Below are 140,512 nucleotides of genomic sequence, written 5' to 3' on the forward strand. Positions count from 1 at the left end.
TATCACATATTCCTACAAATCAGGAAGAAAAGGACCAAGGAACCAAAAGAGAAAAGGCAAAGACATGAAACGACAGTCACAGATTAAACCCAAACACCTGAAATACATATATAAAAACAAAAGAAACCTAGATGAAAATATGGTCAACCTCATCAGTGACCACAGAATGCATACTAATACCAAATATCAGTTCCCACACCAATAAGACTGGCAAACATTCACAGAGACAAATACCCACAAGTATCGTAAGGGTGTAGAGAAACGGGAGCTCTTTCTTGTGTATTGTTGGTGGGAGTATAAACTGACACTAAGAATATAAACTGATACGAAGGCTTCCAGGAGCAATTAACAATACCTAGTAATGTTGAAGACATGCATACCTTACGATCCAGTGTTCCCTCTTCTAAGTATATCCCAAAGTAACCCTCCCTCTTATGCAGACTTCATCAAAAAAAAAAAAAACCCAACAAACAAACCCAGTGCCATTGAGTCGATTCCGACTCATAGCAACCCTATAGGACAGAGTAGAACTGCCCCATAGAGCTTCCAAGGAGCGCCTGGTGGATTCGAACTGCCAACCCTTTGGCTAGCAGCTGTAGCACTTAACCACTGCGCCACCAGGGTTTCCTCAGACTCCGTACAAGGATATTTATTAAAGCATTGTAGCAACAGCAAAAGGAAGAAAACTGGAGACAACTTAAATGTCCATCAGTGAAGGGATGGCTAAATAAATGGTATATTCATGCGATAGAATACTATCTAGCAGTTTAAAATGAATAAACAGATCTGTAAGTATCAATATGGAGGAACCAGAGAACATGTACTATCTACATATAGTGTGTTTGTGTGGTAAAAGAATAGAACATACAGATGCACCCAACTTTCAGAGGGTCATGGATTGAATTATGTCCCCCAAAAAATGTTTGGCTGGGCCATGATTCCCAGTATTGTGTGATTTTCCCATATGTTGTAAATCCTGCCTCTATGATGTTAATGAGGGAGGATGGGCAGGACTCAATCTAAAGATTGGATTATGTCTTGAAGCAATCTCTTGAGATATAAAAGAGAAGGGAGCAGAGAGACAGGAGACCTCATACCACCAAGAAAGCAGCACCAGGAGCAGAGCGTGTCCTTTGGACCAGGGGTCCCTGCGCCTGAGAAGCTCCTCAACCAGGGAAAGACTGAGGACAAGGACCTTCCCCCAGAGCCCACAGAGAGGGAAATGCTTCCCCTGGAGCCTATGGCCTGAATTTGGACTTTTAGCCTACTTTACTGTGAAAAAATAAACTCCTCTTTGCTAAAGCCATCCACTTGTATTTCTGTTACAGCAGCACTAGAGAACTAAGACAGAATTTGGTACCAAGAGCGTGGTGCTGCTCTAACAGATACCTAAAATGTGGAAGCGGTTTTGAAACTGTGAATGGACAGAGGAGCAGCAGCGGCAGAGGGCCAGCCGCAACACAGATCTGGCAGCAGCAGAGCCAGGAGACCGGTGCCAGATAGCGCTGAGGCCGACCCACAGAGCGAGAGAGCTGAGTGCCTGTGCACAGGTGGCTTCCTTGTGGAGTGGAGTGCCTCCAGGCACTTACCAGGGGAGCTACTGAACTTTGAACACTTGCCCCAGCACAGTGGATGCAAGACTGAGGCCTGAGGGCTAACAGGCCAAGAAACCAGGAAGCAGAAGCTGAGGAGACAAGGAACACAAGAAGCCGAGCTGCCTCAGTCTCAAAAGGTATGGCCATGACCTCAGGGGCTTCAAAGGGTGGAGCCATGGCCTCTGGTGTTTCTAAGGGTGGAATTGTCACACACGGACTGGGAGAATGGTGTGCCTAAATCCAAGGGAGTGGAGTTCCTGTCCCAGTGGGCCAGGAGAGCAGAGCTGAAGCCCAGGGCCGAGGAGCCTCCACTCAGAATCCCGAGATTGTGGCCAATACCTAGAGTCTGGAGGGCAGGGCCATTGTGTAAACTGACTCAGAAAACAGAAGATTCTTTTTAAAGCCTTGAGAGCTAATGTAATGTGTACTGCTGACTTGCCTGGTGCCTGTTATCCCTTCTTTCCCTTCAGTTTCTCCCATTTGTAATGGAAATGTCTAGCTTGTGCCTGTTCTGCCATTGTACCTTTGGAAGCAGCTAACTTGTATTCTAGATTTCACAAATGAAGAGGAATTTTTGGATTTTGGACTTGGGGTTAAGACTTTTGCTATGATTTGATGGCGTGAATATGTTTTGCATGTTGCAAGGATGTGATTTTTCTGAGGGCCATCATTCATGGATTGAATGATGTCCCCCCAAAAATGTGTGTATCAGTTTGGCTGGGCCATGATTCATATTATTACTAAAATTCTACCTTTATGATGTTAATGAAGGGAGGACGGGGTGGAAGCTGTGTTAGTGAGGCAGGATACATTCTGAAGATTGGATTGTGTCCTGAGGCAATCTCTTGAGATATAAAAGAAAGAAGTGAACAGAGGGACAGGGGACCTCATACCACCAAGAAAGCAGCACCAGGAGCAGAGCACGTCCTTTAGACCCTGAGAAGCTCCTCATCCAGAGGAAGACTGAGGACAAGGACCTTGCTCCAGAGCCAACAGAGAGAGAAAGCCTTCCCCTGGAGCAGACACCTTGAATTTGAACTTTTAGCCTACTTTATGGAGGGAATATAAATTTCTCTTTATTAAAGCCATCTACTTGTGGTATTTCTGTTACAGCAGCAGTAAATGACTAAGACAGGGAGTATGAAATTCTAAGAATGAGGAGAAGGGGATGGATTGAGGGGCAGGGCTTTACCTGAATATCTGTAGTATTTTATTTCTTTCTTTAAACAGACCTAACGGGAAGGCATTAATATTTGTTAACTCTGGCTGACTGTTGCATGGGGGTTTGTTATATTATTTTCTCTCTGTTTTAAATATTGAAAGTTAAAAAAGAGTAGCGATAAAAATTCAGAGCTATAAAAGATAATTTTTTTTTTTTTTTTAGGGTGGATAAATTCACCAATATAGAAATTTAAGAGAGAGAGAGAAAGGGGAAGGGAAGGAGTAGGGGTGGTGGGGGGAGAAACCAAAGTTTAAATGAAATGAAAAATTGGGGAAAATATTTGTCAGACAGATAGATATAGATATATACCTATCTAACTAGATCCAGATCTCTGTTTAGGGTGTGTGTGTATATATATTTTATATATATATATAACTAGATCTAAATCCGTGTATGTGTGTGTATATATACAAATCCACTGCCGTATATATATGTGTGAGACGACCAATTAATTTCATAATCTGCTCGGTTGGTACAAAGAGTTAATACACTCCACTGCTAACAGAAAGGTGGGAGGTTCGAATCCACCCAGAGGCACCTCAGAAGAAAGGCCTGGCAATCTACTTCTGAAAAACCAGCCATTGAGAACCCTATGAAGCACAGTTCTACTCTGCCACACAAGGGGTCATCGTGAGTCAGAATCGACTCGATGGCAACTAGTTTGGGTTTATAATGAGTTTATACAAATAAATAAGGAAAAAGCCAATAACCCAGATAGTTAAATGGGCTAAGGACATAAATACACAGTTTACAAAAAAAGACATACAATGGCCCATGGGAAAAGATGCTCTTCTTCACTTAGAAATGCCAATTAAGTTGACATGCAATTTTTTATCATAACCACAAAGAGCAAGCAGCCTGACAGCACCTAGTGTGGGAGGGAGTGTGGGGAAACAGGCCTCTCACATATTTGTGGTAGAACTGTAAAAGGAGCCAACCCTTTGGGAGGGTAATTTGGCAATATCTATCAAAATCCCCTTTGCCCTGGGAATTCCATTGCTAGAAGTCTATTCTACAGAAAATTCTATGTTTGCACACACACACAAAAAAACACGAAAGCTCACTGCCATGGAGTCGATTCATACTGATCCTACAGGACAGAGTAGAACAGCTCCAGAGCTTTTCCAAGGCTGAAATCTTTTTTTTAATCTTTACAGAAGCAGACTGCCACATCTTCCTTCCACAGAGCTGCTGGTGGGCTCGAACCTCCAACCTTTCAGTTAGCAACTGAGTGCATAACCACTGCTCCACCAGGGCCAAAGACATGTTTATAAAGATCTTTATCACACTACTGCTTGTAATGGTGAAAGACTGGAAACAACTTGAAAACCTATCCACAGACAACTGTTTAAATACGTCATGGAACAGACAATGAAACACTATGCAGCTGTGAAAAGAATGATGGAAATCCATACATGCTGATATCAAACACGCTCTAAAACATATTAAATTTAACAAAGGAAGGTGGAGAACAATGTACCGCACATTTCCAAACATCCTTTTAAGAACAGTTACGTGCATACATAGATATGTTTGTAAATGCCTAGGTTAGTTTGGAGGATGCAAACTGGGGACAGGAGTCTAGAATGGGAGAATTTCCTTTTATCATTTACCCTTTTATGCTTTTAACTTTTTTTTTTATTGTACTTTAGATGAAGGTGTACAGAACAAACTAGGTTGTCACTAAACAGCTAGTACATATAATTATTTTGTGACATTGGCTGCCAACCCCACCACATGTTAACACTTTCCGCTTCTCCGCCCTGGGTTCCCCATTACCAGCTTTCCTGTCCCCTCTTGCTTTCTTATCCTTGCCCCTGGGCTGGTGTGCCCCTTTAGTCTTGTTTTGTTTTATGGGCCTGTGTAATCCTCAGCTGACGGGTGAACCTCAGGAGTGACTTCAGTACTGAGTTAAAAGGGTGTCAGGGGCCATACTCGGGGTTTTAATTTTTTTTTTTTTTTAACTGGCAGTTAAAATGAAAAACTTTTTAAAAAGAAAAGAGAAGAAAAAATAAAGAACACAAACATGTTCTAAACTCCAGACCCACCATCCCCTAGCTGTGAGGATATGGACATATCACCTCTCTAGCTCTCAGATGTCCCCGTTAAGCAAACGGGGACAAAAAGATTACCTCTTTGGGTGGTTGTACGTGCCAGTCATAGTAGCTCTAAGGATCATTATGACTGGAGGATGTGGAAATAGCTGGGCCTGGGGCCCCAGAACATCCATCACCAGCTCTTCTCACAGAGCCAGCTGACACCAGCCTTTCTTGTCCCTCCTTGTCTCCACTCCAGGCAGGGAAGGCTGTGCAGGGCCACGGGGTGGCCAAGCCTCCTGGGCCCTGCACAGCCTGGCTGGGGGTCAAGTGAGGTTGAAACACAGCCCTCCCTCTGCTTGCCAAACTGCATGTCCTGGTGGAAGGCTGTGTCCAGCTGCAAGAGGTGGCTCTTTCTAACGGACACAAAAGCTCTGTATGGGCCAGCAGTAACATCATTTGGAGGCACTTATCCCCTCCTCTTTGAGTTAAAAATGGCCCCGTCGTCTTCTCTTCTCAAAATCTCAGAGTACAGACCGGGGATTTGCCAGAAGCAAAGTGTGGAAAACTGGCAGAGCCAGCCCACCTGTGTTTACCTTTCTGTGCACAGTCACGCATTACTTAACGTCCACACTACGTTCTGGGAAATAGGACGTTCCGTGGTTTGGGTGTTGTGCAAACACTGAATTATATACTTAGCCAGTGGCGTCACTAGAGGGTGCAGGAGGTGCAGACCGCATCAGGTGACACTGCCGAAGGGGGTGACACCAAAATGACTGTCTACAAAATTTTTGTGCAGTGTTTCTGCATTAATTATTTTTTTTATAAAAGTGCCCCTATAGTTATAACGACGAAAGAATTTTTTTTTCATAACCCCAGCTTACACGTATCAACACACCAACAAGGCTAAAACTCTATGCTAATTTACTTTTTGAACCTTCTAATGCGCTCTGGAAACCCTGGTGGCGTAGTGGTTACGTGCTATGGCTGCTAACCAAAACGTCAGCAGTTTGAATCCACCAGGTGCTCCTTGGAAACTCTACGGGGCAGTTCTACTCTGTCCTATAGGGTCACAATGAGTTGAAATCGACTCGAGGGTAATGGGTTTGGTTTTTTTAAAATGAGGTCTGGTCAGAGCTGTCATTAGTGCCCAATTACAGTGATGCTTCGAATCCTGTAGTTTTGTCTGCAGGCGCTACAAGCATGCGCGCTGTTTTCATTGTTGCTGGTGTTTTCATAGTCATTGATTTTGTCCAATTTTCTAGTGTTTTAGCTACAATATTGTGGCAATTAGCATGGGGGGGTGATACTATGAGTTATGTACTGGGTGACACCACCCCTAGGAAACTACGGACTTAGCAAAGCTATGTGGGATGCCTTTTGTTTCATGTCCAAATTGATACTTCTCCTTTGCTTCTTGCTGCCGCCATCACTAGTACTGGTTTTGCTGCGTGTGGGAGTCATGATGCACTTCACGGTTATATTTTTGAGAGAAAATTAAACAAACCGGACAAGTGGAACCAGGGACAAAAAGGGAAACGGGTAAGTGCTGACATCATTCAGGACTGCAACCAATGTCACAAAACAATCTGTGTATAAATTCTTGAATGAGAAGCTTGAATGAGAATTTGCTCTGTGAACTTTCACCTAAACCCGTTGCTGTCAAGTCGATTCCAACTCACAGCGACCCTATACAACAGAATAGAACTGCCCCATAGAGCTTCCAAGGAGTGCCTGGTGGATTCGAACTTGAGAGCCGTGGTACTTAACTGCTACGTTACCAGCGTTTCCAAACTTTTACCTGAAGCACAATAAAAATAAATGAATAAGGTAAAAAAAAAAGAAAATTCAATAGACAATGCTGCAACACTCAAGAGACACCTGATACACGAGATTGGATGCTGCTGCCTAGGGGTTAGAGTACACACTGTTGCACAGTAAACTTTTTATTTGTAAATAGGGAAAGTTCACATTAAAATAACTATAGAAAGTACAGTACGGTGCACACATAAACCAGTAACGTTGGTGTTTACTATGACTATCAAGACATATGTATTATAGGTTACATATGTACTGTACCATTATACCTCTGGCACTTCAATCACTCTGTATACAAGAGACATGGATACATGTGTTGCGAGCAGTGTTGGCTACTATGTTCACTACTACGCTTGGTTAGGTCTGCTGTGTCCTGTTCTCCAAACCGGACTGCTGAACTCTATTATAACTTTACGTGACCGTGGATGTACATACAGTTGGACCCAGCCTGAATGGACATTATGCAGCACATGACTATATTATGTCCTGCTCCACTGAAGCCCCTTCACCTTCAAACCTATCAAACGAAACCCACTGCCGTTGAGTTGATTCCATCTCATAGTGACTCTAGAGCACAGCGTAGAACTGCCCCACAGGGTTTCCAAGGCTGTAAATCCTTCAAGAAGCAGACAGCCACGCCTTTCTCCCACGGAGGGGCTGGTGGGTTTAAACAGCCAACTTCTCGGGGCTCCTTCTGCACCCATAAGGATATGCTTTCATCAGGCAAGTGTGGTTTTTGCGGAACTGACTCCTAACCCCTCTGGCCCGTCTGCGCCCACTTCCTAATTCTAGAGCAGCTGGGTATCACTTTAAGGTGAGGCTGGTCATATGACTAGCCCTGTGTGCTTCCTGGAAGGAAGAGGGTGCCACTTCCCGTCTTACTCCTCAGAAGGGCTAATATGGAATACGGCCCCAGGACAGAGAAGGTAGACCACCAGTAAAAAACCAGTTGCCATCCAGTTGACCCCAACTCACAGTGACTGTTTTTGTCAGAGTAGAACTGTGTTCCATAGGGTCTGAAGTCTGATTTTTCAGAAGTAGACTGCCAGGCTTTTCTTTCGAGGTGACTCTGGGTGGATTTGAACCACCAACCTTTCTGTTAGCACCTGAGTGTATTAACTGTTTTTCAACACCCAGAAACTCCTGAAAGCATAACAGTGCAGCCAGCAGGCACGCATGCCTACTGCACACCAGACACTGCTTCTAGCGCTGGGGTACAGCAGTGCCCAAGGCAACCTGCCCGCGCTCATGGAGTTCACATCCAGATGGGAGAAGATAGACGAAACCAACAAATAAATGAGTAAGCTCATGTAATGAGTAAGCTAAAATAACAGGGCAGTGGAGCAGAGTGATGGGGCAGCCCCTCTTGGGTGAGTAGTTAGGACAGTTTCTCTGGAAGGCTGGCTCTTGAGAATGAAATGAAAAAAGGTAGCCATGCAAAGATATGAGGACAGAAGTTTCCAGAATGAAAGATGTACAAACGCCCTAAGGCTGTTAGGTTTAAGGAGCAGAAACAAGTTCGATGTGGTTGGAGACGGTGAGCAGGAAGGAGGGGAAACCAGAGGCAGCCGTGTGAGCCAGGGCGGACACACGTAGTTGTTCGCTGCCCTGGTGTTGGCTCCCAACACCTGGTGACCCCACGTGACAGAGGAGAACTATTCCTTAGGGTTTTCTTGACTGTAACCTTTACGGAAGTGGATTGCCAGGCCTTTCTTCCATGGAGCTGCTAGGTGAGTTCCAACCACCAATGTTTTAGGTTAGCAGCTTATTCAAACCACTTGTACCACCCAGGCTCCTCTGGCTAATTAGGAGCTAGGATTTTATTGCAGGTGCAATGAGAAGTCACAGGGAGGAGACACATGACCCTATTTGTTTTTGAAGATTCCTGGGGCTATTCTGCAGCTACTGTGTATAATCTCATTTAATTTTCATAATATGAAAGCAGTTAAAAAAAAAAACCAAAAAAATCAAACTCACTGTCCTCTAGTCAAGTCATAAGACAGGGAGCAAAGGCCCTGAGATTGGAAGGTGTCTGTCTGAGAAATAGCAAAGAGACTGGTGTGGTTAGAGCAGAAGCACATAAAAGAGAAATAGACTATACTATCAGTGAGATAATAGGGGGTTGGATGTGGAACCTAGAAACTTATTAAGACAGGGAACAGAGACGCCCCCAAATCTGCAAACAAAGTAACACGAAATAGGCCAGGGCACAGAAACAAAGCCCTTCCCCAGAACAATGGGACAGGATATCTAAAAATAGCCCGCAAACTTCTTTAAAGTTGCCTTTCAGAAGCAGTTGGAGAAGACCAGGCCCAGGGACATGCGCAGAACATCCACCTGTGACCACTGTGTGACCTTCCACCAGGGGCGGTGAGGGACTACAGCCCCAGCGGGGGAATTGAACCCGGGGAGCGAGAGACTGCACAGGCACGACACCCCATAATAAGTCCTGCTACGAATCCCAGAGGCCTCCAGAACAGGAGCCATCTTCGAAAGCTGCTGCGCACGCACCTTAGTTAACATATCCCTGCCTGTGTCTATGAATAAACATGAATCTTTTCCCACCCAAGAACTTCTAAAAACTCAGGCCCGTCTTTTGTTCTGTGAGAGGGTATGCGTTGCTCTAGGCCCACCTCATCTCCGCTTTCAAGCCTCTTCAATAAAGCTTTGCTTGTGTGGAAAGCTAAGTGCCTTACCTGCTCATTCTTGACCAGTGAGCGGCAAGAACCTTATTCCAGTAACAGTCAGACTCACAGCAACCCTACAGGACAGGGAGAACTGCCCCATTGGGATTTCAAGGCTGTCAGACAGCTAGAAAGTGATGGAGCCAGGACTAAAAAGTTCTCCCAGTGTAACGCAGGAAGCTTGTTTTAACCATTGTGCTCCATGCTATGCATGGGGTTTGGAATTAGCTGCCTGGGTTCCCATGGGCCAGGTGACCCTGAGCCAAAGGCTTCATTTCTTTGAGCCTCAGATTTCTCATCTGTAAAATGGTAACAGCAACAGCAATTTCTCGGGAGGCTGTGAGCCTCAAAAGACACCCCGGCATTTAAAGCTCGCAGCCTTAGTGCTGCGGGCACAAAGCAAGCTCCGGGTGCCTGCGCACTCCCCTCTTCTCCGGGCTGCAAGGATCCACTTCACAAAGCACACGGGATGCACAGCTGCCCAAGGAGATAGGACGGGGCACTACCATGAGATCCTGCAGCACTAAACACCAACCCCACATACTGCAGACTCATGTGTGCACTGCTGGGGACCACGGAGGGAGGGGGCAGGCAGAGGAGGCCACATTGGAAGTCACGCTCTCTTTCCCGTCCTCCCTCCCTCCTGGCTGCAGCATCAACTAGAGAAGGCATCCAAGCTCAACCAGACACAGCTCTTCCAATGGGACTGGGCCATGTCCTCTCAGCCTGGGACAGAGAAATGCCCTTTTCCTGAGCGTTGGACCCCCTTCCCAAGCAGTGTCCCCGTTCTGAGTGGTGCCCCCTTGCTGATCCATACCTTGTTTCCTGAGTGCTACCCCCCCTGCAGAGTAAGTGCCCCCCCCATAGCAGACCCTCCAATGTCCTCCCAGGGGTGACAGTGTCACATCTGGGGAGAGCTCAGCCTTAGATCGTCACCAAGGTGGATTAAAATTCCAGCACTGCCCCTAAGATAGTCCCATGAATGGTGGCTACCAACATGGCTATGGATTTGGTGAAAACAGGGATATCTGGGGTTTGGGCACAGAAATCTCTCCCCTGCCCTCCCCCCACCCAGTTTCAGTGGGGACCCTCCCTTCTGCAGGCCTTGCACCTCCTTCCTCCTCCACCAGAACATCTGGGCGGCACTGAGATGGACAAGCAAGCCACCGTGGGCAGGGACACGGAGGCCTCTGGAGTCACAGGGGAGGGTCCGCTCCCCAGTTCCGCTTAGGAGCCCCACAGGGTTCAAGTCAATTGGGATGGGATGAGAAGAAGGTTCAGCTAAAGGAATGGTGTGCATACCAGTGAGGGGGGGCAGGCATGGTCCACGGTGGGATCCCTGGAAGGAGCAGGAGAATCAAGGCCTCCCGCATTTGCCTGTCCCCTGGGGACAGAGAAGGGAAGAGCCCTGGCCTGAGTCCCTCATCAGTTAGACTGAGAAGATCCAATTGTACACTACAAAGTGAAGGCTCAGGATCCCTGGTGATGGTTAAGGGCCGGCTATCCAAAAGGTCAGTGGTTGGAACCCACTAGCAGCTCCTCCGAAGAAAAGGCCTCTCGATCTGCTCCGTAAAGATCACAGCCTAGGAAACCCTATGGGGCAGTTCTACTCTTTCCTATAGGGTCACTATGAGTTTACAACAAGGCTAACATCGAGGGGAGGGAAGAGAAGAGAAGGGGAAGGATGGCTAGCATTCCAGAGGCTGCTGGGGAAGGGGGCAGACCCTCCAGGCTTCTGAGGGATGCTCCCTCTGGGGCAGGGCGAGGTCTCCACCAGCCCTTGTGGGACAAGTGAGAATGCTGATGTTCAGTTAGATAACCCAGGGCCTCTGCCCCAGGGCCCACTTAGCCCCTACAGGTAAGAAGTGGAGGTGACCATCTGAGCACCCCCAGGCCATCACCACCTGGGGCCAGGAGGCCCCGTAAGACTCAGAACACCCTTTCCAGGCCAGCCCAATTCAGTCCCAGGGACGCACACCAAAACCCTCCCCTGAACATAACCTGCACGCACCAATCCCTGTCACACAGGCACACATGCCAAAACAAACGTCAGAGTGACCCACCATAAACGCACACGTACACACATACTCAGCTCCCCCCTCACTCCTCCCTCCCCTGCCCTGCCACACATCCCACCCCACGCACCGCACCCCAACATACAGCATCCACAGCCTGCAGGGCCCCCTCAGCCAGGGCACCCTCCTCCTCCATCCCTCAGCAGGCACGGCTTAGCTGCAGCGGTAGCCCTTGCCTCTCCTCGGCTCACAGGGCTCCTTGGGCTTCGGCTCCAGCCACAGCGAGTTTGTTTGTCAGGTTGCAGGTCCCTAGAGCTCTGAGCCATGGAGCTTGGAGCTCCCAGAGAGGGGCGTGACTAAGTCAGCCCTTGGGGAGCCTCTTCACCTCCCAAAGTTGGGTAAAGGGAAGCCTTGGGCTCCCAGGAGCAGCCCCCAAGCCCAGCTCCCAGGAAGAATCCGGCTTTTGCCAACCTCAGAGGGACTCAGGGATATGGGCTGTGGGATGAGGGGGCTGCAGGAGAGCAAAGAGGTGGAAGATACATGGTGGAGGATTCCGCCTGTGGGAGTCACAGGGGTGTCCCTAGGAGGGCTGCCCCTGTGGAGGACACTGCCTGCCCCCACCCCCACAGCGCTCACTTCCTGTCACCCTGGCCCATCCCAGCCTCTCCGCACTGTGCCTAATACCTGAGAGAGGGACTGTTCTCCCAGTACAGAACTTGGGAGAATCCCAGGTCCTCCCCAAGCTCTCCCTACCCTCCCCTCAGCCCTTCGGCTGCTCAAGGCCCGAAGTGCTAGCAATTTTCAGGATGGTCCCAGAGCCCAGAACTGGGGGAGGTAGTGGGGGTAAGACTCAGGCCTCCCTTCACCCTTGGGCCACATGTCTTAGTTATTTAGTGCTGCTATAACAGAAATACCACAATTGGACGGCTTTAACAAACAGAAGTTTATTTTCTCAGAGTTTAGGAGGCTAGAAGTCTGAATTCAGGGTTCCAACTCTAGGGGAAGGCTTTTTCTCTCTCTCTCTCAGCTCTGGAGGAAGGTCCTTGCCTTTCGTGAGCTTCTGCTCCTGAGCAGTGTTCATGTGTTTTTGCACCTCTCTTCTTCCATCTCTGCTCCTTTAATCTCCTTGTGTTTAATCTCTGTTATATATCTCAGAAGAGACTGACTCAAGACACAGCCTACACTAATCCTGCCGCATCAACATAAGGAAGACAGCCATTCCCAAATGGGATTATAACCATAGGCACAGAGATTAGGATTTACAAAACATATTTTAGGGGGACATAATTCAATCCCTAACACCTGGAGGCTGGAGATTCCAGAGTCCGGCTTGTCCAGCAATTTGGGCCTCGCTCCACTGCTCCATAGCAGGCAGCCTAGGGTCCCGTAAGATGGCCCCCGGGCAGACACTAAATGCGGATAGGAGCAGAGTCAGGGCCAAGCCAAGGGCCAGAACCCTGGGCTCTCTATCACCCACTGGACCCAAAACCCCAAATCCGGGAGCCTTCCCCAGTGTCTCCTACTTGCTGCTGTTTGACGGGCGTCCCTTGTTCCTTGGTTGGAAGAGTGCCCATCAGCTCACCTAAAACACAGCACTGCAGCCTGGGGACAAGCAGCCCTCTTAGAAAAGGAAAAAAACAAACCCACTGCCATGGAGTGGATTCCAGCTCATGGGGACCCCATGTGTTACAGGGCAGAACTGCTTCATAGGGTTTTCTTGGCTATAATCTTTATGGAAGCAGACTGCCAGGCCTTTCTTCCTTGGTGCCACTGGGTGGGTTTGACCCATCAACCTTTAGATTGGTAGTCAGTGGATCACCCAAGGACCTAAACCAAACCAGCCACCATCCAGCCGATTCTGATTCATGGTGCACCCTCAGGGCCAATGCAAATCCAGAGGCTCTTCCCTACAGAGCCTGGCGCTAGAAAAAGACTCAGAGAAACTGAGGCAAGGAGAAGCAGCAGACCTTGAGAGAACACAGGACACCAGGAACCCCCAGGGCCCTGGGCCCCAATGAAAGTGGGAAAGAGGCTAGAGGCCCCAGTGACCCTCCTGGCCTCTTCTGAATATCTGGTTTCTCCTGACTAAGGAACCGAAGGGACCAGGGCCCTGGACACTGCACAGCCCCCCAAGAACACACCCAAGCCTGACCAGCTCACCTAGCCTTGCTTGGTCCAGCTGTTCCAGAAAGAGAACATTTTCTTCTCACTTTATTTAGACAGCTGCAGGGGCAGTGATGGTAAGAAGAATGTCTAAGCATTGGGGTGGGGGTATGGAGTACAGGGAGTAGGCCACAGGGCCTCTGAGGGGTGTGGGCAAGGGTCCGTGTGGGGGTCCTGCTCTGAGGGCTGTGAGTGAGCCAGGAAGGGGCCTTGGGCCAGCAAGAGGGGGTACAGGAAAGGCGCTGTCAGTCTGTCCCTCCTGGGCAGACAAAAAGGAGTGGCCAGTGCGGGTTCTTGAACAGGGCTGGGGCCCTGGTGGGAGGGATAGAAGCCATAAGGCAAGGGGAGCAAGGGATTTCTGTTTTTATGGATGTGTCCAGGTACAGGGTGAGGCTCAGGACAGGCCTCTCAGGCCAGGCCTACGCGCCTACCTGGCTTCACTCCTAGACAGGACTCAAAGCTTCCTCCTCAGCCGGGGCCTGAGGAGAGGAAGACAAAGCATCAGTAGGGCAAGGGCTGGGAGATCTGGACAGCACAGGCAGGCAGGAAGTGGAACTGTGGGGTCCAGACTGACTCTGTTTTCCCCCACCTCATCCCACTCTGTTCTTCTCCCACCCTCCTCCCTGCCCCTCCATCCTGGTCCTGTTTCCAGCCATCACATCCTGGTGTCCCTGTCCCCAGCCCCGCCTCCCCGCCCCCAGCCCCCGGTTATGTAAGGGGCCTGGGAACACACAGAGAGAGCTTTGTTGTCAAACCAAATCCATACGGAGCCGGAATCGGCCAACGCAGCTGTTCCCCATTCCCTCCGCCTTGGCAGGGCCCGGACGCCGGGCAAAGAGCCCCTACACGCCTCCATTTTGGGAGATCAGGGCAAACACTGGCTACCCGAGGGCCCCCGGGCAGCTGAATAGGTGGCCAGGAATCATCACCACGGCGGTCATGGGACCACAGCAGGTGACCAGCTGGCCCTTAAGACAGAACAAAGCCACAGTGCAACACCAGGGTCACCAGAGCATACGGAGGCATGCTCTAGGCTGACAGGCTGGCCACACAGTGCCAGGGCTGGAGGCGGGGGTATGACGCACCCAAGCACACCCTGGGTCCACATGCACACACCCATACAACAGCCCAAGTACACACTCGTCCACACACTTACATACATGGCATGTGCACACACAAATACACTCACCAGCCCAGGCACCACAGACCTGTCTATTCATTTGGAAGGGGTCTAAGAGGAAACCATCTTTCTGCTCTGGCCAGCTACCTCCACCATAGCAGGTACATCCGGGGAAAGAATTCACTCTGGAGAGAGGAGGGTGGAAGGCAGAGGTCAGAGGCCAGGGCAGCTCAGTCAACCAGCCCTTCTTTGGAGGCTCCAGAAGGACAAGATCCCGCCTACCTGCCCAGGAAGATGCCCAAGGAGATGTGTGATGACCCTGCAAGCCACACTTAGGGTGAAGGTGTTACAGGTACTGTCCCTTCGCCAAACCCCACTGCTGGGAGAGCTTATGTTGGCTCTAAAACGCTGGGGCTCCAACATCAGGAGTGGCAGCCGCCTCTTTCTCTGAGCTCCCAGTGAAGGCTCTCCTGAATAGCCTAGTTCCCCAAGGAGCCCAGACCACCCACTCCCCAAGTCCAGCTGCCACCATGATGACATCCTGGGTGCTGAGGCCTGAGGGAATGGGGTGCAGGGAAGCAGAAAGGAAAGGGGAGAGGAGAGAAAGAGGAGGCGGCAAAAAATGAAGGAAGGCGGATGGCTTGGCTAAGGAGGTAAGAGAAATCTAGAAAAGGAGAAGGCAGAGGCAACAGGAAGAGGAGGAGAGCCAAAGAGGAGGCAAGAAGGAGAAGGCACAGTATGTCTGGAGAGAAGGGCCTACTTGGCCTGTGAGGACAGCCCCCAAACTCCATCAACAGGGGCTGAGCTTGCCCACCCTCCCCAAGCAGCCCCTCTCAGCTGGAAGAAGCCAGGTCAGGAGAAGATGGGAGTGAGTGGGCACCTCCAGACCACTCGCCTTAGCCAGCCCAGCATAGGGGCCCACCATGCCCTAGGGGGGTTCAGTCTCAACAACTCTGGGCCTTGAAGTCCTGGAGAACAGACTGCTGAACGACACCAGGACCTCAGAGAAAGGAATGAGATGGGACAGGGCAGAGAGAAACCAGGACCTTCTCTGCAGCCCAAGGAAGGGGAGCCCGGGCCACTTGGACACTTGCTTTCCCTCACACGTCTCAGGGCTGCAGAGTAAGATGCCTGGCTAGGGATGGCTTTCTAGAAGGGATAAAGGAACAGTGGAGAGGTGGGAGCCTAAGCCAGAACCACAGTCAAAGCTCCCATCCCTCCCCAACTCCATCCCCCACAACACCTAGAGGAAAGAGCAGGTCAGGCATGCAGAGAACTGAGAAGCACCTCACCAGCCCTCTGGATGGTGCAGTCACCTCCTCCAGGCATTTCCACATCTCCAACAAGGAGGAAGTATGGCACCATGGGACCACGGGAAGGGAACTGGGCCAGGAGTCAGGAGTGGAGTCCTGCCACTATTACTTCCTAGTTTTGTGACCTTGAACAAGTAATTTATCTTTTCTGAGCCTCAGCTCCTTCACTTCCAAAAGGAAATACTTATTGCACGGCTACTGTGTGCCAGCCAGCTTCTGGTGATATAACGGTAAGGATGACGGTCAGCTGCGGGTCCAGCCCTGCGTCCGGAGGGCATTAGCTGACCACCAAGACCTCTCGACAATGTTTATCTCACTATGCATCATAACTCTGTGAGGGGGGCAGAAACCATGACCCCAATTAACAGATGTGCTGGTTAAGAACTGATAACATTAGAGCCCTGCCTGAGGTCACAGAGCTAGTGAGTGGATGCCAAGGAGACAAAGCTCTGTCTCTAGGAGCTGCTCCTGCCACCACCTGCTCCTCCTCTCCTGGGCCAGGAAGTAAACTCCAGCCCGGTACTGCAGAAAATAGACCAGTTGCTATTGAGTCAATTCTGACTCATGGCGACCCCATGTGTGTCCGAGTAGAACTGTGCTCTGTAGGGTTTTCAGTGGCTGACTTTTTTGGATGCAGATTGCTGAGCCCTTCTTCCAAGGTGCCTCTGGGTGGACTCGAACCTTCCACCTTTCAGTTAGCAGCCAAGTGCGTTAACTCTTTGTACCACCTAGGCACTCCACAGAAAATACACCAGCCAGCATTTATTGAGTAGGTAACAGTAACTGGAATACTATCTTAAATGCTATCTCATTTAACAAGTGTCAATTTCTCAGGGGAAGAAACTGAGGCTAGCAAAGGCTACGTGTAATGCCCAAGACTGTGCAGCCACGTGAAGTGGCTGAGAGACTACAATATGTCTATATGAATAAGAACCATTAGGTTCCTCCCTCCACACCAACCAGGAGCATTGCTTCACCCACCTGCCTTTGTTTCAGGCTCCACCCCAGTGCACACCACTCTGGTCAGCCCAGGAACAGGGTCCCCTCCACGTCGCAGGAGTGGGAGCGGGCGGGGGTGGAAGGTTGGGGACAAGGATGTGATGGTGTCCTGGGTGGTGGGGGAGACCTCACAGACATGGGTTGATGGACACACGCAATTTAGAATGGGGATTACAAATGGCATCCAAGCCACTGGGACGGACAGTCTGGGCAAGAGCCAGGAGGTGAGAATACCAGGAAATAAGTGCAGTCTTACTGGAACAGAAGGGGAGTTTTCAAAATAAATTTTTTTTTAAGTCAAGAAACCCTCTGTCCCAGCTTCCAATGAGACTAAGTAGAAACCCAACACGTAAAGGGAATAAAAGAATTCTGGCTGAAGCAAGAAAGGAAGGTGAACCCCCTCTCCTGACCCTGGACTCCTGAGACAGGTCCTACCCCCAGGGGTGCCTTGCTTAGGTCCCATATAAGAAGGTCCCATATAAAGCTGGGACCAGTCTACACAGGGACCTACAGGCTAGGCTAGGAGGGGTCACAGGGGCAGAACTCTGATGAGCTGATCCTGGAATGGGTGGAAAGGGGCCAGGCTCCTGCCTACTCCAGCCCCGGACGCCTGCCTGCCCTCTGGTGCCTGGAGGGGTCTGAATGGCGCAGTGCAGAGCTGGGGCCAGGGCCTTTTCTGACACACAGCTCACCCCTCAAAATGGAAGATCTCTGCTCTCCCCACTTCGCCCTAGTAAAAAGGGGAAGCAAAGCAGGGGCACAGTAAAGATAAAGTTAGAAACCTGAGCTCTATTTACCACCCTCTTCAAATACTGACTGACCACTTTTATTTGTTAGCTATCATTCCAAGCCTTAGGAACACAGCAGCAAACAAGACAGACAGGTTGCAGAGCTTAGATGAACGTATCAGAAACCAGATGCTGTTGAGTCGACTCTCACTCATGGTGACCCCTTGTGTGTCAGACGATAACTATACTCCATGGGGTTTTCGATAGTTGATATTCCAGAAATAGATTGCTAGGTCTTTTTTCCCAGGTGCCTCTGGGTGGCCTTGAACCTCCAACCTTTCAGTTAGCAGCCATGTGCTTAACTGTTTTCATCACCAGGGGATTCCTACATGAACATAAACCCATTGCCATCGAGTCAATTCCAACTCACAGCAACCTTACGGGACAGGGTAGAACTGCCCCATAGGGTTTCCAAGGGGCACCTGGTGGATTGGAAATGCTGACCTTTTGGTTAGCACCCAAGCTCTTAACCACTACGCCACCAGGGCTCCTACATGAACATAAAACCAAAAAAACCAAACCCACTGCCGTCGAGTCAATTCCTGTCCTATAGCGACCCTATAGGACAGAGTAGAACTGCCCCATTGTGTTTCTGAGGAGCACCTGGTGGATTCAAACTGCCAATCTCTTGCTTAGCAGCCATAGCACTTAACCACTACGCCACCAGGGTTTCCCTACATGAACATAAAATCCTTAAAGTCTCAAGGATAACACATGACAGGTTTTCAAACCCAATCCACACCATACACACACACACACACACACGTGCCCCCAGCCAATGCTTGGACTGTCCTATACCACACCTGCCAAGGTCACCAATCTGTGCATGAACATCTTCAGTTCTCCACAGGCTGAACATGCTCTGAAGACCTCCAGATGGCCACAATGGGGACCCTGGCATCCCTCCCCACCAGCTTATGCAGGGCCTTAGGCCAGGGAGTCTCTAGCACATTAAATGCTCTGTTAGAATGCAAAGTTGATTTTATATCAAGCCAGAATATATCAGCCTTAAGCTTCATCTCTCTGGTTCTGAGTCTATTTCCTGGGAGCAGATGAAACAAGTCTGATGCATTCCCTTGTCCAGAGCTTCCTGGATCCCTGGCCTCTCTTCTCTCCCGCTCATCTCTGAGCAGTGGGCTCCCAGGGCCTGCCCCCGCTGGCCCTACTTCTCCCCTGCCCAACCTTCCAGTCCAGGCAGTCAATCCGAGGGCCCTGACATTCCTGCTTTCCACCCGAGACACCTCTAAGAGATAGGGAAGGGCTGTTATCACTGAGCCTCTGTGCCGGGCAGAAGATGCTCATGACGGCCCGACCGTTCTGGACTGAGAACTGGGTCTTCTGGGGGCCGGGCTTGAGCCAGACAGCCCAAGAAAGGACATCAAGGGGGTCCAGGGCGCAAAAGGTGCTCCCGCCTGACCAGAATCTGGGAATGCGAGTTGCCGCTGGGCGCCAGGGCTGCCACCTCGGCCCTGCTGCTCGCGCTCAGAGCTGGGCAGGGTTCGCCCTTTCCCCACGCGCCTCTGTGGTTGCCGGATGAGGCCTTGCAGCCATGTGGGCGGCAGCCTGGGAGCTGCATTTCCAAAGGAATAGGAGCCGGCAGGCAGGCGGGCCATATGGAAGCAATTACGGTGGCTGGTGGGCAAGCAGGAAGCGAGAGGTGGGGGCTGGGAAAGGCGGCAGGGAAGAAAGGAGGAGGGAGTGAGAGCCCGCTGACAAGCCCAATCCCTGCACGCGGGGCACACGGGGTCCGGGGAAGGGCAGGGCTAGGATTCCGGGTTCAGGGTGGCCGAAAGCGCTCTGGGCTGGGAATCAGGAGACTGGGGTTTGTGTTCCACATTTGTCACCAACCCACTATGACCTTGAGCAAATCCCTTCACGCCTCTGAGCCTCAGTTTCTTCACCAAAAGCGTGACAGATTAGATAAAAATGAGCACGGAGGGTAGCAGCAGAGAACTCAGTTTCGAACTGGATTCGAATCTCAGCTCAGCTACTTACCAGCTCTGTGACCTTGGTCAAGTGGTTTAATCTCTATGTACCTCCACTTCCTCATTTATAAACGAGTTTAACAGTAGGGCGGTGTGAGGCTTAGGTCAGAAGATGTAAATAATCCTATACCATACCCACCGCCGTCTGGTCAATTCCAACTCATGGCGACCCCAAATGTTACAGAGTAAAACTACTCCATAGGGTATTCTTGGTTGTAATCTTTACAGAAGCACACTGCCAGGCCTTTCTTCCGCAGTGCTGCTGGATGAGTTCAAACCACCAACCTTAAGTTAGCAACTGAGAGCAAACTGCTTGCACCCCCAGGGACCTTAGCACAGCTTTTTCTTTTTTCTGTGTGTGTGTGTGTTTTTAAGGCTTTTAATAAGTGCTTGAAAAATGGTAAATATTTTTGTAATGTGCTACCCTGGTGGTGTAATGGTTAAGTGCTATGGCTGCTAACCAAAGGGTCGGCAGTTCGAATCTGCCAGGCGCTCCTTGGAAACTCTACGGGGCAGTTCTACTCTGTCCTATAGGGTCACTATGAGTCGGAATCGACTCGACAGCACTGGGTTTTTTAGGTTTTAAGTCCCTTTTTAATATAAGGACAGGTGTTCCCCAGTGCCGCAGTGGGCAGAGGATATAGGCAAGGACTACAAGACTGCAGCCCCCGGGGCCTCTACCCAAGTCAGAAGCTCAATCAGTGAGTACACTGACCCTGCGGTCTCCAAGCTGGTTGGTCCCTGTCCTCCTCCTAGCTGCTTTCATCCCAAACAGAAAAGCAAGATCGATCCCAGAGTCCCAGGCGGGCTGCAGGCAGGAAGAGGACTGTCCCACAACTGTAGCGCTTCTGGGCGTCTGCAGCCAGGCCTTCCTCATTCTCAACTCCCAAGTGGGACACTCATGACCTAGCTAGACCCTGAGGTCACCGCAGCCCTGCTCTCTGCTGGGCTTCAGGTTCTAGGGTCAGCCCATCACTTTTCTGCAGGGCAGCTTTCTGGGGTGGGATGCGTGCTGTAGGTCTCCTGCCCCAGGCAAGGGTCCAAGGGTCTACAGCCCAGGAGGCTGGGGCTCATGCCTCTCCTCACCTTGAAAAGCCACCAAACCAGTGCAACCCTCTGCAGAGTCCAGCCCCCTGCTAGGCTCAGGGCCACCAATCCAAAGCCCCAGGGCCCCAGGCACCACAGACTGCTGCTCCACCTGGCCCCTTCTCTGTCTCTGGAATAAAGAGTGTCACTCCCATACACACACAGACGAATGGAGTGGGGGCCAGGGGTGATGCTGAGGCCCAGGGAAAGCCAGCAGTCCATCCAGAAGCACTCAGAACACTCTCCTAAGACCACTGAGCGCCCCTGGGCAGGGAAACCAATATCTACAGTCAACAAAACCCACCTGCCCTAACCATTTCCTCATGGAAGCCAAAAGCACAGGTCAAGGCCCTAGGTCTTGAGAAGGAAGGAGGGTCCTCGGGGGGCAGGGGAATGAGAAGCAGCTGCAAAGCCACTATCAGCTCACTGCAGGGAAGTATCTAACCACGTGGTGCAGTGTGATTGAGGTGGGGGGGGTAGAAGCCCACGTAGATGCAGGGTGTCTGCCCCCCTCACCCCAACTGCCCTGCTCTCCAGCAAGCACCCAGAATCCATCTCAGAGGGGCCAGACCTCAGAGGTGCAATCTATGGACCTGATCTCAGATCCTACTTGGGGACACTGACCTAGAGGGGCCCCTTTCTAGAGGCCAGAGCTCCCCATGCCCTGTGGCTCCTCAGCTGGCCTGTGTTTCCTCCTCCTCAGCCCAGGGTCTGGAACCTGGCAGGCAGGCAACCTATTCTGTACAAGTCTGAGGTAGAGTGCCCCCTTCCCCACAACGGATGGTACAAAACTTTGGGTGACTCTAAGAGGAGGAATTCAAAAGTGCACTGGGGCAGCCTCTCTGAGGAGAGACCCAGAGAATGTACCCAGGAAGGGCCTGGGTTGGTGCCTGATGCTGGGCTGGTGTGGGTTAACTACAGACTGACAACAGGCCAAGCTGCAGCAGAGGAAGGAGGTCCTGGCTCCCTGCTCCTGCCTGAGGAAGGGGGTTCCTTCCCAGAATGTGTTACAATTTCAGAAAGAACATGATTCTTGGTCCCACCCAGGGAACTGGATCATAGGCGTCTGAAAGTGCTGGGGCCAAGACACTGTTTCTGAGGGGTGGGAAGTGAGTCATTGCTTCAGGGCAGGGAGGGGGTGAGACAGAGAAGGGAAGACACCCAGAAGGCGCCACAGGCGTCCTAAGCATGGGCCCTCCAGTCACAGCTAAGGGGGCCTTGCTGTCCTTGCACAGCAGCCCGCTCCTGAGCTGAAAGATGCCTTCTCAGCTCGAAGTCCAAAAAACCCAAACCATTTGCCATCAAGTCGATTGTGCCTCATGGCGACTTCATGTGTGTCAGAATAGACTTGTGCTCCACATGGTTTTCAATGCCTGATTTTTCAGAAGGAGATCAGCAAGCAGACCTCTCTTCTGAAGCACCTTTGGATGGGCTCAAACTGCCAACCTTTTGGTTAGCAGCTGAGGACTTTAACTGTTTGTGCCACCCAAGGACTCCTTCATTTACTTTCATAACTTCTCCTTCCACCTGCACCCCTCTCCCAAAACATCCACTTGGAGTCTGCAGGATTGGCCCCAACTCTTGGCTCTCCTATCACCTGCCTCCATGTCCTCAGCCTCTTCATGAGCCCAGGGCCTGTCGGACATCCTAAGGTGTCTCACCCAGCACACAGATTCTGAGGGATGGGGCTTGCAATGCATCCTGGGAGTGGAGGCAGGAGTAGAGAGGCAGTGGGTCAGAGGGACCTGGGCTTCCTCAGCTTAGGCAGGGGGCATTCTCAGACCAGAATCAGCTGCCATCAAGTCAACTCCGGCTCATGGTGAACCCATGTGGGTCAGAGCAGAACTATGCTCCGCAGGGTTTTCAGTGGCTGATTTTTCTTCTAAGGCACCTCTACCCATTGCTGTCACGTCATTTCAGCTCATAGTGACCCTGCAGGACAGAGTAAAACTGCCCTATAAGGTTTCCAAGGCTGTAAATCTTTACAGAAGCAGAGTGCCACATCTTTCTTCCACGGAGCAGCTGGTGGGATCGAACCACTGTCGTTTCGGTTTGCAGCTGAGTCCCTTAACCACTGCGCCAACAGGGCTCCTTCGAGGTGCCTCTAGGTAGCCTCAAACCTCCAAACTTTCGGTTAGCAGCCAAGAGCATTAACCATTTGCAGCACCCAGGGACTCCGTTCACAGACCAGCTCCCAGCAAAGCTAAAAAGTCCCTGAAGTTCATTTTTAGGCCCCACACAGCTGGTGCCTCCCAGATACCCTCTCCAGAATTACATGGCCGCTTTAAGAGTAAAGAGTGTGAGGGAAATAATAATAGCAAACACTTACATAGCTCTTCCTCTATGCAGGCACCCTTTAAAAGCACTTAACACATAGCAACTCCTTTAAAATCTCCCTGGCAGAGGTCAGCGCCAGAGCCTGGAAGAAGGTGGGTGGGAGCGTGAGGTCTGTAGGGACTGGTCCTGGGCAGCTCCGGAGGCAGTAGTGTCAATTTGTGCCTCTTGTGACAACGCAGCCCGTGCCAAGCCCGGTTCCCAGGGTTCCGCAAAGAATAAGTAAGTCTGCCTGAATTTGGCTTCCACACTGTGCTGCACTCCAAGGGCGGAAAGCACAGGTTTCCCTGAGATGCCTGCAGGGGTGCCAGGCTGTGGGTGGCCATAAGGTCAGACAAGGCACAGCTGGGCACCCGAACACTGCCTACACTCCCAGCTTCTGCCAGCAGCCCCCCAAAGCCAGGCCCTCAGAGCCCAGTCTGTAGTACAGAGGAAGCAGCTGCCAAATATCAGGCCTCAGACGGCCCAGGAAGAGTCTCCCCCAAGGACTGGGAATGGAGGGGCAGTGCTGGCAGACATGTTGGTAGTTCGGGCTGGCCGGTAGGTCCCTGCCAGCAGGGGCCCCGAGGAGGCACCCAGGGCAGACAGCTGAGTCCAGGGATTCTGCCCACAGTTGTAGCCCACCTTCAACCAAGCACCATTCCTCCCTACTGCCCACCACCCAGGCACAGGGGCCCAAAGACCCCCAAAACGTGGCCCTGGTGTCCTTGGCACGGTCAGCCTCCAAGAGGAAATCCCCAGCTTTGGGCTCTGCTCAGCGACCTTGCGACTCCTGCACACAGATGGACCAGCAAAGCCTGTCACCTCTTCCAGCAAAGCCAGCCCACCTCTCTCTATCTAGACTTGCTGGGGGTAGTTGAGGGAGAAACCATGGCTTAGAGGATGCTGGAGGTGAGGGCCGCCTGCTTCTTCAGCCCAGGCGCAGGGATGGGGGGTAGAAACTTTCCGGAGAAGAGAACCGTCCCGTTTGCTCACTCCGAGGGAGTAAAGAGATTCGGGCTTCCCGCTCAAACCAGGTCCAGGGAAAGGGACCCCGGGAGCCAGATCCCCATGGCTGTGACCACCCCGACCCCGACCCCGTGCTGCGACCACGTGCCAGGTCCCGGGCACCTCCTGGGCTCGCAGGAGCCAGGGCGCCAGGTGGGAGCCAGGCAGCCGAGCCCCCGAAGCGGCCCGCCCGCACCCCAAGGCTCCCCCGGAGACGGCCGCCGCGTACTCACCCTCGCGGGTGGAGCGGGGCGGGGCAGGACAGCTCCGCGCACGGCTCGGATCCGCTAGGCGCACGGACAGCGGCGCGACTCGCTCGGCCCGCTCCCTGTCGCGGGCGCGGGGCCGGCCTGGGAGCTGGCAAGGCACCCCGCAGGGAAGGAGGGGGCCGGGAGGGCGGGGGCGGGCCCGGGGCCGGGGCCGGCCACGCCTGCGCACACGGCCGGGAGCGGGCGGCGGGGGGGCGGAGGAGGGGCGGGCTAGAGCGCGAGGAGGAAGGGCGGGGCGAGGCGCGCGCGGAAGGGCGGGGGATGGTGGATGGCTCCGAGGCCGAGGGAGGGGGCAGGCAGGGGTCCCGGCTGGGGAAGGGGCTAGCCGGGGACGCCCCGGGCAGGCGCAGAGGGAGGCCGGATGGAGTGAGGGGAGAGCTCCGGCAGCCGCCGCCTCCAGGATGGAGATGCCCGGCTAAGCCTCTGTACGCCCTCCCAGGGACAATAAATGAGTCCCTTCCCTCACTGGGGAAACTGAGGCCCGGCAGAGCGAGGGCCTTGTTCCCACAGCCCAGCCTCTTACCCTCCGCCCCTGTATGACAGCTAAGTCCTGGAGCGAAGTGCCCAGAAAGAGCCCTGGGCCCTTCCTCTCTCCCAGTCTGGATCTGCCTCCCTCATCTGTTCCCTCTGCATCCGGCCCCCGCAGACCCTGTCTTAACCTTCAGAAAGCTTCGTTTCCGGCCTCTGCTGAAGGCGCCAAGGATCCTGTCTCCAGAGGAGAAACCCCATCAGGCCCCTGACCCTGGTTCCTTGGGCCCAAGCATCCCCAACCGGACCTGGGAACTGCCCATGCTAACAGTCCGGAAGTCACCCTGTAGGACGACCATCCGGCACAGGCTGTGTCCACTCCCCACACCACACCTGGTTTCACAGGTCATCACAGTGTTCACTGAGCCCCATTGTGAACAGCCCAGTGCTGGGGGCCATGGACCTCCAAGGACAGTGTCCCGGTCCCTGTCCCCAGGAAGCTTACCATCCAGCTGCAGAGAAGGTACACAATGGAGGCCATTCAAGAGTAAGGCAGGACAGCATATGATTAAGGTGTGAGTAACCCACAGCAAGTGCAAGGGGGTTCAGAGAAGTGCCAGCTCAAAGTCTGCTTCAGCTGAATAGGGAGGACTTACCTGTTGAGAACAGATAACTCTGGAAGCTCTGCTCCAAAGGGTCAAAGTGGAGAAGGCGTTGGTCAAGAGAGCCTGCATCCAGGCTCTTCCATACATGACTATGCTCTCTCCTAGTTCATTCCTTGCCTGCACAGAGGTTTGGTTTGCATTTCACCTAAGTCTGATTTAATTGTGTTTGAATGGTACCTTTGCCTTTGTCATTCAAGCATTTGTTCAACAAATAATTTCTTTCTTGTCAGCTTCGGGCCTGGGACTAAGCTGGGCAGAAAGAACCAAGATTTGAGGTCACTAACAAAAGACACAGACCACACACAATCTGTTAGTGAAGGGAACACTTTACTCACATAAAGAAGAGACAGAGCAAGATCAGCTTCGCTAGTGGGCACCAGTCTCCCATGGCCAGCAGGATCCCCTCCTCCCTCCGTGTGTGGCCACTGCAGGGCAGATGTCCCACGTATACCCCTCTTGTGCGTAGGCTGGAGAGGCCCTGTTGCCAAGTGGGGTTGGCCAGGTACTATATTGTACCTGCACATGTGTAAGAGACAAAGAGTTACTCTGTACCCAGAATAGGGGGAAGGCTTCTCTGATAAGGAGAAGGAACTGGGAGAGAGAGTGACCCAGTTCTCAGCCTCCTTATCAGGGAATGTTCTAGGCCCAAGGCCTTTACTTAGGTGGCCAAATGGGAGGTGAAGAGGCGAGGAGGCAGGCCATTCGCCCAACAGTAAGCAGGTCAGGAGGAAGAGGGAATATCTTCCCTGTCTCACTGGCAGAAAAACCGTAGCCGAAAGAGAGGAAACATTTGTCCTGTGTGACGAGGTGACTCTGGGAGAGCTGACTCAAATCTCTAATCTTTGCTAACTCTTTGATGAACTAGATCTAAACCCAGTTTACAATTCATGCTAGCTTCCTCAACCACAGAAACTTTACTCTGCCAGAAAATAGAACTTAGACCAGCTTTTGTTCCTGGAGTCCTGAGTTCCGACTCAGCCTCGGCCAATAAATAGCTTTAGTTGTTTTCCTAAAAGAAGGAACAAACAGGCTATATAAGCATGTGCTAATGTTATCCAGGTAGCATCCCTCTAACCTGTAAACTATATTCAGGCCTCTCTTCCTGTCCTCCATTTCCCCAGCCTAACCCAGTCCTGGTTACTGGCTGCCCAGAAGCTAACTCTAATTCTGAGCTCCTCTCCTTAGGGCACTGTTATGGACTGAATTATGTCTCCAGAAAATATGTGTTGTAAATCCTAACCTCTAGGCCTGTGGTTATAATCCCATTTGAGAATGGGTTGTGTTTTTTATGTTAATGAGGCAGTATTAGCGTAGGGTATATCTTCAGTCAATCTCTTCTGAGATAGAAAAGAGATTTCAAAAAAAAAAAAAAAAGCGAGCGGAGAGAGAGATTGGGTAAAATGGATGCCAAGACACATGGGGATCTCCAAGGACCCAGGAAGCAGAAACTGAAGAGACAAGGACCTTCCTCCTGAGAGAAGAAGAATTCCCCCTAAAGCTGACCTTCCAAATTTGAACTTCTAGCCTCCTAAACTGAGAAAAAAAATTTCTGTTTGTTAAAGTCACCCACTAGTGGTAGTTCCGTTACAGCAGCACTGCATAACTAAGACAGCCACAATGTGCTTACTCATGATCTTTCCCCTCCAGTTTCTTAACAGCACAACCAGATGCTCAGCTAGCTGCCTAGAAGTCATATCATCTCTGGGGCAAGTAATTCTGGTGCTTTTTGATTCTAGGAACTGAGTTCTAGAATCATCTAGAGCTCATCCCTCCCAACTCCACTGCACTCCTCTGGCCCGTCTGCAAGTCATTAGGAGTTACTCAGCAAGAGGCCATGTAATGGGGCAAGGGGGCTTTGGCTTCTGGAGACTCATCCTCTTGGAGGCCAAGGGCAGGCTGAGTGCCAGTCTCCTTCCAAGCAATGCTGCCTCCATTCCTGTTTTCTCTGCCTCCGTTTATCTCCGGCTCTGACTCTCCTTTGGGGAAGCCACAAAACAGTTCTCTGCAGGGGCAACCTGGGGAGCCTCAGAGAGAGGAGAAGGGAGTGTGGGCGCAGCTGGTAGATAGAAAGCCGAGAAGCCCTGGCTCCATGGGGCTTCTCCACTGGCAGGGAGTAGGTATGGAGCCACTTGACAAACGTGCCTCGCAGTTTTCTGGCTCCTGTCCCTCACTTGTGCCACGTTAGCATCCTGCCCACCAGGAGGAGGGGAAAGCAAGATGCCGTTTGAGGAAAGAATAAACCCAATCCAGCATCTCATATGCTTTTAAAAATAGCAACTCCAGGATGGTATTTCAGCTCCTATTTTTATCAGATTTATATGACTGGCCCATGAAGCTGAGCTGTTCCCAGGGTTCTCAATAGCAGGGGACATCGATGCTGTAGTGTTAGAAACCTGCTGGTACGCCAAGGCTAAAATACATTGCAGGAACCTCAGGCTGGAACAGATCCAGAGAAATCATTGCACGAAGCCATGCCTCTGTTTAGGGCCATGATCAATTAACCACAGACAGTTTATGGCTGGCGTTTTTCCTTAAAATCGCTTGGTTGCCATGCCTCCACTGCATAGTCTAGAATCTCACAGCCTTTCTGTCGTAGTGATCTAGGGCTAAAATAACAAAATTCCACCAGTGGATGGCTTCAACAAAGAGAAATGTATTTTCTCACAGTAAAGTAGGCTAAAAGTCCAAATTCAGGGTGTCACCTCCAGGGGATGGCTTTCTCTCTGTTGACTCTGGCGGAAGGTCCTTGTCATCAATCTTCCCCTGCTCTAGGAGCTTCTCAGCACAGGAACTCCGGGTCCAAAGGACGTACTCTGCTCCTGGTGCTTCTTTCTTGGTGGTATGAGATCCCCACTCGCTGCTTGCTTTCCTTTCATCTCTTGTAAGATAAAAGGTGGTGTAGGCCACACTCCAGGGAAACTCCCTTTCTATTGGACCAAGGATGTGACCTTAGTAAGGGTGTTAAAATCCCACCCTAATCCTCTTTAACATAAACTCACAATCACAAAATGGAAGACAGCTACACAATACTGGGAATCGTGGCCTAACCAAATTAACTCGTATTTTTGGGGGGCACAATTCAATCCATAACACCTTCTAATTAGGAAGTTCTTTTTAATGGCTAGCCCAAATACCTCTTGTTACATCCTTTTTTGGCTCCTCTCACGGTAAAAAAAAAATAGCAGACATTTACTAAGTGATTACTGTGTTCCAGGTGGTTTTACAGGTATTCTCTTATTTAATCCTCACAAGAACCCTCTCGAGTAGACACACTTACTAATCCCATTTTACAAGCAGTTAAGGAACTGGCCCAAGATCATATGTGGATACCATATACATTTCACACGGGAACCATAAGACCACACTGTCCCCAAAATAGAAGGGGACAGACTATCATGGATTAAATTATGTCCTCCCACCCCGAAAATATGCATCAACATGGCTAGGCCATGATTCCCAGAATTCTGTGATTGTCCACCATTTTGTCATCTGATGTGATTTTCCTGTGTGTTGTAAATCCTCTCTGTGATGTTGATAAGGTGGGATTAGCAGCAGTTATTTTAAGGAGGCAGGACTCAATCTACAAGATTAGTTTGTGTCTTAAATCAGTCTCCTTTGAGGTATAAAAGAGAGAAGCAAGCAGAGAGGCATGGAGACCTCATAGCACTGAGAAAGAAGACCAGGAGAATAGTGCATGCTATGCACCCGGGATCCCTGCATTGAGAAGCTCCTGGACAGGGGAAGGTTGATGACAAGGACCTTTGCCGAGAGGCAACAGAGAGAGAAAGCTTTCTCATGGAGCTGGCACCCTGAATTTAGACTTCTAGACTGTGAGAGAATAAATTTCTCTTTATTGAAGCCATTCACTTGTGCTATTTCTGTTATAGCAGCACTAGAAAACTAAGAGAATTTGGTACCGAGAGTAGGGTGCTGCTCTAACAGATACCTAAATGTGGAAGTGGTTTTGAAACTGTGAATGGATAGAGGACTCAGGGGAAAATGAGGAGAGCTTTTACACTGGAAATGGCAGCAGCAGAGACATGGTAGCAGCAGAACCAGGAGACCAGCCCAACAGCACTGGAGCCAACCCACAGAATGAGAGAGCTGAGTTCCTTTGCACAGGAGGCTTCCTGGTGAAGTAGGGGCGGAGGGGCCTTCAAGAGCGTATTGGTGGAGCTAGGCTTTCTGACTCATGGAGCAAGATAGCTGAGTGCCTTCTGGCCGAAGTTTACTGGGGGAGTGGGGTGCATCCAGGCACTTATCAGTGGAGCTATAGACCTTTGGAACACTTTCCCCCGCAGGGGAGACACAGGCGGTGAGTCCCCAAAGGCTGAGAGGCTGCCAGGGAACCAGGAAGTAGAAGCTGAAAAGACAAGGAAGACAGGAGGCAGAGCTGCCTCAGTCTCAAAGGGTGGAGTTGCCACTCAGATGGACTAGGAGAATGGAGCTGCCCGAAGCCGAGGGAGCAGAGTTGCCCTTCCAGTGGGCCTGGAAGGTGCAGCTCAAGCCCAGGGCCAAGGGGCCTCTACTCAGAATCCAGAGAGTGCGGCCAATACCTAGAGTCTGGAGGGCAGGGATATTGTGTAAATGGTCTCAGAGAACAGAGGATTATTTTCTAGCCTTTAAGGCTAATGTAATGTGTTCTGCTGACTTGCTTGGTGCCTGTTATCCCTTCTTTCCCTCCAGTTTCTCCCATTTGTAATGGAAATGTTTAGCTTATGCCTGTTCCACCGTTGTACTTTGGAAGCAGGTAACTCACAGATGAAGAGGACTTTCTGGATTTTGGACTTGGAGTTGATTTTAAGACTTTTGCTCTGATATGTGTTGAATGGATGGGATGAATGTGTTTTACATGTGGCAAGCACATGAATTTTGGGGGGTCAAAGGGTGGCATGTCATGGATTGAACTGTGTACCCCCAAAATATGTGTCAAATAGGCTAGGCCAGGATTCTCAGTGCTGTGTGATTGTCCCCCGTTTTGTCATCTCATATGGTTTTCCTGTGCTGTAAATCCTATCTCTATGACGTTGATAAGGTGGGACTAATGGCAGTTATGTTAACGAGGCAGGAGTCAATCTACAAGATTAGTTTGTGTCTTAAATCAATATCTTTTGAGATATAAAAGAGGAAAGCAAACAGAGAGACAGAAGGACCTCATAGCACTTAGAAAGGAGAGCCAGGAGAATAACGAGTCCTTTGGAACTGCGGTCCCTGTACTGGGAAGCCCCTAGACAGGGGAAAGTTGATGACAAGGACCTTTCCCCAGAGCTGACAGGGAGAGAAAGCCTTCCCCTGGAGCTGGCACCCTGAATTCGGACTTCAAGCCTCCCAGACTGTGAAAGAATAAATTTCTCTCTGTCAAAGCCATCCCTTGTGGTATTTCTGTTATAGCAGCATTACATAACTAAGACACAGACCCTTGTGAAATTTCCACTTAGCCTTGGCTTTCACTTCTTCATCATGGTCCTGAAGGAAAAACTGGCGAATATTCTAATTGTACGTGTCTGCCCTGATGCTACAAGTGATACAGCATTATCACCTATCACTCCCTGCCTTAGCTCTACATCCCAGCCATATGGAGCCCAGGGCTCCCTAACTTCTGGGCATTGACTTAGTCTTGCCATTTGCTAACTTTGAAGTGTTAGCCTAGAAGTCCAGCTCGTCTTGGCTTAAGGTCCCATAACCCTCTCGCAACTTTCAAGGCACTCATCCTTCTTGTAATTACTTTGTATTAAAGCCTATATTCCATACTCGTTTTAAGCTCCGTGTGAGCTCTATCTTCAGGGTCTCACTCAGGAAAAAAAACTGCAGGAAATGTAAATCAAAACCACAGTGAGATACCAGTTCACACCTACTAGGCCATATTTAAAGAGAAACAAACGGAAAACAGCAAGTGTTGATGAGAATGTGGAGATATCGGGACCCTCATGCCTTGCTGATGGGACTGCAAAATGGTGCAGCCACTGTGGCGGTTCCTCAAAAAGTGAAACTAGGATTACCATATGACCTAGTGATCCCAATCCTAGGAAGATACCCAGAAGAACTGAAAACAGGTCTTCAAACAAATGTTGTTGTTGCTGGGTGTCGTCTAGTCAATTGCAACCCGGGGCGACTCCACGTGAGAGTAGAACTGCCCCACAGGGCTTCCTAGACTGTGATCTTTACAGGAGCAGGTCACCAGGTTGTTCTTCTGCAGAGCCGCTGGGTAGGTTGGAACCACCAACCTTTCATTAGCAGCCAAGCACTCAACCACTGCACCACCAGGGATCCTTATTCAGACAAATACTGGCACACAAATGTTCCTAGCAACACAATTCGCAATAGTCAAAAGATGGAACAACTCTGATGTCCATCTGCTGCCAAATGAATAAACAAAATATGGTGTATCCATACAATGGACTATTATTCAACCATAAAAAGGGAATGAAGGGCTGATAAATGCTGCAATGTGGATGGATCTGGACAACACGATGCTAAGTGACAGAAGCCAGACACAAAAGGTCATGTATTGTTTGATCCCATTTATATGAAACACCCAGAGTAGGTCAATCCACAGAGACAGAAAGCAGAGTGGTGGTGGCCAGGGGCTGGGAGAAGGGGGGAAGGAGGAATAACTGTTCATGGGTATGGGGTTTCCTTATGGGGTGATGGAAGTACCTTGGAACTAGATAGAGGTGGTAGCTACGCAGCATTGCAAATGTACTAAATGTCACTGAATTGTACACTTTAAGATAGTTAATGGCTAAGTTTGTGTTATGTGTATTTTTACCTCAATTTAAAAAAAGAGGTAAATTAGAATATAAAGATTATTGTTAAATCTTCAAAAATAAATATTGTGACAAGCAGGGTAGATGCCCCAAAGATATTTACTAAATTGAATTTGAAACACTTTAAACAGATTCAATTCCTGCTTATGCTTTTTGTTGCGGTTGTTAGGCACCACGGAGTCAGTTCTGATTCACAGTGACCCAATGCGACACAGCAGAACTACCCCATAGGGTTTCCTAGGCTGTGATCTTTACAGACGTAGATTACCAGGCGTTTCTTCCATGGAGCTGCTGGCTGGGTTCCAACCGCCAACCTTTTTTTATTTTTTCCTGATTTTATTTTAGTATTATTGTTATATATAGATATTTTACTGGTCTTTAGGTGAAGTTTTACACAGTGCTTGGCTGTTAATCAAAAGGTTGGGGGACTATGGCCCCCGCTATCTCAGAACTGAAGCCACTCTTGAAGTTCACCCTTCTGCCAATAATTAGACGGGCCCATAAAACAAACATTAAGACACGTGAGGAAAGTGCTTCTTAGTTCTATGTTGAATACAAGACCAAAGGGCAACACCTGCCCCAAAGCAATAAGAAGAAGGTAGGAAGGGACAGGATTAATGGACAGATGGGATCGGGAATTGGGGTGTGGAAGGGGAGAGTGTTGCCATGTTTCCAGGGTGGGATCCAATGCCAAAAAGCAATATTTGTATATATTCTTGAATGAGAAACAATTTTCTCCATAAAGATTTACCTAAAGCACAATAAAATATCTATAAATATAAAATAAAATCAGCAAAAAAAAAAAGGTTGGCGGTTGGAACCCAGCCAGCGGCTCCATGGAAGAAACGCCTGGCAATCTACGTCTGTAAAGATTACAGCCTAGGAAACCCTATGGGGTAGTTCTGCTGTGTCGCATTGGGTCACTGTGAATCAGAACTGACTCCGTGGCACCTAAGAACCGCAACAAAAAGCATAAGCAGGAATCGAATCTGTTTAAAGTGTTTCAAATTCAATTTAGTAAATATCTTTGGGGCATCTACCCTGCTTGTCACAGTATTTATTTTTGAAGATTTAATAGTAATCTTTATATTCTAATTTACCTCTGTTTTTTAAATTGAGGTAAAAATACACATAACACAAACTTAGCCATTAACTATCTTAAAGTGTACAATTCAGTGACATCTAGTACATTTGCAATGCTGCATAGCTACCACCTCTATCTAGTTCCAAGGTACTTCCATCACCCCATAAGGAAACCCCATACCCATGAACAGTTATTCCTCCTTCCCCCCTTCTCCCAGCCCCTGGCCACCACCACTCTGCTTTCTGTCTCTGTGGATTGACCTACTCTGGGTGTTTCATATAAATGGGATCAAACAATACATGACCTTTTGTGTCTGGCTTCTGTCACTTGGCATCATGTTTTCGAGATCCATCCACATTGCAGCATTTATCAGCCCTTCATTCCCTTTTTATGGTTGAATAATATTCCATTGTACAGATACACCATATTTTGTTTATTCATTTGGCAGCAGATGGACATCAGAGTTGTTCCATCTTTTGACTATTGCGAATAGTGTTACTAGGAACATTTGTGTGCCAGTATTTGTCTGAATAAGGATCCCTGGTGGTGCAGTGGTTGAGTGCTTGGCTGCTAATGAAAGGTTGGCGGTTCCAACCTACCCAGCGGCTCTGCAGAAGAACAACCTGGTGACCTGCTCCTGTAAAGATCACAGTCTAGGAAGCCCTGTGGGGCAGTTCTACTCTCACGTGGAGTCGCCCCGGGTTGCAATTGACTAGACGACACCCAGCAACAACAACATTTGTTTGAAGACCTGTTTTCAGTTCTTCTGGGTATCTTCCTAGGATTGGGATCACTAGGTCATATGGTAATCCTAGTTTCACTTTTTGAGGAACCGCCACAGTGGCTGCACCATTTTGCAGTCCCATCAGCAACTCATGAGAGTCCCGATATCTCCACATTCTCATCAACGCTTGCTGTTTTCCGTTTGTTTCTTTTTGAATATGGCCTAGTAGGTGTGAACTGGTATCTCACTGTGGTTTTGATTTACATTTCCTGCAGTTTTTTTTCCTGAGTGAGACCCTGAAGATAGAGCTCACACGGAGCTTAAAACGAGTATGGAATATAGGCTTTAATACAAAGTAATTACAAGAAGGATGAGTGCCTTGAAAGTTGCGAGAGGGTTATGGGACCTTAAGCCAAGACGAGCTGGACTTCTAGGCTAACACTTCAAAGTTAGCAAATGGCAAGACTAAGTCAATGCCCAGAAGTTAGGGAGCCCTGGGCTCCATATGGCTGGGATGTAGAGCTAAGGCAGGGAGTGATAGGTGATAATGCTGTATCACTTGTAGCATCAGGGCAGACACGTACAATTAGAATATTCGCCAGTTTTTCCTTCAGGACCATGATGAAGAAGTGAAAGCCAAGGCTAAGTGGAAATTTCACAAGGGTCTGTGTCTTAGTTATGTAATGCTGCTATAACAGAAATACCACAAGGGATGGCTTTGACAGAGAGAAATTTATTCTCTCACAGTCTGGGAGGCTTGAAGTCCGAATTCAGGGTGCCAGCTCCAGGGGAAGGCTTTCTCTCCCTGTCAGCTCTGGGGAAAGGTCCTTGTCATCAACCTTCCCCTGTCTAGGGGCTTCCCAGTACAGGGACCCCGGTTCCAAAGGACTCGTTATTCTCCTGGCTCTCCTTTCTAAGTGCTATGAGGTCCTTCTGTCTCTGTTTGCTTTCCTCTTTTATATCTCAAAAGAGATTGATTTAAGACACAAACTAATCTTGTAGATTGACTCCTGCCTTGTTAACATAACTGCCCCTAGTCCTACCTTATCAACATCATAGAGACAGGATTTACAGCACAGGAAAACCATATCAGATGACGAAACGGGGGACAATCACACTGAGAATCCTGGCCTAGCCTATTTGACACATGTATTTGGGGGACACAGTTCAATCCATGACATGCCACCCTTTGACCCCCCAAAATTCATGTCCTTGCCACATGTAAAACACATTCATCCCATCCATTCAACACATATCAGAGCAAAAGTCTTAAAATCAACTCCAAGTCCAAAATCCAGAAAGTCCTCTTCATCTGTGAGTTACCTGCTTCCAAAGTACAACGGTGGAACAGGCATAAGCTAAACATTTCCATTACAAATGGGAGAAACTGGAGGGAAAGAAGGGATAACAGGCACCAAGCAAGTCAGCAGAACACATTACATTAGCCTTAAAGGCTAGAAAATAATCCTCTGTTCTCTGAGACCATTTACACAATATCCCTGCCCTCCAGACTCTAGGTATTGGCCGCACTCTCTGGATTCTGAGTAGAGGCCCCTTGGCCCTGGGCTTGAGCTGCACCTTCCAGGCCCACTGGAAGGGCAACTCTGCTCCCTCGGCTTCGGGCAGCTCCATTCTCCTAGTCCATCTGAGTGGCAACTCCACCCTTTGAGACTGAGGCAGCTCTGCCTCCTGTCTTCCTTGTCTTTTCAGCTTCTACTTCCTGGTTCCCTGGCAGCCTCTCAGCCTTTGGGGACTCACCGCCTGTGTCTCCCCTGCGGGGGAAAGTGTTCCAAAGGTCTATAGCTCCACTGATAAGTGCCTGGATGCACCCCACTCCCCCAGTAAACTTCGGCCAGAAGGCACTCAGCTATCTTGCTCCATGAGTCAGAAAGCCTAGCTCCACCAATAATCACTTGAAGGCTCCCCTGCTCCGCCAGGAAGCCTCCTGTGCAGAGGCACTCAGCTCTCTCATTCCATGGGTTGGCCCCAGCGCTGCCGAGCTGGTCTCCGGGTTCTCCTGCTATCCTGTCTCTGCCATTTCTAGTATAAAAGCTCTCCTCATTTCCTTCTGAGTCCTCTATCCATTCACAGTTTCAAAACCACTTCCACATTTAGGTATTTGTTAAGCAGCACCCTACTCTCAGTACTAAATTCCGTCTCAGTTATCTCTTGTTGTTAGGTGCCGTCTAGTCGGTTCCGACTCATAGCGACCCCATGCACAACAGAACGAAACACTGCCCGGTCCTGCGCCATCCTTACGATCGTTGTTATGCTTGAGCTCATTGTTGCAGCCACTGTGTCAATCCACCTCACTGAGGGTCTTCCTCTTTTCCACTGACCCTGTACTCTGCCAAGCATGATGTCCTTCTCCAGGGACTGATCCCTCCTGACAACATGTCCAAAGTATGTAAGACACAGTCTCGCCATCCTTGCTTCTAAGGAGCATTCTGGTTGTACTTCTTCTAAGACAGATTTGTTCGTTCTTTTGGCAGTCCATGGTATATTCAATATTCTTCGCCAACACCACAATTCAAAGGTGTCAACTCTTCTTCGGTCTTCCTTATTCATTGTCCAGCTTTCACATGCATATGATGCTTTTGAAAATACCATGGATTGTGTCAGGTGCACCTTAGTCTTCAGGGTGACATCTTTGCTCTTCAACACTTTGAAGAGGTCCTTTGCAGCAGATTTGCCCAATGCAATGCGTCTTTTGATTTCTTGACTGCTGCTTCCACGGCTCTTGATTGTGGATCCAAGTAAAATGAAATCCTTAACAACTTCAATCTTTTCTCCGTTTATCATGATGTTCCTCATCAGTCCAGTTGTGAGGATTTTTGCTTTCTTTATGTTGAGGTGCAACCCATACTGAACGCTGTGGTCTTTAATCTTCACCAGTAGGTGCTTCAAGTTGTCTTCACTTTCAGCAAGCAAGGTTGTGTCATCTGCATAATGCAGGTTGTTAATGACTCTTTCTCCAATCTTGATGCCCCGTTCTTTTTCATATAGTCCAGCTTCTCGTATGATTTGTTCAGCACACAGATTAAATAGGTATGGTGAAAGAATACAACCCTGTCGCACACCTTTCCTGACTTTAAACCAATCAGTATTCCCTTGGTCTGTCCAAACAACTGCCTCTTGATCTATGTAAAGGTTCTTCATGAGCACAATTAAGTGTTCTGGAATTCCCATTCTTCGCAGTGTTATCCATAGTTTGTTATGATCCACACAGTCAAATGCCTTTGCATAATCAATAAAACACAGGTAAACATCCTTCTGGTATTCTCTGCTCTCAGCCAGGATCCATCTGACATCAGCAATGATATCCCTGGTTCCACGTCCTCTTCTGAAACCGGCCTGAATTTCTGGCAGTTCCCTGTTGATATACTGCTGCAGCCGTCTTTGAATGATCTTCAGCAAAATTTTCCTTGCGTGTGATATTAATGATACTGTCCCATAATTTCCACATTTGGTTGGATCACCTTTCTTGGGAATAGACATAAATATGGATCTCTTCCAATCAGTTGGCCAGGAAGCTGTCTTCCATATTTCTTGGCATAGACAAGTGAGCACCTCCAGCACTGCATCTGTTTGTTGAAACATCTCAATTGATATTCCATCAATTCCTGGAGCCTTGTTTTTCGCCAATGCCTTCAGAGCAGCTTGGACCGCTTCCTTCAGTACCATTGGTTCCCAATCATATCCCACCTCTTGAAATGGTTGAATATCGACTAACTCTTTTTGGTATAATGACTCTGTGTATTCCTTCCATCTTCTTTTGATGCTTCCTGCATCATTTAATATTTTCCCCATGGAATCCTTCACTATTGCAGCTCGAGGCTTGAATTTTTTCTTCAGTTCTTTCAGCTTGAGAAACACCAAGCGTGTTCTTCCCTTTTGGTTTTCCATCTTCAGCTCTTTGGACCTGTCATTATAATACTTTATTTTGTCTTCTTGAGAGGCCCTTTGAAATCTGTTCAGTTCTTTTACTTCGTGAATTCTTCCTTTTGCTTTAGCTGCTCGATGCTCAAGAACAAGCCTCAGAGTCTCCTCTGACATCCACCTTGGTCTTTTCTTTCTTTCCTGTCTTTTTAGTGACCTCTTGCTTTCTTCATGGATGATGTCCTTGATGTCATTCCACAGCTCGTCTGGTCTTCGGTCACTAGTGTTCAATGCGTCAAATCTATTTTTGAGATGGTCTCTAAATTCAGGTGGGATATACTCAAGGTCATATTTTGGCTCTCGTAGACTTGCTCTGATTTTCTTCAGTTTCAGCTTGAACTTGCATATGAGCAATTGATGGTCTGTTCCACAGGCAGCCCCTGGCCTTGTTCTGACTGATGATATTGAGCTTTTCCATCGTCTCTTTCCACAGATGTAGTCAATTTGATTTCTGTGTGTTCCATCTGGTGAGGTCCATGTGTACAGCCGCTGTTTATGTTGGTGAAAGAAGGTATTTGCGATAAGGAAGTCGTTTGTCTTGCAATATTCTATCATTCGATCTCCAGCATTGTTTCTATCACCAAGGCCATATTTTCCAACTATTGATCCTTTTTCTTTGTTTCCAACTTTTGCATTCCAATCGCCAGTAATTATCAATGCATCTTGATTGCATGTTCGATCAATTTCAGACTGCAGCAGCTGATAAAAATCTTCTATTTCTTCATCTTTAGCCCTAGTGGCTGGTGCGTGAATTTGAATAATAGTCGTATTAACTGGTCTTCCTTGTAGGCGTATGGGTATTATGCTATCACTGACAGCGTTGTACTTCAGGATAGATCTTGAAACATCCTTTTTGATGATGAATGCAACACCATGCCTCTTCGAGTTGTCATTCCCAGCATAGTAGACTCTATGATTGTCTGATTCAAAATGGCCAATACCAGCTCACTAATGCCTAGGATATCGATGTTTATGCGTTCCATTTCATTTTTGACGATTTCCAATTTTCCTAGATTCATACTTCGTACATTCCAGGTTCCGATTATTAATGGATGTTTGCAGCTGTTTCTTCTCATTTTGAGTCGTGCCACATCAGCAAATGAAGGTCCCAAAAGCTTTACTCCATCTACATCATTAAGGTCGACTCTACTTTGAGGAGGCAGCTCTTCCCCAGTCATCTTTTGAGTGCCTTCCAACCTGGGGGGCTCCTCTTCCAGCACTATATCAGACAATGTTCCGCTATTCATAATGTTTTCACTAGCTAATGCATTTCAGAAGTAGACTGCCGGGTCCTTCTTCCTAGTCTGTCTTAGTCTGGAAGCTCAGCTGAAACCTGTCCTCCATGGGTGACCCTGCTGGTATCTGAATATCGGTGGCATAGCTTCCAGCATCACAGCAACACACAAGCCCCCACAGTATGACAAACTGACAGACACGTGGGCATCTTAGTTATCTAGTGCTGCTATAACAGAAATAGTACAAGTGAATGGCTTCAATAAAGAGAAATTTATTCTCTCACAGTCTAGAAGGCTAGAAGTCCAAATTCAGGGTGCCAGCTCCATTAGAAGGCTTTCTCTCTCTGTTGCCTCTCAGCAAAGGGCCTTGTCATCAACCTTCCCCTGTCCAGGAGCTTCTCAATGCAGGGATCCTGGGTGCAAAGGATGCGCTATTCTCCTGGCTCTTCTTTCTCAGAGCTATGAGGTCCCCATGTCTCTCTGCTTGCTTCCCTCTTTTATACCTCAAAGGAGACTGATTTAAGACACAAACTAATCTTGTAGATTGAGTCCTGCCTCACTAAAATAACTGCCGCTAATCCCACCTTATCAACATCACAGAGAGGATTTACAACACACAGGAAAATCACATCAGATGACAAAATGGTGGACAATCACAGAATTCTGGGAATCATGGCCTAGCCATGTTGACACATATTTTGGGGGCTGGGGGACACAATTCAATCCATGATAGTCTGCCCCCCTCTATTTTCAGGACAGTATGGTCTTATGGTTCCCGTGTGGAATGCATATGGTATCCACATATGATCTTGGGCCAGTTACTTAACTGCTTGTAAAATGGGATTAGTAAGTGTATCTACTCCAGAGGGCTCTTGTGAGGATTAAATAAGAGAATATCTACGAAACCACCTGGGACATAGTAATCGCTCAGTAAATGTTTGCTACTTTTTTTTACTGTGAGAGGGGCCAAAAAAGGATATAATGAGATGTATTTGGGCTAGATATTAAAAAGAACTTCCAAATTAGAAGGTGTTATGGATTGAATTGTGCCCCCCCAAAATATTGAGTCAACTTGATTAGGCGATAAGTTACAATTTTTTTTGTGAATTAGAATTTTGTCCTACATTTTTCTCCAGCTCTGTTCGGAACCCTGTCTTGTGATTTGTGTCACAGGATTCAGTAGTGGTAGCTGGGTACCATACAGTTGTGCTGGACTCAGTCTGGTGGAGGCCATGGTACATGTGGTCCATTAGCCCTTTGGACTAATCTTTCCCTTGGATATTCGGTTTCCTTCATTCTCCCGTGCTCCCAAACGGGTGAGACCAGTAGAGTATCTTAGATGGCTGCTCACAGGCTTTTACGACCTGAACGCTACTCACCAAGGTAAATTTTAGAATGTTTTCTTCATAAACTATGTTACGCCATTTGAGCTAGATGCTCCCCAAGACCATGGTCCCCACAACCCTCAGCCCAGAAATTTTTAGTCCCTCAGGAAGTTTGGATGTGTCCATGGAGCTTTCGTGACCTTGCCTCGGACAAGTTGTGCTGACTTCCCCAGCATTGTGTACATTATCATCATCCTTGTAGATTGAATTGTTCCCCTTAAACATGTTTTGAAATCATAACCCCTATACCTGTGGATATAACTCTTTGTTTCTCAGTTTGGGGATTTGTTTTCAACAGGGAGCAAGCAGCAAAGTGGCACGTGAATGCCCAACTCTTTCCAGTATGTTATTTTCCTGTTTCACAAAGGAATGTTAACAGATCACTCAAGAAGTTTGTCCTATTAGAAGACTTTTAGGAAAACTGAGAGGAGCCGAAGAACACCAGCAGTCACACCTCCAGCTGCTTCTTTGCTTCTCCAACCAAGGCAGGAATAAAGTAGCTAAGTGTTGGGGGCTGGCAGCCAGTTGTGGAGCCAAGCAGGGTGGATCTGGGAAAGGGGATATGCACCACGCTCTAACAAAGACCAGGGACACAGGCATGCATATTGAGGGCACCCAATAAAACATATGAGTAACACTTTCCAGCACAAAGAATAATCCTGCTGCCCGAGAGGGTACAGGCATTTGCTATTTAGTCAAGATAAAGCAGGGGGAACATGTGTCTCGCTCAGAAAGCTTTTCAGGGGAGGTAGGATGTTGAGTTCTGCTTAAGTGATAGGAGGAGGACAGCGTAAGGCAAAGGCCAGCTGCTGTTGAGTCAATTCTGACTCGTGGTGACCCCATGTGTTGCAGAGTAGAACTACGCTCCATAGGGTTTTCAAGGCTGTGACCTTTTGGAAGCAGATCACAGGGCCTTTCTAGCAAGGCTCCTCTAGGTGGGTTCGAACCACTTAACTTTTGGTTAGTAGTCGAGTGCTTAACGTTTGCACCACCCAGGACTCCTAAGGCAGAGGGGGGTGGCTCTTATTCTGCATTCCCTGGACTCAGAACCAAGAGACCTGGGTTCAGATTCTAGCTCTTCTACTTCAGGTGAAAGCCCTCAGGAGTGGCCCAGCTGCTACCATCTGCTGCCACAGTGAAGCTGCAGTTGGACCCTCCGGCTCCTGGCAACAGAGAATCCCTAGAAACGGCGGGAGTAGAGCAAGTGGTCAGAAAGCAGGGACTTACAGCCCTGCTTGCGGCCATCAGGGAGTTGACAAGAGGCGTAACCAAGCAATGGGCCCCTTTGCTAGTTTACTCAGCTAGTTCTTCCCCACAACCCTTCAAGAGTCCCAGAATTAGGTTAAGACAGAGATGCAGCAAAGGAACTGTTGTAGGTGGCAACAAAGGCAGGTGTGCTATAGACAGAGAGTCAATAGGTCCATTTCACGGCATACCACACATCAGGCCAGCTGCTTCCTCTGCCAAAAGCAAATTTCCTTGTGGGCAGTGACAGTGGCCATTACTGGGGACTTTGGGGATAGGAGGCAGAACCCCTGGGTCTTTTCCCAGAGCAGTTTCCAGCTTGCAGGGCTGCTTCCTGGCTGTCCTGTCCAGTGTCATTGGTCTTAGTTACTCCCACCCAGACACTAGGCAGAGAACTGACCCTGCTGCCCTCTGAGGGTTGGTCGTGCCAGGTAAGCACTGTCTCCCTCTAGGACAGCCCTCACCTGCTGCTTCATCATATGCATTCCTGCCCCCACTGAACTGTGCACTTGAGGATGCAGGTCACCAGGGCCTTACTGGCCTTTGTGTCCCCATCATCTACTTGTAGTGTTTGGCTCGTGGAAGATGGCCAGTAGATGATGGGTGGGTGGATGGGTGGGTGGATGGATGGGTGGATGAGTGGGTGGATGAGTGGGTGGATGAGTGGGTGGATGGGTGGGTGGATGGGTGGATGGATGGGTGGATGGATGGGTGGATGGATGGGTGGGTGGATGGGTGGGTGGATGGGTGGGTGGATGGGTGGGTGGATGGGTGGGTGGATGGGTGGATGGATGGGTGGGTGGATGGGTGGGTGGATGGGTGGGTGGATGGGTGGGTGGATGGGTGGGTGGATGGGTGGATGGATGGGTGGGTGGATGGATGGATGGATGGATGGATGGATGAGCCTGTGAGGAGAGAGGAGGAGATCAGGGACAGAACAGACTAGGGAGTCACATCAAAGAGAGGGCAGGGCGTCAAGTCTGGAGAGGCAGAGAACTCCTTCCCTGGATGCAGTTCCAGGGAAATAAAAGCCCAGTTCCCTGGGAGGCTTCCTGGCTCCCTGTGGAACTGGCCACCTTTTGGTTCAGGTTTGGCTACCTACTTAAGTCTTTTCCAAACATATCCTGTGTGAAGCCAAATGAGACTGCCACTGACACAGTGTGGTCTGTCACGGAGACGATGATGTTCCCCAGATTAGGTCCCTCCACTCTGTAAGAAGAGGCAGTGATGGCTCAGTGGTAGAATTCTCACCTTCCATGTGGGAGACTCAGGTTCAATTCCCAGCCAATACACCTCACAGGCAGCCACCACCCTTCCTATCAGTGGAGCTTGCGTGTTGCTGTGATGCTAAACAGGTTTCGGCAGAGTTTCTAGACTAAGACGGACTAGGAAGAAAGGCCTGGCAATCTACTTCCCAAAAGTCAGCCAATGAAAACCCTGTGGGTCACAATGGTACAATCCACAACTTATCATGGGGATGGTGTAGGACCAGGCAGTGTTTCACTCTGTTGTGCATGGGGTCACTATGAGTTGGGGGCAGATCCAATGGCAGCCAACAACAACACTCTGTAAGAAAGGGACTCTAACCCAAAGTCAGTTAAATGGGGAAAAGACAGTCTCTTTAACAAATGGTGCTGGCATAACTGGATATCCATCTGCAAAAAAATGAAACAAAACCCGTATCTCACTTCATACACAAAAACTAACTCAAAATGGATCAAAGACCTAAATATAAAATCTCAAATGATAAAGATCATGGAAGAAAAAATAGGGACAATGCTAGGAGCCCTAATACATGGCATAAACAGTATACACAACATTACTAACAATGCACAAAAAGACAAAAAGCCCACTTTAAAAATGGGCAAAGGGTATGAACAGATGCTTCATCGAAGAAGACGTTCAGTTAGCTAACTGATACATGAGGAAATGCTCACAATCATTAGCCATTAGATAAACACAAATCAAAACTACAGTGAGATTCCATCTCACTCCAATAAGGCTGGCATTAATGTGAAAAACACATAATAATAAATGTTGGAGAGGTTGTGGAGAGATTGGAACACTTATATGCTGCTGGTGGGAATGTAAAATGGTACAACCACCTTGGAAATTGATTTGGCACTTCCTTAAAAATCTAGAAATAGAACTACCATATGATCCAGCAATCCTTGGAATATATCCTAGAGAAATAACAGCCTTTACACAAACAGATATATACACACCCATGTTCATTGCAGCACTGTCTACAATAGCAAAAAGATGGAAGCAACCAAGGTGCCCATCAACGGATGAACAGATAAATAAATTTTGGTGTATTCACACAATGGAATACTAGGCATCAATAAAGAACAATGATGAATCTGTGAAACATTTCATAACATGGAGGAATCTGGAAGGCATTATGCTGAGTGAAATTAGTCAGTCACAAAAGGACAAATATTGTATAAGACCACTATTATAAGAACTCAAGAAAAGGTTTAAACACACAAGAAAACGTACTTTGATGGTTACGAGGGTGGGGAGAGGGGGAAAGGAGTATTCACTAACTAGATAGTACACAAGAATTATTTTAGGTGAAGGGAAGGACAACACACAATCCAGGGGAAGTCAGCACAACTGGACTAAACCAAAAGCTAAGAAGTTTCCCGAATACAACCAAGTACTTTGAGGGACAGAGTAGCAGAGGTGGGGGGTCTGGGGACCATAGTTTCAGGGGAGATCTAGGTCAACTAGCATAACAAAGTGTATTAAGAAAACGTTCTGCATCCCACTTTGGTGAGCGGCATCTGGGGTCTTAAAAGCTAGCAAGCAGCCACCTAAGATGCATCAATTGGTCTCAGGCCACCTGAAGCAAAGGAGAATGAAGAACAACGAAGACACAAGGAAAATAGGAGCCCGAGAGACAGGAAGGTCCACATAAACCAGAGACTCCATCGGCCTAAGACCAGAAGAACTAGATGACTGTCCAGACAAGAAACACAACAGAGACTCCTTGACGGAGCAGGAGAAAAGTGGGATGCAGAACTCAAATTCAAGTAAAAAGACCAGGCTTCATGGTCTGATTGAGACTGGAGGGACCCCAGAGGACATGGCCCCGGACTCGCTGTTAACCCAAAACTAAAACCATTCCCAAAGCCAACTTTTGAGACAAAGATTAGGCTGGACTAAAAAAAAAAAAAAAGAATGGACTATAAGACATAAAATGGTACTGCTGGGGAGTGTGCGTCTTAGCTCAAGTAGACACATGAGACTATGTGGGCAGTTCCTGCCTGGAGGTGAGATGAGAAGGCAGAGGGGGACAGGAGCTGGTTGAATGGACATAGGAAATACAGGGTGGAGAGGAGTGTGCTGTCACATTATGGGGAGAGCAACTGGGGTCACATAAAAATGTGTGTATAAGTTTCTGTATGAGACACTAACTTGAATTGTAAACTTACACTTAAAGCACAATAAAAAAAGGGAAAAGAAAGGGCCTCTCTGGGACTGTATCTCCTTTACTCCTCTCCCCCAGCTTCATTTACCTTCACGACAGTTCAGAAGAGGTCTGCTCTTCAGTCTTGTATCAGTTTCGATGCGTTGCTATAACAAAGTATCACAAACTGAGTGGCGAACAGAAATGTATTTTGTCTTACAGTTCTAGAAGCTGGGAGCCTGAATCCAGGGTGTTGGCAGAAGGCGTAGTCTCTCAAGGCTCTAGGGGAAGAGTCTTCCTTGCCTCTCCCAGTTTCTGGTAGCTCTAGACAGTCCTTGGTTTGCAGCAGCATAGCTCCCCTTGTCCGTCTGTCTCCTTTTATAAGGACCTGCCCTACTCCAGTATGACCTCATGTTCACTTAACTGATACCAACTTCAAAGACCCTATTTCCAAACAAGGTCACATTCACAGGTATGGGGGTTAAGACTCCAACATATCTTTTTAGGGGGCATAATTTAACTCATAACAAGACCTCATCTCTCTTATTTTTCAATTCACCAAGAAAGATAGCCCCTGCCTGAAGCCTGGCAGATGTTTTCATTGAGAACCATCCAGTATCCTGCTGCTGAGATCTCCAGGAGAAACACGGCAGCGGATGTGGAAGTGGACACACACCCCAAGGCGACAGCCCCTCCAGGCAACTGGGTCACCTTCAGGCTCATCACACTCTAAGCCTCATTCACCTTAGGGAGGCTTGACGGCATTGCAGCCGCATACTGAAGGTGCCCTAGGTGGGTCACTGTGCCCTGTACTTCCAAGTTGCCAAACACGCTCTTAATAAGTCTTTATAGGGTAATCAGCTCTCATATGTAACTGTTTTCAAGGTAGCTTCACATGCATTATTTTCTTCTCTTTTAACTGTTAGCTTGCCTGCCTTCCCTACAAGACTGAGGGGGCCTTGAGGGTACAGGTTTTGCTGTAGTCTCTCTGTATCCACAACATGTACTGTGATGCCTGGCTCAAGAGTCAATCAGTAAACCAGAGGCTGAGATAAAGAAACAGTAACACTTTGCATTTATATGGAAGATCATTTCATGGGATCCTCATTCCAGATAAGAAGCAGACTTGGGATGCCTTGTATCTTGTCCAGTGTCCTGGGGTAAATATCAGCTCTAGGAAGCAGAGACTTTTGGCTGCTTGTTCACCATTTTCCCAGGGTCTAGGGCCTGCCTAGAGCCCTGGTGGCACAATGGTTAAGCGTTTGGCTGCTAACCAAAAGGCTGGCAGTTTGAATTCACCAGCTGCTCCTTGGAAACTCCATGGGGCAGTTCTACTCTGTCCCATAGGGTCACTATGAGTCGGAATCTACTTGACGGCAATGGGTTTTTTGAGGGGGGGCACTGCCTGGTCCACAGTAAGACTCAATAAACATTTGATTAGCAAATGAGTAGAACTAGAATCTGAACCAAGGTCTCCTGGTCTAAGTCCAGGGAATGTAGAAAGCAGCCCCCTTTCTCTGCCTATGCTTTCCTCTGATCATTGAGGGAGAACCCAACATCCTACCTCCCTGAGAATTTCCTGAGCAAGACATGATACTCCGCAGTCTCACCCTACTCCATGGCAAATATCAGCCCCTTCTCTGGCAGCATGATAGATACATTTGTCCTTGTGCTAGAAAGAATTAAAACCAGTGGCCATTGAGTTGACTCCGATTCATGGAAACCCAAATGCATAGTGACCCCATGTGGGCCAGAGGAGATTTGTGCTCCAGAAAGTTTTCTGGAAGTAGATCATCACCAATTTGATTCTTATTAAAACCCTCCCACATCCAGGCCTTTCTTCCAAGGCACCTCTGAGTGGACTCAAAACTCTGACCTTCTGGTTAGCAGCCGAGCACTTAACCATTTGCATCACCCAGGGACTCCCTGGAAGGAGTTACTCCTGCATGCTATGTCCCTGTTCTGTTGGAGCTAGGGTAGATTCACCCTTCCTAGGCCACCCCCCAACAGTTCCCAAACAGGCCATCAGTCTCCAGCACTGTGAGGCCCCTTCCCTGGCCTCAACATTCTATGAACAGGGACCGGTGACACTGACCATACCTTGAGCCTAAGGCCCCTGAGAGCTTTTGTATCCAACTATAACCATATCATTTTGCCCTTGTTGACACAGTGTTTCATACTTGATCTCCTGGCTGCTTCGTGCAAATTTGTTTTGTCTCCCTGCCTAGATAGTGAACTCAAGGACAGGGGCTTGCTGACCAAATAACAGGCATGGGCAGGCGTTTCGGGCTTGCACCATCTGATTCTTACCAAGACTCTCCCACACGCAGGCGTCAGCCCTCCATCTGTGTCAACAAGTTTATCGACAGGGCTGACTCATAAGTGGTGGGGTATGACCGAGCATCAAAGCAGGAAAGGAGAAGTGCCACCCCCAAAACTCTCTATTTTCATAAAGGCTTTGTATTTTGTAGTTTGGGGGGAACTCCCGGACACATTTGGAAGGCACAGAAAATGGGAAGAAGGAAGAGGGACATGGTAGCAAAACAGGAAGGTAGGCACACCCGAGGAGGCACAGTCAGACAAAGGACAAGGAAATCAGCAAGGGACAGTGAGCAGAGGGATTCTGAGAAGCCTCTGGAAACCTCCCAGGGTGGCCATCACACATCAGCTAAACTACCCCACGACTCTCCTCTCTTCTCGAGAAGAACATCCCACTGGGTTCTGCCCACCCCACATGCTTCCCCAGAAATTGCGATCAGTCCACACTCAATGAGCCCAACGCTTTATTCACACGCTAGGAACAAACTAGTAAAAAATACATTAAAAAAACATTTCACTAGGTGATAAAAATGCCTCTTCCTGCCCAGTCCTTCCCCCCAGTCCCCACACATCTGTGCTGTCCTGACACTTCCTGGGTCCACTCAACTTTTCTGGGCCTCCTGCAAGAGCTGGAGCAGGGGGTCATCAGTCCGGAGGGCAAAGGTGAGGGTGCGCTGCTGATAGTGCTTCGGGTTACATTCCAGGTTTTCAATCACCTCTGCCAGCAGGTGCGCCCTCTCCACGCCTGAGCCAGGGGCCTCGAAGCCCAGGGCTGTGAAGTGCACATGCAGGTGGTAGTAGGAAGGCAGGTAGTGCAGGTACACCCGGAGGCGGTCCCCTTTCACCTGGTAGCGCTGCAGGATAGCTTCCTGATGAGAAAGGGAAGGGGACAAAAAGGGTCACTGTGCTGCCGTGTGTCAGTGCCAGGCCCTCCCTAGAACCCTCCTGTCTTAATCCCGGACTAGCAGGGAACCAGGAGCCCTGGGCTGGTGAAATGGTTTAGTGCTCGACTGTGAGCCAAAACGTTGGAGCTTCGAACCCAACCAGAGGCACCTTAGAAGACAGGCCTGGCGATCTGCTTCAGAAAATCGCCTTGAAAACCCTGTGCAACAATTCTACTCTGCACGCATGGGGTTGCCACGAGTCAGAATCGGCTCCATGGCAACTCACAACAGCTTGGAGCTGCCCAGCCTGTGGCGTCTAGTAAAAGCCCTGCATGCTAATCTCTGTCCACTGTCTGCTCTGTACCGCTTCCTCCCGCTGAAGGAAATCCACAGATGCAGGTGACAGCAGCAGAGGTGAGACTCTTCCCACCCCAACCCGGTGAACACGTACTCCCTCAAACAGATGCTGCCGGAAATCTAGGAGACCCCAGGACTGTGTGGGCTGCCCTTCCCCTGGATTATGCACTTAATAAATATTATTGCTGAGCAGGTGGGAGGGGTTTCATTCTCTCTAGCCCAGAACAGGGTGCAGCTTAGAAACAATGGAAACAGGGATGGGGCTGAGCCTTGACGAAGAAGGAGGGGAAGGTAAGTGGGAAGGACAGCTTCTAGGCAGACCTAAACAAACCAAAAAACCAGCTGCCAGTGGACCCTGACTCACAGTGACCCAATGTGTGTCAGAACAGAACTGTGCTCCACAGGGTTCTCAATGGCTGTGACCTTTCGGAAGTGGATTGCCAGGCCTTTCTTCTGAGGTGCTTCTGGGTGGATTTGAACCCCCCAACCATTCAGTTAGCAGTGAGCATTTTAACTGTATGCACAGCCCAGGGACTCCCAGAGGAAGGTGCTGATTTTGGCCTGGCTCCCAAGGCTTGGCACTAAAAGGACACCCTAATTTCCATTGTGAGTGAATCCCCAAGGTCCGGAGTAAAAATGAAAGAGTTAAGAGGCTCAGGAAGCTCACATTCACCCCAGAAATGCATTCTGCACTGGAGCTCACCGCAGGGACCTCTGCCACAGGGTGAGACAGGCAGTCTGTGGGGCAGGAACTCAGAAAAGGGCAATGATACTAAGGGCCTCAGGGACGGGTCAGGGCTTTGGCCAGAAGAATGGGGGGTGCAGGAGAGAAGGGCACCCCAGGTGGGGAGCTGCATGGGAAAGGCAGGAAGGCTACACATGTCCGTAAGCTGGGGGAAGACAAGTCTGGGCGAGGGAAGGCAGCTGAGGGTAAGGCTGGAGGGTTGGGCAGGGCCAGGTGACAGAGGGCCTTGTCCATCAATCTGAAGAGCCTTCTGTGGTACCTGCAAGACGCACCCAGAGAAAAGCCCTTCCCAGGATGGACTTCTAGGAGGGCAAGGAAAGTGGCCCAGGGACACACTGAAACCTGAGTGTAATTTCCAGGCTTAGAGATGGGTCCCACCACGGTGACTCACCTGCCCCTCCTGGAGGATGTTCCTGAGCAGTGGCAGGTGCTCTGCAGTGAGGTCTCTCAGTGACTTGATGCCCCGGCGGTGGCAGATGGCAATCAGGTACAGGTCATCGAGCTATGTAGAGGCAGGCAGGGTGATGCCAGAGGGACACCCAGGCTCAGTAGGCCGCAGGGTACAGAGCCGTGGAGGCTGCCAGCTCTGGGACTCCCCAGGAAGTGCTCATCCCCCAGGCCACAGTGCCAGCCACCAATGCAGGCTCCCAGGCAGAGGGGGCGCCTTCATGCCCAGGGTGAGGGGCTAGTCTAAGGAACAGCACCTCTATTTATTCTTCCTGCTCAAGGTTGCCATATGGTGGGTATTTACAGAATGTCCTCACTACACAGAGCAGAAAGGGAGGTTCGAGAGAGAGTGAAGGACAACTCGTTAAAAAGCTTACAGACCAAGGTGTATAAATAAGAAACATGCTAAAGATACAAAGTGATAAAGTGCAGGAGACATATAGGAGGAAGAAGGAAAGGCTGCCTAACTAGGGAACAGTGAGTGTGAAGGCCCAGAGGCAAGAGAGCACAGGGTTTGTGTTAGGGATGGAACTGTGCCCCCCAAATGTGCCTCTGGATATACTCCTGTTTGCAAATAGGCTTTTTTTTGTTATGTTATCGAGGCCTTATCACATGGAGTGTGCCCTAAACCTAATCCCCTCTGGGTTATCAGAAGAGCAGATGAGACACAGAGGTACACAGAACCTGGGAGGACAGGCCACAGGGAACCAAGGAGTGCCCAGGGCCACCGACAAGTACACAGTCTACATGGCCCAAAGCCTGATTTGGACTTGCAGCCTCCAGGATTGTGAGAAAATAAATGTCTGTTCTTTAAAGGCACCCACTTGTGGCAATTCCATTACAGAAGCACGAGACTCAGGCAGTATATAAAGGGGAGAGTCAGCAACTTGAGGTGTCTGGAGTAAAGGCCTGTGAAGATGTAGACACGTTTGAGGGTAGAGAGGAAGCCAGGGCCAGCTCAGCAAGGAGCACACCAGGGTGGTTAACCCATCTCTCTCTTCCCCTATCTCGGGGGTCTCACAGGCCGCCTTTCCTGCAAACATAGCCTGGCTGAAAACCCGGAGGCCACAACAGTGCAAAGAACCAGAGCCAACAAAATCATGTGCCAGAGCGCAAATGAGCTCTTCCTCAGGCCAGGAAACCCCCCGCTCCCTGGTCACTCCGCCCTGGCCTTGCCTGGGTTGGCATGTCCCTGTGCGGGGCGAACCCCAGACCTCAAGGGACAGGCCTGGCAGACTCCAGCAAGGCCCAGGAACTTCTGCCACAGGGGAGGCCCCAGCCAACTGAGCTGCTTGATTCCTTGTGGAGATAATTTGGGGACCGTGAGTCACCCGACCAAACCCAGGGCCCCTCATTTAGAAACGGAGAACGAGATGTTCCATGACTGCCTGATGGCCAACTGTGTCGGTCTCTTCATGCCACAGACATTCTTCTCTGCCTTTTCCTGGACCTGCTGCTGCTGAGCCCATGGGGAACCTCCAGGCACAGGGCTGAGCTGCAGCCATCCGTGTCTCCTGGATTCTCCCTTCTCGTGGCCTATGCCCAGGAAATCTACCCTGTCACTAGGGAGGAGGTCCAAGGAGAAGCCGGGAAATAAACTCCGTGCTTGCACTTGGCGTGTGTGTGTGTGTCTGTGTCTGTCTGTCTGTCTGTCTGTCTGTGTGTATGCATTTGTCTGTGAATGGGCGAGTGTGTTTGTAGCTGTTCTACGTGTCACTGTTGCAGGACTCCCAAATAATAGCAGCATTTGTTTTAGGTGACGTCTGCTGACAAATCCCAACATGACATTAATCACAGCTCTCTGCTCCTCTGCCATGGAACAGGACATGGGTCCTGGGACTGGGTATCAGCTACCAGGCAGGCGAAAAGGTGAGAGAGACCCATGCTCTGATACCGGGCATGGCCCAAGGTCCCTGCAGGCGGCACCACAGCCCCAGCCCAAGGAAGGGCCTGAAGAAAGCTAGACAAGAGGCAGGCAAAGGCCTCATTTTGGCACTCCACAGGTGGCCCATCACTCACTGGGGGAGACAGACACTGTTAACCTCTTTTTACAAGGTCAGATAGTAACATCAAAGTAAGGGTTTTCTGGCAAGGGGCAAGATAGAGAAGGGCTGGGGCTCTGGGGAGCCATCTCTCAATCTCGGAAGTGACTCAAAGAAGTGTTAAAAACCCTCTTTCCTGTCTGAGATCTCAGGACAAAGCAACTAAAATATATGCACTGAAAATGCACGCTTGTCTACATATATACGTACATGTATGACTGTACACACACTATGCAAAGACCAACTCTGGGAGGAAAGACCAAGAAACTAGCAGTCAGAGTTGTTTCTGTTACTGTAGTTTTACCACATGTACATATTAACTAGACCTGAAAAAAAAAAAAAGTCAAAAAGAACTCTGGGTGATCTCATAAGAGGACTAAGGAAGGGATGTTTATAATCTCCAGGGAAGAATAAAAAAAACCCAGGTGGCGTTGAGGCAACTCTGACCCATGGTAACCCTATGAGTGGCAGAGTAGAACTGCGCTCCATAGGGTTTTTGACCGTGGATCTTCCAAGGCAACTCCAGGTGGGTTTGAACCCCCAAACTTTCAGTTAGCAGCTGAGCGTATTGACCATTTGCACCACCCAGGGGCTTTCCTGGGGGGAGGAGTTGCTAACAAACAGTAAGCACTTGATAAATATCTGTTAAATGGGTGGGTGGATGGAAGGATGGATGGATGGATGGATGGACAGGTGAACAAATGGAAAGGGGCCTCTAAGGCAGAGCCGTCAGTTTGGGGGAAGTAAAGGTACATTTGTGGGAGAAGTGGCAGGAGATGACAAAAAGGTGGCTAGGAAGGCTCCCCAAAGCAAAGACCAGAGCACCTCTCTCTTCAGTCACTCACTGGCCTGAGGACAGAGAATAAAAGCCCGGGCGTGGCATGACCCCCTGCTGGCCACGCTGCTTCAGTCTGAGGGAGCTATTGATTTCAGGGCACATCACGAGTCAGGCTTTGAGAAACACAGCATAGCCAAGAGACAAATGAACGGGAACTAAGCGAAGGTTAAGACCAGCCCCACCTGCACCACTATCAAGGACAGCCTGACATTTAAGCTGGCCATTCACTACCCCTGGTTTCCCTGAGGGTGAGGTGCTGCAGCCTCATGGCTAGGAGCCCAGTGGAGTTCCTGAAAACTTTCCTGTCTTAAAGAGAACCCAGAAAGGGCGGTTTCAGTAGCACATAAGGTAGGATGCCAGGCAGTCCCGGGCCAGAGGGATGATGGAGCCAGCATCCAGGCCTTTCTTGACCGGAAATGGACAAGTCAATCTTCTTTGCCATCAGACCAGTCTCTCTGCACATCCCAAGCTCTTCAACCTGCAGGGGTCTTGTGGGTCACAAGTTCTCCCACTCACCCCCACTCCCATGCCCAGTCTGGAATCCAGAAACTCCAGGCTCTTGGTTGAAGGAGGGGACAGATGGGCGTGCCAGCCACACGACGGCACTGCCCAGAGCTGTCGCCCGTCTTCCTGACTCAGTGGCTTCACCCCCGTTCCCCAAACATCTCCAGAGCCAGTGCTGACTTCCTCCTGCAAGGCCTGGTGGGGGTGCAGGTGGGCACTGCCTGCAGGGAAGGGGAAGGTGGACGAGCAGAAACAGGCGGCCCCTCAGCCTCTCTACACACAATACCCAACATGAGCCGAGGCCACCTTCTTTGATCTTACTTGGCTCTAATAAATCAGCACTCAGGGCTCCAACTTCTGGAAACTCCCCTCAAAGTCCCTGCCACACCTTGAGCCATGTTCAGGAACCACCATCAGGAGACAGAGATGCCACTCACTTGCCTGCCTGCCTCTGGGCCGAAGTCCTGCCTCTGCCAACCACAGATCCTCAGCCCTCGTGGGCGGTAGAGGAACAGCATGGTAGCTCTAGAAACCACCAAATCAAAAACAAGCAAATTGCAGGAGCGCTCAAAAGGCTGAAGGCGAGGCAACAACTGAGAAAGCAAGGGGTCCAGGAGCAGCGGACGGGGCTCAAACTCGGGAACAGCTCCTGTGCACGGCAGCCTCACGACTGTGAGGGGCACAGACGTCAGATGGTCCCTAATGCAAAGCAGCAAAGCCCAGGCCAGAGAACACAAAGATTTTCCCTGGATGGTATCTATCCCCACTCTCCCACCTCTGCCTTCCTGGGCCTTCTCCTGGCCCCTCTCCTGTTGCAGCTGCCTCTTTCAGTCCATGGTGTGAACAACACCCCCCGAGTAACATGGCTCTGTGCGTCCCAATGCTGCCAGGTATACGTCTTGCGCAAGGAGGAGATGGCACGTTATAACTGTGATGGGCTGGTGTGGGAGAGAGGAAGGGCAGGGAGGAGAATGGGGAGAGAGAGAGGGAGAGGCCACAGAGGACCAGAGAGGGTACCTGTGAGTGAAGACGATCAGCTAAAAAATCGCACCTCGGAAGGAAGGCCAGGGGGAAGAAAGAAGCATCAAAGGCTAGGTCACAGACAGCTGAAGGGCCTGGGTGGGATTCCTCATGGGAGCCTAGATCCCCAGAGGGCTTGCAAGGGCCCCTGGTGTGGGCTGCCGCAGCTCATGCCTGGTGGTGTCAAAGGGGATGGAGTATAAACGCCCCACTCGGGGCTCCAGGTGCTCCTGGAAGGGAAGGTGGTGGCCCAGCCGCTTGGCTGGCTAAGGTATGTGGTCAAAGACGCAAACATTACCACGTCCTTCACCCCGGGTGGGAAGGGAGCTAGGAAGGGCTTCGTTAAGGGTGATCCACGACAGCTAAGTGCTCGTGGATGACAGGCATGCACTTTCACAACAGAGAGCTCAGGCCCCCGTGTGGGTTAATTACAATCTGCTGAGAAGCCACTAGAGAAAAGGGCAGGTCCTTAAGGAGGGCCGGCAACTTAGAGCAGACGCTCAGAGACCAGGGAGCCCCAGCAAGAAACCTTTTACCTGCTGCTGGTTCCACTTGAGGTCAGGGATGAGAACAAAGCCATTGGAGGGATCTGGGTTCTCGAAAACAATCCGTTCGGCTTCAGCCTTCTTCTCGAGAATGTTATATACCCACTGGGAGGAAGGGGAGACAGAGAGATTGTTCATGTTTCCAATCACTGCCCCTTGGGAGACACCCCACGCCCTGCCCCCAGAAGAATCGGGCCATAAGAGGCCACTAAGCTCAGGGAAGCTACAGCCAAACTGCCGCGTGGACCTGCTCCTGGGGTCTTGCAGGGATCCTGTCCCTCCTCCCACAGCTGGCACACGATCATCAGTAAGCCCTATACGGCCCACACGGTGCTGACCACATTCTAGGCTCTTCCTGTGCATACCCTCTGCTGTGGCCTCACAGGCATGGTCTGCAGCTGCCCCCAGGACCCAGACAGAAGCTGGCTGGTGAAGCCAGGTTTACTCCATTCAGGCCCATGGGGCAAAGATAAGGCTCAAGAGGCTGAGTGCATGCAGATTTCCTTCTGCAAAGGGGGCCACGTGCCAGGGCAGTGAGAGTATCTGGCCCTAGAAGGTGATGTGCGTGGGTTTCCTACCCCGCTGGGACTCTCGTTAGTGGTAAGATTAGCACGTCAGCCCACCTGCAGCTAGTCTTGCTGGTGCACATCTCTTGTACCACAGAGCAGCCATGACCATCAAGTCCCGGCCACCAGGACCATGAAGGTCAGCCAGGCTCTGGCCTTGCCCACACCCTTGGTCAGCTGTTGTCAATGGCCTTCAGAGGCTACTCTTCAGTACTATGTGATCCCAGAGGTCACTTTACAACCAGGTCCTTGCTGAGGAAGCCTGATGCCAGGGAGGGTTAAACAAGACCCCTGAACAAGAAGTCCCTGGGTGGTGCACACAGCTAAGCGCTAACTGAAAGGTCGCAGGTTCAAGTCCACCCAGAGGCACCAACAAATCTGTCACTGAAAACCTCAAGGAACACAGTTCTACTCTGACACACGTGGGTCACCATGAGTCAGCAAGTGATTTTTTTTCTCCAGTTAACGTGGGTTCAGCCCCTATTTCTTTGGCTTTTCTCTGCCTCCCCTCAGCTCTGAAAGTCCTCTGCAAATGTAAGTCACGCCCAGAGCAGTGAACTCTGCCCTAAACCTAGAGAATGAGTGACTGAGCGCTCGTCGCTGCTGCTGCTGCTGCATCTGCCTCTGTCTGAAGGGCGTCTAAGCCCACTGACTGGGAGAGTGAGGTAGGGGAGGGCAGGAACCAACACACCGTGGAGAGCCTCTTCCCCCTCCCCGGGGCCGCGGGCCCAGCAGTAACAGCCAGAGGTGGGCAGACTGGCTTAGAGACTGCACACCTCAAGCCCTGAGCCTCGAGGGCTCCGTGCTGCTGGGTGCCCTCAGCTCCAGGTCAGTGCAGCTAAGGTCAAGTACAGCAACCACTGGAGGTGCAGAGGGAGGGAGCAGTGGGTCCTTATCCAGGAACAGCTGGGCCTCCAGGACAAACTGGAACCTCAGGTCTCCTGCAACTACCCAAAGGAGGCATTTCTGGCCTCATACAACCCCTGATAAGACCCACAAGCCGGTCATAATGTGGTCTACCCACCTTCAAAGAGGAGTCCCCAAAAGAGCCAGGAAGTGCTGCATCCATGGCAGGGGTCTGGGGTCCACCCAACAGCTGCTTCCTCCTGCTGTGTGGCCAGGGCTCGTATACCCAGCACATCAGATTCTCCCGCTGAGGAATTTCTCCTCCTCAGGAAAACTCTCTGGGAATGAGCTTCGAGACCAAAGCTAGGCAGAATCTGACTGGAAGCTTCCCAAAAATAAAGCGAAGAAGGAGACAGTGACTCTCCTCGGAGGTCCTGGTGCACCTCACAGACAGGGCTCCCTGGGAAGTTGTCTTTGCCCATAGGCAAGGAACACCAGTGGCCTTCCAGTGGGAAGGCAGCAGGCATTAAGGAATAGGCTTTGGAGCCTGTGATGGTTAACGTTATGTGTCAACTTGGTTAGGCTACGGTGCCCGGTTGTTTGGTCAAACAGTAGTCTAGACTCTGTTATGAAGTAGTTACATGTGATTAAACAAGTTGGCCTTAAGTAACGCATATTATCCTCTATAATGTGGCTTCCTGGGCAAAGTCCCAACTCTTCTCCCTGCCCTGGCCTGCCTTCACAGCATCGGCTCCTGCTGGTCCTCCAGTACCCATGCCCTGGTTGTACCAAGCTGCCTGCAGCGACTCAAGTGCACCAGAGCATCCCGACCCTCTGTGCCTCTGTTCTTGCTGTTCCCTCAGCCTGGAAGGCCCCGCCCTGCCTTGCCCACGAGGTGGACTTCTATTCGTCTCTCTACACCGACATTGGCAGTTTGAATCCGCCAGGCGCTCCTTGGAAACTCTATGGAGCAGTTCTACTCTGTCCTATAGGGTCGCTATGAGTCGGAATCGACTCGACAGCACTGGGACACCCACCTGGTGGATCCCCTCCTCTGTGGAGGCCCCCACCATCAGAGCTGACCTCTCCCCATTTGCATACACCTTTATGAAACAACACCAAAGTCATTATCACATCACCATGCAATTGTCAGTCAACATGTCTACCTCTCCTACTAGCCTGGGAGGACACCGTCAATGTTCCCCTTATCTTGATGACTCTCTGGAGCCTAGCACAGGGTCTGGAACAGAGTAGCTGCTCAGTAAAAATAAGGACCATTGGCAGTTGAGCTGAGTGTTTGCAAACTTGACAGAAATACCTAAAAAATGAGTATGTGAACACTCATGTCAATCAGCACATGGAAGGGTAGTGGGATTACTGTTGTATTATTTCCCGAGTATAACGGTGCATAATAAACTGAGACTAACTATATCAAAGGCTTCCTCTCTTGGATGCTATATACGTGCAAACAGTACAACAGAGCACAGACTCCGATAGAATCTCTAGGACTCTGAACAGCAGAAGCTATTTAGGAAGACAGAGTCGTATTTCCTTTGGCCACATAGAGACAGAACACATGCTGGGGCTTAAAACAAAATGGTGGTGGTTGTTAGCTACTGTTGAGTCAGCCCTAACTAATGGTGACCCCAAGCAAAACAGAACGAAATGCTGTCTGACCCTGCATCATCCCTATGATTGGTTATGAATCCATCGAGTTTTCATTGGCTGATTTTTGGAAGTAGATCGCCAGGCCTTTCTTCCTAGTCCACCTCAGCCTGGAAGCTCTGCTGAAACCTGCTCAGCATCATAGCCTCCAATGACAGATGGGTGGTGGCTGCGCATGAGGTGTAATGGCCGGGAATCAAACCCAGGTCTCCCACATGGAAGGTGAGAATCCTACCACTGAACCACCACTGCCCCCTAAGCCAGAGGAACCTTGTGCAAATACTACGCAGGGGACTGTGGCTAACCACTTGGCTGAGTCTCATCTGCTGGAGAGGAGGCTGTTGGCACACAGGGACTCCTAAGCATTCCTGCAGGCCCTGTCGACCTCCTTTTCCTTACTCCTCCCAAGTACCGTTCATTCACCTTGCAGTGCCCTCACACCCAGCGAGCCCTCCTTTGTTCCAGGCTGGGGAGATACGGCCGCAAGTTCTCTGAGAACACTCTGCCACGGTAACTTGAGTCTTGGGGAGAATAAGTGAGAAATGCTCAAAGAGAACAAGAGTGAGCAATGAGGAGATGGAGACAGTGAAAACCAGCGACTGAGCAAGAAAAAGGCTCACGAATAAGTATCAGTCACATTTAATTCTGAGGATTCACGCTGGGCCAGTTCCAGGCAGAGGCTCTGAGCCCAAGAAGAACTCAGGATCTCTTGGCTAAAGAGTCGTGCATATGGCCCAGGGCTGACGACTCTGCACACATGGCCCCTGGGAGAAGGGGGATGAGCTCAAGCCCCCAGGGCAGTAAGTTCCACCTCCCTATGGAATGAACGGCAAGGGTGGGGAGATGTTTCACTCAGAGACTCAACTCCTGGAGGCTGGCTGGCTGCAGGCTAAGCCAGAAACAAGTCTGGACTGGGTGGGCCTAAGGCACACCAGTCTTTACCCATTCCCAGACCCCTGGAGAAGCCACAGGCATTCTGAGACTATCTCGGGTCTATCTTAGGTACAAACGCACCTCATGCGCAGTCACCACCCGTCCCTCAGTGGAGGCTCACATGTGGCTATGATGCCAAACAGATTTCAGTGGAGCTTCCAGAAAAAGATGGACCAGGAAGAACGGCCTGGGGGTCTACTAAAAATCAGCCAATGAAAATCCTATGGATCACGTCAGTCTGATCTGCAACCAACTGTGGGGGTGGCTCAGGACTGGGCAGGTCCATTGAGCATGGGGTTGTCATGAGTTGGGGTTGACTGCTAACAACAATAACAACAACCACAGATACAAATTCTTATTAGGAACTGGATTGCTTTGAGATTCCTCAGCCTCCTTGGCAAATCCAGGCACTCTGGGTGGGGTCCAAGACCAAGGTCAATTTCTATTATCAAAAAAGCCTCTAGCCACCCTGTATCAAACAGCAGCCCCCCTACCCAGGACTTTCTATCCTACTTACCTTGCTCACATTTCTCCCCAGCAACGACATCTCACTTATTATACAGTTACTTGGACAGCTGTAGGTGCCCTGGTGGCATAGTGGTTAAAGAGCTTGGCTGCTAACCGAAAGGTTGGCGATTTGAACCCACCAGCCACTCCGTGGGGGAAAGATGTGGTAGTCTGCTTCTGTAAAGATTTACAGTCTTGGAAACCCTACGGGGCAGTTCTGTTCTAGGAGTTGGAATTGACTCAATGACAGTGGGTTTGGTTTTTTTTCATACATCTGTGCACTCGCTGACCACTGCGCAAGGACGCTGCTATGTTCTCTGCAGCAGCCCCCTGCCCGCCACAGTGCCTGGCCCTTGGTAAGCCCTCCACAGGGACTTGAAAAAAGATAAGCTGGCCACGCTCCCCTGGGGTAGCCAGGTACCTGGATGCTGAGGCTCTGGGACTCCAGGTGGGGCAAAGTGATGTTCTTGTAATTGTCTCCTGTCTCTCGGATCAGCCGGAGGTCCTGGCGCAGGTACTTTTGCAGGTGTTTCTCTGTGGCAGGGTAGACCACGGTGGTCTTCACATCTGTAATGAAGCAACGCAGCCCATGACTGGGAAGTAAAACCCACTCTCTGCACTGTTGTTCCACTCTCACCCCACAGGCCCTCCCCGTGCTCAACCGTGATTCCCTAACATGAGGACCGAAGGAATAAGGTCTGTTCACCTGCAATCCACTCCCATGAGGCACCTCGTGTCATTCAATTCATGACCATAACCAGGAAAACACAAGGTTTTCACTGATGGGTCACTGGGTCCCTCGTCACCCTAGGTCCAGCCCTTCTCCATTTACAGGTATGGGAGTGAAGAGGAACCAAGAGTTTCTAACTCTTCCAGGATCCTCCTCCAAACTTCTAGCTATGTGGCTTTCTGAGCACAAGGCTGGAAAACTAATTTAAAGCCAAGTGGCCTCAATGAGGAGTCCCTGATGGTACAAACAGTTAACACGCTTGGCTGCTAACTGAAAGGCTGGCGGTTCAAGTCTACCCAGAGGTACCTCCAAAGAAAGGCCTAGTGATCTACATCCGAAAGATCACAGCCAATGAAAACCCTATGGAGAATAGATCTACTCTGATTCGCCTGGGGTCATGAAGAGTTGGAGTTGACTCGACAGTAACTGTGTTTTTTTTTTTAGCCTTAATGAGGGCAGCTAAGTCTAGCACAGTGGCTAGACTTTTTTGTGCGTCCTTTCTAGCCATGGTCTTGCAACTTCCACCCAGGTGACTGTGTGATATGGTAATTGTGGCCTACTGCGGGGATTGGTCAGTTTTATCTTAAAAGAAGGCCAATTCCAGAGCAAAGAGAACCCACCACCACCAAGGAAGGGGACCCGGCAGCAGGAAACGGCACAGTGGGCTTCCTGCCCCAGGAAGAGGGAAAGCTGAGCATCTTTGGGCAGACTGAGGGCCAGGGAGGGGCATGCCATGAGCATGGCTGGGAAGAGGCTGTCCTGATGGGCAAACTGTATCTTGAGTGTTCCTGAGCCTGAACTGTAACTGTGACTTCCCTCGCCACTGCAATGAATTACCGAACCCAGTAAAAAAAAAAAAAAAATTTAGCAGAGACTGCTAAATGAAGGCCAATTGGTGTCAGAATTAGTAAAGATGGTGAGAAGAGGAGGCTTGCCAGGACTCCACCGCATGGAAGTTCGCCTTGTGCTACTGATCTTGGCTCTCCTTCTCCCTTGTTGGGTTGGAGGAGGTCAGACACAGCGCCCAAGCTGTTTTTACATTGGATAAATGCATGGACTCTGGATCTGACTGCCAGAGTTCAAATCCTCGCTCTTCCTGCTCCTTACTAACTATGAGGCGGACCTTGGTCCACTTATTTAACCTCTTTGTGCCTCTACTTCCCAATCTGTCAAAAGAGGTAATAATAGTTCCTCCTTCCTACGGTTGTGAGGGCTAAGTAAGGTAATACTCATAACCACTCAGAACAATGTTTGCACACGGTAAATCATACATTGGTGCTGGCTATTTTGTTGTTGTTATACATGGTTCTCAAATTATTTTATTCTTTTTTTATTGTACTTTAGAAAAAGATTTCCAGAACTAGATTCTCATTAAACAGTACATATATTGTTTTACGATATTGGTTAACAACCCCACGACACGTCAACACTCTCCCTTCTCGACCTTGGGTTCTCTATTACCAGCTTTTCTGTGCCCTCCTGCATTCTAGTCCTTGCTCCTGGGCTGGTGTGCCCCTTTAGTCTCATTTTATGGGCCTGTCTAATCCTTGGCTGAAGGGTGAAGCTCAGGAGTGACTTAATTACTGAGCTAAAAGGGTGTACATGGGCCACAGTCTCAGGACTTTTCCAGTCTCTGCCAGGCCAGTAAGTCTGGTCTTTTTTTGTGAGTTAGAATTTTGTTCTATGTTTTTCTTCAGCTCTGTCCAGAATCCTCTACTGTGATCCCTGTCAGAACAGTCAGCAGTGGTAGCCAGGTACCATCTAGCTATCCTAGACTCAGTGTGGTGGAGGCCATGGTAGATGTGGTCCATTAGTCCTTTGGACTAATCCCTCCCTTCTATCTTTAGTTTTCTTCATTCTCCCTTGCTCCCCTGAAAGGGTGAGACCAATGGAGTATCCTAGATGGCCGCTCACAGGATTTTAAGACCCCAAACGCTACTCACCAAAGTAGAATGTAAAACATTATCTTTATAAACTATGTTATTATGTTATTCCAATTGAGCGAGATGTTCCCTGAGACCATGGTCCCTACAGCCCTCAGCCCAGCAATTTGGTCCCTCAGGGAGTTTGGATGTGTCTATGGAGCTTTCATGACGTTGCCTTGTATAGGTTGTGCTGGCTTCCCCAGTACTGTGTACTGTCTTACCCTTCACCAAAGTTTCCACTTATCTATTGTCTACCAAGTGTTTTTCCGTCCCCATCCCTCCCCTCCCTTGTAACCATCAAAGATTGTTTCTTTTTGTATGTAAACCTTTTCATGAGTTTTTACAATAACGGTCTCATACAATATTTGTCCTTTTGTGACTGACTTATTTCACTCAGCATAATGCCCCCCGGATTCACCATGTTATGAGATGTTTTGCAGATTTCATCATTGTTCTTTATTGTTGCATAATATGCCATTGTGTGTCTATACCACAGTTTTTTCATCCATTCTTCTGTTGGTGGGCATCTAGGTTGTTTCCATCTTCTTGCTATTGTGAACAGTGCTGCAATGAACATGAGTGTGCATATGCCTATTCATGTGACGACTCATTTCTCTAGGATATATTGGTAGGAAAGGGATTGCTGGATCATATGGTAATTCTATTTCTAGCTTTCTAACCATTTTCCAAAATGGTTGTATCATTTCGTATTCCCACCAGCAGAGCAGAACAGTTCTGATCTCCCCGAAGCCTCTCCAACATTTATTTCCTGTTTTTTTGATCCGTGCCACTAACACTGGGGTGAAGTGGTATCTCACTGTCATTTTGATTTGCATTTCTCTAATGGCTAGTGATCGAGACGATTTCCTCATGTGCCTGCTGGCCACTTGAATGTCTTCTTTGGTTAAGGGTCTGTTCATTTCCTTTGTCCATTTTTTAATTGGATTATTTGTCTTTTTGTTGTAGAGGTATTGGACTTTTTTGCAGATTTCAGAGATTAAACCTTTGTCTGATGCGTAATAGCCAGAATTTTTTTCCCAGTCTATAGGTTCTCTTTTAACCCTTCCGAGGAAGTCTCTTGATGAACATAAGTGTTTAATTTTTAGAAGATCCCAGTTATCTAGCTTATCTTCTGGAGCTTGTGTGTTGTTGGTTGTGGTTTGTATCCTGATAATGCTGTGTATTAGGGTCTGTAGCATTGATTCTATTTTTTCTTCTATGAACTCTATGCTTTTTGGCTTTATAATTAGGTCTTCGGTCCATTTTGAATTAGTTTTTGTATATGGTATGAGGTATAAGTCCTGTTTCATATTCTTGCAGATGAACACCCAGTTTTGCCAGCACCATTTATTACAAAGACTGTCTTTTCCCCATTTGATGGACTTTGGGCCCTTGTTGAAGATCAGGTGATCACAGGCGGATGGATTTACATCTGGGTTCTCAATTCTGTTCCATTGGTCTATGTATCTGCCGTTGTACCAGTACCAGGCTGTTTTGACTACCATAGCTGTACAGTAGGTTCTGAGTTCAGGTAGTGCGACTCCTCCTACTTCATTCTTCTTCAGTAGTGCTTTACTTATCTGGGGCTTCTTCCTTTCATATAAAATCAGTATTAGTTTTTCCATCTCTTTAAAAATGTTGTTGGTATTTGGATGGGGATTGCATTGTATTTGTAAACTGCTTTGGATAAAATTGTCATTTTCACAATGTTTAGTATATCTATGCATGAGCACGGTATGCTTCTCCATTTATGCAGATCTCTTTTGGTTTCTTGAATTAGTGTTTTGTAGTTTACTTTGTATAGATCTTTTATATCTCTGGTTAGATTTATTGCCAAGTGTTTTATTTTTTTAGGTGCAATTACAAATGGTATTGTTTTCCTGATTTCCTTTTCATCATTCTTTTTATTGGTGTATAGGAATATATATGGTGTGTACAACTGATTTTTGTATATCTTTTATCCTGCTTCTCTGCTGAATCTTTCTATTAGTTCCAGTATTTTTCTCCTACAGTCTTTTTGGGTTTTCTATGTACAGTATCATATCATCTACAAATAGGGATAGTTTAACTTCTTCATTGCCAATGTGGGTGCCCTTTATTTCTTCTTATTGCCTTACGGCTCTAGCTAGGACTTCCAGCACAATGTGAAATAGGGGTGGTGATAAAGGACATTCTTGTCTTGTTCCTGTTCTCAAGGGGAATGTTTTCAGGCTCTCTCCATTAAGAATGATTTTGGCCATTGGAGTTCCATAAATGCTGTGATGGTTAAGATTGTGTGTCAACTTGCCTAGGCCATGATTCTCAGTGTTTTTATGTGATCAATCCCAGGATTGAATCTGCTGCAAGTAACCAATGAGTTGAAACGGAGTTTCCTTGGGATGTGCACTGCATCTGAATATAAGCAGACATTCTGGCTTTTTTGCTCACTTTGGATCCTGCAGCTGTCTCCTGTTCACCTGACCTCCGGTTTTTGGGATTGAGCTATCTGCTTATCTGCCAATCTTGGGATTCTTTGATCTTCAAGCCTGTAAGCAGAAGTTCTGCTCTCTGACCTGCCAATCTTGGGTTTTCCAGCCCCTGTGGCTATGTGAATCAAGAGAAGCCTCTATCACGCTCCACAGGCTTGGGATGTTACATCCTCTACAATCATGTAAGCCGTTTACTTGATATAAATCTCTCTCTATATATGTATTTGTACGCTTTACTGGTTTTGCTTTTCTAGAGAACCCAGCCTATGACAGAAGTCCTTTATTACACTGAGAAATTTCCCTTCCGTATCTATTTGACTGAGAGTTTTTAATCAGGAATGAGTGTTGGACTTTGTTGAATGCCTTTTTTTTGTGTCAACTGAGATGATCACGTGATTCTTTTATTTATGTGGTGGCTTATGTTGATTGATTTTCTAATGTTGTACCATCCTTGCATACCTGGTATGAATCCTACTTGGTCATGGTATGTTATTTTTTTTGATATGAGGCTGAATTCTATTGGCTAGAATTTTGTTGAGAATTTTGGCATCCACATTCATGAGAGATATTGGTGTATAATGTTCTTTTTTTGTGGTGTCTTTGCTTTTCTGTGTTCTGAAATAGTTTCAGTAGTACTGGTGTAAGCTCTTCTCTGAATGTTTGGTACAATTTTCCAGTGAAGCCATCTGGGCCAGGACTTTTTTTTGTTGGAAGTTTTTTTTTTTAATTACCTTTTTAATCTCTTCTCTTGTTATGAGTCTGTTCAGATTTTCAACATCATCTTGTGTTAGTTTGGGTAGGTAGTGTGTCTCTAGAAATTTGTCCATTTCCTCTAGGTTTTCAAATTTCTGGGAGTATAGTTTTTCATAATACTCTGTTATGATCCTTTTTATTTCAGCTGGTCTGTTGTAATGTCCCCCATTTCATTTCTTCTCTGGGCTATTTGCATCTTCTCTTGTTTTTGTCAGTTTGGGCAGTGGTTTGTCGATTTTGTTAATCCTTTCAAAGAACCAACTTTTGGTTTTGTTGATTCTTTCTATTCTCTATTTCATTTATTTTTGCTCTGATCTTTATTATTTCCTTTCTTCTGGTGGCTGTGGGCCTTTCTTGGCTGTTTTTTCCCCTAATTATTTGAGTTGTGTAGCTAATATTTTGATTTTTGTCCCTTTCTTCTTTTCTAATGTGTGCATCTATTGCTATAAACTGACCCGTGAGGATGCCTTTGCTGTGTCCCAAAGGTTTTGGTATGATGTGTCTTCAGTCTCGTTTGATTCTAGGAACTTTTTGATTCCATCTCTGATTTGTTCTATTACCCAGTGGTTTTTAAGCAGGGTGTTATCCGCTTTCCATGTAACTGATTTTTCTTCCTTGCTCTTCCTGTTTCTAATTTCTACCTGGATGGCGTTATGGTCAGAGAAGATACTTTGTATTATCTCAATGTTTTACATTTTGTTGAGAGTTGCTCTGTGGCCTAAGATGTGGTCTATCCTGGAGAATGTTCCGTATGTGTTGGAAAACAATGTGTACTTTGCTGCTGTTGGGTGGAGTGTTCTATACATGTCTATGAGGTCAAGTTGACTGACTGTGCCCTTTAGCTCTTCTGTATCTTTGCTGAGCTTCTTTCTAGATGTTCTGTTCTTTACTGAGAACGGTGTGTTGAAGTCTCCTACTATTAGGAACTGTCAATTTCTCTTTTCAGTACTGTTAGAGTTTATGTATTCTGGAGCCCTATCATTGGGTGTGTAGATGTTTATTATGGTTGTGTGTTCATGACGGACCATCCCTTTAATCATTATATATTGCCCTTCTTTGTCTTTTATGGTGGATTTTGTTTTAAACTCTATTTTGTCTGAGGTTAGTATTGCCACTCCTGCTCTTATCTGGTAGCTCTTGGCTTGATATATATATTTTTTCCATCCTTTGATTTTAAACAAATTTACATCTTTGTTTCTAACAGCATATTGATGGATTTTGTTTTTTGATCCATTCTGTCACTCTCTGTCTCTTTATGGGAGTATTACGCCATTTACATTTAGTGTAATTATTGACAGGTGTGAGTTTATTGCTGCCATTTTGTAGTCCTTTTTTTGGTGGTGTTGACTTTGTCTTTGTTCCTCTTACTCTCCTGTGCTGAATTCGTTTTGTTTGTGATTTTTTTTTCACTCCTTTTGTCTTTGTAGATTTTGTTTTTACACAGGCTTTATGATTTTCTTCTTTATTTTGATGAGTAGGTTTGTTAACTTCCTTTATGGTTACCTTGAAATTTACCTGTATCTTCCCAGTCAATTATTACTTGGCATTGTCTTGACTTCCTCTCCATTAGAAAGTTCTATGCCTACACTGTTTATTTCCTCTTTCATTGTCCTGACGTCTTGCCTTCCTCTCCATTAGAAAGTTCTATGCCTACACTGTTTATTCCCTCTTTCATTGTCCTGACACTGTTGTCATTTACAGATTAACCTCTCTGGTTCCCTGTTGTAATTCTTTTGGTTTTGGATAGTCGTTGAGAGTTCATTTCCTAGGTTGGTATCTGGCTCATATGATCTTGTGTCCTAGATTCAGGCTGTGGTCTCATGTTGTTTGGTCTCAAATGGAAAGACTCCCTTTAATAATTCTTGTACGTTTGGTTTGGTTTTTACATATTCCCTTAATTTGTTTTTCTGAAAATATCCTAATTTCACCATCGTATTTGAATGAGAGTTTTGCAGGATATATTATTCTTGGCTGGCAATTTTTTTCTTTCAAGGTTGTATATATGTTTTCCCGTTGCCTTCTTGCCTGCACGGTTTCTGCCAAATAATCAGAGCTTAGTCTTATTGTTTCCCCTCTGTATGTAACTTTTCATTTTTCTCAAGCTGCTCTCAGGATTTTTTCTTTGTCTCTGGTTTTAGCGAGTATGATTATGATATGCCGTGGTGATTTTCTTTTGGGGTCTAACCTGTATGGGGTTTGTTAAGCTTCTTGGACGGTCACCTATTCATCTTTCAAGATATTAGGGAAGTTTTCTCTCAGGAATTCTTCAATGATCCTCTCTGTGTTTTCTGTTTTCTCCCACTGTTCTGAAACTCTGATCATGTGCAAATTTTTGCTTTCAATTGTATCCCCCATAATTCTTAGGACTTCTTCATTTTTCATTCTTTTTTCTGATTTTCCCTCAAACAGAGTTGTATCCAAGTGTTTGTCTTCAATTTCACTGATCCTGTCTTTCACGGTTTCAAACCTGCTCCTCAGCCCTTCTATGACGCTGTCCATTTCTGAAATTGTGTTATCTTTTGGATTTCTAATTGTTGTTTTAGTGTGATTTCTAGTTGTGAATTTATTTTTGCATTTTGTTCCTGTATTATTTTCCTGAGTTCTTCAATTTCTTGTCTGTAGTTTCCCATGCATTTGTATATTTTTTCCTCATTTTTGTCTGCTTTTTGCTTCAACTCTTGGAGAGCTCTGAATATTAGAGATTTGCATTCTCTGTCAGTTAGCTCTAGCGCCTTTTCTTCTACTGGAATGTCATCTGGTATTTTATTTTGGACACCTACTAGAACCATCCTGTCCTGTTTTTTCAATATGTTTTGATATTGTCTCCTGTCTTTGGGACATTCAGTAGTTGTTTTCTTCATTTATTGATTGTAGATTTGTTTCTTTTGTCCTGCTTTTTTGTTTTATTTGATTGTCTCTGAGCAGGTGGGCTGTGCATCCTTTGCTTTTTGCTCATCTGTGGGCATGATACTTTTCACTTCCTTGTCCAATGAGCAGGGCCAGTTGCTCAGCTATAGAGCAGCAGAGTAGGTCCAGCTGAAGGGAGGGGCTGGGATGGGTTGTTTGTGGCATGTACTAAGGCTGACAGGGAGGGCTGGGAATTAGTGCTGGGCAGGTGCCTGTGCTGGTTGGGGATGTGACATTCACCGCATGGCGCAGGCAGGCAGGAAGGCTGTGATTTGTGGAGCTAAGAGATGCGTATGGGAGAGAAGAGAAAGAAACAGGAGCCAAAAACAAGCAAACAAAAAGAGTGCTATGTGAGCTTGCCACTGGGAGTGGAGAGATGAGAAACTGAGAAATGGAGAAAAAATGGAAAAAAGGAAAAAGAAAAAAATAAATAAATAAAAACTAGAAAAAAAAAAAGAAAGAAAATCCCCCAGGGGATCCCACCCACGCAGCTGTGAAGACCAGGGAAGTGGAACCCAGGCCACGGATATATATAGCCAGGCTAGAAGGGGTAGAGATGTCACACAGTGCTAGGTATTCAGGAGACAGGCAAGGAAGGTAAGTATAGAGAGATGAGAAACTGAGAAATGAAGAAAGACAAAAAGGAAAAAAGAGAAAAAAGAAATGTCCCCAGGGATCCCACTGATGCAGCTGCACAGATCAAGGAAGTGGCTACCAAGCTGCACATAGCAGCCCTACTAGAAGGGGCTCCTAAGCTGTGAAAAGCAGAAGAAAACATACAAAACAACAACAACAACAAAAAGCCCCGAGGATCCCACCAACATGGCAGCATGGGCCAGGGAAACAGTTCCCCAGTCAAGCGGTGCTTCGCAGCCTTTCAAGAAGAAGTAAAGATGGCACATGGAACCAGGTGTTCAAGAGAAAGGAGGGGGAGGTGGTGAGAGGCACAGAAGAAACCAAAAGAAGTGGGAAAAAGCAATACCAGCAACAAATAAATGGCACTCAGGGGCCAGCCAGTATGGGCAGGGCTAATCCGAGCAGCACAGGACCAGATCTGGTACCTCCTGGCCAAGAGACTGTGGCCCTTCTGGCTGTGGAGGCCAAGCAGGGGGGAAGAAGGTAGGAGGGTGGGAAAGCATATATCACTTGTTACCAGGTGCTCTGTCTCCTGCTGGGAGCTCCATGAAGCTGCTTTCCCATACTATCTGTATGCCGATCTTCAATAGCAATGGCAAATCCATGCTGTATTAGCTGATAGGAGACCTCCACATGTATCTCTACTCACTCTGTTTCTTATTCTATTTGGTGCCTGGCTGAGTTCTTTACCTCTTCATTTGATGCTTAAGGTTCCAGGACTGACGTTTGCCTTTGTTTCACTTAGTTTTTCAGGTCTTTGCCGTGGAGGGACAGCGTGGTGCTTCTGTCTAGAGCACCATGTTGGTTCCACCTTGCAGTGCTGACTATTTTTAATCCATGGTTTCTCAACCTCAGCACCATCAACATTTTGGGTCAGATAGTTCTTTGTTGTGAGTGTTGTCTTGTGCATTGAAGGATGTTTAGCAGTACCCTTGGTCTCTACCCATTAGAAACCAGTACCACCGCCCCATCCCACCCTTGGTTGTAACAACAAAAAAAGTCTCCAAACAATGACAAATGTCCCTCAGGGGGCAAAACTGCCCCTGCATGAGAAGCACTGTTTCATTCAGAAGGAAACCTTAGTTTTCCTGAATAGACGTAGGGCCATGGTCTAAAACTATTTCTTTTTGGTTAAGTCCTTTTCCTTGTTTCTAACAACATCTGCCACAGCTATTATCACTACTCTGAAGTTTTTATATCACGTTTCAACACAAATCTCAAAGGCAGGAAAGGAAAATGGTGTTTCAAAATCCTTTGGGGATGCTTCTCAAAAGATCCACTTTTCCCCAGCCCACTTGTTGTAGATTCAGGTATGTTCTACCAGGAAACTTGAGAGAGTAGAAACCCAGCAGATACATTTTAACACCCCAAGAAACCATCAGACTTGCCTACATACCTCAACACCTAGTGAAGAACCACCAACCTATGCTTCCATATTTGGACTTAGGAAGGAAGTGGTTTTAATCCCCATTTCACAGGAGATAAAAGAGGTTCATAGGTGTTATGGATTGAATTGTACTCCCTGTCCCCCAAAATATGTTGGAATCCTAATGTGGATGTAATTCCATTTGGGAATACTCATTAGGGTGTTCTTTGTTATGTTAATGACGTGATATCAGTGTGGGATGTGTTTCAAACCTAATCATTTTGGGGATATCAAAAGAGTAGATTATATATGTACAAAAAAAAAAAAAAAATCCATTGCTGTCCAGTCGATCTCGACTCATAGTGACCCTAAAGGACTGAGTGGAACTGCTCTATAGGGTTTCCATGGCTGTAATTTTTCTAGAACCAGACCGCCACATCATCTCCCGTAGATCAGCTGATGGGTTTGAACCACTGACTTTTCAGTTAGCAGCCAAGCGTTTAACAACTCACGGCGCCACCAGGGCTCCTTTATACACATGTACACCATTTCTTGGGGTGTTAAAATGTATTTGCTGGGATTTCTACTCTCTTGGGTTTCCCTGTTCACTGCAGCACTGTTTACAATAGCCAAAAGGTAGAAACAACCTAAGTGTTCGTCAGTGGAAAAACACACAAAATGTCCATACACACAATGGAATACTACTTAGTCATAAAGAGAAATTAAGTCCTGATACATGCCACAACACACATGAACCTTGAAAGCATTATGCTTAGTGAAATAAGTCAATTACAAAAAGACAAATATGGCATGATCTCATTTACATAAAATGACAAGAATAGGCAAATGTATTCATTGTCAGGTGCCGTTGAGTCAGTTCCAACTCACAGTGACCCAATGTACAACAGAACAAAACACTGCCTGGTCCTCACCACCCTCACAGTCATTGTTATTCTTCAGCCCATTGTTGCAGCTACTGTGCCAATCCATTGCACTGAGGGTCTTCCTCTTTTTTGCTGACACTCTACCAAGCATGATGTCCTTCTCCAAGGACTGGTCCCTCCTGATAACATACCCAAAGGATGTGAGATGAAGTCTTGCTATTCTCACTTCTAAGGAGCACTCTGGCTGTATGCCTTCCAAGACAGATTTGTTCGTTCTTTTGGCAGTCCAGGGTATTTTAATATTCTTCACCAATGCCATAATTTAAAGGCATCAATTTTTCTTTGGTCTTCCTTATTCATTGTCCAGTTTTTTTTTTTTTTCCTTAATTCATTGTCCAGCTTTCACATGCATATGAGGTGACTGGACATACCATGGCTTGGTGCAGGTGCACCTTAGTCCTCAAAGTGACATCTTTGCTTTTTAACACTTTAAAGAGGTCTGTTGTAGCAGATTTGCCCAATGCAATAAGTCATTTGATTTCTTGATTGCTGCTTCCATGGGTGTTGATTGTAGGTCCAAGTAAAATGAAATCCTTGACAACTTTAGTATTTTCTGTTTATAATGTTGCTTATTGGTCCAGTTGTTGAGAATTTTTGTTTTCTTTATGTTGAAATGTAATCCATACTGGAGGCCGTAGTCTTTGATCTTCCTCAGGAAGTGCTTCATGTTCTCTTCCCTCTCAGCAAGCAAGGTTGTGTCAACTCCACATGGGTTGTTAACAAGTCTTCCTCCAATCCTGATGCCCCATTCTTCTTTATATAGTCCAGTTTCTCAGATTATTTGCTCAGCATACAAACTGAATAAATTTGGTGACAGGATACAGCCCTGATGCACACATTTTCTGATTTTAAACCACTTAGTATCCTCCTATTCGACTGACTGCCTCTTAGTCTATGTACAGGCTCCTCACGAGTACAATTAAGTGTTCTGAAATTCCCATTCTTCACAACGTTATCCATAATTTGTCATGATCCATAGTCAAATGTCTCTGCACAGCCAATAAAACACAGGTAAACATCTTTCTGGTATTCTCTGCTTTCAGTCAAGATCCATCTGGCATCAGCAATGATATCCCCTCATCCGAAGTCCTCTTCTGAAGCCAGCTTGAATTTCTGGCAGTTCCCTGTCAATGTACTGCTGCAAATGTTTTTGAATTATCTTCAGCAAAATTTTACTTATGCATGATATTAATTATACTGTTCGATAACTTCTATATTCTGTTGGTCACCTTTCTTCAGAACGGGCACAAATACAGATCTCTTCCGGTCGGTTGGCCAGGTAGCTATCTTCCAAATTTCTTGGCATAGACGAGTGAGCACTTCCAGAGTTACATCTGTTGTTGAGACATCTCAGTTGGTAAATGTATAGAAATCAACGTTCATTAGTGGTTACCACGGATGGGAGGTAGAGGGATGGGAGCAACATTGTTTGGGAAGTGGTGAGTTTATGTTTACGGTGATGGAAACGTTGCCAATGATAGATGATGTTTGCACAACATAATTAATGAAATTGATTTACTAAATAAACTGTACACCTGAAAAATGTTGAACTGGCAAATGCTGTGTTATATATATATATTATAACAATAAAAAACTTTAATATATATTTAAAAAAAAGATCAGATTAGGCACAAGGAAGCATGAACACAAACTAGGGAAGACAGAAGCACATGTGAGAAGCACCCAGGAAGCGAGACAAGGGCTGACAGAGAGAGAACCTAGAGCCAGTGCCCTGAATTAGGACTAAACTGTGAGAAAATAAATTTATGTTCTTTGAAGCCACTCATCTGTGGGATTTCTGTTATAGCAGCACTAGGAAACTAAGACACCAGGGGTCCAAAGACTTGTCCATTGTCATGCTGTGAGATGTGGCAGTGGCAAGGCTGGGACCTAGGTCTTCATAACTGGGATTCAGCACTCTTTCAACATAGCTGCCTCCCCAAAGGCCCGATATCTTCTTCCAGTGGCCCAGTGGGGACATGCAAAGATGATGGTCTGTGGCTTCTGGTCAGCAGCAAACACTCCCAGTACCTCATCCCTGGGGAGCAGAGCAGCCCAGCGCAAAGCCATGAACTCCGGAGTTAGCAGCGCACACCTAAGTTGGTCACACAGTTCTCCCTTTACTAGCTGTGTGACCATGAGCTTGCGGTTTAACCTCTTAAGAGTTTCAGTCTGCTCATCTGTTAAGGTGTGGCAATAAAATTTGCCCCAGAGTGCTGTGACTGACATTAAACCAGACATGTCATCTGGGCCAGTGGAGGTGCTAATACATGTCACCCCAGTTCCTGGCCACCCCCAGATCTGGCTTGGCTGCGAAACGAGGCATGAAGGCCTCCTCACAACCCATTGGCAAAAAGCAGCTCTTCGCTTCTCACTCTTGTTGCTCTCTAACAGCCCAAGGTCATAGGCCAGGGGTCAGAGGTCAAGTACCCCAAGATTTCAAGAGGCAGGAGATTGCCTGAAATAGATGAGCGGAACCACCCTGGCCCTTTTAGTGGGCCCTAGGAAACTCCCATGATATCTGCAGCGTAGCTCCCTGGATAAGAACAAGGTTCTGGAGCCAATCAGACCAGGTACAAATCCTGACTGTGTACGAGCTGCACGAGGTTGGGCAATTGACCACGCCTTTCCATCGCTTTGGCTTCCTCCCCTATAACCCAGGGACGATAACAGCACCTACCTTCCAGGGCTGCTGAGAGAATTAAATAAGTCAGCAGATGCAAAGCACTTAGAGAATACCTCACAGACAGAACAGTGGTCATAAATGCTAGCTTCTATTCTTCTTGTTGTTGCTCTTACTTCAGTTGCCTGGGCTGGGCAGTGGAGAGAAGGGCTGTTAGTAGTGGAATTCCCTGGGAACAGGACAGAAGGGCTGGGAAGAGAGGCAGAGTTGATGTTGGAGGCCAGCTGAGCTGTGCTGCCAGTGGAGACACAGCCTGAAGCGTGAATGCTGGGGCTCCTGGCTGCTCCAGAACAGAAAACCACTGGGCCTCCCAGCACGCCTTGGTCTGCCAAGGCTTGTCAGAGGTCTGCTCCAGCCACCCAGGGTGCTGGGGAAAACAGCCCCCTCACCAAGCCAGTGCCCCTCACCTCCCACGCTTGACAGCAGAACACGGGGCCGGGGGACGGGAATAAAAAGGCATTTTCCAACCGTTTACTTCCTGCCGTCCTTCTTCCCTTCCTGAGGAACTCCTGTGTGAACGCAGAAACCCCACCGCTGCCACTGTCAGAGCCCCTCATTCCTCGGTACCCAGCTTCTCTTAGACCAGCTGGGGTGGCTGGCCTCATGGTTGGGGCTGGCTGAATTTCGTGCTCTCCTGAGGGGCTGCTACTGGGAAGGCCTGGAGTGGAGGCCACTTGAGGGCATGCACCCTCCAAGCCCTGGACCCTCCACTACCTCCTCACATGGTCTACCAGGTCCTCTGTGGTCTGCCCCTGGTACTCTCCAATTTCACTTACCACCATCGTTCCCGCTGCTGTCCCTCCATCTGCCCCACTGACCTCCTGCTGCGCTGCTAACCACACCGAGTATGTCCCTGCCTTCAGGCCTGTGCACAGGCCGCTCCCTCTGCCTGGCAGACTCCCCTACCGGAGAACCACCTGGTTGCTCCTGTATGCACTCACGTCTCTACTTAATGGTCAGCTCCCCAAAGCTGACAGCCTGGCTGAAAAAAAGCTCCCTTAGTCCCCGGGTGGTACAAACAATTTGTCCTCAGTTACTACCTGAAAGGTTGGCAGTTCAAACCCAACCTGGAGTGCCATGGAAGAAAGAAAAAAGAAAGCCCTGGAGATTTGCTTCTGTAGTGATAACAGCCAAGAAAATCCCATGGAACTCAGTTCTACTCTGTAACACATGGGGTCGCCATGGGTGGGAACTGACTTGACGGCAATGTGATTTTTACCTCATCACTATCTCCTTCACCGGCTTTCTCTGTTCCTCACTTACCACGACCTGACAACAGAACACAGATTTCTTTCTTTTTAAGATAATCACACTACCCATGTTGTACAACTATCACCTGTATCTGCCGCCAAATTTCCCGTGCCCGTCAACAGATACCACCACTTCCTAAACAATCATACAGATTTATTTTTATTTATTGTCTGATTCTGGCACTAGAATGTAAGTTCCAGGAGGGCAGGAATTTTGTCTGTGTCTTTGACTATTTTACCCCCAGCACCTGCCAGACACTAAGCACTCAACAAATTCTTACTGAACAAGCGAATGAAAGAATCTGGCCTTTTCAGACTTTATCCCAGCGAGGGCATTTTTGCCCCAAATGGAATAAAACCTCTCTGATAAAAATCAATGTGTTTCTCAACGCCGCTTCTTCTTGGCAGCCAAAAGGGATTGCTGGTGTTGACCTAAACGCCAGTCAAGATGCTGACCTGCAGGTGAACTTCAGGAGGGGTCTGCTCAAGAGTCAATACCCAATCAGTGCTCAGAGCATCAGGTGAAAACATGCTGGAGAACGGGATCCTCTTGCCGAGTCTCAAACCCTCCCAGACCCCCGGAGTACTTATTAACTACAAAGGGGAACAAGTACCTTTGCAGCGAGCGCTCTTGAGGCTACCGGGTCATGAGCATTAGCATCACCGATAATGGGCCACACAGGCATCAGATGTCTCCGCATGACACATCCTGTGTGACATTCTGGCCAAAAGCACATAACTGAATCTAACCATGAGGAAATGTCAGCAAACCAAAATCTAGGGACCTTCTACAAAATGAGTGGCCTCAACTCTTCAAAAGCGTCATTGTTATGAAAGGCTGAGGGATTGTTCAAGCCTAAAGAAGACTAAGAGACAAAGGAGTCCCTGGGTGGTGCAAACCGTTACCATGCTCAGTTGCTAACCCAACGTACGGAGGTTCAAGTGCACCCAGAGGTGACTCAGGAGAAAGGCATGTCAACTTACTTCCAAAAAATTAGCCACTGAAAACCCTATAGAGCACAGCTCTACTCTGCCACACATGGGGCTGCCATGAGGTGGAGCGGACCTGACAGCAATTGGTGGTAGTGGGGGTGGTGGAAAAAGACGTGATCGCTAAATGCAATGCCTGATCCTGGATTGGCTCCTGGGTTGAGGTGGCGGGGAAGGATTGCCTTCAAGACAGTATTGGAACAATTGGTTTATTTTACTTATAGATTCTACATTGACAATGTCGCTGTTGCTGCTGTAGTTAGGTGCTGTCAAATCGGTTCCACCTCATAGCAACTCTATGTACAATAGAACGAAACACTGCCCAGTCCTGCCCCATCCTCACAATTGTTATATTTGAGCCCATTGTTGCAGCCACTGTGTCAATCCATCTCATTGAGGGTCTTCCTCTTTTTCGCTGACCCTCTACTTTACCAGGCATGATGTCCTTCTCCAGGGACTGGCTCCTCCCAATAACACGTCCGAAGTATATGAGCCAAAGTCTTACCATCCTTGCTAGCTAAGGAGCATTCTAGTTATACATCTTCCAAGACAGATTTGTTCATTCTTTTGTCAGTCCAAGGTATAGTCAACATTCTTCACCAACGCCATAGTTCAAAGGCATCAGTTCTTCTTCGGTCTTCCTTATTCATTGTCCAGCTATCACATGGATATGAGGTGACTGAAAACACCATGGCTTGGGATCAGGCGTACCTTAGTCCTCAAAGTGATATCTTTGCTTTTTAACACTTTGGAGAGTCTTGTAAATATGTGAAATATCCTGAAATGGATTGTTTTACCCTGGTTACTTCTTGTTCCTAGCAAGCACGTGCTGAAGTGCTTAGGAGGGAGGGTCATGATATCTGCAACTCACTTTTCAATAAAAATAAGAATTATTATTATCATACGTATATGTGGAGAGAGAAAAAAAACGTGGCAAATGGGTGAAGGGTTTTTATAAAGGAGTTTTCTGTAGTATTCCTGCAACTTCTCTGTAGGGTTGAAACTTCTTTAAAAGTCTGTTGCTATAACTGCCGTTTAGTTGGAGTCCAGCTCCTGGCACCCTCATGCACAACGGGACAAAATCCTGTACCATCCCCGTGATTGGCTGTGGATCAGACTGTTGTGATCCACAGGGTTTTCACTGGCTGATTTTCAGAAGTAGGTCGTCAGACCTTTCTTCCTCGTCTGCCTTAGTCTGGAAGCTCTGCTGAAACCTGTTGAGCATCACAGCAACACACAAGCCCCCAATGACAGACAGGTAGTGGCCGCACATGAGGTGCGCTGGCTGGGAGTCATCATATCTTCCCAAATAAAAGAAGTTGAAAAAAAAGGTGTCAATACCTTTTGGACTCTCACTGCTAACAGATGTGCCAGGTACTACCATAAAGCCCTTCCCGTTGTTAGTTGCCACTGAGTAGATTCCGACTCACGGCAACCCCATCTGTGCAGAGAAGAACCGCTGCATAGGGTTTTCAAGGCTGGGATCTTTTGGAAGTAGATGGCCAGGCCTGTTTTCCGAGGAGCCTCTGGGTAGGTTTGAGCCGCCAACCTTTTGGCTATTAGTCAAGCACTTAATTGTTTGCACCATCCAAGGACACATATCTTATCAACGCATGTACTTCTCAGATCAGATGTGAGTGGGCATTATAATGACCCCTGTTTTATTCACGAGGGAGTTGGAAAAAAAACCCAAAACCTGTGGCCTTGGAGTCAATTCTAACTCATAGTGACTCCACAAGACAGAGCAAAACTGCCCTTTGGTGTTGCCAAGGAGCAGCTGGTGGATTCAAAACTCTGACCTTTTGGTTAGCAGCTGAGCTCTTGACCACTGTGCCAGTGCATTTAAGCAGCTACCAACAGCCCACAGTACTGAGAGTGGGGCCAGCACCCGGCTCTGGGGCTGCGCTGGCCCACAGCATCACAGAGCCCAGCCCGCCCTGCCCTCGCTGAGGTTGACAGCCGAGGCTTGAATCCATCTGGGTTATCTCTGCCAACCCCTGTTTGATGAGTTTATTTGAGGGAGTGTCTGCTCAGGATGAGCCAGACCTGGCAATTCCCCTACCCAAAAGTTTTCCCTGAGGGCAGAGAAGCAACACGGAGCTTCCAGCCTGTTCTTATCGCTGGTGTCCTTCAAAAAGTAGCCCCAGACAATCTTAAATCGCTCAAAAGCCCAGCCCTTGAAAATGTTTACCATTTTAAGAGGGCTTCCCTGATGTTCTTTATAAAGCATTCTTACCTATCATGCTTTCTTAAATGTTGTTTTTATTTTTTATCCAAGTTGTATTTCCACGTAGGCTAGGGAGTCAAATGAAGCTTGTTTTAAAAACAACAGTTTTCCACCCCTCCTTGCTCCTCAATGGCACCACCTTCAATTCTTCAAGCCATTTCTTTGATTATGTTCTTTCATAGTTCTAAATTACAAATATTTTTATATGCTGTGACTCCTTGACTTTTCAGTTGTACTGTTTACGCACTTCCATGATTGAAGATAAGAATTTACCTCCTTTTCTACAGGTCCTCCACCCGTATATTGGCGCAGGCATTCACAAACTTCCTAACCCCCATCCTCGTAACACAACTGTATCACGGTTTTGGCTAAACTAGCACTCCAAGTTGACCCCATTTCAGATGCTGAAAGTGCTATCCATTGCTGAAGAACACACTATCATTATCCTTCCTTCTCAGCACAATTTTTGGTATATGGAGTTAGTAACTATTTTATGGACTTTTCTGTGATTGTCACTAATTCGCCCCCTATTTATATAAATCTCCCCTCAATATGCTAAACCTCCTTGGGTCCACTAGCAATGTCTCTTCCCGGAGTCTCTAACCTGCCCCTGTTGGTACCAGTGCCCATCTGTCCTCTGGGATCTCCAGGCCCTACCATCCTAGTGACTCCCTTTGCCTTTCTCTTGTGCTGGGTGCCTTGTTTCCCGGATCCGTTATCTTCCTCTCTTGTGGTTTTTGTCCTTATTTTGCTAAAGCGGTGATTCTCAAACTTCGGCACGCGTCAGAGTCACCTGATTCAGAAGGTCCGTGGTTGGGTCCCAGAACGTGCGTTCCTGACATGCCCCCAGGGGATGCTGCCTGCTGCTTCTCCTCCAGGGACCACACATCAAGTGCCACCGCACCAAAGCAGAAACTTAAGTTGCTTCCCGAGACGTGATGCACGTGAGAAACTTTGAGACTTGGCACATTTGAAAAAGTCTTTGTTCTACTGTCATACTTAATTACGAGTTTGACTAAAAAATCCTAGGATGGAAAGCAATGATTCAAAATTTGAAAGTATTGCTCTATGATTTTCTAAATTGCAATGCTGCTGTTGAGAGAAGTCTGAGGACATTCCGATTCCTAGTTCTTTGTATGTGACCCATATCTGGGTACTAGGTAGGCTCTTTCAGTCTTGAAAATCATGTTCTTCTGTTCTGGGAAACTCTCTCTGTCCTCCTTCTGAACTCCCGTTACTTAAATATTCCGCCTCTTGGAGTCATCCTCCAGTTTTCTTTTCTCTCCACTTTCCATTTCTTTGTCTTTTTGCTCTACTTTAAAGGATGTTTTCTTCAACTTCACCTTCTACTTTTCTATTAAACTTTTCATTTCTGCTATCATATTTTAATTTTTGAGGCCTTTTCAAAAACAACTTATTGATAATATCCTGTTCGTACGCATTTGATACATCATAATTTCTCTATCTGTGATTAATGAGTTTTAAAAAATTTTCTTCTCCTTGCAGTTCATGTCCTCCCTTTCTTTCCTTTTTCTTGTCATCTTCTCTCATCTGAGTGAGGTTTTACTCAAAAGTCTGATCACCTTTGCCTGTCCACACATTCATATTTAAGGTTGGCATACTAGAAAGCCAATTGGAAGCTCTGTGGTCATAGGTATGGCCACTATGAGCTTCACATTAGGATGACCAAGCTATTCTTCTGCATCATGGACCCTGAAGACTTCCGGCCTTTACTTATGGGCTGCTCACATTCTCCTTAGAAGATTCTTCCAATTTCGCACATGGAGGATGTATTAGTTTTCCGGGGCTGCCATAACAAAGCACGGTAAACAACAGAAATTTCTTGTCTCACTGTTCTGGAGGCCAGAAGTCCAAAATCAAGGTGTCGGCTAAGCTGTGCTCTCTCTGAAGGCTGTAGAGGAAGATCCTTGCTTACTTCTTCCCAGTTTCTGGTGTTTCCTGGCAATCCTTGGTGGTCCTGGCTTTTAGATGTGTCATTCCATAAAATGTTTATCTTTTTGTGACTGACTTATTTCACTCAACGTGATGTTTTCAAGGTTTATCCATGTTGTGGCATGTATTTGAACTTCATTTCTCTTTATGGCTGAGTAGTATTCCATTGTATGTGTTTTGTTTATCCATTCATCTGTTGATGGACATTTAAACAGAGTTCATCTTTTTAGCTATCATGAATAGTACTATAGTGAATATTGGTGTACATGCATCTATTTGTATTTCTGCTTTCAATTCTTTTGGATACACATCTATGACTGGAATACACATCTATGACTGGGATTGCGAGATCATATGGTAATTTTATGTTTAACTTTTTGAGGAAGCGCCATATTGTTTTCCATAGTGGCTGTACCATTTTACAATCCTACCAGCAATGGATGAGGGCTCTTATTTCTCCATAACCTCACCTTTTCCATTTTGTTTTGTTTGTTTTTTATATCACAGCCATCTTAGTGGGCATGAATAGCTCATTGTGGTTTTGATTTGCATTTCCCTAATGATTAATGATACTGAGCATTTTTTCATGTGCTTATTAGCCATGTGTATATCTTCTTTGGTGAAATTCTATTCAAGTCCTTTGCCCACTTTTTGATTGGGTAGTTTGTCTTTTTGTTGTTGAATTGTAGGTGTTCTTTATATAATCTGGATATTAAATCCTTATCAGAAATATGGCTCCCCAAAGTTTTCTCCCCATCTGTAGACTGTCTCTTCATTTTGTTGATAAAGTCCTTTGATGAATAGAAGTCTTTAATTTTGATGAGGTTCTATTTATCTATTTTTTACCACTTGTGCTTTCAGTATTATATCTAAGAATGCATTGTTGAAAAGTAGATCCTGAAGCATTATTCCTACATTTTCTTACAAAAATTTTATGGTTTTAGATCTTACATTTAAGTCTTTGATCCATTTGCATTAGTTTTCATATATGGTAGGAGGTAGTGGTCCAAGTTCATTCTTTGCGGAAATCCAGTTGTTCCTGCACCATTTATTACAGAGAATGTTCTTTCCACACTGGATGGATTTAGAACCCTTCTTGAAGATCAACTGATCACAGATGTGTGGGTTTATTTCTGAACTCTCAGTTGTCTTCCACTGGTCTACATGTCTGTCATTGTCTTAGTTATCCAGGGCTACTGTAACACAAATACCACAAGCGGATAGCTTTAACAAACAGAAATTTATTCTCTCACGGTATAAAAACTCATTGTCGTTGAGTCAACTCTGACTCACAGCGACCCTTTAGGACAGAGTGGAACTGCCCATAGAGTTTCCAAAGAGTGCCTGGTGGATCTGAACTACCGACCTTTTGGTTAGCAGCTCTAGCACTTAACCACTACACAGAAGTCTGAATTCAGGGTGCAGCTAAAGGAGAAGGCTTTCTCTCTCTGTCAGCTCTCAGGGAAGGTCCTTGTCATCAATCTTCCCCTGGGTATAGGACTTCTCAGTGCAGGGACCCCAGGTCCAAAGGACAAGCTCTACTCCTGGCTCTTCTTGCTTGGTCCCTATCCTCTCTCCTCGTTTCTCTTTTATAACTCAAAAGAGATTGACTCAAAATACAACCTAATCCTATAGCTTGTGTCCTGCCTCATTAACATAACTGCCTCTAATCCTGCCTCATTAACATCACACAGGTTAAGATTTACAACACATAGGAAAATGACATCAGATCACAAAATGGAGGACAACCACACAATAGTGGGCATCATGGCCTAGCCAAGTTGACACACACAATTCAATCCATAACAATCATAACCACTATCAAGGAGCCCTGGTGGCGCAGTGGTTAACTGCTTGGCTGCCAGCCAAAAGTCAGCAGTTCAAACCCACCAGCCACTTTGTGGAAGAAAGATGTGGCAGTCTGCTTCCGTAAAGATTACAGCCTTGGAAACCCTATGGGGCAGTTCTACTCTGTCCTATAGGGTCACTGTGAGTTGGAATTGACTCGATGGCAGTGGGTTATACTAGTATCTGACTGTTTTGATAACTGCAGCTTTATGTTATGAGATTATTATTCTTTGTTATTCTTTTTCATGATTGCTTTGGCTATTCGGGGCCCCTTACAGTTCCATATAAATTTGAGGATTGACTTTTCCCACATTTGAAAATTCTGTTGTTGTCTCCTCTTCCTTTCTCTTAGTCGTCCCAGGCTATTTCTTTATTTAGGTAGCTCTTTTCATGTCATTTTTAGTGGAGCTTTGAAAGGAAGCAGGTAGGCATAAAACTGCCTCTTTTAACTAGAGGTCCATGTCCCTGTCCATCTATTGCTTTATTTTTCTTCTTAATTGTTGCTGCCACTCGATATACTTATTTAACTACTTATGGTCCATCTCCCCCAGCTGAACGTAAGCTCCTTGAGGGCAAGAACTTTGTTTTGTGCACTGTGTGTGCAGTTCCTAAAGCAGCATCTGACACATACCAGGCCTCACCATACAGTCTACAGTCTCTAGTGGCATTACATACAGGATCTATAGTGTAATGCCACTTTATTCTTAAAGGAATGTGTGCACGCACAATGCCATACACATAAGTACGCGGAGAAAAAAGTCTGAAGGAGATGTACCAAGGTGTTCAGGGAGGTTACCGCTGAGTGACAGTTATATGTAATCGTAATTAAAAAAAAAATTATGGTGATAAATATACGTAATATCAAATTTGCCAGTTTAACAATTTCTAAGTATACAATCCGGTGATATTAATTAATTACATTCACAATACTGTGCAACCACCAGCATCTCCAGAACTTTTTCATCACCCCAAACACTTACTACCCGCTAAGCACTAACTGCCTGTAATTTGTGAACATTGTTTTTCCGTATTTCTAAAACAAATAGGAATCACTTATGTAACAAATATATTAAAAACAGAAACATAAGCCACTCCTTCAAACAGAGCCCCAGAGAGGTTAAGTCATTCCCCCGAGGTCACTCAGCTAGTAACTGGTAGACCTGGGATTTGAACCCAAGCAGTCTGGTTCCTCTGTGAATACTGCCTTCCCTATGCCCTATGGACATCCTCTCTCATGCCTTTTCCTAAGAAGCCTTAGATAGAATGCTGTTATTTAAAATCAGTCCTATCAGGAGAAATATGAATACTCCCAACCCCTTCCAGAAACACACCAACAACTGTCAGTAAAGCCAAAGGGTACAATGAAGTGCCAGGATGACTGGGGCTGTGGGTGTGGGGGGCCTGACAGTGTGCCAGGGTATGCAGAGTCCATCATCACTGCATGCCGGGGTGCAGGGGGCTGGTGCCCCACTTGCCTCCAGCTCTAGAGTGATGTCTGAGGAATGGCATCGCCTGGGTTGGGTATGCTGCAGCCAGGCGCTGGGCTAGGGCCGGCTCCACAGAGAGCAGATGGCCTGCAGGTGATACTGCTCTGCCCATGCTTGGCTAACTGTCTCATAAAGAACAATGGCTGCTTTGAATTACGTTAGCTGGTACCAAACACCCCTCAAAGTACGGCAGTGCTGGACGGTGAGGAGGGAGGTGGCCTGGGGGTCCACCATGGGCCTGGTGGTGGTGTTGCGGGCCCCTGTCTTTATCTTTACCCATAGTAATGTTTTAACAACCAGGCATCCCAGCTGAAAAGCAGCCCTGTTCACACACAGTCCTTCCCTCTGCCCTCAGACAAGCAGGCTATTATGCCTCCTCAGGTCTCCTGCGAGGCCACCCCCTTGTCCCCCATCTGGACATCCCAGCCCAAGTGCTTTTAGAGGTGGAGGCAGGGCTATCTAGAGGAAAGTTAAGAGCAGCTGCCTCTCTCGCTTGCTGCCAAAGCTAGCTTAGCCAAATCCCCAGGAAAATGCTGCTGCACATGAAACATGAAAATGCAAACCACAGTCTGCTTTCCTTCCCACACACATGTTCAAACAAGACTGCTTTCCAGCCACTGCTGACGGCTCCTACAGGATGAGGTCATTCCTGTGGCTCAGTCTGGGGCTGCTGCTCTCCCTTCACTACCACGAGCCAGCTTCAACTTATTTGACCCAGATGTGCCGGCCCAGGAGAGCGCGGGGGGGACACTAGCAAGGCATGATCTAAACGATCTAAACGCAAAGCTGTTTCCCCCTTCTCCCCACAAATGGCAGGCAGAGCCACCCGGGGGACGGGTTAGATAGCCGTGGCGGGAAGGTTTTACTCCAGGCAGCCCATCAAAGGAAGGCCCAGAGCAGGCCTGGGAGGATGGGAGGCTGCTGGGAGGATCCCTTGCACCCAGATTTTCATCCCTCTTCCTCCTCTTTGGGATCTCCCCTCGCTAGGCAACACTCCTTCAGCCCTGGCAGCCAGACCAGGGCGGAGTGGGGGGTGGGGGGTGGGGGGAGGCTGCCTGTCGCTGACCTCAAGTTGCCCTGGTGGGCAGGGTGGGAGCACAAGGGGTGATCTGCAGAGCCCCCCACTCCACAGGGCTGAGCGTGTGGTCAGGATCCTCAGCAACAGACCTCCAAACCACTAATGACCTGTCTGCAAAAGCAGAGAGATGCTATTGGAGGAGACGCAGACGCTGATTTTAGCAAGACCGTGGGTCTGACGGACTCCGTGTCCAAGCCCTCAGCTCCTTCCCTCCCTCTCCTCAGCCTCCCAAGTCCAGCAGGGAGGGGAGGGAATGGTGACAGGACCTGATGGCAAAAACCCAGGGTATCCTGGCCCACAAGCAAATCCCACGCCTCTGAAGGCAGTCCAGGGGCAGCTAGGGAGGTAGGCCAGACGGACACTCCCAGTCTTGGGTTACGATGTACAGAGAGTGGTCAGAGAAAGCCCAGGCCTTTAGCATGGGAAACAGTGCTGTGGGATGGCTGCCGGGCTTATGTCATTCAGCAAAATTCCACTTGAGCAGAAGGATCCAGAGCTGAAATCTCATAGGTTAAGGAGCTGCTGACGCAACAGTTCTGGCTTTGGGCTGCAAGCCCTCTACCCCCTCTCCTCACACTCAGGGAGAAACTATTCAGGGGCTGAGCACGGTTATGGACTGGACCGTGTCCCTCCCCCGCCCCAGATATGTTTTGTAAATCCTTAACCCATTTTGGAATAGGGTTTTCTTTGTTGTGTTAATGCTAATTCAAACACTGAGTGATAAAAAGAACAGAAGAGCCACAGAAACCAGGACAAACGGTAAAGACAGTTGCCACATGGACATCACCAAGGAACACTGAGAAGATAGTTAGAGAAGCTGAGAAAAGGGTTTTCCCCCAGGGTAGAAAGACCACCTTCCCTTAGAGCCCACGCCCTGACTACTAGCCCACTGAACTGTGAGAAAAAAAATTTGTTTGTTAAAGCCACCCACTTGTGGTATCACTGTTACAGCGGCACTAGTAAAGTGAGCCAAGCGTACCAAGCTAAGACAAGCTCTATTAGGTAGAACCCTCAAGAGTTTCAAAATTCCGCCTCTCTCGGATTCCTGCGTAAATCCACTCTGAAAGGAGCGTGGGCACCAAGGCTCGATGCAGCATCCAAGGACACCGCCTTTTGAAGATTTTCTGCCGATATTCCACTGTCCTCCCAAGCCTAGACAGGACCCTGGCTTGCTGGTGTCAAAAGCTCTGAAGCACCCAGGGAAGAACTAATGAAACCAAAGGAATAAAGAGACCTTTTCCCCTGTCCCATTAATGAAGCCCCATTTCAAAGCCCAATTACTGCTCTCTCACTGAGGGTGGGATATGAGCCCACTCCACAGCTCTGTCCACACTGAGGACCTCACCTAGCACTCCCTTCCCACCTCCTGCTCTCCACACCACCAAATTCAGCCCAGCCCCAGAGGCCTTGCCATCTCCAGGTATGGGAGGAGCTTCCTTGGCACCCTCCCACCAAGCCACTGTACCTGTCAGCGCCATGCCTCACGCTCAGGCAGCATCTCACAGGCATGTCTCCCGTAGGGAGGTACAAATTCCCTTATTTGGGGTGCACATGGTGTTACAAACTCACAGGATCCACAGGAGAGGGTCATTTGGGTTATGAGGTAAGAAAGCAGCCAGGGCCCCCATCCAGGCTAATCATTTCATTTGTTCTTTTGTTTTGTGTTGTTTGTTTGGTGAGGAGGTTAACACCCTAAAAACTATCTATCTATCCAAGCATCTCATGAGTAATTCTCCAGTGACTCAGAAGTATACAGAGTAGAGTGAGAGACGGCCCCTCCTCTCCCAGGTCCAAACCTTTCCATTGAGGTAAACACTGTTAACAGTTTGGTACTTGTCTTAGTCATCTAGTGCTGCTATAACAGAAATACCACAAGTGGATGGCTTTAACGAATAGAAATTCATTCTCTCATAGCCTAGGAGGCTGGAAGTCTGAATTCAGGGCACCAGCTCCAGAGGAAGGCTCCCTCTGTTGGCTCTAGGGTAAGGTCCTTGTCATCAATCTTTCCCTAGTCTAGGAGCTTCTCAGTGCAGGGACCCTGGGTCCAAAAGATGTGGGCATTCCTGGTTCTTCTTGCTTGGTGGTAATGAGGTCTCCCATCTCTCTGCTCACTTCTCTTTTATATCTCAAAAAAGATTGACTCAAGGTACAACCTAATCTTGTAGACTGAGACTTCCGGCCAACATGGCGCCACAGACGGAAGCACCATGCCATCCCTCTATGGCAAAGACCCGAAAAACTAAAAGAGACAAATGTCATTCCTAGAACCTGAAGCATCAAATGAAGAGATAAAAGAACTCAGCCAAGCACCGAATGGAATAAGAAACTGACAGAGAACAGAGAGCGAGGAAAGACAACTGTGGGAAGGCCCCATTGCTAACACAGCATGGATCTGTCATCTTGGACTCCTGCTGGGAATAGGCAGACAGGGAGCACCGGAAAGCAGCTTCGCGGAACTCCCGGCAGGAGACAGAGCACCCGATAACCAGCAATACATGGTTTCCCACCTCCCATTCTCTCCCTGCTGCTCTACCTCCGAGCTTCCTGGCTGGCTGCGGTGGCTCGGCCAGCCAGAAGTGCAGAGTCAGTGCCACTTGGATTCGCCCCACCCACGTCGGAGATCAGCCGACAGGAGCACGAGAAAGCAGCTTCATGAAGTTCCCAGCAGGAGACAGGGCACACGGTAACGAGCGATATGCTTTCCTCACCCCGCCTCCTCCCCGCTTCGGCCTCCTCTGCTTCGCCAGCCAGCCGCAGTCTCTTGGCCTGGAGGCAACTGCTTCAGCCTCAGGCTGCTTGGATTCACCCTGCCCACACTGGCTGGGCTCCTGAGCTGGTGTTGGTTCTTTCTGTTTCTTTGATGCCTCCTACCACCTCCCCCCACCCCCTTCTCTGGAACCCCTGGCTCCGTGTGCCATCCTTGCTTTTTCTTGAAAGGTGGCGAAGCCATGCTCAACTGGGGAGCCACTACCTCGGCCTGTGACACCACGCTGGTGGGATCTCTGGGGCTTTTTTTTTTTTTTGGCTTGTTTCGCTCTGTTCTGTTTTTTCTTTTTCTTTTCGCAGCTTGGGAGCCCCTTCTAGCCAAGCTGCACTGCACGGCTTAGGAGCCACTCCCCCAATCTAGGCAGCCGCATAGGTGGGATCCCTGGGGGCATTTCATTTTTTCTTTCTCTTTTTCCCTTTCTGTCTTTCCTTGTTTCTCAGTTCTCATCTCTCTACACTTATCTTCTTTTCCTGTCCCCGAAATACCTGGTGCTGTGTGACATCTATACACCCTCTAGCCAGGCTATACCATGAAGCCTGAGAGCCACTTCCCCAGTCTTAGAAGCCCCACCGGCGGGACTCCTGAGCTCCTGGGGGCTTTCTTCTTTTCTAAATTTTTATCTAGTTATTTTTTTCTTCCTCTTTGCTTTTCTCCATTTCTCAGTTTCTTTTCTCTCCATTCCAACGGCAAGCACTGAACATCACACCCCTGAGCAGCACAGGCATGGCCTACCGGAACCTGCCCAGCACTGATTCCTGGCCTGCCCTGTTGGCCCTGGTACATGCCACAAACAACCCACCCCAGCCCCTCCTCTTCAGCTGGACCTGCCCTGCTGCACCACAGCCAAATGACTGGCCCTGCCCATTGGACAAAGAGGTAAAAAGTATTGTGACTACAGACAAGCAAACAACAAAGAACACACAGCCCACCTGCTCAAACATAACCACATAAAACAAAAAAGCAGAACGAAACAAACAAATCTACAATTAAGAAATGAAGAAAATAACTACTGAATGTCCCGAAGACAGCAGACAATATAAAACGAAATCTCTACTATTCAAAGCAACCCAAGAGTTGAAGCAAAAAGCAGGCAAAAATGACAAAAAAAAGACAAATTTATGGAAAAGGCAGACAAATTCATAGAAAATACAGACAAATAAATGGAACAATTCAGGAAAATAATACAGGAACAAAATGCCAAAATAAGCTCACGAGTAGAAATCATACAAAAACAATTAGAAATCCAAAAGATAAACAACAAGATTTCAGGAATAGACAATATTATGGAAGGGCTGAGGAGTAGGTGTGAAACAATGGAAGACAGGATCAACGAAGTGGAAGACAAACACTTGGATGTAACTCTGAGGAAAAATCAGAAAAAAGAACAAAGAAACCCTGAGAATTACGTGGGATACAATCAAAAGCAAAACTCTGCAAGTGATCAGAGTTCCAGAACAGGGAGAGAAAATGGAAAACACAGAGAAGATCATTGAAGATCTGCTGACAGAAAACTTCCCTAATATCATTAATGATGAAAAGCTGACCATCCAAGAAGTTCAACGAACCCCGTATAGGATAGACCCCAAAAGAAAATCACCAAGACATATCATAATCACACTCGCTAAAACCAAAAACAAAGAAAAAAATCCTGTGAGCAGCTCGAGAAAAACAAAAAGTTACAAACAGAGGGGAAACAATAAGACTAAGCTCTGATTATTCGGCAGAATCCATGCAGGCAAGAAGGCAACGGGATGACATATATAAAATCTTGAAAGAGAAGAATTGCCAACCAAGAATAATATATCCTGCAAAACTTTCGTTCAAATATGATGGTGAAATTAGGACATCTCCAGATAAACAGAAATTAAGGGAATAAAAACCAAACTTACGAGAATTACTAAAGGGAGTCCTTCAGTCTGAGAACAAACAACATCAGACCACAGCCTGAATCTAGGAGGCAAGATTGTACCAGCCAGATACCAACCTAGGAAATGAACTCTCAAGGACTATCCAAAACCAAAACAATTGGAACAGGAAACCAGAGAGGTTAAGCTGTAAATGACAACAACGTCAGAACAATTAAAGAGGGAATAAACAATATAGATATAGAACTTTCTAATGAAGAGGAAGGCAAGGTGATATCAAGTAATAATAGACTGGTTCAAACCTAGGAAGATAAGGCTAAATTTCAAGGTAACCAAAAAGAAAGTTAACAAACCTACTCATCAAAATAAATAAGAAAAACAGAAAATCTCAATAAAAACAAAATCTACAAAGAAAAAAAAGAAAAAGGAATCCATAAACAAAGGGAACTCAGCACAGGAGAGTAAGGACAACAAAGAAAATGTTAGCACCACAAAAAAAAAAAGCACTACAAAATAAAAGGAATGAACTCACACCTATCAATAATTACACTGAATGTAAATGGCCTAAATGCACCCATCAAGAGATGCAGAGTGACAGAATGGATTAAAAAACAGGATCCACCAATATGCTATCTACAAAAGACACACCTTAGAAACAAAGACATAAATTTATTTAAAATTAAAGGATGGAAAAAAATATATCAAGCAAACAGCTACTAGATAAGAGCAGGACTGGCAATACTAACCTCAGACAAAATAGGCTTTAAAACAAAATCCACCATAAAAGACAAAGAAGGGCACTATATAATGATTAAAGGGATGGTCCATCATGAACACATAGCCATAATAAACATCTATGTACCCAATGATAGGGCTCCAGAATACATAAACTCTAACAGCACTGAAAAGAGAAACTGACGGTTCCACAATAATAGTAGGAGACTTCAACACACCACTCTCAGTAAAGGACAGAACATCTAGAAAGAAGCTCAACAAAGATACAGAAGACCTAAAGAGCACAATCAGCCAACTTGATCTCATAGACATATACAGAAAACTCTACCCAACAGCTGCAAAGTACACATTGTTTTCCAACGCACATGGAATGTTCTCTAGAACAGACCACATCTTAGGCCACAGAGCAACCCTCAGCAAAATCCAAAACACTGAGATAATGCAAAGTATCTTCTCTGACCACAATGCCATCAAAGTAGAAATTAACAACAGGAAGAATAAGGAAAAGAAATCAATCACATGGAAACTGAATAACACTCTGCTTAAAAACCACTGGGTAATAGAAGAAATCAATAGATGGAATCAAAAAGTTCCTAGAATCAAACAAGAATGACAACACATCATACCAAAACCTTTGGGGCACAGTACAGGCAGTCCTCAGAGGTCAATTTATAGCACTAGATATACACATCAAAAAAGAAGAAAGGGACAAAATCAAACCATTAGTTACACAACTTGAACAAACAGAAAGAGAACAGCAAAAGAAGCTCACAGCCACCAGCAGAAAGGAAATTATAAAGATCAGAGCAGAAATAAATGAAATAGAAAACAGAAAAACAATAGAAAGGATCAATAAAACCAAAAGCTGGTTCGTTGAAAGAATCAACAAATCACTGGCCAAGTTGACAAAAGAAAAACAGGAGAGAATGCAAATAACCCAAATAAAAAATGAAATTGGGGACATTACAACAGACCCAACTGAAACAAAAAGGATTATAACAGAGTATTATGAAAAACTATACTCCAACAAATTTGAAAACCTGGAGGAAATGGACAAATTTCTAGAGACACACTACGTACCCAAACTAACACAAAGTGATGTTGAAAATCTGACAGACCCATAATAAGGGAAGAGATTGAAAAGGTGATTAAAAAAAAAACTCCCAACCAAAAAAAGCCCTGGCCCAGATGGCTTCACAGGAGAATTCTACCAAACATTCAGAGAAGAGCTTACACCAGTACTACTCAAACTATTTCAGGACACAGAAAAGGAAGCAATACTTCTGAATTCTATGAAGCCAGCATAACCCTGATACCAAAACCAGGCAAAAACACCACAAAAAGGAAAATTACAGACCAATATCACTCATGAATATAGATGCAAAAATTCTCAACAAAGTTCTAGCCAATAGAATTCAGCATCATATCAAAAAAATAATAATACACCACGACCAAGTAGGATTCATACCAGGTATGCAAGGATGGTTCAACATTAGAAAATCAATCAACAAAATCCACCACATAAACAAAAGGAAAGAAAAGAATCACATGATCATCTCAATCAATGCAGAAAAGGTATTTGACAAAGTCCAATATCCATTCCTGATAAAAACTCTCAATAAAATAGGTATAGAAGGGAAACTTCTCAACATAATAAATGGCATCTATGCAAAACTAACCAGGAAACCCTGGTGGCGTAGTGGTTAAGTGCTACAGCCGCTAACCAAAGGATTGGCAGTTCAAAATCCGCCAGGCGCTCCTTGGAAACTCTATGGGGCAGTTCTACTCTGGCCTGTTGGGTCGCTATGAGTCGGAATGCAAAACTAATGGCCAACATCGTTCTCAATGGAAACAGGCTGAAAACATTCCCCTTGAGAACAGGAACAAGACAAGGATGCCCTTTATCACCACTCCTATTTAACATTGTGTTGCAAGTCTTAGCTAGAGCAGTAAGGCAAGAAACAGAAATAAAGGGCATCCAAATTGGTAATGAAGAAGTTAAACTCTCCCTATTTGTGGACGATATGATACTAAGAAAATCCAAAAGACTCCACCAGAAAGCTACTGGAACTAATAGAAAGATTTGGCAGAGTTGCAGGGTACAAGATCAACATACAAAAATCAATTGGATTCCTATATACCAATAAGAGAATGATGAAAAGGAAGTCAGGAAAACAATACCATTTACGATAGCCCCTAAAAAAATAAAATACTGGAATAAATCTAACCAGGGATATAAAAGACCTATACAAAGAAAACTACAAAACACTACTGTAAGAAACCAAAAGAGATCTACATAAATGGAAAAATATACTATGCTCATGGATAGGTAGACTCAACATTGTGAAAATGACAATTCTACCTAAAGCAATTTACAAATACAATGCAATACCAATCCAAATACCAACAACATTCTTTAAAGAGATGGAAAAACTTATCATTAGCTTTATACGGAAAGGGAAGACACCCTGGATAAGTAAAGCACTAATGAAGAAGAAGAAAGTAGGAGGACTCGCACTACCTGAACTCAGAACCTACTATACAGCTACAGTAGTTAGAACAGTCTGGTACTGGTACAACGGCAGATACATTGACCAATGGAACAGAATTGAGAACCCAGATGTAAATCCATCCACCTACGGTCACCTGATCTTCGACAAGGGCTCAAAGTCCATCAAATGGGGAAAAGACAGTCATTTTAACAAATGGTGCTGGCAAAACTGGATGTCCAGCTGCAAAAAAATGAAAAAGGACCCATACCTCACACCATATACAAAAACTAATTCAAAATGGACCAAAGACCTAAATATAAAGCCAAAAACTATGAAGTTCATAGAAGAAAAAATAGGATGAATGCTAGAGGCCCTAATACATGGCATTAACAGGATATAAATCACAACCAACAACACACAAGCTCCAGGGGATAAGCTGGATAACTGGGATCTTCTAAAAATTAAACATTTATGCTCATCAAAAGACTTCACCAAAAGAGTAAAAAGAGAATCTACAGACTGGGAAAAAATTTTTGGCTATTACACATCAAAGGCCTAATCTCTAAAATCTACAAGAAAATCCAAATACCTCTACAACAAAAAGACAAACAATCGAACTAAAAAGGGGCAAAGGATATCAACAGACACTTTGCCAAAAAAGACATTCGAGCGGCCAACAGACACATGAGGAAATGCTCATGATCTCTAGCCATCAGAGAAATGCAAATCAAAACCACAATGAAATACCATCTCACCCCGGCATTACTGGAACGAATCAATAAAACAGAAAAAAAAACAAATGTTGGAGAGGCTGTGGGGAGATTAGAACACTTGTGCACTGCTGGTGGGAATGTAAAATGATACAAACATTCTGGAAAATGATACGGTGCTTCCTTAGAAATCTAGAAATAGAAATACCATATGACCCAGCAACCCCACTCCTAGCAGTACATCCTAGAGAAATAAGAGTCATCACATGAATAGATATACATACACCCGTGATTCACCGCATCACTGTTCACAATAGCAAAAAGATGTAAAAAACCTAGATGCCCAGCAACAGATGAATGGATAAACAAACTTGGTACATACACACAATAGAGTATTACGCAACACTAAAGAACAACAAGGAATCTGAGAAGCATCACATAACATGGATGTATCTGGAGGGCATTATGCTGAGTGAAATACGTCAATCACAAAAGGATAAATATTCTATGAGACAACTACTGTAAAAACTCATGAGAAGATTTACATACAAAAAGAAACAATCTTTGTTGGTTAAGAGGGTGGGGAAGAGTTGGGATGGAAAAACACTTAATAGACAATAGATACGTGGTAACTTTGGTGAAGGATAAGGAAGTACACAATACTGGAGAAGCCAGCACAGCCTGTACAAAGCAGGGCCATGGTAGCTCCATAGACATATCCTAACTCCCTGAAGGACTGAATTGCTGGGCTGAGGGCTGTGGAGACCATGGTCTCAGGAAATATGTAGCTCAATTGGCATAACAGAGTTTATAAAGAAAATGTTCTACATTCTACATTGGTTGAGTAGTATCTGGGGTCTTAAAAGCCCGTGAGCAGCCATCTAGGACACTCTACTGGTTTCACCCCTTCCAAGGCAAGGAAGAATGAAGAAAACTAAAAACACAAGGGAAAGATTAGTGCAAAGGACTAATGGACTACATCTACCGCAGCCTCCACCAGACTGAGTCCGGTACAAGATGGTGCCTGGCTACCATCACTGACTGCTGTGACAGCGATCACAATAGAGGTTCCCAGAAAGAGCTGGAGAAAAATGTAGAACTAAATTCTAACTCAAAAAGAAAGACCAGACTTGCTGGCCTAACAGAGACTGGAGAAACCCTGAGAGTATGGCCCCTGGACACCCTTTCAGCTCAGTAATGAGGCCACTCCTGAGGTTCACCCTTCATCCAAAGACTGAACAGGCCCATGGAACAAAACAAGACTAAAGGGGCTCACCAGCCCTGGGGCAGGGACTGGAAAGTAGAAGGGAACAGGATAGCTAGTAAATAGGGAACCCATTGTCAAGAAGGGATAGTATTGCCATGTCGTGGGGTTGTTAAGAAATGTCATGAAACAATGTACTGTTTCATGAGAAATTAGTTTGTTCTGTAAACCTTCATCTAAAGTTCAAAAAAAAAGAATCTTGTATGCTGAGTCCTGCCTCATTAACATAACTGCCTCTAATCCTGCCTCATCAACATCATAGAGACAGGATTTACAACTCATAAGAAAATCATATCAGATGACAAAATGGTAGACAATCACACAATAATGGGAATCATGGCCTTGCCAAGTTGACACAATTCAATCCATAATATTGCTCATCATTCTAGTCTTTTTAAAAATGAGGTTACATAAATATGAACAGATCCATGAATATGTACAAGAAGAGGTCTTATTTTTAAACAGATGTGGAATCAGCCTTTAAGGATCATCTGTGGCCTGAGAGATCTTCCCCAGTAGTTCACATGGACTTTCATCCTTTTTAACAAGTGCATAGGAAGCCACCACATGCACACACCATACCTCATCTGGGTGTGGTCCCTGGGTGGCAAAAATGGAGTGCGCTCAGTACTAACTGAAAGGCTGGTGGTTCGAACCCACCCAGTGGTGCCATGGAAGAACGGCCTGGTGATCTGCTTCTGTAAAGATTACAGCCATGAAAACCCTATGAAGCAGTTCTCTGCAACAAATGAGGTCACCATGAGTCAATACTGACTCAACAGCAACGGTTTACACTTTTTCTAACCACTCCCAAGGTGAGCGTCATTTAGGTTTTCTTTTTCTGTCACACGAGACAATTGTTGTCCCTCTCTGCGCACATGCATGAGCAGTTCTCTGAGTCACACACCTAGAAGTGGAAGTGCCAGGTCAAACGGATGCAGGTTTTACACTGTCACGTGGCCAGGCTGAATCTGTGCTCCCGCCCACTGTGCTTGGCAATCTGAGCCTCTCTTTGTGCAGGACAGCTTGGGAGCAACTGAGGTCTCTGTCTCAGCTCCCACACGCCAGGTCCAGTGAGGTGTGGCCTCACTGGGGTCCCTGTACCTACGTCTGGTCTGTATGGTCCATGTACCTACGTCTACAAAGCCTCCCCAGCACATGTAGATACATGTGGAAGGCCCCCGCATCCTAGTTAATGGTGGCTCTCGGACAGTTTCAAACACTTGCTGTGATGTCAGTAATGAAGTTCAAAAGCAAATAAACCCGTAGCGGTGAAGAGAGGGACAGTGAGGTGGCAGTGAACGAGACATTGCAATTCACTTCTCAAAGCTGGGACGTGGAAGGAAGGCAGTGTGGAAGTGGGTGAGACAGCCCCGGAGGCAGCTGCAGCCTGGAGGTGCTGGGCTACATAGAGGTGACTGTGGCCTCCAGTGAAAACAGAAGGGTGTCCTCCAAATATATTAACCCAGGGGACTACAGCAAGGGTCACCAAGCTTTTCTGTAAATAGCCAGAGACCAAATGTTTTAGGCTTTGCAGGCCACATATGGTCTCTTTGTTATATTCTTCTTAGTATTCATTGCCTTTCTTCATTTTTTAAACAACCCTTTCAAGATGTAAAAGCCATTCTTAGCTTACAGGCCATACAAAAGCAAGTTTGCCACCCCCTCGCCAAGAGCAGCTGAAGGCTCTGGGTGGGAGGTCAGTGGCCCCAGGGCTCCTAGCCAAACCTTAAGCAAAGCCTGCAGGTCAACCAGCCCTGCTCCCCACCCACGTAGCACCCAGGGACCTATCCACCTAGGGTAGAGGCCTATCGTGGAAACAGACCTGCTAATGTGGTAGCTGAGAGCCCACGTTAAACTCTCTAGAACATCTGCCCGGTTCCTCATTTTTAAATACAAATGAGCTAATGCAAAACATTGGACACTGAAGAAAAATCAGCAACCTGAAAAAGAATGACCAAGATAAACACCAGAACCAGATCCCGGAGGAAATGAGATAATTCAGGGGTCAGAAGATAATTTTTTAAAGCAATTCTAATTAGTGTGTCAGAGAGATTCAACCCAATTTGGCCTCTATAAAACACGAGCAAGATGCTACGAAGATGAAGTAATCAGAGAACCAGAGAGAGGAAAATTAAAAATACGACTGCCAAATTAAAACCTTCACTAGGAGGGCTGGAAGACAAAGTCAAGACAGTCTACCGGCCTACAGAAAGAAAAGGCACAGATGGAAAAAGTGAGAAGACAGAAGCAGCACAGAGATTCAATCTAGGAAGTCTAGCAACTAACAGGCTTTCCAGTACGAGGCAAGAGGGAAGAAACTTATCAGAGAAATAATAGAAAAAATTTTCAAAGCAGACAAATGACACTAGACTTTAAATCGAAATGGTCCAAGAGTATCCAGGGCAATGAATGAAAAAAACTTAACCCACACACAGCTTTACAAAATGGCAGATCACTAAAGACAAAGAGAACATGCTAAAAGCTTCCAGAGAAGGAAGGAAGGAAACAAATCTGAGTGGTGCAAACCAGTTAAGCACTTGTCTATTAACCAAGAGGAAGGTGTCCTGAACCCACCAAGGCCCACCTGGGAAGAAAGGCTTGGGGATCTGCTTCTGAAAGGTCGCAGCCTTGAAAACCCTACTGTTATGGATTGAATTGTGTCCCCCCAAAATATGTGTTGTAAATCCTAAACCTATATATAAACCTATACCTGGGGTTATAACCCCATTTGGGAACAGGTTTTCTTTGTCATGTTAATGAGTCAGAAGTGTGTTTTTTAAGTCAATCTCTTTTGAGATATAACGGAGATTAAACAAGAGAGAAGAGGAATTCCTGAATTTTAAGAAGAGATAAGAAAAGAGAATCCCTTCCACTGGGCTGACACCTCGCAGTGGCACTGGGATTTACACGGGGCAGGTAGCTCGAACAAACTGTGCTCCATACAGTTTTCAACGCTGTGACCTTTTAGAAGCAGATCGCCAGGCCTATCCCCTGAGGCGCCTCTGGGTGGGTTTGAACCGGCAACCTTTTGGTTAGCAGTCAAGTGCTTAGCTCTTTGCACCACCCTGGGACTCAGTTCTCTGCTTGAGTGTGTAGCAAGTACTGTTTACTTGTTTTCAACTTAGAGTCAACTTATAGGCAAAGCATAAAATATTTCATCACAGTTATGCAACAGAACATACCATGACAACGTGAAAAAAAAAAAAAAAACAGCTGACAGAAAACAGGAGAGAGTGAAGGACAGAGAGGTGGTGGGAAGAGTTTAAAAAAAAAAAAACTAAACCCATTGTTTTGAGTCAATTTTGACTCATGGCAATCCCATTTGTTACAGAGTCTAACTGAGCTCCACAGGTTTTCTTGGCTGTATTTTTTTTTTTTTTTAATTTTTATTGTGTTTTAAGTGAAAGTTTACAAATCGAATCAGTCTCTAGTACAAAAATTTATATACACCTTGCTATATACTCTTTATATACTCCTAATTGCTCTCCCCCTAATGAGACAGCACAGTCCTTCCCTCCACTCTCTATTTTCGTGACCATTTGGCCAGCTTCTGACCCCCTCTGCCCTCTCATCTCCCCTCCAGACAGGAGATGCCAACATAGTCTCATGTGTCTACTTGATCCAAGAAGCTCATTCTTCACCAATATCATTTTCTATGCCATAGTCCAGACCAATCCCTGTCTGAAGAATTGGCTTTGGGAATGGTTCCTCTCTTGGGCTAACAGAAGGTCTGGGGACACATGACCACCGGGGTCCTTCTAGTCTCAGTCAGACCATTAAGTCTGGTCTCTTTAAGAGAATTTGGGGTCTGCATCCCACTGCTCTCCTGCTCCCTCAGGGGTTCTCTGTTGTGTTCTCTGTTAGGGCAGTCATTGGCTGTAATCTTTACGGAAGAAGACCACCAGGCTTTTCTTCCTTGGTGCCACTGGGTGGGTTCAAATCATCAACCTTTTGGTTAGCAGTCAAGAGCGCAAGCCATCTGCAGGGACCTGGTGAGAAGGGAGGAGGCACAGGGGAGGACTCAAATGGTAAAAGATAAAGCAGATGGAGTAAGGACTGAAGATATTAACACAGGTAGGATTCTCAAGGCAATCAAAAAAAAACTAAGAATAATAATATACCCATCAGAGAGGAAGAAGGTTGAGGGAAGTATAAAGGAGCTAGGCCTTCCAACTTCCATTGTGGGGAATCAATTGATAAGGTCAAAATTTGGTCAATCAAGACAGAGCTGCAGAAGCATGTCTTTAAGTATCCAGAGGTGAACAGCAGAAGAACTAATCCCCAAAATGCCATAAGCAGTGACTGATTCTCGGAAGCCAGACCACGGTGGGGCAGAGTGGTGCAAGAGCCTGACTCTTTCCATGACAAGCCTTTCTGTGCTATTTGATGGTTTTACTGTGTGATTGCATTTCTTGGGTGAAGGTCCTCACCCTATCCCAGAAATTCTTATTCAGCAGGTCCAGATTCTGTTAAGGAAAAAAGCTCCTTAAGCAATTCTGATGAATTGTCTTTATGAGGGATAATGTTACTAAATAAACCTCTGGAGTTCTATTCAAACCTGAGATGCTATGATTCCATGACCTAACATGATACGGAAACTCTATGAGGCAGGCTAGCCTGCTGCTTGATTCCTCATTTTTCATTCAGAGAAACCGAGTCTCGGGGCAATTCAGTGACCCGCAGTGTTAGGGCTTGCTGGCAAACGCCTGGGGCATTTCTCATGTCAGGGAAGGATGGCATTCCCCAATACTCCTCTCCAGTGGTGTCCTGGCAAAGACCTGCTTTGGCGAGGCGTTCCCTGTTGGTCCTTGTCAGGAGGATACGCAGGGGCGTGGGGAGAGAGGCTGTGCCTGGCTGTGCTCGGGCAGAGTCTGGGGAGCCTGGCACCTGGCCCTGCTTCCAGCGGTTGTAGGCCCCATGCACACTGCCCCATTCTGCTGGCTCCCTCAGCTGCCGGACAGGAAGTTGTCTGGCTGGCCACTCCTCCACCCCTGAGGAGGCAGAAACGGAAGTCAGCCAATGTCCAAAACCCAGAGGAAGGGGCCCAAACCGAATGCTTTCACTTTCTGCAAGTGTCTAAAAATCAAACTTGAGAATGAGGGCGAAGCCCCACAATTTCATGGTGAAATATTATTAGTTCTTTTAAAGATCTGCTAGTTTTTCTTAACTTTTACCTGGAAAGTATATCGCACATACAGAAGTGTGCACAGTCATGTACTGCATAACGCCTGTTCAGGCAATGTCTGACCACGTATATGTCCTGGTCCCACAAAGCTTTGCCAAGTATGTACAGTGAATACGACTAAGTATATACGACTATGTATATAAGCTTGTCTGGAACCAGGAAGAAAGGGGCAGGGGGAGGAGAAAGGGAAGAGGGAGAGGGGGCAGGGAGCCAGTGCAGTTGTGGGGACGAGTCACTGGAGGTCAGTGAACCTCCACAAGTCCCTGTAGGCTGAATGGTTAGGCTGAGTGGTTGGGCTGAGCGGCTGAGCAGCTGCTGCGCTTCCCAGAACCTCCACAGCCTGCTCGTGGCACATGGCGAGCCGCTGCTCTTCGGCATTGGCTTAGTGCAGCTGAGCTCCAACAGGATGTGGGACTCAGGAAGACAGTCGCAGTGGGGAAGGGACCGAGAGGCAGGGGCTGCAGGGGGGCTTAGGAAAAGGCATAGAGTTGGGGGTTCAGGGCCAGAGAAGAGGGATCGAAGAGACGCCTGGAGAAACCACTGAATGTGGGGGACCGAGACGGGGACAGAGGCTGATAAAGGGTATACATACTTTGCTGAGTAAGATGGTGTTCACGCAACATTCAAATCACATAACGTCCTATTTCACAGAACAAAGCGTGGACGTCAAGCGAGGCGTGACTGTTTATAATAAAAATGCACTATCTAAAGACCAAAAATGAAACAAAAGAACAGCCGTGAACTGACATGCAATCCAAGAAAGAGAAAACTACCAAAACTTTTTAAGTCCTCTCTGCTCCCAAGAGGAATACATAATCACCTTCATGAAGTGGGGTTAATCATTTCTTTTTCGTCGTCACACTTTTGGTTTTAATTTGCTCTCGACTACTAACCTAAAGGTTGGCAGTTGGCACTCACCCAGCAGTGCTGCAGAAGAAAGGCCTGGCAATCTGCTTCCATAAAGATTACAGCCAAGAAAACCCTATGGGGTAGCTGCCATGAGTCAGAATCAACTTGACGGCAACGGGTTTGTGTTGTGGGTTTTTTGTTTTGTTTTGTTTTAATATATCCCTAGGAGTCCCTGGGTGGTACAAATGGTTAAGTGTTGAGCTACTAACCAAAAGGTTGGAGGTTGGAACCCACCCAGAAGCACCCCGGAAGAAAGGCCTGGTGATCTGCTTCTGAAAGGTCACATCCACGAAAAGCCTACAGAACACAGTTTTGCTCTCAGACACATGGGGCTGCCATGAGTCGGAATCAACTCAATGGCAACAGCTCTGGCAGGTGGTTATGTATCCCTAAACAGTATGTTGTTTAGTTCTGCTTGTTTTTCCGCTTTACGTGATTAGAATCGTAATGCCTGTATTCTGAGTCTGGTTTTTCTTGTTCTGTATTGTGAGATTCAACCTTGTTGGTACACATGGCTACAGTCCATACATTTTTGCTGCCATAGAGATATGGCCCACTGTAGAAATACCCCTCAATTTAATTATCCATTCTACTGTTATTTGACATTTGGACTGTTTCTAGTGTGTTCTGTTGTGAAAAATGCTGCCAGAGAAGCTCTTTCAAAACATTCCTCCCAAACAAGCCCTCGGCCCACCCTCCGGAGCTCCAGGTTTTCCCTCTGCGAGAAGCAAGGAGGAAACCCCAGGCCTGTGACAAAAGGACGGGGCGCTCTCTGTCACCAGGAGAAGAGGTGATGCCAGGGGTTCCCTCTGCTCCCAGCCCTGGCCTCAGTCACAGACACCTGTCTCCTCCTAGTGAACTTGAGATTCCACCCCTTTCTTCACACTGGGGCAAACAATTGGCCTTTTTAGAGGCGGTCTGGATTTCTGAGTCACACCCCTCTCCCTACTATACCCCCAGGTAAGAGGCCGCAGAGAGCTGGATGAAAGGGCTCCATTGATGGGCCTCAGGCGTGGCCGCTGCAGCAGCAGGATGTGAGGAACCTAGCCTCTGAACCGCCTGAGCAGCTGGACAGCCAGGGGCAGCACTGAGGCACCAGCCATCAGGCCTACCAGTTCCGCGAGTCAACCACATGGCAGCAGGGAAGAACGGAAAACTATCCACGTTCAGGGCCAGGCACGTTCCATATGTCACACGTGTGGCTCCATTTAAGGTTCACCTAACCTTTTAAAAAAAAAAATTCTTTTTTTTTTTTTTTAACCTTAATGGTGGAGAAACAATAACAGACAATAACTAACACTTCCTGAATGCACAGAGTCCTTGGCTAATAGAGTTCCCGTGCCCAGCTGCTAACCGAAAGGTTGGAGGTTCCAGTCCACCCAGACAGAGGTGACTTGGAAGAAAGGCCTGGCGATCCACTTCTAAAAAATCAGTCACTGAAAGAGCTATGGAGTACAGTTCTACACTGACACACATGGGGTGGTCATGAGTCGGAAATGACTCAATGGCATCTTGTTTTTTTGTCATTTTTTGCTGAATGCATGCCACATGCCAGTGCTGTGCTGAGTGCTCACGCCACCTTATGTCTGTGGGTCACAGCCCAGGACAGTGGTCACGAAAACCACTTAGGAGCTTAGGACCGGCATTTACAAAAATGAAACAGACAAGACTGAAATTTAACTGAAAAGACCATAGAGTGTATCACATAAAACATGGTAAGTATTGCTCTGTGAAACTTCTCTTTCACTTACAGTTAAATATATTTATTCGTGGGGATCATGTCACATGTAAACTTTATCTCTCACCATTGGCAGAGGCTAAAGATTTTCGTAAAACACTTCCTTATCGCCTGTATTTTGTAATCATTTTTTGAGTATATGTTCAGTTACTAATCTCATTTAACAGAACAGAAAGAGGAAAGCTACTTCCCCAACCTCAAATGTACCACACACAGGCCCACCGTCCTCCCCCTCCCCCAGTACATTCCTGACACAGGTCTCCTCTGGGTTCCGCTTTCTGGCCCTACAACTCGTGTGCTGCTCCTCAGGGAACGCCCTCCCCAGCTCTTTGCCCAGCTGGCTCCTTTTCGTCCCTCAGGCGTCAGTGTCCATGTCATCTCCTCAGAGGCTTCCAGGATCACCAGGCAGAGCAGCCCCCAGGCCCTGCCCATATCCAATTTGGTTGCTTGTTTCCTTGTTTGCCACCTGCCTTTCCCACTACAATGCAAACTACAAAGATGGGCACAATGTCTACTTAACTCACTAAGACATATCTAATATCGAGTACTCCAAGGTCCCTGGGTGGTGCAAACAGTTTGTGCTCAACTGCTAACCTAAAGGTTGGCGGTTCTAACCTACCTAGCAGTACCACGAAAGAGAGGCCTGGCAAACTGCTTCTGTTAAGATTATAGCCAAGAGAATTGGTGTGTGTTTTGCTGTGTATCTTCTCAACAATAACCACAAATAAACATTACAGCCAAGAAAACCCTACGGGCAGTTCTACTTCGTAACACATGGGGTTGCCATGAGTCAGAACTGACTCATCAGCAGCTAACGAGAACAGCAGTATGGTACTTGGCACGTAGTGGCCACTGCAATGAGTTGTCAAACCCAGCAGAGAAATAGAGTGCCATGGAGAAAGAGCTGGTGTCACATTCATTTGCGTTAAATGAACACATAAAGAAACTTGACCACAGCCTCGCAGTTAATAAATGGTGAGGCCAGAATCCCAGCCCAGGCCTCCCTGGCTCGAGGCCTACTCTCACCTCCTACACAATACTGAAGTGCAGAAACAGCAAGTAACTGCCAAGGCCGCACCACTAGGAAGTGTTCGTGCTGGGGCAGCCCCTACACGTGTCTAACTCTGATGCTCACACTCTTTCCATTACGCCACCAGAGCTGAAGGGCCAGGAGGGGCTCAGAGGAGCAGCCCCCTTGCAGGTAGCTGGGAATTCTGCGGGGACAAAGGAAGAGACTGCAAAACCCTTAGACTGAAGAGAAGAAAACTTGCCAGAGGAAAGCAGGAGGGCAGGTGGTTTCTGTTGCCCAGGAGGACAGCAGCCAGCTCAGGAATGAGGAGGGGAATCCCCTAGGCAAGAAGCATTCTGGGAAGTTGCCCTTGAGAAGCAGACGGACTGTAGAAAAACTAAAAGGAGCAACGTGCCAGAGCCCAGAGGGCCAAGGCCTCAGGAACCGCACGTGTAGGTCCCTTCAGGTGGCGTTAAGAGTTCAGGGTTCTGTGACTGAGATGGAGAGAAAGGGGCAGAGAAGGCTGGCTGAGAAGTCCTACAAAGGCCAAAGGAGCCAGACACAGGCATACTTTGGGAAACACCGCCACCTTGTGGCTGTGGAAGGCTTGGGCACAGGAAAAAATCCACAGATGGGTCAGCTTGAGGGTTCATTAGTCAGTGGTCATTTAACGAGCACTTAATACGGGTCTCTACCACCCGTCAGTTTGTCCAACTGTGTTGACTTGTGTGCTGCTGGAGGCTATGTTGCCAGTATTTCAAATACCAGCAGGGTCACCTATGGTGGACAGGTTTCAGAGGAGCTTTCAGGCTAAGACAGACTAGGAAGAAAGGTCTGGCGATCTGTTGTGTTGTTGAAGTTAGGTGCCTTCGAGTTGGTTCTGATTCATAGCCACCCTGTGTACAACAGAACGAAACACTGCCCGTTCCTGCACCATCCTCACAACCGTTGCTATCGTTCAGCCCATTTTTGCAGCCACTGTGTCAATTCATCTTTTGAGGATCTTCCTCTTTTCTGCTGACCCTGTGCTTTACCAAGCATAATGTCCTTCTCCAGGGACTAAGCTCTAATGATAACACGTCCAAAGTGTGTGAGACATAGTCTCACCATCCATGCTTCTAAGAAACATCCTGGTTGTCCTTCTTCCAAGGCAGATTTGTTTGTTCTTCTGGCAATCCATAGTATATTCAATATTCTTCGCCAACACCACAATTCTAAGGCGTCAATTCTTTTTCGTTCTTCCTTATTCATCATCCAGCTTTCACATGCATATGAGGCAACTGAAAACACCATAGCTTGGGTCAAGTGTACCTTAGTCTTCAAGGTGACATCTTTGCTTTTCGACACTTGAAAAAGATCTTTTGCAGCGTATTTGCCTAATGTAATGAGTCTTTTGATTTCTTGACTGCTGCTTCCATGGGTGTTGATTGTGGATCCAAGTAAAATGAAATCCTTGATGTCTTAGGCTAGGTTCTCTAGAGAAGCAAAACCTTGTATCAAGCAAATGGCTCACATTGTTGTAGAGGCTGGAATGTCCCAAGTCTGCAGGTCAGGATAGAGGCTTCTCCTGATTCATGTAGCTGCAGGGGCTGGTAAACCCAAGACTGGCACGTCAGTGAGCGGGATTCTTTCTCAGAGGCTGCGAAGATTGATGAATTCCAAGATCGGCAGGCAAGACTGCAGGTAAGCTACTAGCTCAAGCCCAAGAACTGGAGGTCAGACAAACAGGAGGCAGCTGCAGGATCCAGCACGAGCAAAAAGCACCCAAGCCTTGCCAGGCTATCCACTTATATTCAATGCAGGCCACACACACAAGGAAACTCCCTCTCAACTGACTGGCTACTCACAGCAGATCCTATTACTGAGGTGATCACATAATATCAAATCTCATCATGGAAGCTATGGCATCACACAACTCCCAAACCACTGAGAATCATGGCCCAGCGAAGTTGACAGGCAACCTTAACCATCACACTTGACAACTTCAATCTTTTCTTGGTTTATCATGATGTTGTTTATTGGTCCAGTAGTGAGGGCTTTTGTTTTCTTATGTTGAGGTGTAATCCATACTGAAGATTGTGGTCTTTGATCTTCATAAGTGTTTCAAGTCCTCTTCACTTTCAGCAAGCAAGGTTGTATCATCTGCATATTGCAGGTTGTTAATGAGTCTTCCTCCAATCCTGATGCCCCATTCTTCTTCATATAGTCCAGCTTCTTGGATTATTTGCTCAGCATACAGATTCAATTGGTATGGTGAAAAGATACAACCCTGACAAACACCTTTCCTGACTTTAAACCACACAGTATCCCTTGTTCTCTTCGAACAACTGCCTCTTGATCTATGTAAAGGTTCCTCATAACCACAATTAAGTATTCTGCAATTCCTATTCTCTGCAATGTTATCCACAATTTATTATGATCCACACAGTCGAATGCCTCTGCATAGTCAATTAAACACAGGCAAACATCCTTCTGGTATTCTCTGCCAGGATCCATTTGACATCAACAACGATAATCCCTGGCTCCAAATCCCCTTCTGAATCCAAATTGAATTTCTGGCAGTTCCCTGTCAATGTACTGCTGCAGTCGCTTTTGAATGATCTTCAGCAAAATTTTACTTGTGTGTGATATTAATGATATTGTTCGATAATTTCCACATTTGGTTGGATCACCTTTCTTGGGAATAGGCATAAATATGGATCTTTTCCAGTCAGTTGGCCAGGAAGCTGTCTTCCAAATTTCTTGGCATTGACGAGTGAGCACCTCCAGCGCTGCATCCGTTTGCTGAAACATCTCAACAGGTATTCCATCAATTCCTGGAGCCTTGTTTTTTGGCAACGCCTTCAGTGCAGCTTTGACTCCTTCCTTCAGTTCCTGATCACATTCTACCTCCTGAAATGGCTGAATGTCCACCAATTCTTTTTGGTTCAGTTACTCTGTGTATTCCTTCCATCTTCTTTCGATGCTTCCTGAGTCATTTAATATTCTTCCTGTAGACTCCTTCAATACTGCAACTTGAGGCTTGAATTTTTTCTTCAGCGCTTCCAGCTGGAGAAATGACGAGCATGTTCTTCCCTTTTGGTTTTCTATCTCCAGGTCTTTGCACATGTCATTATAATACTTTGTCTTCTTGAGCCGCCCTTTGAAATCTTCCGTTCATCTCTTTTACTTCATCATTTCTTCCTTTCGCTTTAGTTACTCGACATTCAAGAGCAAGTTTCAGAGACTCTTCTGACATCCCATTTTCGTCTTCTCCTTCTTTCCCATCTTTTTAATGATCTCTTGCTTTCTTTGTGTATGATGCCTTTGATGTCATTCCACGACTCATTTAGTCTTCAGTCATTAGTGTTCTGCATCAAATCTATTCTTGAGGTGGTCTCTAAATTCAGGTGGGATATACTCAAGGTCATACTTTGGCTCTCCTGGACTTGTTGTAATTTTCTTCAGTTTCAACTCAAACTTGCATATGGGCAATTGATGGTCTGTTTCACAGCCAGCCCTTGGCCTTTTTCTGACTGATGATATTGAGCTTTTCTATTGTCTCTTTCCACAGATGTAGTCAATCTGATTCCTGTGTACTCCATCTGGCAAGACCCATGTGTACAGTCGCCGTTTATGTTGGTGAAAAAAGGTGTTTGCAATGAAGAAGTCGTTAAAAACCATTGCCGTCGAGTTGATTCCGACTCACAGCGACCCTACAGGATAGAGTAGAACTGCCCCATAGAGTTTCCAAGGAGCACCTGGTGGATTTGAACTGCTGACCTTTAAGTTTAACAGCCATAGCATTTAACCGCTACGCCACCAGGGTTTCCTAAAAGAAGTCGCTAGTCTTGTAAAATTCTATCATGTGATCTCTGGCATCATTTCTATCACCAAGGCCATATTTTCCAACTACCAATCCTTCTTCTTTGTCTCCAACTTCCACATTCCAATAACCAGTAATTATCAATGCATCCTGATTGCATGTTTGATCAATTTCAGACTACAGAAGTTTGTAAAAACTTCAATTTCTTCATCTTTAATCTTAGTGGTTGGTGTGTAAATTTGAATAATAGTTATATTAACTGGTTTTCCTTGTAGGCGTAGGGTTATTATCCTATCACTGACAGCACTGTACTTCAGGATAGATCCTGAAATGTTCTTTTTGATGATGAATGCAACGCTATTCCCCTTCAATTTGTCATTCCCAGCATAGTAGACCATAACAAAAAAACCCAGTGCCATCAAGTCAGAATTCAATTCAGAATGGCCAATACCAGTCCATTTCGGCTCACTAATGCCTGGGATATCAATGCTTATCCATTCCATTTCATTTTTGTTGATTTCCAATTTTCCTAGATTCATACTTCGTACATTCCACATTCCAATTATTAACGGATGTTTGCAGCTGTTTCTTCTCATTTTGACTTGTGCCACATTAGCAAATGAAGGTGCCAAAAGCTTGACTCCATCCACGTCATTAAGGTCAACTCTACTTTGAGGAGGTAGCTCTTTCCCTTTTGTATTTTGAGCGCCTTCCAACCTGAGGGGCTCAACTTCTGGCACTATATCAGACAATGTTCCACTGCTATTCGTAGGGATTTTTCACTGGCTAATTCTTTTCAGAAGTAGACCGCCAGGTCCTTCTTCCTAGTCTGTCTTAGTCTGGAAGCTCAGCTGAAACCTGTCTGCCATCGGTGACCCTCCTGGTATCTGAATACTGGTGGTGATCTACTTCTGCAAATTAGCCAGTGAAAACCCCTACGGATCATAACAGAATGTCATCTGATAGGGTGCTGGAAAATGATGAGCCCTCTAGGCTGGAAGGCACTCAAAATACATATGGCTGCAACAGTGGACTCAAGCATGAAGATGGCACAGGACCAGGCAATGTTTTGTTTTGTTGTACATGGGGTCACCATGAGTCGGAGCCGACTCAACAGCAATTAACAAAACAGCACTATGAGTCTGGCTGCTGGGACTGGAAACAGGTCTGCCTTCAAGGACCTCTATCCCTGACATCCAGGCAGTGATCAAACTCTGTGGCATCTACCTCCATAAAGCCCACTACTACTGTCTCAGTGCAAGGCTCCAGTCTCCCAATATCCCACGTGACCACTCATGTCCAGTTTGGGCAGCCTCTTCACTGGTCCCCTCAACCCCAATCTCTCTTGCCTTCCATCTATCCTACACACTCTGCCTAAAATGCTAATCTGACCAGGTCAGTCTCTGGCTTAAGATCCTTTTCCAGCTTACCATGTACAACATCTTAGTAATCAGACCCTCCATGATCCAGCTCTAGCCACCTCTCATCATCCTCCACTTCCCTGCTATAGGGCACACTGGGCCACGGTAGTTCCACAAGGAAAACCTCCAGGCCTTTGCTCACACTGCACCATCTGCCTAGAATACCCTTTCTACCCTGGACACCTGGACAGTATCTACTCACCTTGTATAGTGCAGCGGCCTCAGAAACTGACCAACTTCAGAAGGGGGACTGAGAATCACCGAGCTAATTCCTATGAGGTGGAGGTCAGACACACCTCCACTTCCCAGCTTTTTCACCAATTCTGACATCAGCTGTCCCCCCCACAGCACTCTCTACTTCTCTGCTGGGTTCAATAATTCATTGCAATCGCCACACAGAACTCACAGATCATACTCACAACTACATGGTTTATTGAGGAACAGGCTTACAACTCAAGATCAGAATCAACTTGGTGGTAACAGGAACAACTCAGGATACAGTTCTTCAATCCGCACAACTTCCAACCAGCTCTCAGCTCCTTCTCAACCATGCCTGAAGGCAGGCTGTGCTTCCCAGCAGGGCCAGCCTCCTCTTGGCTGTGCCAGCCGGCAGCCTCTGTTGCCAGGCCCCTCTCGGCCTCTGCCCTGCTCGGGGAGCAAGTGTTACAGCTCTTAAGCTCTGCCAACAAGCACCCAGAGGCACCCTACTCCACCAGCAAGGCTTCTGACCAGAGGCACTCAGCTCTCTTGCTCCATGGGCCAGGACACCCCACCACAGACGTCTTGTGCCAGCCTCGTGGCTCCCGCCACTCATGCTGCTGCTGCACCGTCTCTCCCCATCTTCAGTGTTACAGCTCTCTTTGTCTCCTGGGTCTAGGAGATTCTCAACACAAGGACCCCAAGTCCAAAGGACGTGCTCTGCTCCAAGTTCTTCTTCTTGATGGTAGTGAGATCCCCCTCAACCTCTGCGGGATTGGCCCTTTTACAAGCCTACTCCCACCAAGACCATAAATGACCAATCCCCTCAGTACGCCACAGTCACCTAATTTTCACAGTAATCGACCAATCCTCACAAGGGTTTCACATACCTTATTTGCATATCCAATCCCTTTGCAAGACTGTGGCCTGGCAAATCATCTTGGCAGAACTACAAACCCAGGGCCAGAAAGGCCACGTATAAAGAAGCTCGTCGCACTGCACCTTGCATCGATGAAAACAGCCATCTCAGTCCTCACCCTTTTTCTGACAACGCTTCCCCTTTATGCCCTACAGATTTCTACCACTGTATGTCTAACATTTGACCGCCCAACCAACCAGATGCCAGCAAGCTGATTCCGACTCGCAGTGACTCCACGTGTGTCAGAGCAGAACTGTGCCCCAGAGGATTCTCAACGGCTGATTTTTTAGAAGTAGATCATTAGGGCTTTCTTCTGAGGCACCTCGGGGTGAACTTGAACCTCCAACCATTCAGTCAGCAGCTGAGAGTGTTAACTGTTTGTATCACCCAGGGACTCCTTACTTTATTACATTTTATAATAACTTGTGGTCCCCTCTACAAGACCGCGAGGGAAGGGATGGTACCTTATTCATCTCTGAAGCTCTAGTGCCCAGCATAGAGCCCAGCACATCCTCACAATAACAGCAGCTATTACTATTTAATAGGTGTTAAATACTTTTAACTGCATTAGCTCATTTGATTCTCACATTTCAGAGATAAGGAAACTGTGTTCACAGGGCTTAAGTAACTTCCCCAAGGTCATGCAGTTAATGAGTGGCACAGCTGGGATTCAAACCCAAGCCTGTCTGACTCCAAAGACCATATTCTTAACCATTAGGCCAGTGGTTCTAACCTGGCTGCACATTAGAATCACCTGGAGAGGGGTGCTTTAAAAACTTTCCCCAGGCCAATTAAATCAGAATTTCTGGGGGTGAAGCCTCAGCTAGGGCTGAGAACAGGGCCGTAGCTCTGTCCAGATGAAGAAAGAACACCTGGCGGGGCTCCACCTGAAGCACCTTTGACCCCTGCACCATCCGTGAGCAGACATGCTGTTGGTACCCTGTGTTTCTATCTACGAAGGCCCACTGGCAGGCAGCACCCCAGGTCCAACTGAAATTCTCCACCACAAACCAAACCCAAACCTGCTGACGAGTCGATTCCAGCTCACAGTGACCCTACAGGACAGAGCAGAATTGCCCCACAGGGTTCCCAAGGAGTAGCTGGTGGATTCCAACTGCCGACCTTTTGGTTAGCAGCCAAGTTCTTAAACACTGGGCCACGAGGGCTCCGAAATTCTTCACAGCCCTGTATATTTCCTTCTGGCTCTTACGAAGCATTTGTAATTATTTATTCACTTGGCTTTGTGCGTCTGCGCTTTGCCCTCCCCACAGTATAAACTCTACAAGCACAGTTACTGTCAGTTATCACAGAGCTGGCCGACGTTATGTGTAATAGAAGGAAGCCTTGCCCTGGTATTTTAAGCTTGATTTTGTCATTTACATTAATATTACTTCACGTGGAACACCACCCTGCGTTTGGATGGAAAAAGCTGAGACTTTGGAACCAGACATACCTGGCTGGAATCCCCCTGCTCTGCCGCTCCTCAGAGCTGTGTGACCTTGGTGAAGTCACAATTTAACCTCTCTGAGTCCCAGTTACCTCATCTGTCGCGTGGAGATCATAATACCTACCTCACTGAGTTGCTGTGAAAATCACATGACAAAGTATACGTAAAAAAGTTCTGCAAAGTGTGAAAGGCTACACCCAGCGTAATCTACAATTGTTCCCGAGGTTCTGCCTGTTTTAGTAAAACACTTCTTCATTCACTCGACAAATATTTACCGAATGTCTAGTATGTTTTATGCAGTGGTTTAGTAATAGAATTCTCGCCTTTCATGCGGGAATCCTGGGTTCGATTCCCGGCCAATGCACCTCATATGCAGCCACCACTAGTCTGTCAGTAGAGGCTTGTGTGTCGCTATAATGGCGGACAGATTTCAGTAGAGCTTCCAGACTAAGATTAGGGAGAAAGGCCTGGTCATCTATTTCCAAATATCGGCCAATGAAAAACCCACTGTGATCATAGTCACAAGATTGGATTCCATTGTTTATGGGGTTGCCATGAGTCAGGGGCCAACTTGACAGCAGCTTACACCAAGTATATTCTATACACTATGTGCTAGGGGGAAACCCTGGTTGCATAGTGGTTACGTGCTACAGCTGCTCACCAAAAGGTCGACAGTTCAAACCCACCAGGTGCGCCTTGGAAACTCTATGGGGCAGTTTTACTCTGTCCTATACGGTTTCTATGAGTCGGAATCAACTCTATGGCAACAGGTTTATGTGTCCGGGATACATCAGTGAAAAGGCCAAAGTTCTGTATGACATTATGCATTTGTCAAAACCCATAGAGCTACACAGCACAAAGAGTAATGAACCCAAATGTAAACTATGGACGTCATTTAATAACAATGTATCAATTGAGCCCAAATGTAAATTATGGATGTCAGTTAATAACAACGTATCAATTGAACCCAAATGTAAACTATGGATGTCAGTTAATAACAATGTATCAATTGAACCCAAATGTAAACTATGGATGTCAGTTAATAACTATGTATCGGTGTTGATTCTTCAACTGTAACAAATTGTACCAAATGAACGCAGGATACTAATACCAGGAGAAATAGTGTGGAGGGGGATTGGAGGAGCATAGGGAACTCTGTACTCTCTGCACGGTTTTTCTGTAAACCTAAAACTGCTCTAAAAATAAGGCATATTAGAAAACAAGGAAACCCTGATGCATAGTGGTTAAGTGCCACGGCTGCTAACCAAAGGGTCAGCAGTTCGAATCCGCAGGGCGCTCCTTGGAAACTCTACGGGGCAGTTCTACTCTGTCCTGTAGGGTCGCTCTGAGTCAGAATCTATTTGACAGCACTGGGTTTGGTTTTTTGGTTTTATCAGAAAACAAAACAACAACAACAAAAAAAACTCAGCCATAAAGAAAAATGAAGCTCTGATACATTCTGTTACATGCTATACAACGTGGATGAACCTTGGAAAACGTGCTGAGGGAAATAAGTTAGTCACAAAAAGATAGAGATTGTATGATTCCATCCATGTGAAATCTCCAGAATACGCAGGTATACGCAGAGCTAAGTGTATAAGTGGTTACCGCAGCGGGTGGGAGGGCGGGGGAGAGGGAGACTTATCGCTCAGGAGACACTGAGCTTCTGTGAAGGGTGATGGAAAAATCTGGAAACAGATACTAGTGATGACAGCTCAACATGATGAACACAGCGTCACTGAACTGTACATGTGAACATGCTGAAATGGCAAATGTTTGGTTACCTATATATTTACCACAATTAAAAAAAAAAAGGTAGAATAAAAAAAAAGCCAAGCTTTCCTACTGAAGCATATATTCTAATTCATGGAATCTGCCAATAAATAAGCAAGCAAAAGCATGCACAGAAAATGACAGTGAAAAATGACATAAATTAAGCAGTGAAGCTGGCAGAAGCTGACCGGTGGCAGGGGTCCGAATTTAGATTTCCTGGGACACCTGAGGAAGGAGGGAACCTGAGCTCACGAGAGTGACAGACCTGAATGCTGAGAGTTATCCACATGAAGAGCTGCAGAAGACTATTCCAGACAAAGGAAACAAGAGGTGCAAAGACGCCTGAAGAGTCTGGCTGACCAAAGAATGGAAAGAAGCCACTGGGGTAAAAGGGTAATTGAGGAATATGAAGTCAGAAAACCAGGAGCCAAATCATGCAGGACCTTGCAGGTGTTAGTAAGACATTTAGATTTAACTCCAAGCACCACGGGATGCCACTGGAAGGCTTTGAGTAGGGGGAGGAGGGGGTGACAGGGTCTGTTTCCTGGTTTTAGATGATCACCCTGGCTGCTGTATGAGAACGGATGAGAGGTGAACAAGATGGGAACAGGATGACCGGCAGGTGGCTACTGAAGACTCCCAGTGACAACAGTGGGGAGGGGAGGAAAGACAGAAGTTGCTACGGGGGGGCTTCTTGGTTTTCAGCCTGAGCAACTGGTTGGATGACACGGTTACCATGGGGATGACTGAGGAAAAGTGGAGGTTCAAGTGAGGGGGAACAATCAGGGGCTCTTCTTGAGCCATGTGAAGCCTGAGGTACCTGTGAGACCTCCAAGTGGTCAGGGATGGAGAAACAAGCATGGCACATGGATGATGTCTAAGGACCAGTGTTCTCAAGGTTTCATGTGCCTATGAGTCACTTGGGGACTTTGCTAAAACGCAGAGTCTGATTCTGTAGTCTGGATGGGGCCTAAGACTCTATATTTCTAACAAGCTCTGAGGAGGTGACAATATTGCTAGTCCACAGACCACACTGAGTGGCAAATCTAGAACAGGGGTTGGCAAATGATGGCCAGGCGGCCAAATCAGGCCCATGGCCTGTGTTTGTACAACCCACAAACTAAGAGTCTTTTTCATTTTTAAAATGCCTGCCAAAAAAATATAAAAAAGAGCAAAGGAGAATGAAGAAAACCAAAGACATAAGGAAAATATTAGCCTAAGAGATTGAAGGACCACATATACCAAAGGCTCCACCAGCCTGGGACCAGAAGAACTATATGGTGCCCGGCTACTACCAAAGACCACCCTAACAGGTAACATAACAGAGAGTCCCGGATGGAGTGGGAGAAAAGTGTGGAACAGAACTCAAATTCATGTAAAAAAAAAAAAAAAAAAACAGACTGAATGGTCTAACAGAGACTGAGGAACCCCCAAAACTATGGATCCTGGATGCACTGTTAACCCAGAACTGAAACCATTCCTGAAGCCCACTCTTCAGACAAAGAATAGGTGGGACTATAAAACAAAAGATAATACATGTGAGGAGTGTGCTTCTTAGGTCAATCAGATACACCGGACCAAATGGGTGGGTCCTGCTGGGAGACAGGAAGAAAAGGCAGGAAGAGACAGGAAGTGGTCAAAAGCACAACGGGGACCAGAGATGGAAAGTGGGAGCATGCTGTCACATTGTGGGAATTGCAACTAATGTCACAAAACAGTATGTGTATAAATTTTTGTAAACTTTCACCTAAAGCACAATTAAAAAAAAAAAAAAAAAACAGAAGAAGTGAGAGACTTTACGTGGCCTATAAAGCCTAAATATTAGCTCTCTGGCCCTTCACAGAAAGAGTCTGCCAATCCCTGATCTAAAATAGTCTGTATAGCTAAAGAAGAGGAGAGAGATTGGCACCAAGCCCTGAAGCAAGTTATTAATTTGCCAATCATCCTAGGAGTCCCTGGGTGGCACAAATCATTAAGCACTTGACTACTAACAGAAAGGCTGGTGGTTCAAACCCACCCAGAGGTACTTTGGAAGTAAAGCCCTGGTGATCTGCTTCTAGGGGTCACAGTCTTGGAAACCCTATGGAGTGCAGTTCTACTCTGACACACATGGGGTCACCATGAGTCAGAGCTTCTCAACTATTCTAAATCACCATGCCTAGTTTGGGTAGGAAAATAAAAGTATAATGCACTATACCTATGCTAACACTTTTGCTAAGAAGCCAGTGAGCCCTGAAAAAGAGAAGCTAACGTGTGAGACTGCCAGGTATTGGGGGAAGCGTTATAGAGACCTTTGGGGTTTTTCACACGGAAGAGGGCCTGCAGTAAGCTGAGAAGTGACTCTTTCAGTTCTTATATTGGAACAAAACATTAAAAATACAAAGAGATGGAAGCAACCACAGCCAGCTGTATACAGCCACAGAAGAACTGAAAAACTGAAATAAAACACAGTAAGAAAGGGAAGGTCATGAATTCTCAGGGTAACTCTTTGGACAGAATCCTCTGGACCTTGGCTAGGGGCAGGGAGCATGGGTGGAGGGATTGGGGAAGGCAAGAGAGAGGATAGGCAGCCAAACACCCTCAGACCTGCAGTTCAGCAGCTGCCCTAGCCTTGTTTGGCCACAGTGGCTTGTCATGTTTCACCTAACCCAGGTGGAGGAATATACTTGCTTAAATGTCAACCCCTGAGGAGGTAAATACAATTGCCCACTTCCGTCAACTTGAACCAATTAATCTGGCTCCCTTTCAAAGGAAGACCAGGCTGTTTTCCTTTCAGTTGTGAAAGGTTTGCTTGTCTCACAACAATAATAGCACTCTTTCTTCAGGGGCAAAAAAGCCCAAAACTATCAAATCCACTGTGGGAGGATATCCGTAAAGCCAGACTGGTTCCAAAATGCTGGAGGGCAAATAAAAAGACCAAGGATATTATAAAACTATCATGTGTTACAAAACAGGTTTCAGAATTTCCTGGCTGGAAGTAATCTCTAAGGTCAATCAGGCCCCGCCATGCTTCCAACAAAATCTAACCATTGAAAGAAAATAAGCATGCGTCATGCTTGACTTTCGGCATGGGATAGTCTTCTTCTTCTCTTTGATAAATTATAAAATCTATGCAACCAAATACAAACCTCTTTCCTTCTTTTAAGATCTATCTATATGGGATCAAACTGATGACAGCAACTCAATAGGTTAGACAGGAAACTTAGGGGACAGTGAGTTCGTGTTAATTCGGGAAGAACAACTGGGAATGAGCGTGAAAATGGTTTCAACTTGAATGTAGTCAGTGTCACCGAATTGTACATGCAGAAATTGCTGAATTGGTATGTGTTCTGCTGTGTATATTCTCAACAACAAAAGATACAATAAATTTAAAAACGAACTAACAAAAATACTCTTTCCTGACACGTGCTACAACATATACGAACCTTGAAAACTTTATGCTGAGTGAAATAAGTCAGTCACAGGAGAAAAAATATTATATGACCCCACTTATATGAAACATCTAGAATAGGTACATGCAGAGAGATCAAAGTTTATTACAGGTTACTAAAGGTTATTAGGGGTAGGTGGGCTGGGTAAAGGTAGATACAACGCTTGGGGACACTGAGCTTCTGTTAAGGGTGAAGGAATAATTCAGAAATGTTTAATGGTGATGGTTGAACATGAATGTAATTAATGTCACTGAACTCAACATGTCAAGATTGTTGAAATGGCAAATGATTTGTTACTTATATAATTACCATAAAAAAACAAACGAACAAAAAAAAAACCTCTTTCTTTAACCCATGAATTCCTGCCTTTCTCAAGTCCGCCCCCCTCAATCACACTGTTTCTCTCCCCTACCAGAAAGAGAGCTCCTTCGGGAAGTAACTGATCTTTGCAGCACTCAGCAGCACACTGCTCGGTCCAGGGAGCAAGACTTCAGTCTACTGAAAGACCTTAGCTTTGCTGCCACCTACTGGTTGTGCGATCTGGGACTAGTTGCTTAACCTTTCAAGACCTCAGTTTTCTCACCTATAAAGTCCTATCCCGTAGAGTTGTTCAGATGATTAGATAAAAGCCCAGCCCAGTGCCGTCAAGTCGATTCCGACTCATAGTGACCCTACAGGACAGAGTAGAACTGGCCCACAGAGTTTCCAAGGAGCACCTGGCAGATTCAAACTGCTGACCCTTTGGTTAGCAGCCATAGCACTTAACCACTACGCCACCAGGGTTTCCGATGATTAGATAATACATGTAAAATACTCAGAATGGTGGCTAGCACGACAGTAAGGGTTTAACAAGTGTTGACAATTCTTATGACTCAATTAGTGGATGAAACCTTTCTATCTCATGAATCACGCCCCGTCCCCCACTCCTCAAAACATACTACACCAAAATGGGGTTTCGCTACCTCAGCACTATTGACATTTTGGTAACGTTCTTCGTGGTGGGGGGCTGTTCTGTGCATTGGAAGATGTTTAGCAGCATCCCTGGCCTCTACCCACTGGATGCCAGTAGCACTTGCCACCCCTAGTTGTGATGACCAAAAATGTCTCTGGATATTGCCAAATGTCCCTTGCGGGTGGGGGGCAAAAATTCCTCCTTCCTTCCATTGAGAACTACTGTGCTAGAATATATACAAATCAGGTATGGAGAGTCCTGATCACCACACCTAATCCCTCACCATCCCCACTCTCCCCACATGCAGCCCCCTCTGGCCTCACTCGCTCACTCACCGCTCAGTTGCCTTGGAGGGAACAGGTGATAGGTGCTGTAGATATCATTGGAGAACTGCAACTGAAGCTCAGGGCTGCCCGTCAGGAGCTGGGCCACCTGCTCCACCTGAAATGGTGTCTTCTCCAAGATCACAACGGCGTCCTCTCCATCCCCATCCCCAGAGGCCTCGTTCACCTGTGGTAGAGACATCATCAGTGGTGGCAGAGGCAGAGAGCCAGGGGAGGCCTGGAGAGCAAAGGCAGAAGCTGCCAGGGCCTGGTCCCTGGACACCCTTTAATCTTGGTACTGAAGTCACTCCTGAGGTCCATCCTTCAGCCAAAGATTAGCCAGGTCTATAGGGCCAACAAGAACACATGTAAGGAACGTGCTTCATAATACAATCATGTATACGAGACTGAATGGGCACACCAGCCCAAAAGCAAAGACAAGAAGGCAGGAAAGGGCAGGAAAACTAGACAAATGGAAATAGGGAACTCGGGGTGGAGAAGTAAAGAGTAGTTGACAGATGGTGGGGTTGGCAACCAATGTCACAAAACAATTTGTGTTAACTGCTTAATGAGAAACCAATTTGCTCTGTAAACTTTCACCTAAAGCACAATTAAAAAAGAAGTTTCCAGGGCCTCTGAAATCCCAACACTAGAAATTTCCTTCCCGGCAGTTTTCCCAATTGCACTCATGTTTCTTCTCCCAGAGAAGGCATCTCATAAACCAAACCCTTGCAGCAGCTCACGCCTTTCTTCGAAAAGATGAAAAGCTTCTCAGCTGTCTTATTTCAGGCTTACAAGGCCTCTGTCAAATTCTGTCCATTTTACAGATGAAAAAGCTGAGAGCTCCAGAGACAGGCTGACTTGCCAAAGGTCACACAACCAATGTTGAAGCAGATGCTAGAATCTGGGTCTCCCAACTGACTCCTAGCTTGAAGGCTCTCAAGGCTAAGGTATTCAGCAGCTGCTGCAGGCTGAAGACCAGTGGGACTGAGAGAAGCAGACAGAACATTATAAAAAATAAGCAACACAGGCAGACCCATGGAAGCCTAGGCCCAGGGCCCACTCTCAAAGATGAGAGCTGAGAGTTCTGGGGAAACCTGCTATCTGCCCTCCTCACTGTCACTGACTCCCGGGACGGACTCCAGTCTCTCCTCAGCTCCTGCTCCAAAGCTGAGTACTTGGCACTAGAGCCAGTCATGTATGCAGGTGTCTCCCCTGACACTCTGCACTCCTGCAGAACAGAGACGGTAACTTTTCATCTGTACCTGCCTGGTCTCACATGGAACTGACAATGGTTAGCTGCCATCGAGTCGACCCTCAACTCATGGCCACCCCATACACAACGACAGCAAACACTGCCTGGTGCTGTGCCATCCCCATGATCGGCTGTTGACGGGACCATTGTGATCCACAGGATTTTCACTGACTGATTTCCAGAAGTAGATCGCCAGGCCTTTCCTCCTAGTCTGTCTTAGTCTGGAAGCTCTGCTGAAGCCTGTTCAGCATCAAAGGTTAACACTCATGCCTCTACAAATAGGTGGTGGTGGTTGCACGTAAGGTGCACTGGCTAGGAATCAAACCCAGGTCTCCTGCAAGGAAGGTGAGGAAGATTCTACCAATGAACCGCCACTGCCCCGTGGAATCACCAATTGAATAAACTGGCTCCTCCGTTAAGGCAGAAGTCCTGAAGAGCAGGAATCTCATCTCCTCGTCTCTACGTTGGCCCAGGCACAAGGATGAGCAAGACGGTCCAACAGCATTTACTAGGTTCCTAGGACCTTTATAGGTTATACACTCCCCAAGTGTTGGTTGTTGTTTTTAGTGAAGGAAGTTTATAAAAATTAGATCTAAGTGCATCCATTCCCTTACTCGCACAGGTAATCTTTCCCTTACGCCCCCCCCACCTCCATTCAAGTGGTGCACGCCGCCTCTCCGAGCAGTGTGATTGGTATTTTCCAGCCGAGATCGAGGAGATGATTGGTTCACTCCTTCCCCGTCCCCACCCCAAGGTTGCCCGATGGTACCTTCCCATGTAAGAAAATGATTTTGTCCCGCGCAGATTCCCTTAGCACTTTTTGCACTCTAAATCCGGAGAAGGGTAAGCGGACGGAGTTAGAGGTACCATTCCCAACGCCTGCTTCCTTTTCTTCTGTGCGGGGGGCTTCGGCCTCCTCCGCATCCCGTTCGCGCTTTCTCTTGGTGGGTTGAGCCGGTGCGTCCGCCATGCTGCAGGGAGGTGGAGTGCGCCTGCGCAGATGCGAGCACCGCCCCGTCCCCCTTGGCGCCGCCCCAGGTCTCTTCCTCGCACGGTGGCGGGTGCACAGCTGCGGCTGCAAGTCCCAAAGTGCCCAGGCTCGAACCCGCGCATCCTGGCGGGCTCCCTGGAAGCGTCTGAGTATCTGAGCCCAGTGAGCTGACTGGAATGAAAGCTTTTAGTTCAAGTTGTTTGTTGCACTCGATCTCCTCCTGCTGGCCAGCCTGACTTGGAGGGCGGTGCTGAGGGGAGAGAAGAGAAGGCTAAGGAAGGAAGCGAGTCCCTGAACAGATGGGTTAGAGATGCCGCAGCATCCTCTCCCTTCCCAGACAGGGCGCCCCCAGCCGCCCCAGGCAGGTGCTGGAAGGCAACCTTTGGACCCTGTGAATGCTGTGACAGCGTGTTTGAATAAAACCTAGTTGTCATTGATTGCGTTCCGCCTCATGATTACTCCAACTGTGCTCCCTAGGGTTTTCAATGGCTGATTTTCTCAGAAGTAGATTGCCAGGCCTTTTTCTGAGGCACCTCCAGAAAGGTGGACTCCTCCAGCCTTTTGGTTAGCAGCCAATCAGTTAACCATTTGGAGCCCTATGTTATGTGCCTCCTAGTGAATTCATAGACTAAGAGTGACCCAGTAGGACAGAGTAGAACTGCCCCATAGGGTTTCCTAGGCTGTAATCTTTATGGGTGCAGATCGCCAGGTCTTTGGTTATCAGCCAACCCCTTAACTATTGGGCCTCCAGGGCTCCTTTACATCCAGCGACATGTTGACGTTTTAATCAGAATTACACCAACGTTGGTTAGTTATTGTGAAAGAATTATTTCCAAAACAAAGCTATTGAGCAAATTTTATCTCTTGGTCAGTTGTTTTATATAAAACACTTTAACCATTTCCATTTTTATTTTACAAACATTTTCATCGTGATGAATTCCTTTCTTTATAGATTCAGCATTTTTTTGCGCTGAAAAGCCAGAGGAAGGTAAGTGGCCAGGACCAGACACCATTTACAAGGCCGGCTTCTTTTCTTCTGGACTGAGGACTTCTGCCTTCTCTGCATCACTTTACGGGTATGTCCGCTGTGCTGCCCGGGAATGTGATGTGCTGCACAGATGTGATTCATCCATCAGGATTTCTCCTCTTCGTATAAAATTTTACTTACAATTTCTGCCATTGTAAGTTTCTTTTGTGGTCATTATTTCTGGCTAGTCCATTTTCCCTTGGTGTTGTACACTGACTAGCTGTGCAGCTTTGGTGAAGTCACCTACCCTCAGTGGGCCTCTGTTTTCCACATACCAGGCACTGTCAGTCCTGTCTGAACAGGACAGGGGAGGCCTCCTCTTTCATAGAATTCATATTCAAGTGGCACTGGGGTGAGGTAAACAAGACAATTTTAGACAACGGTTAAATACTATGAATAGAAGAAAACAGGATAATGTGATAGAGCCTGGCAGTAGGGGGCACTTCAGATAAAGTGCTCAGGGATGGCCTGCTCAGGTGGTGACATTTAAGCTAAGACTCGAATGATGAGAAGGAACCAGCCATGTGAAGAAACCAGAAAATGTATTGCAGGCAGAGTAAATATGAGATGTTAAAGACCCTGAAGTAGAAATGAGCTTGACATGTTTTAGAAACAGAAATGGCTAGTGTGGCTAGAATGTAGAGAGCAAGGGGGAGAGAGAGGTATGGAACGAAATTGTAGGGAAAACTGAGCTCATAGGCAGCCTCAGGTATCAGAGGTCCAGTTAAAATACCAGCCTGCAGAGTATAAAGAATCTTTAAGGCAGGCACTGTAGATCTTAAGTTGGCTTCAGAAGCATTTAACTCTTGAAGATGATAGTTTTGTTTGGAAGCATTAGAAGGCTCTGTGCTGTCCAGTATGATAACCATTAGCCACATGTGGCTATTTACATTTAAATTAATTAAAATTAAATAAAAAATTGACTTCCTCAGTTGCAGTAGCCACATCGCAAGTGCTCAGTAACCACAGCACAGATGTTGAACGTGTCCATCGTCACAGAAAGTTCTGTTGGACAATGGTGTACTGGAAGGCCATTACTGGAAAGCCATATTCTGTAAGCATTCGATCCTTCAATCTTGTTATTGTTCTGTGCCATCAAGTTGATTCAGACTCATAGAGACCCTATAGGATGGAATAGAACTGCCCCATAGGGTTTCCAAGGCTGTAAATCTTTATGGAAGCAGACTGCCACATCTTTTTTCCTGTGGAGTGGCTGGTAGATTCAAACCACCAGCCTTTTGGTTAGCAGTCGAGTGCTTAACCACTGTGCCACCAGGGCTCCTTCTTTAATCTTGAGGAATCTCAAAACTTCTCCCAAATAATTTTCTCATCTAAAGATGGGCTGGGCACTTCTACTTCAGGCATTATGGCCAAATAGATATCCTGAAAACAGGTCACCTAGAAAACATCTAATTGTCTGAATGCCAAATTAAAAATATCCCTTATATTGTTGAGTTCTCAAGGAAATTAAATCTTCAGGAACTAACAATAATGTGGGAGCATGAATCTATGTGTGGTAAGTGGATATGGAAGCTAGAAGCTGTTCTAGAGGTGATTGCTGATGCCTAGAAACCTAGAGCCTTGGGCTTTAAATGTGATGTTCAGGGGACAGGAAACAAGACCCGGGCTTGTGCAAGGTAAAGAACCGGAATAGAGACCTTCTTATAGAGCCGAGATCTCTGGAAGTCTACCACCATAATCAAAGGGACAACTTTTTTTTTTTTTGCCATTTCAACACTGTTTACATGTACAATTCAGTGACATTAATTGTGTTCACCAATTAGGGCCAACTATTTAAAAAATAACTGTTATAGGAGACAAGATCATTAGGGAGTTTATCTACGTCAATCTCTGGCTCTAGAAGGATGAAAAAAAAAATCCCCTAAGAATTCGTACTAAAAACCCATTGCCATCCAGAGTGGGGTGCCTGTGGGCACCTGTCCATGGAGCTAGGCTTGCCGACCCACAGAGCGAGAGAGCTGAGTGCCTTTGGGCCATGGCTTCCTGGCAGAGTGGGGTGCCTCTGGGCACTTATTGGTGGAGCTAAAGAGCTTTGTAACACTTGCCTGAGCGGGGCAGAGGCCAGGCCAAGGGGCCGAGAGAGACATGTCTGTGGGCACGGCTGATAAGAGTCTGTCCTGGTCGAATAACTGTTATCTTGAGTCATTTCTAATCCTGAATTGTAACTGAGAGAAAAAAAAAAAAAAACATTGCCATCAAGTTAATTTAGGCTCATAGAGACCCTATAGAACAGAGTAGAGCTACTCCGTACCGTTACCAAGGCTGTAATCTTAACAGATGCAGACTGTCACATCTTTCTCCCATGGAGTGGCCAGTGGGTTCAAACCGCCAACCGTTTGGCTAGCAGCCCAGCACTTAACCACTGCAGCACCAGAGCAGCCTCAGGAATTCATAAACACTGGCCAATCTTCATTCAGGTTTACACTTCAGATTCATACTGTCTACATGGTCCAGTAACTGGACCAGTAAACAACATGATAAATGGAGAAAAGATTGAAGTTGTCAAGGATTTCATTTCATTACTTGGATCCACAATCAACAGCCATGGAAGCAGCAGTCAAGAAATCAAAAGACGCATTGCACTCCTCGGAATATACCCTAGAGAAATAAGAGCCTTCACACCAACAGATATATGCACACCCATGTTTATTGCAGCTCTGTTTACAATAGCAAAAAGCTGGAACCAACCAAGGTGTCCATCAACGGTTGAATGGATAAATAAATTGTGGTATATTCACACAATGGAATACTACGCATCGATAAAGAAGAGTGATGAATCTGTGAAACATTTCATAACATGGAGGAACCTGGAAGGCATTACGCTGAGCGAAATTAGAGGCAAAAGGACAAATATTGTATAAGACCACTATTATAAGATCTTGAGAAATAGTATAAACTGAGAAGAACACATACTTTTGTGGTTACAAGGGAGGGAGGGAGGGACAGTGGGAGAGGGTTTTTTACTGATTAATTAGTAGATAAGAACTGCTTTAGGTGAAGGGAAGGACAATACTCAATACAGGGAAGGTCAGCTCAACTGGACTGGACCAAAAGCAAAGAAGTTTCTGGGATAAACTGAATGCTTCAAAGGTCAGCGGAGCAAAGGCGGGCATTTGGGGACCATGGTTTAAGGGGACTTCTAAGTCAATTGGCAAAATAATTCTATTATGAAAACATTCTGCATCCCACTTTGAAATGTGGCGTCTGGGGTCTTAAATGCTAACAAGCGGCCATCTAAGATGCATCAATTGGTCTCAACCCATCTGGATCAAAGGAGAATGAAGAACACCGAGGTCAAATGATAACTAAGAGCCCAAGAGACAGAAAGGGCCACATGAACCAGAGACTTACATCATCCTGAGACCAGAAGAACTAGATGGTGCCCGGCCATAACCGATGACTGCCCTGACAGGGAGCACAACAGAGAACCCCTGAGGGAGCAGGAGATCAGTGGGATGCAGACCCCAAATTCTCACAAAAAGACCATACTTAATGGTCTGACTGAGACTAGAGGAATCCCAGCGGTCATGGTCCCCAAACCTTCTGTTGGCACAGGACGGGAACCATCCCCGAAGACAACTCATCAGACATGGAAGGGACTGGACAGCGGGTAGGAGAGAGATGCTGATGAAGAGTGAGCTAATTATATCAGGTGGACACTTGAGACTGTGTTGGCATCTCCTGTCTGGAGGGGGGATGGGAGGATAGAGAGAGTTGGAAGCTGGCAAAATTGTCGCGAAAGGAGAGACTGGAAGGGCTGACTCATTGGGGGAGAGTAAGTGGGGAGTATGGAGTAAGGTGTATATAAACTTATATGTGACAGTCTGACTTGATTTGTAAACGTTCCCTTGAAGCTCAATAAAAGTTAAAAAAAAAAAAAAAGACGCATTGCATTGGGCAATCAGCTGCAAAGACCTCTTTAAAATGTTGAAAAGCAAAGATGTCGCTGTGAAAACTAAGGTGCATCTGATCCAAGCCAGTCACCTCATATGCGTGCGAAAGCTGGACAGTGAATAAGGCAGACTGAAGAAGACTTGACGCCTTTGAATGGTGGTGTTGGGGAAGAATATTGAATAAACCATGGACGGCCAAAAGAACGAACAAATCTGTCTTGGAAGAAATACAACCAGAATGGTCCTTAGAAGCAAGGATGGCGAGACTACATCTCACATACTTTGGACATGTTATCAGGAGGGACCGGTCTCTGGAGAAGGACATCATGCTTGGTAAAGTCAACGAGAAAGAGGAAGACCCTTAATGAGATGGATTGACACAGTGGCTGCAACAATGGGCTCAAGCATAACAAGGATTGTGAGGATGGTGCAGGACCAGGCAGTGTTTCGTTCTGTTGTACATAGAGTAGCTATGAGTCAGAACCAACTTGACGGCACCTAAAAACAACAACATGATCCAGGAAACGAAAACTGAAATATCTATTTGAACCGGTATTGTATTCTTATTAACTGATTATTCTATGGCAAACTGACTCAAGAAGAATTAGAAAATCTAAATAGACCTATAATGCTTTATGACATTGAGATAGCAGTTTAAATCCTCCCTTATAGAGAATCCACCACATATCTGTCGGTTTTTTGTACTGTAGTGGCTTGCATGTTGCTAGGATGCTGGAAGCTATGTCACCAGTATTTCAGATAGAAGCAGAGTCACCCATGGTGGACAGGTTTCAGCAGAACTTGCAGACTAATACAGATGAGGAAGAAAGGCCTGGTGATCTAGTTTAGAAAATTAGCCAGTGAAAAGTGTGGATCACAAAATGTTGCCTGAGACTTCCACTTGCTTACTTTGTGGACGTGTCATCAAGAGGGACTGCTCAATGGAGAAGGACATCATGTTTGGTAAAGTGAAGGACAAGCAAAGGTGAGAGAAACCCTCAATAAGATGGGTTGACACAATGGCTGCAACAACGGACTTAAGCATATCAACAATCATGAAGATGGCACAGGACGGGGCAGCATTTTGTTCTGTTATACATGGGCTTGCCATGAGTTGGAGCCAACTTGAAGGCAACTAACAATATGGTGACCACATATGTGTAGAGTAGAACTGCTTCATGGTGTTTTCAAGCTGATGTTTCAAAACGGATCCCCAGGCATGTCTTCCAAGGTATCTCTGGGTAGGTTTGAACCACCAATGTTTCAGTTAGTAGTCTAGTGCTTAACCGTTTGCCCAGGTCACCATGAGTCAGAATCGACTCAGTGGCAACTGACAACAAAACAACATAAAATTCTGGGGCCGAACAGTTTTACAGATAAGTCTACCAAACATTCAAGGAACAATAAATTTCAAGCTTAAACTCATCAAAGAATAGAAAAAAGGAACACTTCCCAACTACTCTCTAAAGATGGAATAGCCCTAACGGCAGAGTGGTGAAAAGCTACAGCTGCTAACCAAAAGGTCAGCAGTTTGAGTCCACCAGCTGCTATTTGGAAACCCTGTGGGGCAGTTCTACCCTGTCCTATAAGGTTGCTATGAGTTGGAATCAACTCAATGGCAACGGGTTTTTTTGTTTGTTTTTTATAGCCTTGGTAATGCAACCAGAATGGGATAATACAGGAAAGGACGATTATGGGCTGGTTTTATATTTGAACATAGATGTAAAATTCCCAAAGGAAGTGTTAACAAATGGAATCCCACAGTTTATAAAAAGGTAATATATCATGATCAAGTTGGGCTTACCCCGGGATTGTTGAGTCTTGTTTAGCATTAGAAAATCTAATAATATTGTTCACTGCGTTCACTGTTTAGAAGGGGAAAATACATGATCTTAAAGGTGGAAATTTTTTAAAATAATGTTTTATTGATGTTTTGGTGAAAGTTTACACAGCAAGTAAAATTACCATTTGACAATTTCTGCACAAATTATTCAGTGACATTAGTTACATTTATCACAATCTGTCAACTTTTTTTTTTAACAGTTTCAATTTAGTGACATTGGTTACATTGTTCAAGTTGTACAACCATTCTTACCCTCCTTTTCTGAGTTGTGTATCCCTCGTTAATGTAAACTCACTAACCCCTAAGGTTCCTAGCCAATCTTTCAAGTTGCTGTTGTCATGGATTGAATTGTGTCCCCCAAAAACTATGTGTCAACTTGGTTAGGCCATGATTCCCAGTATTGTGTGGTTGTCCTCCATTTTGTGATTGTAATCTTATGTTGAGAGGATTAGGGTGGGATTGTAACACCACCCTTACTCGGGTCACCTCCCTGATCCAAAGTAAAGGGAGTTTCCCTGGGGTGTGGCCTGCACCATCTTTTATCTCTCAAGAGATAAAAGGAAAGGGAAGCAAACAGAGAGTTGGGGACCTCATACTACCAAGAAAGCAGCACCAGGAGCAGAGCACATCATTTGGACACGGGGCCCCTGTGCCTGAGAAGCTCTTCAACCAGAAGATTGAGGACAAGGACCTTCCTCCAGAGCCAACAGAGAAAGCCTTCCCCTAGAGCCAACGCCCTGAATTTGGATTTGTAACCTACTAGACTGTGAGAAAATAAATTTCTCTTTGTTAAAGCCATCCACTGTGGTATTTCTGTTATGGCAGCACTAGATGACTAGGACATATTCCTATATAGATAGTTCTTAAAAGAACATAATGTTCAAGGCAGACCTTTTTTTTTTTTTTTACTAGTTAAGCTAAACTATTGTTCGGTTTTAAGAAGACTTTAAGGGATATTTTTGGTTTAAGGTTTAAAGATTATCTCATGGCAGTAATTTCAGGAAGTCTAGAGTCTATGAGAATTTGGAAAATCTGTTCTGCATTTTCTTCCTTTGATAAGAATTCTTCTATAGAATCTTTGATCAAAATATTCAGTAATGGTAGTCATTCAGTTCTCCTGGGCTCATGGCAAAGGAGGCAGTTGTTCATGGAGGCAATTAGTCAAACATTTCATATCCTCCTCCTATTCCTGACCGCGCTTCTTCTTCTGTTGCTCCAGGTGAATAGAGACCAATTGTTGTGCCTTGAATGGCCACTAGCAAGCCTTTAAGACCCCAGACCCTACACAAGAACTAGGAGATAGAACAGAAGCCCTAAAAACGTTATTAGGCTAGTTCACTGGAATGTTCCATGAAACCATGACCCTAAACCTCCAAACTAAGTGTAATGGATTGAATTGTATCCCCCAAAAATGTGTGTATCAGTTTGGCTGGGCCATCATGACTCCTGGTATTATGTGATTGTCCAGCATTTTATCATCTGGTGTGATTTTCCTATGTGTTGTAAATCCTGCCTTTGTGATAGTAATGAGTGGGGATGGACAGCAGTCATGTTGATGAGGCAGGACTCAATCTACAGGATTGGATTGTGTCTTGAGCCAGTTTCTTTTGGAATATAAAAGAGAGAAGCGAGCAGAGAGACAGAGGGACCTCATAATACCAAGAGAGCAGTGCTGGGAGCAGAGGATGTCCTTTGGACCCATGGTTCCTGCACAGAGAAGCTCCTAGTCAGGGAAAGATTGATGAGGACCTTCGTCCAGAGCCAACAGAAAGAAAGCCTTCCCCTGGAGCTGACACCGTGAGTTTGGACTTTTAGCCTACTTTACTGTGAGGAAATAAATTTCTCTTTGTTGGAGCGATTACTAGATAACTAGGACACCAAAGAACCAAATCCCATAAGGTATTTGGTTGTACATTAGCAGCCTCAGCAGCTACTCTTTTTTTTTTTTGGTCATTGTTGTAAATATACATATCACACAACTTTTGTACATCTGCAAAAAATTCAGCTTTTTACAGGTGTACAACTTATTGACAGCAATTACAATAATTGGCTATGCAACCCTACCCTTAACCAGTGCAATTTTTCCGTCACTGTTAACCCCCCTTTTGCCCTTCCCTCCCATCCCTAAAAAAAAAAGACCCTGGTAACCACTAATAAACTTATTTCTATATATGTTTGCCTTATCTTTTTATGTAAATAATATAACACAATATATGTCCTTTTGTGATTGGCTTATGTCATTCTGCATAACGTCTTCAAGCCCCATCCATACTGTATCACTTATGAAGAACTTCATTTCTCCTGCTGGCTGAGTAGTATTCCATTGTATGTATGCTTTACATTTTGTTTACCCATTCATCTGTTGATGGATGGGCACTTAGGTTGTTTCCACCTTTTGGATATTGTGAGTAGTGTTACAATGAATACTGGCGTGCAAGTCTCTTTTTGAGTCTCTGCTTTCAAGTCTTTGGGGTATATATCTAGCAGTAGAATTGCTGGGTCATGTGGTAGTTCTATTTTTAGTTTATTGAGTTTTCCCCAGTGGCTGTACCATTTTGCATTCCCACCAGCAATGAATAAGGGTTCCAATTTCCCCACATTCTCACCAACATTTTTTTTTTTTAATCTTAGCCTTCATAATGGGAGTAAAATTGTATCTCATCGTGGTTTTGATTTGCATCTCTGATATAGGGTCACTATGAGTCAGAATCGACTCTACTGAGGTGGGTTTGGTTTGGTTTTTTGGATGGCTAATGACCTTGGGCATCTTTTCATGTGTTTGGTAGCCATTTGAATGTTCTCTTTGGTGACATGCCTATTCAAGTCCTTTGTAAATTTTATCAGTGGACTATTTGTCTTTTTGTTGTTAAGTTGTCAAAGGTTTATGTATATTTTGGTTATTAGATTCAGGTTGAGTATATGGTTTTTGAGGATATTCTCCCAGTCAGCAGCCTATCTTTTCATTTTTTGGTAGAATCTTTGGATGAACAAATGTTTTAAATTTTATGAAGTCCCATTTATTTATTTTTTCATTTGATGTTTGTGCTTTTGTTATTATATTAGGTAATCCATTGTTGAAAGCTAGGCCTGACAGTATTCCCCTGCTTGTTCTTCTAAGAATTTATGGTTTTAGTTTTCACATTTAGGTCCTTAATCCATGTCTTAGGCTGGGTTCTCTAGAGAAGCAAAACCAGTGAAGCGTATATGTATGCGTGTGTGTGTGTATACATATGTATATGTATATATGTATACATACAGAGAGAGAGAGAAAGTGAGGGAGAGATATCAAGGAAATGGCTCATGTGGTTGCAGAGGCTGTAAAGTCCCAAGTACATGGATCAGGCTGTAGGCGTCTGACTCACATAGCTTCAGGGGCCAATGGATCCCAAGATCGGCAAGTAAGACGGCAGGCTGCTGGCTCACAGGATGTAAAGGCTGCCGAATGCCAAGATCTGCAGGTAAGCTGCTAGCTCAAGTCCCAAGAACCAGAGATCAGATGAACAGGAGCCAGCTGCAGCATCCAGAGCGAGCAAAAGTCAGCCAGCTTTCTCCAGAAAGTCCATATATATTGGATACAGGCCACACCCTCAAGGAAACTCCCTTTCAATTGATTGGCTGCTTATAGCAGATCTCATCTTGGAGGTGATTACATTGTGTCCAATCTCATTATGAAGATGATTACATCATTACATAGCTCTCAAACTATATCATTACTGCTAAACCACAGAGAATCATGGCCCAGCCAAGTTGATACACAACCTTAATGATCACAGTCCACCCCTTGTCAATTTGGCACCTGTACACATCTCCCTAAACCATACACAGTCTCCAAATAAAAACAATTATAGAGTCATACTTGTGCCTAACATGATACAACTAACACACATACAACTGAAGATGCACTAGCCCTATTTACATCTCATATAAATGAAGAAAACAGAAATATTTGATGCTCTTGTAGAAGGGAGAAATACTCAAACAATTACAGTCCTGATTTCTGCAACTGCTCACATGGTCATAGCTGATATTTAGAACTATCTTCCACCACCCATTCCATATTCCCTTTACCCTTAGCAAGCACTTCAACTGATCATGGTTCTTTGCGTGGTGGGGTTACCGAAACCTTTATTCCTGAAGGGTCTGGGCCATTAGTAGCCATGTTGGAATTAGATTGCTGTAGTTTTCCATTGACTTTAATCACAATAGTACTAAGAGACATCCTAAGAGACCTCCTGCATTCCAGACATACTCTTCTTTACCTCTATTATGTAATATCAATCTGATTTCCTCCTGGTGATCAGGATCAATCACACCAACCAGTATAGTAACTTCCTTCTTTGCCTGTTGATCCACAGGCATGAAGAGCCCAAAGTGACCAGATGGCATCCTTAACTTCCCAGTTCAATGGAATCAGTGTTGTATCTCCTGGTGAGAGCATTCCCCATTTTGGAACCAAGACTTCTGGACCTGCAGAGCATAGGATCATGAGGACAGGAAGGAAAAATTTTGCAAGTGGGCCACTAGGGATAATAGTGGTTGGTGCAACTCCCATTGTCACCCCTTGAATTCTGGACCCATGAATCCTGGCACTGGGAGAAACAGCACCGTGTGTTGGATGCTAGTTTAGAGCATATGCAGCTTCCTGGAGAACATTGCCCCAACCCTGCAAGGTATTGCCACCTAGCTGGTGCTCCAATTGTCTTTAAAAGGCCATTCCATCGCTCTACCAAGCCAGCTGCTTCAGGATGATGGAGAACATGGTATGACCAGTGAATTCCATGAGCATGGGCCCATTGCTGCACTTCATTTGCTATAAAGTGAGCCCCTTGATCCAGAGTGGTGCTGGGGATACCATGACAGTAGCTAAGGCATTCTATAAGTCCATGAATGGTAGTTTTGGAAGAAGCACTGTATGCAGGGAAGGAAAATCCATATTCAGAGTAAGTGTATTCTAGTAAGGAAAAAATATTGCCCTTTCCACGATGGAAGCATTCTAGTGTAACCAACCTGCCACCAGGTTGCTGACTGATCACCTCAAGGACTGGTGCTGTATCAGAGACTCAGTGTTGGTGTCGGCTGCTGGCAGATTGGGCTCTCAGCAGTGGCTGTAGCCAAGTCAGCCTTGGTGAGTGGAAGTACATGTTGCTGAGCCCATACATAACCTCCATCCCTGCCACCATGGCCACTTGGTTCATGAGTCCATTGAGCAATGACAAGAATGGCTGAGGAAAGAGGATAACTAGTTCTCACAGAATGTATCATCTTATCCACTTGATTGTTAAAATCATCCTCTGCCAAGGTCACTCTTTGGAGAGCATTCACATGAGACACAAATATCTTCACTTCTTTCTCATACTTCCTTGTCATCAATTTTCTAAATCATGTTTCTTCCGAGTCCCTGACCATCCAACCAAACCATTGGCAACAACCCCTGAATCAGTAAACAATCACACATCTGGCCCATTTCTCCTTCCAAGCAAAATGAACGACCAGGTCCAATGATCAAAGTTATGCCCATTGGGAGGATCTCCCTTCACCACTGTCCTTCAGTGAGGTCCCAGAAAGAGGCTATAGTGCTGCCGCTGTCCACTTTTGAATGGTGCCTGAACATCACACCCAACCATCTATAAACCAGGCATGCGTTTTCTCTCCAGTTAACTGATCATAAGGAATTCCCCATGAGGCCATAGGTGCAGACTACAGGAGGGCAGATAATGTGAAAAGAGTGGAGACCATGGTCATTTGGGCCACTTCCTCATGCAACTTACTTTGCCTTCAGGTCCTGCTAGGGCCTGATCTCATATATACTACTTCCATTTAACAACAGAGTGCTGCTGTGCACGTCTGACTTTATTACTCTAAGGATCAAACAACACTCAGTTTTTGATGGGCAGCTCAGGCCACATGGTGACTTGGTGGCACATGATTAAGAGCTTAGTCTCTATAAAGGCCAAGTAACAAACCAAAAGATATTTTTCAAAAGTAGAGTAGTTATCTGTAGAAGATGGCAGAGCTTTGCTCCAAAATCCTAAGGGTCTGTGCTGTGACTCACCAATAGAGACTTTCCAAAGACTGCAAACAGTATCTTTAAGAGCCATAGACACTTCAAGCACCATTGGATCAGCCATATCATATGGCCCAAGTGACAAAGTGGCTTGCATGGCAGCCTGAACCTATTGCAGAACCTTCTTTTGGTCTGGGCCCTACTCAAAACTAGCAGCTTTTTTTTTTTTTTTAATAATTTTTATTGTGCTTTAAGTGAAAGTTTACAAATCAACTCAGTCTCTCACACAAAAACTTATATACACCTTGCTACATACTCCCAATTACTCTCCCCCACTCTCTCCATCCACTGTCTCTTTTCATGTCCATTTTGCCAGCTTCTAACTCCCTTTACCCTCTCATCTCCCCTCCAGGCAGGACATGCCAACATAGTCTCAAGTGTCCACCTGATCCAAGAAGCTCACTCCTTACCAGCATCCCTCTCCAATCCATTGTCCAGTCCAATCCGTGTCTGAAGAGTTGGCTTCGGGAATGCTTCCTGTTCTGGGCCAACAGAAGGTCTGGGGGCAAAACTAGCAGCTTTTTGAGTCACTTGATAAATAAGCCCAAGTAGCACACTCAGATGAAGGATATGTTGCCTCCAAAATCCCAAGAGGATAACCCTGCATTGTGCCTCCTTTTTAGTTGTGAAAGGGGCTAGATGCAATAACTTCTTTTTCACTTAAGGAACAGCTCAATATGCCCCACACCGCAGGACCTCTAGAAATGTTAGTGAGGTAGAAGGAGCTTGAATTTTTGTCAAATTAATTTCCCACCTTCTAGCAAACAAATATTTTACCAATAAGCCCAGTCACACTTCTTCCTTAGTAGACCCAAACAACATAATGTCATCAATGTAATGGACCAGTGTGATGTGTTGTAGAAGGGAAAGGTGATCAAGGTCCCTGCAGACTAAATTATGACATAGAGCTGGAGAGTTGAAAACCTCTTGAGGTAGGACAGTAAAGGTGTATTACTGGCCTTGCCAGCTGAAGGCAAACTGCTTCTGGTAGTCCTTTGAAACAGGTATGGAAAAAGGCATTTGCCAAATCAATACCTGCATACCAGGTACCAGGAGATGTATAAATTTGGTCAAGAAATTAAACCATATCTGAAACAGCAGCTGCAATTGGGGCCACTACCTAGTTAAGTTTTCAATAATCTGCTGTCGTTCTTCTAGATCCATCTGTTTTTTGCACAGGACCAATAGGCAAACTGAATGAGGCTGTGGTGGGAATCACCACCCCTGCATCCTTCAGGTATTTGATGGTGTAAGTAAACTCTGCAGTCCCTCCAGGAATGTGGTACTGCTTTTGGTTTACTATTTTCCTAGGTAGGGGCAGTTCTAATGGTTTTGACTGGGCTTTTCCTACCATAATAGCTCTCACTCCACTTTTCAGAGATCCAATGTGGGGGTTCTGCCAGTTTGTATATCTATTCCAATTATGCATTCTGGAACTGAGCACATCACTACAGGAAGGGTTGGGGACCCACTGGACACACTGTGAGTCGAATCTGAGCTAAGACTCCATTAATAACCTGAACTCCATACACACCCACTATGACTAGCGGGCCACAGTGGCATTTTGGATCTCCTGGAATTAGTGTCAGTTCAGAGGCAGTATTCAGTAACCCCCCAAAAGTCTAATTATTTCCTTTTGCCCAATGAACAGCTACTCTTGTAAAAGGCCATAGATCCCCTTGGGGAAGGCTAGAAGAAAGATTAGCAGTATAAATTTTGGGGAGTGTAGTGGGGTCCTTCATCAAGGGAACCTGGCCTCCCCTTCTTCAATCAGGGGCTGTGAGTATGTAAACTGGCTCGGGTCTGGAAATTGAGCGGCCATGACTCTCTAGTCTGGTGATTCAAGTTAGACTGCTGCTCACTTGACCTAGATTTCTTCCACTTGTACAGATCAAGTAAATATTTAGTAGATTTACCAACTATTTCATTCCTAGGGACACCATGACTAAGCAGCCAATGCCATACATATGAGTCAGATTATTCTGATTACTGCTTTGACTCCACTGTCCATTACAGTAACCACGCCTACCTTGTCTTTGTCAATTGAGTGCTGCCACTTGGCCCTTATCACCACAGGGTCCAATCAGCCCCATTGTAGTTAAAAACCAAACCAAACCCAGTGCTAGGAGTCGATAGTTAGCTGTCTTAATTCAGTTAGGGCAGTTCCCACTGTTAAATCAACTTACATTAAATAACAATCACAGAGTCTTCAAGGGTACTGTGGCTCCCTTCACAAATTTGTTCCTCACCATTGTGATAAAAGGTGTGTCCTCTGGGCACTCCATGTGTGAGTCTGTGGGCCTACCCTGATAAATACACTGTAATATACCAATTTCCCTAAGCCTTTTGATTCCTTCTTCTACAGTATACCAAGTCAAGTCTGACATTTCAACTTAATTTACTGTGGGCAACCCCATAATCCATACTTCAGTGAACCAAACAAATAAACTTCGAGATCCTTTCCTGACCTCTCGAGCTGAAACATTAAATAATCTGTGCTTAGTGAGCCCGTGTCACTAAACTCAGACTGATCCAACTTTATGTTCCTTGCTCCGTTATCCCAAACCCTTAATCACCATTCCCACACATAGACCCCAGGTTTGTTTGTACATATTAGTAAAGTCAAGCAGTTCTTTTAGACTGTAGCATGCCTCCTTCTGAGTCATGCTTTGTTCTTCACCTTTTGAGACTTGTTGGCAATTAAGTCTAATTATAGGTCTAGAGGAAACGCTGGTGGCGTAGTGCTTAAGATCTACGGCTGCTAACCAAAAGGTTGGCAGTTTGAATCCACCAGATGCTCCTTGGAAACCCTATGGAGCAGTTCTACTCTGCCCTATAGGGCTGCTATGAGTTAGAATCGACTCTACTGCAGTGGGTTTGGTTTTTATGGTTTATAGGTCTAGAAGCAAAAATGTGTGGTAGGGATGTGTTCTGAGAGCATTTAGCTACATAGTCTAAGCCATGTGCCTCAGGTGATTCCCCAGGCAATGACTCAGATGGCTTCCAGCGATGACTCAGACAATGACTCTTCAAACACAGCTGAGCTAGTCCCATCAGATGGGGGTGGAAGGGCTAATGGCTTTACTGGGGAGGGTGGCTTAGCAGACAAAGATGGAGTGATCTCTTGAAATGAGAGTAAGCAGGATTGTTCTGTTGGTGAGTGATTCAACAGAATTTAGGGGCCCAGTGTCCCCAGCTTCCTGATTATCTACCCACATGTCCCCATCCCAAGTTTCAGGATCCCATTTCTTCCCAATGAATACCCTCACTTTAACTTCAGACACCATTTGAGGTTGGGAATCCAATTGGCATCGTAATTTCAGCCACTCTTACAATAAGACTGGGTGTGGTTTTTGACAATATCGCCTCTGTTACTACAAGAAATAAGGCCTTCTTTCAGAGCACAAGTGGAAACTTTGAGTTCGTTTATGCAGTGATTGAGCTATGATTCTGAAGCCCTGAGCCCATCTTTTTCTTTTACCACTTTGTCTAGCGAAAGTAGGACCAACCAACCAGCTTCCTTATACATCTCATCCTGGCAATGTTGTAGAGGGTATCAGACATGTGATCGACCAGAGCCTTGCCTCTCACGAATACCTGAACTCTTGGTGGTGATATTTTGGATATTTCTGTTGCCACCTCACACCATGGATTAGCAGTGCCCTGTTTACTACTGGAAGCAGAGTCATCAACATCTTTAAGACTAACCACAATTGACAAGTAATTTAGAGAGCTCATCTCTAGAACTACTCCCTGGTACCAAATGTCTCAGGCTGGATTTTCTACAGAAGCAAAACCATGAAGAGTATATAGGGAGACTTAGTAACAGAGATTTATGTCAAGGAAATGGCTCACACAATTGTATAGGCTGCAAAGTCCCAAGCCCACAGATCAGGCTGGCAGTTTCTCCTGGCTCAAATGGCCGCAGGGGCCAAGGGATCCCGAGATTGGCAGGTAAGATGGCAGACCACTGGCTCACAGGCTGTGAATGCTGTGAATCCTAAGATTGGTAAGTAAGCTGCTAGCTCAAGTCCCAAGAACTGGGGGTCAGGTGAATAGGAGCCAGCAGCAGGATCCAGACCTAGCAAAAGCCAGCCAGTTTTGCCAGGCAGTCCACATATATTGGATGCAGGCCACACCTACTCCCCCAAAGATATTCCCTTTCAACTGATTGGCTGCTCATAGCAGATCTCATCATTGAGGTGATTGAGTCATATGAGATCTCATTAAGGAGATGACTGCATTATTATGTAGCTGCCAAACTACATCATAACTGCCAAACCACTGAGAATCGTGGTTCAGGCAAGTTGACACACGACCTTAACCATCGCAATCCATTTTGAATTTGTTTTTGTGTATGGTGTGAGGCATGGATCCTGTCTCATTTTGCTGCACGTGGAAATCCAGTTTTCCCAGAACCATTTATTGAATAGACTTTTCTTTCCCCACTGAATAGACTTAGCTCACTCGTCAAAAATCAGCTGACCATAGATGTGAGGGTATATTTCTGGACTTTCAATTCTATTCCATTGGTTTGTATGTCTATTGTTATACCAGTACCAGATTGTTTTGATTACTGTAGCTGTAGTATGTTTTGAAATTGGGAAGTGTGAGTCATCCTACTTTGTTCTTCTCTTTCAGCATTGTTTTAGCTTTTTGGGGCCTCTTGCCCTTCCATATAAAGTTGAGGATTTGTTTCTGTTTTCTGTAAAGAAGGCTGTAGTAATTTTGATTGGGATTGAGTTGAATCTATAGATTGCTTTGGTTAGTATTCACATCTTAACAATATTAAGTCTTTTAATTTGTGAACATGGAATATCTTACACTTATTTAAGCCTTCTTTAATCTCTTTCAGCAGAGTTTTATAGTTTTCACATCCCTGGTTAGATTTATTCCTAGGTATTTTATTCTCTTAGATGCTATTATAGATCAAATCGTTGCCCTAATTTCCCTTTCAGATTTCTCATTTCTGGTTTATAGAAACTCAATTGATTTTTGTTTGTTGGCATTTTACCCTGAAACTTTTCTAAATTGCTCTATTAGCTCTAGAAGTTTTTTGTGGACTTTTTGGGATTTTCTATATATAGGATCATATCTTCTTCAAACAGAGACAATTTCACCATTTTTTTCCAATCTGGATACCTTTTATTTCTTTTTTGTTTATTATTACTCTAGGACTTCTCATATAATGTTGAATAGAAGTGGTGAGAGTGGGTACCCTTGTCTTGTTCCTAATTTCAAGGTGAAATATCTCAGTCTTTCTCCGTTAAGTAAAATGCTGGCTGCTGGCTTTTCATATGTGCCCTAAATTATATTGGGGAATTTCTCTTTTATTCCAATCATCTTTAGGGTTTTTATCAAGAAAGGGTTCCACATTCATAGAGATGATCATCAAAAATAAAATGGAATGCATAAAGATCAGTATCCTAGGCATTAGTGAACTGAAATAAACTGGTACTGGCCATTTTGAATTGAATAAGCCTATGGCCTACTATGCCAGGAATGACAAATTGAAGAGGAATGGCCTCACATTCATCATTGAAAAGAACATTTCAAAATCTATCTTGTAGTACAGTGCTGTCAGTGATAGGATAATATCCATATGCCTACAAGAAAGACCAGTTAATATGACTATTATTCAAATTTACGCACCAACCACTAATGCCAAAGAAGAATAAGTTGAAGATTTTTACAAATTTCTGCAGTCTGAAATTGATCAAACATGCAATCAAGATGCATTGATAATTACTGGTGACTGGAATGCAAAAGTTGAAAACAAAAGAGAACGATCAGTGGTTGGAAAATATGACCTTGGTGAGAGAAATGATGCTGGAGATCATATGATAGAATTTTGCAAGACCAAGGACTTCTACATTGAAATACTATTTTCAACAACATAAATGGCAACTATACACGTGGAATTCATCAGATGGAAAACACAGAAATGGAATTGACTACATCTGTGGAAAGAGACAATGTTGAAGCTCAATATTATCAGTCAGAAAAAGACAAGGGGCTGACTGAAGAACAGACCATCAATTGCTCCTGGCAATTTCAAGTTGAAGCTGAAGAAAATTACAGCAAGTCCATGAGAGCCAAAATATGTCCTTGAGTATATCCTACATGAATTTAGAGACCATCTCTCATGGATTTAATTGTGCCCCTCAAAAATATCTGTCAACTTGGCTAGGCCATGATTCTCAGTATTGTGTGATTGTCCACCATTTTGTCATCTGATGTGATTTCCCTATAAAATGTGTTTATGTGTTGTAAATCCTGTCTCTATGATGTTGATGAGATGGGATTAGTCCAAGTTATGTAAACTCAATCTATAAGATCAATCTGCAATTTAAGCCAATCTCTTTTGAGATATAAAAGAGAGAAGTGAGCAGAGAGACAGGGGGAGCACATACCACCAAGGAAGCAGTGCTGGGAGCAGAGTGTGTCCTTTGGAGAAGCTCCTAGACCAAGGGAAGATTGGTGACAAGGACCTTCCTCCAGAAGTGACTAAGAGAGAAAGCCTTCCCCTAGAGCTGGCACTTTGAATTTGAACTCCTAGCCTCTGAGAGAATAAATTTTTCCATGTTAAAGCCATCCATTTGTGGTATTTCTGTTATAGCAGCACTGGATGACTAAGACGCCATCTCAAGAATAGATTTGATGTATTGAGAACTAATGACCATAGATTACACGAGTTGTGGAATAACATCAAGAAACATGAAGAAGGCAAAAGGTCATTAAAAAGATGGGAAAGAAAGAAAAGGCCAAAATGGTTGACAGAAGAGACTCTGAAACTTGCTCTTCAATGCTGAGTAGCTGAAGCGAATGGAAGGAATGATGAAGTAAAAGAGCTGAACAGAGGATTTCAAGAGGCAGCCAGAGAAGACAAAGAGTAAAGTATTGTAATGAAACGTGCAAAGACCTGGAGTTAGAAAACCAAAAAGGAAAAACATGCTCAGCATTTCTCAAACTGAAAGAACTGAAGAAAAAATTCAGGCCTTGGGTTGCAATATCAAAGTTCTGCAGGGAAAATATTGAATAATGCAGGAGAAACAAAAGAAGGTGAAAGGAATATGTAGTCACTGTACCAAAAAGAATTGGTCAACGTTCAACCATTTCAGGAGGTAACATATGATCAAGAACTGATGGTACTGAAGGAAAAAGTCCAAGCTGCCCTAAAGGTATTGGTGAAAAACAAGGCTCCAGGAATTGACAAAATACCAACCGAAATGTTTCAACAAACAGATGCAGTGCTGGAAGAGCTCACTTGTCTATGATAAGAAATTTGGAAGACAGCTATCTGGCCAACTGACTGCAAGAGATCCATAATTGTGCCCATTCCACAAAGAAACGTGACCCAATAGAATGCAGAAATTATCGAACAATGTCATTAATATCACACACAAGTAAAATTTTGCAGAAGATGATTCAAAATCAGTTGCAGCAGTACATCGACAGGGAACTGCCAGAAATTCAAGCCAGGTTCAGAAGAGGACATGAAACAAGGGAAATCACTACTGATGTCAGATGGATCCTGGTTGAAAGCAGAGAATACCAGAAAGATATTTACCTGTGTTTTATTGGCTATGCAAAGGCATTCTACTGTGTGGATCATAATAAATTATTGATAACACTGTGAAGAATGGGAATTCCAAAACACTTGACTGT

General features: G+C 46.3%; 2 protein-coding genes across 10 annotated transcripts in view; both read right to left on the bottom strand.

Annotated features, from left to right (window-relative positions):
* The window catches only part of ST3GAL4 (ST3 beta-galactoside alpha-2,3-sialyltransferase 4), a 63,883-nt gene extending 39,393 nt beyond the window's left edge, over positions 1 to 24,490 (bottom strand). For all 9 annotated transcript variants that reach the window (XR_010317996.1, XM_010597133.3, XM_010597132.3 and 6 more), the window contains exon 1: positions 24,379 to 24,490. The gene's annotated coding sequence lies outside the window, so the exon portion shown is untranslated. The remainder of the gene's footprint in view (positions 1 to 24,378) is intronic.
* Positions 24,491 to 45,172: 20,682 nt separating this feature from the next.
* Positions 45,173 to 119,992, bottom strand: DCPS (decapping enzyme, scavenger). Its single transcript, XM_003417417.3, has 6 exons — positions 119,775 to 119,992; positions 117,763 to 117,937; positions 59,981 to 60,126; positions 55,034 to 55,147; positions 50,038 to 50,148; positions 45,173 to 48,529 (listed from the first exon to the last, which is right to left on the bottom strand). Exons 1-6 carry the CDS (start codon positions 119,973 to 119,975, stop codon positions 48,263 to 48,265), a joined length of 1,014 nt encoding a protein of 337 aa, XP_003417465.1. The 5' UTR covers positions 119,976 to 119,992; the 3' UTR covers positions 45,173 to 48,262.
* Between the last annotated feature and the right edge of the window lie 20,520 nt (positions 119,993 to 140,512).

Source organism: Loxodonta africana, chromosome 15 (genome assembly GCF_030014295.1).
Source record: "Loxodonta africana isolate mLoxAfr1 chromosome 15, mLoxAfr1.hap2, whole genome shotgun sequence".
NCBI lineage: Eukaryota > Metazoa > Chordata > Mammalia > Proboscidea > Elephantidae > Loxodonta > Loxodonta africana.

Excerpts from the sequence above, each read along its gene's own strand:
- DCPS (XM_003417417.3), bottom strand. The coding sequence starts at position 119,975 with ATGGCGGACGCACCGGCTCAACCCACCAAGAGAAAGCGCGAACGGGAT. Across the intron at positions 117,938-119,774 it reads TCATTTTCTTACATGGGAAG|GTGAACGAGGCCTCTGGGGA; the intron begins GTACCATCGGGC and ends TCTCTACCACAG. Across the intron at positions 50,149-55,033 it reads TCAAGTGGAACCAGCAGCAG|CTCGATGACCTGTACCTGAT; the intron begins GTAAAAGGTTTC and ends GCCTCTACATAG.